This window comes from Urocitellus parryii, chromosome 7, assembly GCF_045843805.1.
Source record: "Urocitellus parryii isolate mUroPar1 chromosome 7, mUroPar1.hap1, whole genome shotgun sequence".
NCBI lineage: Eukaryota > Metazoa > Chordata > Mammalia > Rodentia > Sciuridae > Urocitellus > Urocitellus parryii.
In genome coordinates, this window is record NC_135537.1 from 84,142,774 (window position 1) to 84,286,952 (window position 144,179).

At 39.4% G+C, this 144,179-nt stretch overlaps 1 protein-coding gene across 1 annotated transcript; it reads right to left on the reverse strand.

Moving 5' to 3' along the window:
• Positions 1-20,345: 20,345 nt before the first annotated feature.
• Positions 20,346-88,159, reverse strand: LOC113177419 (kinesin-like protein KIF26B). Its single transcript, XM_077801190.1, is given in 14 exon segments — positions 20,346-20,485; positions 23,613-23,763; positions 24,197-24,211; positions 24,262-24,470; positions 39,803-39,938; positions 39,940-40,509; positions 40,511-40,670; positions 40,672-41,364; positions 41,366-41,578; positions 41,580-41,612; positions 41,614-42,917; positions 42,919-43,068; positions 44,065-44,227; positions 87,993-88,159. Coding segments are annotated over 14 exon segments (4,104 nt in total).
• Between the last annotated feature and the right edge of the window lie 56,020 nt (positions 88,160-144,179).

Here is a 144,179-nt window from a genome sequence, read left to right on the forward strand (position 1 = left end):
AACTGATCTGTGATGTTCTCCAGTTTCTGTGGTATAAATGTACCCCATGTGATTGATTTTAAATTACCCACATGAATCAGCCTGCTCTCAAAGCTCATGACAGTTCTAGTAATCACTCTTGTAAATGGGTGCAAACCAGCCAGAGCATCCCTCTTCACATGTACTCCACCCCACCATGAACAAGCACCCTCTCTCTGCTGTACAGAGTGCATCTTCTTGCATGGCAGGGAAGACCCTTGACCATCCGTTCATGGGCTGCCTTTGTAGGCTGTCCCCTGCCCCCTCACCCCGGACACACTCAGTCACACTGTGCTCTCACCATCACCTACTCTGATCTTCCCACTCCTGGGTCTTTACAAAGCTCTATTCTCTGCCTTAAATTCCCTCCCTACACCCTCCTCCCTGGACCTAGCAGAGCTCTACTGATCCTTTAAGGCTCAGCTCCAATGTCATTTTCTTCTTTAGAACCACAAATATTTGCTCACTCAGCCTGTCAAGAACACTTCTCATATTGTTGTAAGCATACCTGGAGATACACCCTCCCATCCTCTGGAGCCTGTGAGGTCCCTGTGGTTGTCTTTGTAACTAGTTCAATGCCATGTATGATACCTAGAACCTAAGAAGTACTCATTGTAGGGAAGAAGGGAAGGAGAGAGGAAGGTCGGTCAGTATGATCTTAGCAATAATTGCTGAGAAACTAAATGGGAGAACTACGTCTGTGTTCAAACACCTTGTTGAAGAGAGACACTTATTTTAACCCTCTTAAGGAATCTCCTTTGCCTAGAGGTGCCCTAGGCTCCTTGCTGTCCTGGCCTTTTCTGTCCTGCAGAATCACCTCTATCCCAACCCATTGCCCTCCAAACATAGAGCTCATGTGCTCAGCTGGTAGGTACTAGGGAAACCTGGCATATAGGATTTCACAGGGAACATTGATACTTAATGGGGTCCTCTGGATCACAGTGCCCTTATCTGCAGAAAGCTGTGATGGAAGAATCAGAGGCCTGCATTAGGAATGCTCAGAGAGTATCCAGGAGCTGGCTTAGCCCATAACATGGGAAATTTTAGATGAGAAAAATGACAAATACCTAAGAAATTCTTAAAAATAAGATTCCTTATTGCTAATTTTTTGGAACACTAGCCACATTGTCTGCTCCTGCTTTCTACTGAAATCAGACCACAGTCAACAGAAAGAACAGGAGGTTTTCCTGAAGGTGCTCAGCTCATCTTGTTCCTTTTACTTTATTTAACATCTTTTCCAAGATTGGTGAATAACACCAAGCAGACTCTTGGAGTCTCAAGAGAACTTTCCATTTCTGGTCTGGTGATTCTTAACCAGTCCAATCAGCTAGGCAGAAAATTCCTATTGGGAATCTGCTATATGAAAGTTTCATCAGAAAAATAATTCAGAGAATTTCCCCCCAAATCCATGATATACTCAACCCAGGGTCATCATGCAAATAGGTGTCTCACAATTGATCATGTTAATCCTTTATGTTTATTTGGGACTGGAAATTATTAGTGCCACTCACACATGATCTTACTTGGGCCTCATAACAGACTACAAGCATGTGAGGTCAGCAGGCCAGGAATTTCCAATACCATTTGAAAAATGAAGGCATGAATGCTTGGAAACACACAAGAGCTTGTCTAAAATCACAGTACTCAGAGCTAAGTCTAGTTTCTTCAGTGTAATTTAACATATGTTGATAAAGTGCTTCTATTTCTCTGAATAAGACCCAGTATTGTCCTTACAACTTAATGGAGGGGACAGGCATGTCATTAAATCCAAGCCAGAATACAAGGCTCTGCTTTTTTCCTCTAGACTTCCCCATTTAAATAGATGAGGCTTTCTAGTTACACTTGACACACAGAAATCCCTTTAAGTCTAGTCGATTCCTGATGCCAACACAGAGGAAAATGTGGGAGAGGAAGCAGAGCATATTTGGATCTCTGGAGTTCTTTATGTGAGTCTTGAGTCCTTGCCATCCCACGCAGAACTCTTGAGGGAGGGATCTTATGCCCTTAGCTGTAAAGGCAAAATTGAAAGGCCCAGTGGGCTTCTCAGTGTAAGTTTATTTTATGCTGTGGCCTGGGCCAATGGTGTGGACCAGCACAAGCCCTTCGATTGCCTCTTGTTGCTCTTTTCCCCTTACACCCGGGGTCTGTTCTTCTTGTTCTCATGCCCTTCTTGTGAGTTGCCTCACCTCACCAAGAAGCTGCCCCTGGTAGTCATCATACCATTCTCCTGTTCCTGTTTCAAATATAAGTCTAAGCATGGACCCTAATAACTGCCAAATGAGACGTTCTTGATTTTCTGTCATGAGGCCAGTGCTTAAATTGTACTCTTAACCTGGAACTTTCTATTTGACTCCAAACAAAATCTCTGAGCTTCTTGACCATTTCTGATTACCAACCAAGAAGTGAATGTGCACCCCTGCCACTGTGGTGTAAGAAAGAGTGCCCGTATTTAAAGTCAGTAGGTTCCTATTCCATTCTCACCATTTACCAGTTTTGTGACTTGAAGCAAGACACTCAATCTCTTTGAATAGAATTTTAGTTTTAAAATTAATACTATCCAGGCTTGGGTTGTGGCTCAGTGATAGAGATCTTGCCTAGCACATGTGAGGCACTGGCTTTGATCCTCAGCACCACAAAAAAATAAATAAATTAAATAAAGGTATTATATTCATCTATGACTAAAAATATTTTTTTTATTTTTTAAAAATTAATACTATCCTGTAGATTTATTTTTAGAAGTAAATGAGGCAATGTGTGAGGGTGTGCTTGTCAATCTCAAGCATTTGGAGACTATGAAGGCTTATTATTGTCACAAAAATTCATTCTCATCACTCTCCCCTAGCCTTTCCCTTTAGTATAACTTGTGTTTGTAGTTCAGGCTTCCGGTTCTCCTCATAAAGAGTTATGTTGTATTGTAGCTCCCCACAAGCGCACTAAGGTGTGCTATTTCTGTAAGATGAGAGGAAATTCTTCAAGGGCCCCTGTCTGATATACCTTTTGTACCTCCTAGTGCCAACAAACAGACACACACAATCACACATGCCCCAAACACAAGTTCTATTAAATCCATGCTTTAATGTGTGGATTTCTTAATGGATGGAGGACTTTAAAAGCCTTGCCCTGGCACTGTTCGTTTAGCTATATGTGGCAAACTGACCAGACCCTGCCTTGACTTTTGCTGAGCATTTGCTAGCAGGGGAATGGCCTGAATATGTACCTCTCTATGAGAGCTCATATGACCTGTGAACCCACATACAATTCTTTTCTGCAAAAAGCCTCAGTCTTGATCTTTCTGGGGACTCAGGCAACCTGGAAAAAGGGAGGAGAAGCTATATTCACTATATTCTTTGCCTTTTGAGACTGCTTTGCTCTCTAGATAGGAACACTGGGGTATTCTTTCTTGTCTTAGAATCCTGGAAATAATGGAACAAAATAGCTTGAATGAGTTTTTCAAAGCCTGAGTGTGGAACAGAAGAAATCAGAGAAGCTTTAGAAACAGAAATCTGTTATAGATTCAACTAGGACCCAGCCTCCTCCAGGAAAGGAATCCACTTTGCCAGCTCTGATTTGGTTTAGGTTTTCATCTCCACTGGGCTCTGCTGAAATTCTTGTGATTGCTGCCACAGGACAGGCCTGGAGTCCCTTCACAGTGCTCCCCTCCTGATTTCTCTTATCTCTAATCAGTTTTCATTTCTTTCCATATATTTCTTGGAAGGATTTTGTTTGCCACTGACTCCACTTCGGACAACACTCTCCATCTGAGCTGTCTTGTCAATGAAACTGTTTCTTTTCCATGAAGTCAGGTTGTAAGATTAGCCTTCTTTTGTCTCAGTAACCGTTTTTTAAAATATAGATTCAGATTTCATACACTACACTTTTTTCTCTTATCATTTTATTTTTTTTTTTCATTTTTCTTGTTTAGTTACTGGGAATTGAACCCAGGTGTGCTTAACAACCAATTTACATCTCCAGCCCTTTTTATTTTGAGACAGGGTCATTCTAATTGCTGAGGCTAGCCTCAGATGATAGCCTTCCTCATCAATGGGATTACAGGCATGTGCTCCCATACCTGGCTCTTCATATCTCATTTTGAAGATCTGTTTAGTTTTTTCTGGGTCCATAGAAGAAATGCAAACTACAAGTCTCATTAGTTGCTCCTTTTGTTGATGCACAGTTATCAGCTATTCCTAATAACTGTGGAGAGTTTAAAGCACAACCACACTGGTCTTTCACTCCAGCCTGCACCCTTATTTCTAGCCACTTACAAGGACTATTTCTAGCCATTAACTATAACATTAAGGCATGCATTTCTATTTTCCATTTATTTTTCTTCTATTTAATTTTTTATTACTGCATTATAGTTATCCATAATAGTGGTGTTTATTTTATTTTGACATCATCACATGCATGGAAAATAATTTGCTCCATTTCAATCCCCATTATTTCCTCTTTCCATCCCCTCCTCACTCCCCCTGTTCCCCTTCCTCTTCTCCACTGGTCTTCCTTCTATTTGTTGTGTTTTTAAATTGATGCTTCCCATTTCTTAATTTGGTATCACATTTAAAAAAATGATATACAATTTATGGTATGGATTAGTTGAAACACTTCTGGCTGAAGATGACAAAAATTGATTTGAAATTTATTAAGGGAAAAATAAAGGGGGAGTCTAGGCCTATGTAAAGGAAACGTCCAGGGTTACATCAGCTCAAGGCATGGTTAGATCCAGGTACATCATCTGGTCTTCAGCTGTCTCCATCTCCTTCTCTATTTAGCTGTAATCTGTGTTGGTGTTATCCTCAGGCAGCATTCTCTTTGGGGTGGCAAGATGGTTACCAGTAGCATGGAGCTTACATTCTAAAGAGTTGGGCAGGGGCTGGGGTTTTAGCTCAGTGATAGCACACTCACATAGCACAAGCAAGGTGTTGGGTTCAATCCTCAACATCACATAAAAATAAATAAAGGTATTTTGTCCAACTATAAATATAAAATGCACACACACACACACACACACACATGCACACACACACACACACACACACATATAATTTTTAAAAAAAGAGTTGGGACAATTCAGCTGTGATTTATTGAGAGAATAGTCACATGTGAGGTTCCAAGGATGTAGTGACTATTAAGTGTACCCCCAAATAGCCAAAAGCAGACTTGAAAAGGGACAAAATTGGAAGACTCACAATTCTTTATTTCAAAATTTGGTACAAAGCTACAATAATCAAAACAATTCCCTGATACATCAACCTATAGAATACAATAGAAAGCCCAGAAATAAGCATATACATTAAAAAAATTATTTTCAACTAGGTTATCAAAACCATTTCATGGGAAGTACATTTTCTTCAGTAAATGGTTTTGGCTAAACTAGACATCTATATAACAAAAAATCAAAATGGCTGGAAACCATGAACACATGTTCATGTTAACACTGAAAGTTAAAGGTTTCAACTCCCCAATCAAAAGACATAGATTAGCAGAATGGATCAAAACAAGATCCAACTACATGTGCTTTACAAGAGACTCATCTTATAGGCAAAGACACCCAGAGGCTGAAGGTAAAAGGAAGGAAAAAAAAATATTTCATGAAAACAGACTCTAAAAGCAAGCAGGATAGCTATTCTCATATCTGATAAAGAAAATTTCAAGCAAAACTGATCTAAAGAGACAAACAAGGGAACTATTCAACAAGAAGATATAATGATAGTGAATATTTGTGCCCCAAATGTCAGTGTATACAATTACATTTAAAAAATACTTATGACAATAAGTCTCAGATCGACCCCAACACAGTAATATAGCATGATTTCAACACACCCTTATCACCAATAGAAATGTCATCAAAACATAAAATCAATAACAATATTTCCAATCTAAATAAATATTTCCAATCTAAATAAATCAAATGGACCTAACATATATTTGCAGAATACGCCACCCCAAAACAGCTGAATTTATCTTCTTCTCAGCAGCTAATGAAATTTTTTCCAAAATTCTAAATTTTAAAATTCCAAATTCTAGGTCACATAGTAAATCTTAGCAAATAATAAAAACACCCACCAATATAATTCCATGCATCTTATCAGATCTTAATGGAATGAAACTAGAAATCAACAGTAAGAAAAATAATAGAAACCATAGAAGCACATGGAGATTGAAGAATGAATCAAAGGAGAAATGAGAGTAGGAATCAAGAAATCTTCGAAATGAATAGGAACAGAGATACAATTTATCAAAATCTCGGGGACAATAGGAAAGAAGTTCTAAAAGGAAAACTTATAGTGCTAAGTGCCTACATTAAAAAAACAAACAAAAAAAGTCTCGCCAGGTACAGCGGCATATGCCTGTAATCCCAGTGGCTTGGGAGGCTGAGGCAGGAGGATCACAAGTTCAATGCCAGCCTCAGCAAAAGCAAGGCGCTAAACAACTCAGTGAGACCCTGTTTCTAAATAAAATAAAAAATAAGGCTGGGGATGTGGCTCAGTGTTTGAGTACCCCTGAGTTCAATCCTTGGTCCCTTCCACTTCCTAATAAATAATAGGTCTCAAATAAATATGCTATGTTCCACCTCAAGGCCTTAGAAAAAGAATAACCACCTAATTTCAAAATCAGTAGAGGATAGGAAATAATTAAGATCAGAGTAAAAATTAATGACATTGAGAATTAAAACAATACACAGGGGGGCTGGGGATGTGGCTTAAGCAGTAGCGTGCTCGCCTGGCATGCGCAGGGTGCTGGGTTCAATCCTCAGCACCACATAAAAATAAAATAAAGATGTTGTGTCCACCAAAACCTAAAAAATAAAATTTTAAAAAAATTACACAGGATCAATGCAACTAAGATATTTCTTCAAAAAGGTAAGTAAGAACGATAACCCCTCAGCCAAACTGACCAAAAGAGGGAGAGAGAAAAACCAAATCAATCAAATTAGAGATGAAAATGGTGATATTACCACATACTCTTCTGAAATCCAGAGGATGATCAGAATCTTTTTGGAAAATCTACAATCCAATAAACTAGAAAATATAGCAGACATTGACAGATTTCTAAATGTATGTGACCTGCCCAAATTAACCAGGAAGATTTAGAAAACCTAAACAGATCAATTTCAAGTAGTGAAAAAAGCAATTAAAAGTGTTCCAGAAAAAGAGAAACCAAGGAGCAGATGGATTATCAGCAGAGTCCTAACAACCTTTAAAGAAGAACAAACACCAATCTTTCTCAAATTATTCCATGAAATTGGAAGGGAGTGAACACTCCTAAATACATTATATGAAGCCAGAAAAACTCTGATACCCAAACCAGACAGACTCATCAAGGAAAGACTGCCAGAGGCCAATATTCCTGGTTAGCATAGATGCACAAATTCTAATTAAAAGCAAATTGCATTCAAAATCACATAAAGAATATAACACACCATGAGCCAGTGGGTTTCATTCCAGGGCTGCAAGTTTGGTTCAACATATACAAATTAATATAATTTGCCACTTAACAAAATTAAGGACAAGAATCACATGATTATCTCAACAGATGCAGAAGAGTCAGATGATAAAATCCAACACCTACTCATTTTAAAAATACTGGAGAAGCTAGAGATGGAAGTAACTTTCCTCAACATCATAAAGGGTACTTATGACTAACCTAAAGTCAACATCATACTGAATGGAGAAACACTAAAAGCATTTCCTCTAAAATCAGGAACAAGACAAGGCTGTCCACCTTCTCCACTTCCATTCAATAGAGATCTAAAAATGTTAGAGCAATCAGGCAAGAGAAGAAAATCAAAGGAATATGAATAGGAAATGAAAAAGCCTTATCCCTGGTTGCCAACAACATGCTCTTACATCTAGAAGATCCAAAATACTCCTCCAGGAGACTTCTAGAGCATATAAATGAGGCCAGCAGGATACAAGATCAACACTCATAAATCAATAGCTTTCCTAAATTCCAGCAGTGATTCATCTGAGGAAGAAATAAGGGAAAGCATCACATTCACAATAACCTAAAAAAATAAAATAAAATACTTGGGAATTAATCTAATCAAGAATGTAAAAGAACTCTACAATAAAAATTATAGAGCATTAAAGAAAGAAATGGAAGATGACCTTACAAGATGGAAACACATCCCATGTATTCCTATCAGAATAGGCAGAATTAATATTGTCAAAATGACTATATTACCAAAACCAATATACAGATTCAGTTGCAATTTTTATCAAAATACCAATGACATTCTTTACAGAGTTAGAAAAAACAATTCTTAAATTCATTTGGAAGAATAAGAAACCCAGAATAGCCCAAGCAATACTAAGCAAGAAAAATGATGCAATAGGCCTCACAATATCTGATCTGAAATCATACTACAGAGCTATAGTAAAAAAGAAGCAGCATGATATTTACATCAAAATAGACATGAAGACCAATGGAACAGAGTAGAAGACAGAGACAAATCCACATACTTACAACCATCTGTTACTTGACAAATGTGCCAAAATATATTTTGGAGAAAAGACACACTTTTTAACAAGTGATGCTGGGAAAACTGGATAGCTGTATATGGAAAAATGAAACTAGATCCCTGTCTCTCAACCAGCACAAAAGTCAAATCAAAATGGAACAAATAATTAGGAACTAAATAGGAAGGCTTACAACTGTTAGAAGAAAACATAAGTCAACACTCCATCATATAGGTTCAGGCACCAACTTACTCTACAATATTCCTAAAATCAAGAAATAACACCAAGAATGAATATGTAGAATGACATCAAATTAAAAAGCTTCTGAAGCAAAATAAGTTAGAGTAGAAGGGGAAGCCTGCAAGATAAAAGAAAAATCTTTGACAACTATTCCTTCAATAGGGGAATAACCTCCAGAATATGTAAACAACTCAAAAAGCTTAACACCAAAAAACAAATAACCCAGTCAATAAATGGGCAAAAGAACTAGACAAATACTTCTCAAAAGAAGAAACACAAAAGGTCAACAAATATGTGAAAAAAGTGTTCAGCATCTCTAGCAACCTGAGAAATGCAAATCAAAAGTACAGTAAGATTTTATCTTACTCCCAGCAAAATGACAATGATGAAAAATACAAATAATAATAAGTGTTGGTGAAGGTATGAAGAAAAAGATACACTTATACATTGTTGATGGGACAGCAGACTAAAACAACTACTCTGGAAAGCAACATGGAGATTCCTCAGAAGACTAGGAATGGAACCTCCATATGACCAAGCTATCCCACTCCTCAGTATTTACCTAAAAGAACTAAAGTAAGCATTCTATAGCAATACAGCCACCTCAATGTTTATATCAGTGCAATTCACAATAGCTAAATTATATAACCAATGCAGATGCCCATTAATAGATTAATGGATTAAGAAATGGTCTTTAGGGGCTGGGGTTGTGACTCAGAGGAAGAATGCCCGCCTAGCATGCATGAGTCACTGAGTTCGATCCTCAGCACCACATAAATATAAAATAAAGATATTGTGTTCACCTATAACTAAAAAATAAATATTTTTTAAAAAGAAAGAAATGGTGGTATATATACACACACTCAGCCATAAAGAAGAAGGATAAAATTTTGGCATTTGCTGGTAAATAGATAGAAATGGAGACTATCATGCTTAGTGAAATAAGCCAGACTCAGAAACTCATAGGTCAAATAGTATCTCTCATATGTGAAAGCTAAAGTAAAATAAAAGAAAGGATGAGGGAAGGGTAGGATATCATAAAGATATAGGGAAGATCAATAATGTAGAATAAGGAGATCAAGAGGCAGAATAGAAGGATGAGAAAGGGAGGCAATATGGAATTAATTATTTAAAAATCACATTATGTGCCTATATAAATATACCACAGGGAATTTCAACTTTCTTGTATAAGTAAAAAGAGCAGATGAAATGTAAATAAACAGATGATCAAAAGAAAGTTTAGCAGAGTAGAGGAAAGAGAAACAGGGAGGGAAGAAGGGGGAATTATGAACAGATTCCATGTGTGTATGATTTTTTCAGGGTGAATTCAACTACTATGTGTAACTACAAATCTCTAATAATTTTTTAATGTTTGAGTAACCTACAAAAGTACACAAATAGGAAAATAGAAACAAAAAGAGCAGAAAGCAATGAAGAAAAAATAAAATGACACATTTAAACCCTAATGTATTAATAATTACCCTGTAAATTATATAAGTACCTCTGTTAAAAATGTAAATTGTATAAATATCCAAATTAAAAGGTAGAGCTTAATTTTTCCCCTTTATTTTATTTATTTATCATTATGTGGTGCTGAGAATCAAACCCAGGACCCCGTATGTGCTAGGTAAGTGCTCTACAGCTGAGCCACAACCATAGCCCCAGAACAGACTTTTTTAATATAACCCAATTATATGCTGTCTATAAGAATCTCTCTTTATAAGGATTTGGGAATTTGAAAGTAGAAGAATGGAAAAAGTGCACCAGGAAAACATAATCAAAGTAAAGCTAGAATGGCAATATAAGTATCAGGAAAAGTAGATTTTAGGGCAAAGAAAATTTTACTAGAGACATGGAACATTATATAATGAAAAAAGTCACTCTTCTAAGAAGGCATAATAATAATACTAAATATATATGCACCAAACCACGAAGGTGTAAAATATTGCAAACAAAACTTATAGAGCTGAAAGAAGAAAATAGAGAAAGCCAGAAATATAGCTGGGTACATCAAAACCCCTCTATTCATAGTTGATAGAACAACTAGAGAGGAAATCAGCAAGAGTATCAGAAAATTCAATGATGCCATCAACCAATAGGATTAAATTGACATTTTTACTCCACCCAACAGCAGAATACACATTCTTTTCTAGTATCTGCAGAACATAGATTAGGATAGATTATATTCTTGGCCTTTAACCAAATCTCAATAAATGTAAAATAATACAAGTTATACAAAATAAATTCTCAGACCATGATGGGATTAACTTAGAAATCATCACCAATATTTGGAAATGAAACCAATTCTCTATCTCCTAGCCCTGTGTCTTGTGTGGTGCATTGGAGAATACACTGGTACTCCAATTGCCCGTTAAATTTATCTTGTTTGATCTTCTCATTCAGTTGAGGTAATAATCTCAGAAAGAAGGTAGGACTTCTTTAGGGCTTCTTAGATACTTAATAAATATTCATTGAACTGATTCATTAATTAAACAAAGTGACACAACATTAACTCCTTTTGTGGAATAGTTCTAGCCACCGGAAGGCATAGACTTGAGCTCTCCATATTTGTCCCCTCTCTTGACATTTCCCTAGGAGGCCTTGGTCCCTCTGGGTGCTCCAGTACTTTGCATCTTCATATAACACAGGCTGTTTCCCTGTGACAACTAGGAGTCACATGCTGTTTCTCTTGATAGTAGGAGTGGAGTGGGGTCAGCAGGGTGCTTCTTGGCTCAGATGGGTGAGCAAAGGTTTTAGGATTTTCCGCTGCCATTGTAAAAAGCTTTTTGTGGCTCTGGGGCTGCTTAATCCATGTAGCTCTTGTTGTTGGGTACATTTCCTACTTTGAATGCCCCTGTCATCTCCCCGACCCCAGATGCTTCTTTCATCCTGAGATGGACAGGATAAAAAAACTTGCTTCCATGTTTCCTGTTGTGCTCTGATTCCAGAGGTTCTTTTCATGCATATATTTTTTCCTTCTGATTTTATATCCATATTTAAATCATGGTTGGAGAAGTCATTTATTAGATTCCTCAGGCTGATGGTAGAAAGTATATAAGATTCTTGATAAGCTTAATATATTTGTATTAAAAATTAATATGAAAGCTATATTGTTTCCAACTTTAAATCACAATTCAATTTAATTCATTTTACTTAATATATGGCCACAATTCTAAAATTACTTAAAAAAAAAGATGAGATTGAAATCAGTTCTGGGAGCCCTTTCTTTATTCCTTAGTGAACCATGTGACTGTCATATGGCAGACAATCTATGCTGCCATTTCTCCTGTGACATTCAGAATCAATACATGGGTGCAGCACCTCCCCTCTTTGGAGGCTTCAGATGAGTCTTCTGTGAAAGTTTATGTGCAGGCTCTTAAAGGCTACCATTAAAAAATAAAATTTAATGGAAAGAGATAAGTTTATCCCAACACATGCACATTGTGATTTTATATTTCCTTTATCTATTTTATATGCTGCTGCAGGAAATTAAGCCAAAATTGGCCTCTCTGACATGTGCATGTGTGGCATTTGGGAGGCACTGAGAGAAGAAAGACATAGAGCTACTGGGAGCAATTGTGCTGGTTTGTCAGAGATTCATTGAAATGTAATGTTTTGGGGAAGGGGGTGAGGAAGCACTCCTCATCTTCTGGATGGGCTGAAGAGCTATGCCCAGGGCCACATGGGGCTTTCTTATTGTCTCACATGAGCTGTTTTCCCCAACTCAATGATAGGTGCTGGCCAGGATAAGGACCAGATGTCCTCCTCCTTCACCAGGTCTGACCTGCAGCTTCCTGTCTTTCCAGTGTGTCTCATCATTCATACATGCACACAGGAGAGCCACTGACCTAGCTGCACATTACTGAATTTCCTTTCTTATTCTGCCCATCACTCAGAGAAAAAACACAATATTTATTAATCATATCTACATTTAGTTTTGTTTTCTAGGCAAATGATAACAGATATTTTTCAGCCTCTTCAGCTCTCTGCCCTTCCTAAACCCGTTTCCTCTGTTTCTAGATGCCTGGTAGATGAAATTCTCAAACTTAATCTCACCACTTGCATCTCATGCTTATACAAATGTGTGCAGGGACTGCCCCTGCCCTACCTCCACTTCCAGTGTTACAGCTACCATCAAATAAGAGAACTCAGAGCATGACCAGCAACATTTTGACTAAGCACATCCCTAGGCTCTTCACAGAAGCTACGTGCAGGAGTCTCAGGGTTCCTTCCCTTGATAACTTCAGAATGTTCACAATGGAGGCTGCATAGTGTGAAATGAACGCTGGCCAGTCCTGACACCTCTCAGGCCAGGCAACCTCAGGTGCAGTTCCTTTGGAAACTTGAGGGGGATGGAGGGGATGATCTCCAAGACCCTGCCTTAACGAAGCAGCCTGAGGGGTGAGAGTCTTAGGACGATGTTCCAGGGTACTTTGCTGGATGTTTAGCAGTCACCAGAGCCACATATGTACAGGTCTCCAGAACACATTCCCATAGGATACACTCACTCACCCACCCCCAGCCCACCCCGCCTATGATTTGGGCAATCTAAGATGATACTGCTTACCCTCTCATTTACTGAGGCTGCAGTTATAGCTCAGTGGTAGAGCGCTTGCCTCGAATATGTGAGGCACTGAGTTTGATCCTCAGCATCACGTAAAAATAAATAAATAAAAATATAGATATTGTGTGCATCTACCATTAAAAATATTTTTTTAAATCTCTTATTTATCTCAAAAAAGAATATTGAAGATATTCTGGTTATTTATTGCTCCATAATAAACTGAGTAGAGTAAAACAACAAAATTACTTTTACAGATTCTGTCGGTTTGAAATCTGAACAAAACACAACAGGAATGGCATTCTTCTTGTCCACAATGTCTGGTGCTTCATCTGGAAGGATTCACTGATGGGGTTTCATCAGCCTGACTTCTGGCTGGGCACTGGAGTTAAGCATAAGTTTCTTTATACACATCTCATGCCTTGGTTAGGATGGCTTGAAGGATTAGCTCAGCTGGGACTGTCACCAAGAGCCACCTACACATGGTTTCTCCACATGACTTGGGCTTCCTCACAGCATGGAGGCTCCTGGTTCCAGGAACAGATACACTAGTGAACAAGGCAGAGGCTTTATGGCCTTTTAAGCCAGTAGCTTTCCTTCCACTGTATTCTCTTACTGAAGTAGTCACAGCTCTCCACAAATGTGGAAATAATTTGGAGGTAGAATTGACAAGATTTAGTAATGGACTAACCATGGAAAGTGAAGAATGAGCTTGTTGAAATGTCATTGCTGTAGTGTCATATGATATGAAAAGAACAGAAGAATATATGTAGATAATAAACACAGTCCACATAGATAAGAATTGAATGCAGAATACAAAAGAGTAAAAATATTGTAAGGAGGTATTTCTTCTTTCATATGACTTATTTTTTTAGTAGTCAATGGTTAAACCTCTATAAATAGCCACCTAAACCTTTGCACTGTAACAGCCTCTGAAGATGGTTGTTAGTCACTGGGCCCTGGCATGACTTGAGCAGTGAAACTACTTTCCAAACTCTGCATTCAGACACCAGCCTTGTCACTTACATGCTGACTCAGGGAACTACATTGCTGCAGGCCTTTTAGAGACTGCTCACTGTGTAGACTGCAGGGTCACCGGACCCTTAGCATCTTGGGGAAGGGAGGGGGAGCAGCATGGGCTCACCTATTTGGAGTGACACATGGCAGAGAACACAGCCTGATTGAAGATTTGATTCTACCCTTAGAAGAATGTGATGCCAACATAATAGCATCCAAAGGAAGCCCAGCTGGAGAGAGAGAGATGGCTTGTAACCTTATCAGATGCCTTATTGAGGTCACATAATTTGTATTTTGTTTGCTGTGTGGATCTTCCTTGTTGAAAATGCTGTTTTGTGTTTATGTAGGTAAATAAAGACAGACACATAGCTTGTCAGCCATAGAATCCTTAGTTGTAGAGAAGAACAGTTAAATAAATACAAAAATTTAGTTGAAACGCTATCTGGTAACTTTTTTTTCTTTGTTTACTCATTGGTGATTTTATTGTTTAAGATCTCAATGTTCAAGATAGAAAATCTGATTAAAAGCATGACAGAATAAGTTCCAACTTTCTCTTTGAATGTATGTGAACTTGATTGGATAAATATCACATTTTCTTCTTTGCTTCCAAGTACAAACTTAATGTCCATTTTGGCAAGAGGCCAGGATTTTAACTATTGCTTTATGTTAGGTTATTTATTGGTTTTCCAGTGCTGGGGGCTGCATTCAGAGCCTTGCATGCACTAGGCAAACATTATACCCCAAGCCCTTATTTTATGTTATTTTTATTGCATGTATTGTCTATATTAATGGGGTGCAGTGTGATATTTCAATACGTGTATACAGTATGCAGTGATCAAATCTAACTTCTCTCCCTCACTCCTACCTAGTTTCTAGCCTCTAGAAATCACTGTTCTAAATTCTAGTTGACTTTTTATAAATTAACTTCCACATATGAAAGAAAATGTGATATTTGTATTTCTGTGTATGACTTATTCCACTTAACATAATGTCCTCTATTTCCATTCATTTTCCTGCAAATGACAAGATTTCATTCTTCTTGATGACTGGATAATACTCCAATGTGTATGTATACTCCTTTTTCTTTATTTGTTTTTCTTTTGATGGACCCCTAGGCTGATTCCATATCTTAGCTATTGTGAATAGCACCACAATAACATGAGCATGAAGGTATGTTTTGGTTTGCTGATTTCATTTTCCTTTGGATATATACCCAGATGTAGGATAACTGGGTCATGTGATAAATATATTATTAGTTTTATAAGTAATCTCCACACTGTTTTCCACAGTGGTTATACTAACTCACATTTCCTCATACAGTGTATAAATATTCATTTTTCTTCACATCTTTGCCAGCCCCTTTTGTTTTTTTGTTTTTGTTTTTATAATAGCCATTTTAACAAGGGTGAGATGGTATCTTCTTGTAGTTTTGATTCGCATTTCCCTGATGACTAATGATATCAAACATTTGTTCCCCACCTTTCTTGGCCATAAGAGATGTTCCTATTCATATTATTTACCCATTTTTAAATTATATTACTCATTTTAATCGTTTTTTTAAAGTTTCTTCTCTATTCTTGATATTAATCCTTTGTCAGATGGACAGTAGCAAATATTTTCTCCCATTCTGTAGGTTTTCTAATGTATTTGATTGTATCTTTTACAGTACGATTTTTAGGTTGATTATCTATTTATGCTTTTATCTATTTATGCTTTTTCTATTTATCTATTTATGCTTTTTCCCTATACTTTTGGGGTTATATTCAAAAACTCACTCCCTATACCAGTGTCTATAAAAATCATTGCCAATCCCAATGTACTTTCAGGTCCTATATTAAGTTGGAGTTGATTTCCATGAAGGATGAGAGAGAAGGATCAAGTTTCAATTTCCATCTAGACCTCCAGTTTTCCCATCACCATTTGATGATAAGGCGGTTCTTTCTCAATGTGTGTTTTTGGCACCTTCATTGAGAATCAGTTGTTTGGAGATGTGTGGGTTTATGTCTGGAATCTCTGTTCTGTTCCACTCATTTGTATATCTGTTTTTATGCTAGCTCCATGATGTTTGGCTACTGTGCCTCTGTAATATGCCTTGAAATTTTGTATTGTGGTGCCTTTGGCTTTGCTTTTTTTGTTCTAGATTACTTTGTCTACAGCAAAATTAAAAGACTATTGTCTTTACTCTTTGTAATAAGTGATGTTTGTGTACACTGTTTTCAACTACAACTTGAACCCAAGAATGTTTATCTTCAATCCTAGAAAGAAGTTATTTTAGATGTTACTAGGAAGGATAGGAAGTGTTACTGCCAAAAATACAAAATAAGTTTATCCAAATGTCTCACAGTGCTTTGTGTGAATCTTTCTCATGAGCTTTTTATAATTCTTTGGGTGTGTCATCTCTTTTTTTCTTCTTAAAATTTTATTTTCTGTTAATTCCCCAAATCCATGGTTTGATGTAAGGACAAAGCTCCACTATCCTGTAGGAAGGAAGGTTCTGGAATCCCCCCTCAAATGAGACTTGTTTTCTTTTTTCCTCTTTTCTATTTCCCAAATCTTTGGCCTGCTTTTTCAACAACAACAACAACAAACCTTTTCTTTTGCTTGTTAAAACAGTTTTTTATGGCTTACTGATCCTGGGAGCAATCATCCCTCATGCCTAGATGAGACTGGTAGTGCTGGAGCCCTTGGATGCCTATAGCTGAAAGTATTCTGAGAGTGATACTGTCAGCCATGCCTTATTCCACAAGTGAGGAAGCAAGACACAGCAGTATTGGCAGGATCCAGAGCAGCAGTCCACACTCATGGGTCCTATTTGGGTGCCCTCCCTAACTCACAGAAGGGAGTGGCAAGTCCTCTGATCCTGTGGCTGCTGTGCTGCAGCAAAGAAACACACTCAGAATGATGTCTTCTGGGGCTTGAAGGAACAGATCTTACCTTGTAGCAGATGAAGCTGAGAAATGGACACTGAAGTCTTCCTGCCCTACACTGCACAGCTACAGAGAGGGTGAAATGTGCAAGATATTCTGTGTGCTAATAAGCTCCAAGGCCTCTTCATAAGCTTGCTTTTGCTTCAGAAGCACATCTCCAGGGCATACAGTATAATTAGTAACCAAAACAGCACAATAGAAGCCTGTTTTATAATCAAGGAAACTGAGGCTAACAGTCAGGTGTTCTGAAGTCCCTCCTGATTAACCTAGTGACCTTGAGAAAGGGGCTTACTCTCCATCTTGGGGAGACCAGTTCCACCCAATTCAACAAATATGTACTGAATTGTGTTTTTAGTAAAAGGGAACTCATGGACCAAAGTATATATGCCCCCATCCTGAAAACACACTCTCTGGTATAGAATTCTTATCCATTATCATTTACTGCACAACAAACTACCCCAGAACTTACTGGCTCAAAACAATGTTTATTTATCTCATAATTCTATAAGCAATGTTTCTTTATCTCATAATTCTAGTTCAGCTTGACAGTTCTGGTTTGGTCCAGATGCAACTGGTCATGGATAAGTTCACATTGTCTGAAACTGCCAGTGAGTGAGCTGGGAGCTCTGGGGTGACTAGGCAGGTAGCTCATCAGGTGAATCCAGCCTTGTGCACATGGCAGGAGAGTTCCAGGAATAATAAATAGGCAAACCCTAATTTATAGATGCATTTCTAACCTGTTTCTGTCACATTTGCCAAAATCCTGTGAGCCAATACCAATCTGAAGGCCAGTCCCAAATCAAAGGATGGATAAACACTCCTGTTCTCAATAGGAGAAGCTACAAAGTCCCACTGCAAGGACATGGATACATACAGGGAAAGAAATTGTGCAATTTACCCTGGTGATCCTTAAACTCTTTAGGTGTTATGGTACATTTAGTGAATTTGATGAAATCTATAGGTCATCTTTCTAGAAAAACATACGAACAATTTGCTTTTAGGATCAGTGATTCTCAGAATCCCTATATGGCTCATCAGTGGACTCCCTGGGGTCCTTTATCAAATGAAAAATAGACTTTGCCACATTTCAAAAAACACTGGTGTGAATTGTGCTGGAGACTCATTTTTTTTAATTCATTGGGGGAATAGCAGGCCCTAAGAGAAGGTAAAGGTGTAGTAGCTTCCATGCCAAATGGGCAGAGTTTACCAATAGAATGCTGTGTTTGCTAGTTCTCTGAATGAAATTTATCAGTCACTGATGATCCTGGATTAAGAGATTTGCCTTCATACCTCCTAGAGAAAATATGATAGACTTTTAAATCCCTATCAGCTGGTTTGCAGTTTTCTAAGAGGAAAGGTCTCTGTTTGCCTCAACTTTTATTACAAAGGCAACATTAAGTAAAGGTAAACATTTACCCAACAACTTTACAGCAAAATAATTTGGGAGAAGGGAGAAGGGACAAGGAACATAATTTAAAATCCATGTCACCAGTGGCTGATGATTCATTGCAACCCCAGCCTCCGCGACTGCTATTTCATTAATCCGTAGTCATTGTAGCAGCATGCTTTTTTCACATCAGTAACTTGACCCATTAGTCGCTCCTCTGGGACGAGAACACATTTAAAATGAAAATGAACACACTGGGCATAATTTGTAGCCATGCCATATGAATGCCAAGAGTGCAGGGGAGGAAGGCTGCCCGGGAAGCCTGCTGGATGCTTAGGACCTGCTTCCCCTAGTCAGGCAGTTGGGAGGGCCACAGAGCCTGGGGGAGCCAGACAGCCACAAACCACAGAGGCCCTTCAGTCAGACATCACTGCAAGGGATGAAAGAAATTCTGTACGTGGGGGCCTGTCCCTGAATTATGTCTTGAAAATTCTTTTCTGGTCCAACTGGGGGTTTATGTTCCGCTCCCTCAGAGTAACCCACTGGGATTCTGAAAGGAGAAGATTCTGGGCATTGTCTGGGGAGCACCATGAAATCCTCATGACAAGCAATCAATGGAGGAAGCTTCGGGAAGATACTGGAGCCCTCCATTTCCCTGAGGTCTGTAAGAGAACAAAATGATTAAAGGAAAGAATCAGCAACACCCCCAAATTGGGCTTTTCCTTAAATGTTTTGAGCTTTTTAAATATCAAATACTGTTGGCTCCCTGTCAATATATTCAAAACCTACCAAACTATACTGAAAAACTGATGCTTTGTGTTTGAGTTTGGATCTGGAATGTCCCCCAAAGTATCATGTGTTGAAGGTTTGGTCTCCAGTGCAGCAGTGTTCAGATGTGGGGCTCTTGGGAAGAAATTTGATCATGAGGGCTCTGCTGGCCCACCTGCTGCTCTTGGGAGGAGGCAGTGAGCATCACCTGCCTTTCCAAAACCATTTTTTTGGAAACACACATTTGCTTGTGTGGATGAAAGTCTCTCTGTTCTGTTCCAGTGGCCTTACCAGAATCATCATGTAAGACAGTTAACATTTATTCGTATGCAATACTGGTTAGGAACCAGCCGTAAAACACAACTTACTTGCAAACAGCAAGTCAGAAATAGGATAAAACACCAAGAGAAAAATGAGCCATGAGTACATTTCAAAAACGCGTGGAATTTTCTCTTCTGTGGGTTTTGTTGTTTGCGTCTTGACTAGCACCATCTGTACAAGAGAAGAGTATGAACACAAATGTTTGGGTAATCATAAAGATTTGCAAGGCACTTAATCCGTCATCCTGGGTCACCTTGTCATGGGTGTTTTGTTTTTGCTTTCCACAGAAATCCTCCGTCCACCCTCCCACTCACAAAAGTATGAAAAGAGAGAGGTCTCTTTGCCAGCAGTTCTTATGTATAAACAAGTTAAGATCCTCAAAGTGCTTTTATTTCAGTCTCATGGGTCTCTGACATCCCTTGGGCTTCCTATCATTCTCTCCTTCCACGGGTCCGGGGTTTGCACCTTCCCTGCTTCAGAAAACAAAAGAAAACTCACTTTCTGCTCAAGGCTCCCTCCAGACTTGCCATCAACCTTCATCCTCATTCTATAGTCTTTGGGGTGCCGCCAGCACAGAGGGCCTGGGGGAGGGTGACATCCCTCTGGGGAGTAAGGGGACTGGTGGACCAGGGATCTGCTGCTCCTTATCGGTGCCTGGAGGTGATGTCAAAGCAGGTGATCATCATGAGATGGTTCTTGCAGAAGTTGATGCGGCTCTCCAGGCGCTCGGTGACGCACTCCAGGGCCTCCAGGTACTCCAGCTCCAGCAGCTGCTCCAAGTCGACTGCAAAAGAGGAAGGGTCTGGAGACTCTGGCAGGCAGGAAGAGCCATCCCATCTGCTCAGCGCAGACCACAGGGCTGCCCGTGTCTGCCCCTCTGTCCCCAGATCTGATTTCTTCACCTGTCTCCAGTGGCCTGGTGTCCTTCCTACCTAATCCTTGGCCTCTCAGCCAGTGGATTGAAGCACTGTTTACCAGTTTTTAGATCTTTAACATTTTGTTGAGATTATTCTGAGAAATAAGGCAAAAATCTAGCTGCCCCCACCTCTGGCATCTCCACTACAGCATCTGTGAAAGATGACACCATTATTCTCCACTAACCATGAAGAATGCAGATCTTGAAGCTGCTGTGGGACAAATCCCTCCCTTGTGATCTAATGTGATAAATCTCTCTGCCTCCTTAGATAAAGGCTGTTTCTGCCTTCTATTCCTACATGAGCACTTTGTATCCACCTCTCAGGCTGAGAAACCTGACCTGTCTCTGGTCTTCTTAGGCAGTCTCATGTACTTGAATGTCATTCAGGAAATATGATAAATAGATCTAAATTGATAGGTGAGCTTTCTTAAGCTCAGAAGACAAGCTGACACTTAGGAACAGGATGCTGACACTCAGGCCTACAGGGGGTGAAAAGTTTGAGTCCTGCAGTTTCTGAAGAGCAGGTTTCTGCAGTCAACCCCACCTGGACTCAGTTTTCCTACTATGTCCATGGTGGCTGGGCAGAGGGGTGGGCTGCCTGGTACTAACTCCAGAGGTGCTGCAAGGAGTCCCCATATGGGGAGGACAGCGGGGAGGGCAACCACGGCCGGTGGAGTGGCCATGGAATCCAAAGCAGGAGACTTGCGTTTGATTCCCAGCTGCTCCATACTAGCTCTGTGACCTTAACTTCTGCAGGTGCCATGTCCTTAAAAGTAACATGAGGTTATAATTCCTAACCTGCCTATCCTATCTACCTTGAGTTGTTGAGAAGTATAAAATCAAAAAAGAGATAACGAATGAGAACATGGTCTGAAAACATTTGAAAACCATGTCATGCTACAGGACTATCAGGGACTGTAACAGAAGCAAACTGCTTTATACAGAGGGCATCCCTGAGAGGGAGACTGTGAGGACACTCACTCAAGGTTACAGTTAATAAGGACTACAGCTGGAGGGAGACCCAGTGTAACAGGCTGAATGTCCCTCTAATACTGAAGAAACAACACCTCACTACACCATAACCCCCTCAGACCTCATCACTGGACCACCTCAAAAGTGGCATCAAATCTAAAAATTAAAAATAAAAATGGACACAGCACATCTATTTCTTTGCCAATACCCTGCCAGCCCAACAACAGGAATTGTCAGCATGCAGCCTCCATAGTTTTTAATTTTTTTTCCCCATTCTTATTTTCCATTCATCTTAGAAAAACAATCTGTGCTTCTCCTTTCATGTGGCCTTCTGTTCATTCTCTTTCTTAGCATCAACAATACCTGATTCTTGACATATATGAAGGCAAGAAGGAATGTCTTCAGATGTTTCTTGGAAACATCTGAAACACAGGTGTACTGAGGTGTAAGCCTGCTCCTTTCGTGGGAGAAAATGTGCTTTGTAAGATGAGGATCATTTTCAAGCCTGCCTTGGGCATAAACAGTTCTTGAAAAATAAAATGTTAATGAAAATGTTAAAAATGAAGGGGCTGTGGGGGGACTGGGTTTGTGGCTCAGTGGTGGAGTGCTCGTCTAGCATGTACTAGGCCCTGGGTTTGATTCTCAGCACCACATAGAAATAAATAAAGGCATTGTGTCCAACCACAATGAAACATTTTTTTTTTTTAAATGAAGGGACAGTCTCAAGGGATGCCCCGGGATCTCAAAATGTCCAGAGATTTATGGGGAAAAAAAAAGAAAAAAAAAAAAGAAAAGGCAGCCACATGTGTGAGAGAAATAAGCACTAGGCTCCATGTTTGTGCCCTAGTCAGACATTAGCTAATGTTCTGTCTTGTCTGCTCCATAATACCTTCGATAAAAATACCTTTGAAGGAGGAAAATCTCTAATAGAGGACTTCATTTTCCGTATCATGCCTGCAGGCACAGGCTGTGATTGTGGGACTGTGGGCCTAGCCACAGATGCTGCATCCCCGAAGCAAAGGATGCTCTGTGTATTGCGTATGGTCACTAGAACCCACTGATGTACTCGGGAGACATGGTACTACTCCATTTATATGGAAAAGAAACCTGTCACAAGTGGCAGGTGCTGGGAAGAGCCAGGCGTCTGGCAAATCCTGGCACTTTCTTTTTCACCAAAAATCATTTCACCCAATATTTTAAAACAACCAGCTTCTCTGGCACACAAATCTACGCCTCAGACCTAACTCGTGGGCTCTCCTCACTGCCATGAAACATTAGAAGAGGGGGACATGCAGGGGTGGGGTGTTTTGAGAGGGGACAGAGGCAGCTGAGGGCTGGAGAAAAGAGCCAGATGGGAAACAGGGAGAGAATTTTAATGACAGTAGCGTATTTTATTCCCCAGATTGTGGGATTGCTTCCCACATCAGTGTAGTAGTTGGGACCAGATTTAAGTTTTATTTCACAGTAAATGGAATGGTTAGGAACAAATAAATAAGAGACAATTGAATCCACCTCTCAAAGAGAACAAAATTCCTCTGAATCATTATTAGATGGTTACAGTCATCCAGGGCTTTCTATTAAATGGAAATAACACCAGGCTGCTCCTCTGGCTTTCTGGGTCCTCCGTGAGGCTTTACTATGGTCGTACACTCTACCCTATCAAGAGCTCTATAAATTCATGTCTATTTCAGGCTAGATAAGCAGTGTGATTTTGTGGCCTAGGAGATTTGTAAAACAGCCTTCATGTCTGGGTGATCTGCCACATGCAGGGGGGGAAAATCTCATTTTCAAGTGCTTTGGACTGAAACACATAAGAAATAATCTTGTAAGAGCAATATACACCACTCCTTTGCTGTTCCCAGCCCCTCCCACCTGCCCCAGGAGAGTAGGATTGTTCCCTCAGAGCAACCGTCTCTATCTGCCCCTAGATGAAGTGTGCCGAGGTCACCCTGGGTTAGGTGCCAGGCCTCTGTCACTGGGGAACCTGTTAGCCACAGTGATAGAAATGAACCATGGGCCTTACATTCACGGAGCCACTTGTTGGGGTCCAGCATCAGGTACTGTTTGGTCATCTCCAGCTCCTTCATCAGCCACTCGTAGGTGGCTCTGACCTCTGCAATCCTCTGCTGGCGATGCTCCAGAATTTTCAGTTTTGCGTTAAAGCACATGACCTCCTGCACAGTGACGGAGAAGGAAAGGGGCAGTGTATTGAAAAGAAAAAGAGATCGTTCTGCTCCTGTCCAGTCCACATAACCTCTTCTAGAGAAGAACACTTCTAAAGACCATTGATGAGAAAGGAGATGGTCCCTGGGAAGTCTGGGAGGGACTTCAGAGACCTCAGTGGGATTTCTGCCTTGATAAACCAGACAGCTCAGCCATGGGGGAGACTGTTGCAGGCTGTTATTAAATGTAGAAAGCAGATGGTGTTCCAACTGGGCAAATGCTGGTCTGCATGAGTATGAATCCTCAAGACAAGGAGCCAGAAAAGCCCCCCAGACCACTGTGTCCCCCATCATATGAGTCTTTAAGGCATTTCAGGAGAGGACACAGAGTTCCCTCCAAAGTGTCTATCCCACTTTATGGTCCCATGGTCACCCACCTGCCCACAAGAGAAGCAGGTCCCTTCTCAGGGCAGGACCCATGGGGAACCACGCCCACTCCAGGAAATGGACTCTCCTTGCTTGCGCCACAGAGTCGCCACTGCAAGCTCTCTCCACATCATCGATTTCATACACTTTGATCTCAAATGGTTTCCTGAGGCCCCTCTGGGTACTCCACAAGGGGCCATCCACCCAGCGGACTCCTGTGCTGGTGGTGGGTTTTCTCACAGGGGAGGAGGAATCGAGGGACAATGCTAGGATGAGCCAACGTCTCTGAGAACCTAGGGAGAGGAATAAGCCACGTTTGATCCTTTTGCACTTCAAATTTTGATATCCTTCTTTGATGCAAGGAATGGGGTCATGGCAGGTACCCTGTGGTCACCTGCAGAGCTGCACTGAAATGCTCTGACCTCCCACCCCTGACCTCAGCACGAACTCCCAGTGATTTACTTGGAGAAGCCCAGCAAAATTCCTGCTCTGCTCTTAGAACCCTCAACATGCAGCCTAGAACTGTGAACCACCCTGTGTGTGCTTGGCACAAGGATATGTGCCAAAATGAAAGGAAAGATACATCCATGTTAGGGAAAAATGGTCCCAGTGTTTGGTAGTGTGGTTATAGGATTTCCAGAAAATACTGTGTATTTGTTTATAACAACAGCACTACAGTAAGCACAGACTGCATGCCAGAAACTAGTCACCATGCCTGATGCACTATGACAAACTATTAGCTGACCCCCAATATCTGTCCTATTTTGTGTGTGTGTGTGTGTGTGTGTGTGTGTGTGTGTGTGTGTGGTTCTGGGGATTGAACCCAGGGCATTGCATATGCTAGGCAACTCTCCACCACTGAGCTATCTGTGAAGCACCATCTTCTTTTTCTTCCTCATCAAGAGACACTCTGATTTCAGCAGGGAACATGGCCAAATCCAGTGCAGACCATAGTCCAGCATGATTTTGACCAATAGGACATAAGTAGAAGTGGTATGTATAGCTGCTAGAAACAATCAGCAAAAAGAAGAAAAATAAGACAGGTATCCTAGTCTCCCAGCACTCTGGAGACTACCACATGACACTAAATCTCTATATTGCTGTATGGGGTTTTCTGTCGTAGACAAACCTATCCTTACCAATATATACAGAGTATCTCATTTAATTCTCACAGAAGAGGAAACTAAGGTATGAAGACCATTAGTAGCTTACCCAAGATCTTGGTGTTTCTTTGTTGAAAAAAAATCCATTGCTCATATTTTCTCTCTCTCTCTCTCTCTCTCTCTCTCTCTCTCTCTCTCTCTCTCACACACACACACACACACACACACACACACGCACACACAAAAACAAAATCAGGTAACAAATTATTTCTCCAAAGGATGTAATGGTTTGGATCATAAATGCCCCCCAAAGGCCATGAGTGGTAGGTTTGGTCCTCAGCAGGTTATGCTATTGGACATGGTAGAACTTTTAGGAGGTGGGACCTAGTGGGAGAAAGTTAGGTCACTGGGCATGTGCATTTAAAGGGGATGTTGAAACCTCGGTCCCTTTGCCCACTCCCTCTCTTTGCTTCCTGGCCTACATGAGGTGATAGCTTTGATCCACCACTGGCTCCCAACAGGCTGTGGTGTCTTGCTGCAGGCCCAAAGCAACAGGGTCAAACCTTGAAACAATGAGCCAAAATACATCTTTCCTTCTTTTTTACGTTATTTATTTCAGGTATTTTGTCATAGCAATGTAAATCTGACTGACAAGATGTGTCGGGACTAAATATCACAGGATTTGGTACATATGAGCCAAAATCAGCATTTGAGAGGAGATACTCATTGAAGATAAATATCCTTTTGATTGCTTGTCTTCAGATCACTTATGTCTATTTTCAGAGACGGAAAACGAATAAGAAGTGACTTGGGAATGGTGAACAGAGATGATCAGCTCCTTTGTGTCCTTAGGGGCAGGTCTCTAAAAAGAAATAACAAGCACAGGAGTTATAACAAGTTATAACAAGGCCCAGAGTTCCCTCTGACCCAAGCATCATCTTCCTTATGACCAGAGTCATAAGTGGGTGAGCTGTGGCCTCCTGGCCTTCAAAGCACAGGGTGTGATATTTTCACCCATGAATGAAAGGGAACTTGCCTCTTGCTTTTGAGAAGTAGAGGGTTTGATCCATTTCCCTGGTTTCTCTGCCTGTGGGAAGTTTTGTTGTCTCTGCTCAATCTGTTAAAGGCTGGACCGTGATCCTGAGTACTCCTTCAGAAGGGATAGGCACATCAGGGGCTCTCTCCTGGGCAGGAGGGTGTTGGGAAAGCTGACATAATCCCAATAGTTTTTCATCCTGAGGCTGAAGGGGGCCTGATCCACTGTGTCTCTGAATTTCTGACTCCCCCTGCTCCAGACTGACTAAAGAAGGTGAAGTTTGCCTGAAGCCTTTGTAGCTGCTCCTTAGGATAGAAAGAATACAGAGCCCCATATAAAGTCAAATCTGAGAAAAAATGAGAATGAGAGGGCGTGAAGTGCTGGAAATCTGAAGGCTGCGAGGCCTGGCAGTTTTCCTGGAGGACCTGGAGATGCCCATATGTGTCAGTGAACTGGTGTAGCTGGAGGACGTCATGTGAGGTTACAGCAATCAGGCACTTTGGACTTGCCAGTCTCCAGAAGGGTGGGAAGTGGATTTCTATTGTTAATAAATTACCCAGTCTAAGATGCTTTGTTATAGCTGCAGGAAGGGACCCAGGCATATGGGAGTGCCTCTATTTCTCTATTTCTTCCACCTGCCCTCCTGTTCTCTGGGATATCAGAGATGGTTCTGAATAATCTTCTATTCCCACAAATTATGAGATCAAATTGTTATTCCAAAGATTAATAATAAATAAAAGAGGCCATGTTTAAAACAAGATGGAGAGGAAAAAAAACAAAAACAAAACCAAAGACGGATGCCTATGGGGAAGGGTAAGACCTCAGACCAAGGCCTGGGTCACTGTGCCTCCCTTTCCTGTTCAGGGTTGATACTCGTGCACTTTGAGCCAGTTTAGATGGGGACTCACTTGCCTAGAGCCAATGCAGGTGAGGACTTGCTCCCCTTGACCACGTGTAGACAGAGATTCTCCCCTTGAGACATTGTACGCTTGATTCCATTTGGGCAGATTTCTTTGGCCAGAAAGTACCCCTTTCCCAGTCTATAGGCCCGTCCCTGAGGTGTGTGGAGAGGCTATGTGTCAGCTGTTGGACAAAGCACCTCTGGAGAGGCATTGGAGATTCCAGAGTGTTCTGTGGCATCATCCCCTTAATCCCATGTTCAGGGAAGTGAGAGGGTAGCATAGTGGCCTGCAGCAGTGTCTGGGTGCTTCACCACATGCCATTCGGTCTCTGCACCCAGAATCCCCTCTTGCTTCCTTCCAGAGGTCCTAGGGAGAAAGCACATGGGCTTCAGGAACTGGAGGTGTTAAACCATCTCAGCGTTGCTACTGACTTCATAGCCAAGTGCACCCATGTTGAATTGCTCTTTTCTTTTGGTTCTAGGGACACTGAAGTTTGTAAAGTGAAGTGAGCCCAAATAAAGAGTTGGAAACCCTCAGGTCAGTTGTAGGGATGATGGGATGGATGTTTGGGTCAGTGCGACTCCACAACTCAGAGGAGTTTATGGGTAGCATTACAGAAAGCCAGAAGTGACAAACACCTTCACAGACTCTGAACAGAAGCAGGTCTCACTGATCAGTGAGAGCAAGATGGCGGCCCTGAGGGCCACCATGCATAGGGTGCTGGGAAGCCCCATGGAAGTGAACCTGAAGATGGATCAACAGAGTTTGCTCCAATCAAACAAAGGAGAGAAGAAAGTTTGTTGATGCTGTTTTTTTTTTATTTCTTTTAGTTGTAGTAGGATACAATACCTTTATTTTGTTTATTCATTTTTATGTGGTGCTGAGGATCAAACCCAGGGCCTCACAGGTGCAAGGCAAGCTCTACCACTGAGCCACAACCCCAGCTCTGCTCTTGTTATTTTTAATGAATATAGCTTCAGGAACTAGGAGATGGTCTAGGATTCATGTCCTCAGGGATCCAAAATGAGAAGCATGGAGTATGCCACAGAAAGAAATTAGGACTTAATTTTCCAAATGTGGTGAAGTTCATGAATCTACAGACTTAACCAGCTTAGCAAACCTTGGTAGGAGAAACTCAAAGTCCATGCCCAGACACATGGATCATTTACAAACCAGGGATTAATGAAAGCACTTGAAATTAACCAGAAGAAAACAATACCATATTGGCTGGCATGGAACCATTTAAACGACTGTGGAATTCTTATCAGAAATTAGGTAAGAGAGAAGGTAGCAAAGTAACATTTTTAAATTGCCCAAAGGAAAAACATAGGAAAACCAAAATCTCATATATCAAAAATGTTCCTCAGAAAGGAAGGAAAAATAATTATATCTTCATATAAAAGAAAGCTAAGAGCCAGCTGACTTGTTAACAAAAATAATGGTGGTTCTTCAGACAGAGAGAAAATTATGCTGGAAGGAACTTGGGCATCAGGGATAAAGAGAAAAATTTTTTAAAAAATAACAAATATGTAGATAAATAGAAGATGATATTTTTCTCCTTTTGAGCTCTTTAAGATATGTTTTGACCATTGAAAGGAAAAACTGAGAACATATTTGGAGCTGAACAAAAATTAAAATACATCACATCAAGTTTATGCATGCAATGAAAACATTGCTTACAGATTCGTAGCATCAAATGCTTATGTTAGACAAATAGAAAGTTCTCAAATCCATAATCTAAACTTCTACTTTCAGAAACAGATAATGATGATCAAAATAAACCCAAAACCAGCACAAGGAGAAAAAATAAACATGAAGACTAATATCAGTGACACTCTACAAACCTGTACAATGTTAATGAAATGGATGATTTCTGGAGAAGCAGGAGTTACCATAAGAACATGAACATTTAGATGGCTGGGTGACCATCAGGGAAATTAAGTTCCTCAAAGGAAAAGTTCCTAAAAGATCTTCAGGTATAGAAGATATCACTGGAGAATTCTACCACATTTGAAGATGCATTAATACTAACTGTATACAAACATTTCCAGGAAGTAGAAGAACAGGGAACAATTCACAATGTATTTCATGAAGCAGGTATTACGGGGCCATGAAACCAGGAAAGATGGTGCCAGCATAAAATCACAAAAGAAACCCAAAACTGACAGACCCAAGTCCATTGTGAATGTAGGTACAAATATTCCTACATCAGGTACTTTATGGACAAGCTGAGAAAGTCAATATGATAGTATGGATTGACATAGAATAATTATACAACCAAAGTCAACACTTATCACTACAAACTCTCAGATAGGTAAGACTAGGGAGTGTTATGGGTTGAATCATATCCCTCAGAGACATGTGTAGGTCAAAACTCCATAGCTAAGGATCAGGTCTTTTTTTGCAGAGTGGCATTATTATGATAAAATTACCTATGATGGGGTCAAAAGGGGCTAGAATGAGCTCCTGGTTCAGCCTGGCTTGTGTCCTTATAAGGACAGCAGGGCAAGTTTTGATTCAGTGTGACTTATGCCATTCAATGACTATCTTCTCACCTGTTTAGTTGATATTTGTGGTAAAACATTTTCATGCTTGTATCTCTTAGTGTGGGTATGTCCTCAGGTTATGTCTTTGTGGTTCCCATTGGGAGGGTTCCATTTAAAACGAGAAAGGGACACCAACCTAGTGTGAATCTGCAGCAGGGGAACTTCATTAGTGTAGTGAATGCTGCTGCTGTGCCTCTCCATCCCCGCACCCTCAGCTGCTGATGTCACAATGTTACATGCACACACACTGTGTGTTCAATACCATAGAATACAATTGGGGTTTTCTGCTACATTATTCTCTTACAACTTGTAGAAAACAAAAGTGGCTCTAGCTTTTACAATTGTCAGGAATTTGCTTTATCAGAGATCTTTCTGCCTTCATGGAGATCTGAGTTCCTAATACAGTGTCCTTCAGGTCAAGCTGAGGGACTCCCCCTCCCACAGGGCACATCTAGTGGGGACCAACTCCCTGGGCTCTTGTTTATCGGGTGCTGTGGTTGGAATGTATGTGTCTCTCCAAAATTCCTGTTGATGCTTCAGCCTCAACATATCGTACTAAAAGGTGGGACTTCAGGGGGCAATTAGGGCATGAAGCTCCAACCCTATGGATAGGATATGCACCTTAAGAGTGCTTCTCCACCATGCACAAAGAACTGGTTCACTTCCCCCCCCAACACACACACATACACACACACACATACACACACATAAGTAGGTTTTTTCAAACTGGGAGTGGTGGCGTATGGCAGTGTTTTAATGAGCTTTTCCATCACTATGGCCAAGATACCTGACAAGAACAACATAGAGGAGGAAAAGTTTACCTGGGCCGTCAGGGGTTCAGAGATCTCAGACAATAGATGGCTGAGTCAATTGCTCTGGCCCGAGGTGAGTCAGCCTATGATTGGGAAGCCCAGCATAGGAAAGCTGCTTACCACCAGGCAGCAAAGAGGCAGAGGCAGAGACAGAGAAGGAAGTTGGGGCAAGGTCACAGGGATGAAGCACCCTCCCAGGTCATGACCCCAGGGACCCACCTCCTCCAGCCATGCCCCACCTGCCTACAGTAGTCAGTCAGTCAGTCCACTCAATGAAGGATGGTCTGATAAAGTTACAGCTCTCCCAATACCACTGCTACACTTCTGAATATTCCTGCCCTAGCGCAGGATCCTGGGTAGGGGATACCTCACATGAACCAGAAAAGGCTGTATCCTCTCTACGTGGGACACCAAGGCAAGATGATCATACATTGAAGCCCAACTTGACAGCAAGTATCTGTCAGGTGATGAGGAACACCCAGTCCAGAGTTAATTTTCTCTACAAAACATCTTTTGCACCCTATGCTCCCTAAATTCCACATCAGGTGTAGCTTTTAAAAGCCTGGATTTTTACTCTTTACTCTGTGTACACACACACACACACACACACACACACACACACACTCTTACACACCATTCCTACATTCACTTTTCAACAAAATGCAGGCACTGATTTATGAGAAACATCAACCCCTTGGGCAAAGTAAATGTCTGTCTCTGTAGTGTCCAAGATTTTTACAATGGGAATGAACAAGATGATGCTTAAAAAGAAAGTTTGATCAATGGAGAGGGTAATGCTCTTCCTTTTTACCTATCCTGAGAATGTAGAAATACTCATTCCAAAACTGAAGCTGTTTGTGTGTGTGTGTGTGTGTGTGTGTGTGTGTGTGTGTGTGAATGGAGAGTGGCCACCACTAATGACATGTGTGTGTGTGTGTGTGTGTGTGTGAGAGAGAGAGAGAGAGAGAGAATTGGGGCAGGGGTCACAGTGTTTGGGCAGCACTGGGTAGCTCAGGCATTTCTAGGATGACCCTGCTAAGGATCTGTTTGTATGAAGAACCAAGGAGAGTTATGGGATGGGACAGTGTATTAATTATCCACTGCAGCTTAACAAATGATTGGGGAATCCTAGCCATGGAAACTCTTAGCTCACACATTACTCTGGATCAGAAGTCTAGGAACAGCTTAGCAGAGTGATTCTAGCCTAGGTTTTCTAAGCTATCACATGGGACTACAAATCATCTGAAAGCTTGATGGGTGCTGGAACACCCACTTCTAGGTTCACTCATGTGACCCTTGGTAGAAGCTTTAGTTCATTGCTATGTGGGCATTTATGACATGGCAAATGGCTTCCTCCAGAGTTAGTGATCCAAGAGAATGTGTGAGAGCAGCTAAGACAGAAGCCACAGTGTCTTCTGTAACCTAATCTGCCTTATACTATCAGTCACAGAGACCAACCTTGGTATGGTGTAGAGGGAGCCTACACAAGGTGGGAATACCAGGAGGAAGGGACTGGTGGGGGCCATCTTGGAGTCTGGCTACCACTGATGACATGTGGTCAGATGGAGAACTATCTGAACAAGGACCACCCTTTGTGTCCCACCAACACTCACACAAGAGCATCACATGAGATGGGAGTGGAGATCACCCTGATGGACAGAGAGAAAAGTAAACAAGCCTGAATGGAGAGTGGCATTTCACTGGGTGATATCCGATTCACAGAAATATTTTGAAAGCCAACTAATTCCCATTGCCTTCCTTGCACTCCATCTGGCAATCTTTGGAAATTCCATCACAAGCTCACTCCTTCCCATTGGGAAGTTTACCCAATACTGAGTTAATTGTGCTTTGGGACCTATGAATAGCTTCTCCTGAATGTTAATGAACAGGAAAATTAGTTGTTCATGAAGTTTTGAATTTGGTTGCCCTCCCATCAATTCCAAGAGTAAACTGACATCCAATTCTTATACCTACAATTGAGGATCCTCCAAAGGTACACTATCATGGTTTAGATATGAGGTGTCCTTCAAAAACCCATATGTGAGACAATGCAAGAACATTCAGAGGTGAAATGATTAGGCTATGAGACCTTTAACCAAATCAGTACATTAACCCAATGATATAATTAACTGGCTAGTTAAGTGTAGGCAGACTGGGTGTGGCTGAAGGGGTAGGTCACTGGGGGCCTGCCTTTGGGGTTTATATTTTGTTTCTGGTGAGAAGACCCCTCTCTGCTTCCTTGATGTCATATCCTGAGCTGCTTTCCACCACCATGCCCTCACTTTGGGCCCAGAGGTGTGGAGTTGGCAGACCGTGGACCTGAATGGAGAGTGGCATTTCACTGGGTGATATCCGATTCACAGAAATATTCTCAGAAACCATGAGTCAAAACAAACTTTTCCTCTCTATGTTGTTCTTGTCAGGTCTTTTGGTCATAGTGATGAAAAAGCCACTAAAACACCCATCATAAGCCTGATCTTGGTGATGATAGAGAAAACCAAGGACAGGGGCAAAGGGGATGTAGTCAGGGTAGAGAAATGGAGTTTAAAGATGTGGAGGATGTTTCAGAGGTAGAGATGGTGTCCTTCCTTTCCTTTAAAGGACCCAGGGAGCAATGACATTGGCATGCTATGACATCATGGGGAGAAGACTGGCCCCAGGGTCTTGTCTGGTCCCCATGTAAAGTTCTTAGACTTTCTGCAAGGTCTACTATATCCACCTTGTAAGCAGATGTTTCCAAGTTTTGCTGGGCATAGTCTGCCACTGACCATTCTTACCAGATTGCTGGTGGGGTCTGGGCAGGAACCATGGCCAGTGGGGCACCCCAGCCAGACAGGAGTCTTGCCGCACCCACCACAAACTGCCTGCTGGGTCTGTGATGGCACACTGGAAATCAGCCTCCTTCTAATGCTAGAGTATCAGGATGTCTCTCTTTCTGACCACTTTCTGCTCAAACAGCACAGCACTTGAGAAATCCAGAATGTAAAGGAATACTCAGGCTGATAACTGCCAACATAACTTTGCTGTATGAAATGTCCCAGGTTTGGCCTGAGTAAGTCACCGCTGTTACTTTCACAAAACATTCAACCAGACCATTCTCACTAAATGGAGGCTGAACCCGCTCAGTCCTCCCCTTCTGAGTTTGGCCACCATCAATATTCATGACCCATCACTGTCCATCTCTCTCTGTCATCTGCAGTACAGACAGACCAGGTGAGCAGTCTGATGCGGGGCCTTCTGCTTTTGACATCACTGAGCTGAAGATTCTGCTGCCTAGAAAACATAGGCATTTGGAACAATGAGACCTCACAACACTCTCTAGGCATGTACTTCTGTCTATTTCCAAATGCCTGTCTCTAGGATAGGGATCTTCCAGCATGAGCTTTCCTCTTCATCACCCACCACATTCTGGGTCAAGGTGCAGGCACTAGGAGAGCAATGAATTGGAAAGCATAAAGCACTTATGTAGAAAGGAAACCACAGACACAGAGGAGAGTGAGAGAGTGAGAGAAAGCGAACGAGGGAATATGACTATGTATGTTCTTACTGATCTGCAAGAAGCCAGCTCTCTGGAATACTAGAACTGATGAGTCAAATGAGAAAGATAGATGAGAAGGAGGCAGGTGCCCCTGGGCCTCCCAGGTCCCCTCTAAGCAGAGCCTGAGCTTCCTCACACACTCTCTGTGACTCTTAGCCATGTACCTGGGACCACATCATGCCCTCTGCCCCTATCTAGGGTCTTACTCTTAAAGAGCTTCCTTGGTGCCTTAGGAAGTCAATTAATCCTCCCTACCCCATAACATATTCAAAAAGGTTCTCTCCTCTCTCTCTAGCTTCAGCCTCTTAGAATCAGTTTTGAAATCTTAAATCTGCCAGGAAGTGGCTCTCCTTCCTCCAGTCTTCATTAAGCCCACGGCCACTGTGTTTCTGGAATCCATTAAAACAAAACCAGGACATGCACATGAGAACCAAATGAGAAGCAGAGCAAACCGCGGTGCTCTCCGGTGCTGGCGAGGGGTGATTAGTCACAGATATTTGTGTAGTGCTCTGTGAACTGAATCTGGTATCCCTGGAGCTCAATTCACTACAGGTGGCAAATCAGAACTCACAAGATGGGCCCATCAGTCAGTAATGTTTATCCAACACCAAGAGAAGGGAAGACATGTGATTGGTGCTTTTTTGACAAAGGAAATAGGAGACTAGACTCAACATTTCAAGCACTTATCACCAACAGGACAAGATAAGAAAAATACATAGAAAAGAAATATGAGTTGAATTTTAGGGATATGCTGCCAACCAACCAACTGATGCATGAATCAGTGGTATCCAATGTTAACCTGCACCTGCTCAGTGCTGAGTTTCAGGCAGGCTGAGGCAGGAGCAAAATAGGAAGTGTAGAAGCTCATGCCCGATCAGGTCAAAGCCTCCATGTGTCTCAGAACCAGCAGGCTTTCCTGGGGTTGCTTCTCTGTGGGCAGACCCCCCTCACCCTGGAGCTTTCTGGATGCTGGAGCCCAGCAGGCCTGGGCTCCCTGCAGTAGGTATCAGCTTCATTCAGGCCAAGATGATCATCTAATTCTTGGCCTTACCTCTCCAGTTAAAGAGAAAGAAGCCAAGGGGGCAGGGTGGGATGAAGGACCATGGGAAGAAGATAAAGATGCTCTGGGGAGAGTTCACATGATGACTGAGGTGAGACTCGAGAGGGAGGTGGTAGTGTTAGGATAGGGGACTTGACTGTTGCTATGTTGGCATCTATCACACGCCACCCACGGATAGACTGATAGACCCTCAGCAACTTACATGCCTTCTGTTTGGGACAGACGTGGGATCCCCTCTTGGGCTGGCTGGCATTACTCTAATTCATAGCCCTAGACTATATACAATTTCATGTCACTGACCACAGAGGGGCCAGCTAGGAACTGTGTGAGGATGAATGAAAATCCATCCACTCATTAAAGTAACTTACAAGTTTCTCTCATGGCTTCCTTGGTCAAGAACCTGTAATGACTCCCCACTGCCAACTACAATAATATATATTCTTGGGGCTGGGGATGTGGCTTAAGTGGTAGCACACTCGCCTGGCATGCGCGAGGCTCTGGGTTAAATCCTCAGCACCACATAAAAATAGAATAAAGATGTTGTGTCCACTGAAACACTGAAAAATAAATATTAAAAAGAATTCTCTCTCTTTCTTTCTCTCTCTCTCTCTCTCTCTCTCTCTCTCTCTCTCTATCTTTAAAACAATTATCTCTCTCTCTAAAATAATAATAATATATATTTTTATTCTAGTCTTAGAGACTGATATATAGTATAAGATAGTGGGCACTTTTATTCAGTTTCTGGATGGTCAATAAGTAACTTAATCTGGGATTGCATTTTGTAGTCTCTCAATAAGATTAGGCCCCTCTTGATTGTGGTCTTGCAGTTTGGAGCTTGGGCTCTACTCCCTCAGTCTCCAGTGAATTCCACCCCTTCTGCCTGTGAAAATATCAGGATCCTTCAAGACCAGGCCCCGGCCTGGTATTTCCCTGTAGCCTTCTACCATTGCTCTGACTCACAGGTCCTGCCTTTACCTAAAATATCGAATATGCTTATGTCTGTACTCCCCAATCACACAGGGCAGCCCTCAGTCCCTGACCCCACCATTCTCAATTTCATGCTTTTATTACTTTCTCTCTAATTAAATTACAGACTCCTTATAGTCACCTTGTAAATTATGTTGCTGACACTCCTCCCTCACTGGAGCCTTCTATATCACTAAGCTCTAGGAGTACATGACTGATGAATGCTTAACAAGTGCTGTGGTGTAATTTTGGGTATAACCCCAAAGCCCATATGTTATGGGCTTGGTCCCCAGCCCGTGGCATGACTGGGAGGTGGTGGAACCTTCAGGAGGCAGGGCCAAGTAGGAGGTCTTGGGTCACTGGGATATGCCCTTGAAGGGGATAATGAGAATTCAGTCTTTTTTTTTTTTTTTGCTTCTTGGCCACCATGAGGTAAGTGACTTTGCTTCACCACACACTCCCCACTATGCTGTGTTGCCAAAAGCAACAGGCCTGTCTGATCAGGGACCGAAATCTCTGAAACCACAATAAAAAATATACCTTTGCTCTTTTTAAGTTGATTGCCTTGGGTATTTTGTTACAGTAATGGAAAACTATCAGATATAACAACCAAAAATAAAGCTTACTGACAATGGGTTGCCTTATGAAAAGGATGTCATATTGTCATCAATATTTTTTGTATTAATTGACATAGTCTCTTATGATGTGGGCAGCAGGCATACCATGGCTATTATCTACCAAATCCCTTACTTAACTTGTACATGAGAAAACTGAAGCCCAGAGTGGCTAATTATTTCTGAGCGATCACACAACTCAAGATCCCATGTCTTCTACTTTCTGGCTTAATCTTCTCACTGCACCATTCCACACAAAGACCATAAGAATAAGCCTGATTATGTTCACTCTTTACTAATAATATGGGTCTCTAGGAATGAGGCTGGAATAATGAACTGTGGTGATATTTGATGGTTTCTATTGTTATATGCATCACAAGGAAATCTGAGTGCTCACCGTTATTTACCCAATGATAAAATTCTAGTTCCTTTTTGTAAAGCAAATAACCAAAGCATTAAAATTTTCCCAACTCAAAAGCCATCTCAAATAAAAGACAACTGCCTAGTAATTGTAAACATTAGCCATCTACTTAGGAATTTCCTTTGAGGGGTTTTATGGTTTCTCCTAAAGAAATGGTTTTTGATGGATGCTTATAACACCTGACGGCCAACATTTCTCTTAATAATAATCATAAATAAGTGAGTCAAAGTCACCTAACCTGAAATGAGCTCCACTTCACCACCAAATCCATCATGGTGCCCCGAATCTGTGGCAGCAGATCACAAAGGTCTGATGCTCTGGGCACTCCATATGAAATCCTATCTCTAGCACCTACCATTACATTTTAATTTCATATTATTTCCTCCAAAGGCCTTACCTAAAAAGAGACCCTCAAAGGACAGCGCCTGTGAAAGGACTCAGTCCTGAGCAAGGTCATGTGCAGAACCTTTGGCCACTCTCCAAGGAGCTATTGTGCACATTTGTTTCTTTCACATTTTTTTCCTCCTCTTTGTTCCACTACAACAGGCAAACCAATAAATTAATGTCTTGAAAGAGAATAAAAAGCAGTGAAAGAACAATTAATTCAAGGTGCTTAATTAGAGAGAAGTAATGAAAGCATTCTTTAACACTAAAACACAGATGACCACATAGAAAATGTCACATAATTGTCTGGATTTGAAGATCAACACTGGGTAGGTTGAAATAACGGGGTTTGTCAGTCAAGTACTGGGGAGGCAAGCAGCTATTTCTTCCCCACAAAGATAGTGGCGTGGCTGGGGTTGTGGCTCAGCAGTAGAGTGCTTGCCTAGCACGTGCGAGGCCCTGGGTTAGATCCTCAGCACCACATAAAAATAAATAAGTAAAATAATGGAATCATGTCCAACTACAATTGAAAAATAAATATTAAAAATGATAGTGGTGTAGATATACTTTGTTATGTTTAGTAACTAATACCAACACATTGTTATGCCCTTGGCCCTGATGATAGGACACAGCAGCTATTTTGTTTTACTGAGTAGCTTGTCACTTCCAATTTCTCTTATATGGGGTTCTGCTCCAATGTCTGCTGCTGAGACTGAGGGGGGTGAAGCAGAGCACAGACCAAGTGCATCAGATGCTGAAACACACACCACTGGGAAATAATGACTTTAAGGTGCTGATAGCCATGAAGTTTTCCAAATATTCTTAGAATGTAAGATCCTTACCACCATGTTCTGTGAGTTGCAATGGGGTGGAGTGGGTCGGTGGGACATCTGGGGATGTAAAACTGCATGAATGCATGATCCCTTAAGGCCATTTCTTTGATTTGAGGAAGGCAAAGGGTTATGATGTGTCCTTACATCTGGATTGGAGCATTCCAGAGCTGGAACTCACTGGTGGTGGAATATGGAAAAGCAATGTCATTATTGATAGAAAAAGTCTGGTACAGGAGCTACAGATGCAGCTGGTGCAGTAGAAAAAGGACCCCCTTTCTGAACATGACCCCATCTTTTAATCACAAATAGGCTGTTGAAACCCATATTCTGCAAAGCAGTGGCTTCTGGAGATACTAGAATTCCACAAAGGGGGAGGGGTGGCAGGAGGACAGGCCCCCTGCCACCTGCATTTCAACCAAGGCACAGAATTGCATTGTCTTTGGGGCTTGGCATTACTCTTTTTTTTTTTTTTTGAATGATGAGGCTAAAGAATGAATGGGGCAATTTTTTTAGAAGTCATTGAAGAATAGAAATTATTCCAGGCAAAATTCTCAAGTATCTCATTATTCCTGGTACCTTTTGCTTCTGTCTCCCTGCTTCCTTCTCTCCTTCCAATCCTTTCACCTCACCTACCCAGTTCTCTTCTCCTTGCCCATCAGAACTTACTGTTACATGTCACACTAAACTCCAACAAACATGTCAGTGGTTTTCCTGAGTTCTGGAGTATGTGCCTTTGGACAACAGATTCCTAGAGATGGCAAAGACTCCCTCCCACGACAGTGGTGGTAGTGTATGAGTGGTTCTATACCTTGTGGCACTGTGTGTGTGAACAGAAGGAGAAGTGCAACCCCTGCTGCTGGAGCCCACTCCTGACTGTCCATGACTGTCTTTGGGGTGGAAGTGGAGGAAGGCCTCTACCACTGCACCTTCAGTGAATCAAAGTATACTCCATCCCTGAGAGAGGCTGCCGAGGTCTTGGAGACCTTCAGTCCCACATACAGGTTTCTGTAGTCCTGAGGTCAGGGAACCTGACCTGATCCCTCAGAGACCTTTCAAAAGTAGTACAGTGCTTGAGCAAATAAAGACATGGCTCAGGGACCAGATGAGGAGATACCATGGAGGAAGAACCATTGATTCATGGATGCTTCTCTGCATCCAGCACCCCCCTGCTGAAAGTGAGGGATGGTGGCAGCCTCAAGGTCTAATGATGCACACAACAACAAGTTTTTACAGTGAAGCCTTTTGTGGTTCTATCCCTAGCCAAGAACTACAAGTGACAGGATATCAGAAAGAAGAGATGAGACCTCAATACCCAGGACCTGGAGGTCCCCTCATCAGAGGACAGGGGAGCAGTGGACCTCACACACACCTGCCCTTTACCTCCCTGGGACCCTGTCCTCAAGGGCCTGCCTGAATTGGACCATTTCTTTGGGGGTTTCAGGCTCCGGCACCTGCCGCCCACAAAGCTGCTGTTCTCACTCATGGAGTCCTGGGCCAAGGACGCACTGCCGGTGGCCTCGCTGTCCCTCATCATGCTCTTGTAGCCTCTTACTGTCACCACTGTGGTAGAAGAGGGCAGTCTTCCCCATGGCCAGCGGGAGTTCCCCGCTCAACCCGCTGCTGTTGTCACTGCCATGCCCCCTGCTGCACCAGTGTGGCTTCCGAGGTGGGGAGATCTTGCTGTAGGGCGAGGACAGCAGGTGCGCTGCTGTAGGCTTTTCCTCCATGGGAGCCCCACTGTGCTCCTCTGCCTCAGGTCCAGCCCACACCTGCAAGCCCTGGGTGCCCCCATTCCCTTGCAGCAGATCGGAGATGCGCCCATTGATTGCTCTCAGAGGCAGTGTGGAAGCCAATCCAGAGTTTCGGTTCCTGCTGAGTGACTGGGTGAACCAGGACATGTGCTTCCTGCTGGGGGGCACGTTGGAGCTTTGGCCCACTGTCTGAGGCAGCGACTTGGTGGAGAAGCTGAGGGTTTTGAAGGTGGAGGTTGACAGGCTGCGGGCTTTGGGGCTGGCCAGGAGGAGCTTGCTTATGGCTAAAATCTTGGACTGGCTGGCCTTGGGCGAAGCCCCTGCTGACTGGGTGGTGCTGCAGCTGGGTGGTGAGGCCCCTGTGCTGCTGGTCCAGGCTCCTGCCAGAAAGTGGCATGGTGCTGTCTTTGCCAGTGTCCAGTCGTGAGCTCATGGAGGACAGGCTCTCCACCCTCTCCAGCAACAAGCATTCGTAGTGGCTGACTGTTATTCTGCCAAGAGAGTTGGTTCTGCTGGCTACCTGCTCCACTGAAGAACTTGCTGCTGCTACTGGCATCCTTCATCTTGCTGCTGGGCTCATCAGGGAAGCTGTCCAAGAAGGTGGCTGACTGGTTCAAGGGGCTGCTGGTGCTGCTGCTGCTGCTGGCACTGTTCTGGGGGCTGGCCCGGTTCTTCTGGTCCAAGCTGGACTTGTGGACAGGGGGCAGAGGAGGATTCCCTTTAGGCCTGGCAAGGACACAATGCTTCGGGGAAGCTACCTTGTGATCCAGGGTTGCCTTAGAGGCCTGGGTGCCTGATACTGTCCCCAGGCCATTGGTGTCGGCACTGCAGTGGTAGAAGAGGTTATCTAGCCCCTCCTGTCTGCTGTCTTTCTGAAATGCTCTAGGAAGGATGCTGGATTTCAGGCTTTTGCTGGAATGCATTGGCCTCTGGGCCACCAAACCAGGCAGAGCCATCTCACAGCCATCCACAACCCTCTTGAAGTTGTCAGTCACTGGGGAGGCAGATACCTGTCCACTGCTGCTGCTGAGCCTGTCGCCCGAGCTGGGCTTCCTATCCTGTTCTTGCTCTGGTCTGGTCTCAGGCTTAGTGGGGCCTGTGGCAGTCTCATATCTAATCCCTTCTTCACTTTGAAAAGCATTCTCTTTTTTCACTTCCTCTTCTCGTTTCAGCCAGGGGTCCTCAAATTTCATCTCTCTCTTTGCACTGGTTTCTTTACTACCCTTCGCAATTGCTCAGGGTGGCTGTATTGGAGATGGTGACCATGGCCTTGCCCAGTGTGGATATTTTGCAGCTTTTGATGGGGGTGGCTTTGTTGAAAGAGTCTTCCCACTCAGACAAGATGAGCAGGTTGTCAGGGCCTTCCTTGGGCTTCTCTCTGCACACCACAGCACTGTTCTGGATGCTGCTAACAAACTCTGAGGCTGGAGGTTCTGCCATGGCCAAAACATGTCTGGGATATGAAACTGACATGATTGCTTGCCATCACTGCCAGCGCTCATGTCGCTTAGCCAGGAGCTGATGGAGGAACACCTGCTGCCTCTCTCCTGAGCCTTCCCATCCAGGCTTAGCTTCGGAAGGGGCAAGAACTGTGCGATGCTCACTTCAGAGACGGGAGCCATGCTCGAGTAGCCCTCCAGATCCTCCCTGATGCTGATGATGATGCTGACGGGCTGGGAGCCTGAGGCTAAGGTCTGCACAGAGCAGTTGCTATTGAAGCTGATGATGCTGGTGGGATGGCCACTGTCCAGGACCCCACTGATGTTCAGCTCTTCCACCAGCGTGAACACCAGCTCATCCTCCATGTTCAGCTCCAATGGCTGCTGCATGGTCACCACTGTGGTGCTCAGAATCTCCTTCATGGAGTCTGGAGGATATGCTGCCTGATGCTCCTTCTCAACAGGGGTTTCTGGGAACCCCTCACTCCCAGCAGACATAGATTTCTTCAAAAACTGGGAGCTCATTCCAACCGGAGGGGTACGTACCTCAGGCTGCAGCAAGGACTTGCTAGAGACCATACCAGAATCCTTGCTCAATGGTGGCAGTGGAGCAGAGGTTGGCAGGACCCCCTTCTGTGTATAGACTTTGCATTTCTGGGAAGGAGAGCTGGGGGGCTTGTACTCAGAAGTCTTGGATAGGCTGGCAATGCCCAGCTTTGGGGAGCCCATGGGCCTGGGCTTGCCCTCCATGAAGCCACAGGAGTTCAGGCTCTCCCAGCTGCTCTGGAGGCCGGGGCTCTGCACCATCTGGCCACTGCTGCCTGGGATGCTTCGGGATGAGGCTGGGGTGGGGCGGCTGCTGCATACTGTGGCAGGAACAGGGGAGTGATTCCTTTGCATCTTACAGGCCAGGTTGTCTGGGCCTTCCCAATCAGTCACCTGGCCATCTGACCCATTGTCTTCCTTATCGAACTCAGAAAGTAAGTTTGCCCCAGACACTTGGCTTAATGAGGGGCATTTGCTCGCCTGCTCTGCCCCAAACTGTACAGGCAGCTCTTTGAAAGAAAACTTACTGGGCTCCTTGCTGCCATCAATGCAGTCTAGTCTCTCTTGCAGTGCAGCAAATGTGTTACACTTCAAGCAGTCCCTTTTTGATTTGCTGGCTGCAGCCTCTCCTGCCTCTGTGGGCTGGCTGTCACCTTTGGTCTTCTGCAGGGCAGGTACAATGGGAACAAAGTTTGGGGGCCCCTCATTGTCAGTGAGCTCCTTGTAAGAGGGGGCTGAGCCACTAGGCCCGATGTAGATGACAGTGTCACAAGATTGCTCGATGCTGGATGCTGGAGGAGTAGTCAGAATCACTGGACAGGTGCGCAATGGGGAAGTCGGGATCCACCGTGGCTCTGATATGGAAGGGTCTCTGTTGGGTGAGCCTGCGCATTCTGCCTTCCTCACAGGAGCTTTCTCCACCAGAGGAGCTCGACATGTACTATGAGTGAGAGAACAGTTAATATGTGGTGCCTCTGAGACAGCCCTCCCAGGGAGCCTGACATTATGTGGTAAATGGTAGAAGCCACCGACTTAACAGGAGCTACTGAAGGTCCCTTTGATTGATCTCCCACATTGAAAAGCAGAACCATGACTCCACTGGGCCAGATCAGAGTGCCCAATGTTCCATATCATAGCTGTATGTGCTTAAGATAATCCCTATATGGCACACTGAGGAATTAGAGGCTGCTCAGCAGAGGAGATGCAGTCCCCTTCTGACCTCTTAAGGGCTATTCCTGAATACAACCAACAGAACATTGGTTGGGAAACCCTGTTTTATACTCCATCCCCCAATTAAAAAATACATAAAGAAGAAGGAAAGAAAAGCCCTCACACATGTTAATCGCTGCCCCCGCTCCAGGATCTGATTGGCCACAACCACCATGGTCCTCTCAGGCATTCTTGCCAAGCTGCCACTGTCTGGGATTTGCTTCTGCCAGAGGAAAGGAGCCCAGTGGCATCTAGCACACTCAGTAACAAGCAGAAAACATTGAATTAACATGACAATTCCAGCAGCCAGAAAATCACTCCTGAACATGGGGGTGGGCAATAGGGCCACATGATCAAGAAGTTAATAGCCCTCTTTAGAGAGTTGACTCATTGAAGGACACAGTCTTCATCTACATAGGACCAGTCAGGCAAGAGAAAAACTGAATAATTTCCATCTCTCTAACATTTTTCATCTCAAAATTTATCTAAAGCACACCAAGCACTACCTGTCAGAGGTAAGGCTGGATGCCCAGGGCCAGCAGAAGACCTGATTCTCTCCTGTCAGTGGGAAGGTTTCCCTGCCCCCAAGTGGAGACCACAGCAGTGATGCTTTCACATGCACCCCTGTGTTTGGTGATCAGCAATATTGATTTGGCTCTCTCTGTCTCAGTACTGGGACAAGGCTCCAAAGCTCCATTACCCACTGCACCCACTGTGAACTACTTACCTTCATCTTCTTCTTCTTCATCCTCAAGACCCTTGATGCAATCTGGATGGTAGACAGGGTTTCTGCATAGTTCCCAGCTGCGGCAGAGATGTGAGTGATCATGGTGGTGTGACAGTTCATGTTCCTCAGAGACTCCCAAAGCAGCATGGTGAGCTTGCTCTCTCTGCCAAACAAAGTAATTAAGGCTGTATTAGTGGGCCATGCTTCACATTGACTCTCAGGGTAGGACTTTAGGTCTGTACATGGTTATTTTGTTGTGGTTGGTATTTTTTTCTTCCTTTTTTAAAAATGGCACACCAATTAGCATCATTTTCCAGCATGGGAGCATGGGGCTATTTGTGGTTGGCAGCTGAGCAAGTGCTTCTTACTCCAAAGATGAAATTCATGCAAACACCTCCCTGGGCACTTCTCTCCTGGATGTGATGGGGTGTTCCTGTGTGTCTGTGTGCATATGACATTGCACATAATGAGGCCTGGGAATAGAAATGGGAAGAAGGGATCACAGAAAATGACTTTTTGACCAGTGACTCAGCGTGCTATCTGCATACCCTGCCTTTCTCTGCAAGTCTGTGCACACAGGCAATCCCTGTAACAAAAAGCAGTTCCCTGCTGAGAATTTGTATTGAAGATCTATGTGTTTATAATACATGCAAAATGTCTTACAAGGAGTTGGAACCACTTTATCCTCACTGTCTCTTAATTCTCATATTTGCATCTAGTAGCACAGAAGGAAAATGTATTTGTATTCCTGATAAGTGGAGAAACACAGAAACAAGCCCAAATACTCACTTGCTTAGCAATTGAAAGAAATTTCTAGAAAGGCCTCCTCTGGGAACTTTTCAGTTGCTGTATGGGGCCAGAGTGTCCAGAGTGGTGATAATGAGGCCCATGGGTTTACCAATTGTGTTTCTGGACATTTTAAGTGTTGTCCTAAAGGAATGTCTCAAGTTTTTTTTTTTTCCATTTCTATACTTGTTCTACCATTTTTTTTTCTGTCTTGCTTTTAAAAGGCCTCTTCTTACTTCATCAGCAGCATTTGCCAAGTGTCATTTCATCTCTGGAGCATCCCCTCCCCTGAAGGCTGAGTCTGCCTCTGTGTTTCCCATGCCCTATGTTCATATCTCTGCGATGTGTTTGTAATTCCAGATGAGAGGAGTTCATCTGCATGTCTGAACCCCCTGGGGAGGGACTGTCCAATTCAGCAGACTCTGGGAGATGCAGGCCACTCTCAGCAGACAAGAGGCCAATTCACATGTGACCTGAATACAGCTTCTGGTAGGAGAGACTGTGGTGTGATAGTTTTTCATTCCCATCTGAGACCAATTAAGGTGTCTGTTCAGGGATGCTGAGCTCACAACGGCTCAGTACCAGGACAGTTTATAAATATACCAGGGCTTCCCTTTCACAAAATAACCAGTGACAGAATTGGTGAAAGGAGTAATAAGGGAGGTGTGTGGGGGGGGGCACCAGGGACAAGCTGCATACATTTAACTCCCTTCATGTCCAGAAAGGACGTGTCGTGGACATAGCCATTCAGTGGAGAGGTTGAGTCTTATCTCAGCAAAGACAGTACACCTTGGCCTTGTCTTCAATATGGGATGCAGAAGATGGGTTCCATTTAGGATAGTTATGATCATATAGGTTCTATAAAATACCTGTGAGTCCTGAATTAGTTAATAATTGTCCATGACTTTTTGGGGAAATGCATGGTTTAGTGAGCCACTGGTGAGGATCCCGTCACAAAAGTTTCATCAACTGGTCATTACATAACCTTGTTTTATTTGTATTTATCTTGAAAGATAACTTATTTAATACCTATTCCTAATAAGCACTAAAACATATGCAGTATTGCTTTATAATAAACACTAACCAAGAAGGGTTCAATAATTTCCTGAACCAGAGTAATATGACCATAAATTTCTTTGGCTTTTGGCCTCACAACAATACACTGGGCTACAGATTTTTTTTTTCTTTAACAGTTCATCATCTCATGAATCTACAAATTCAGTTACTTTTTAAAATCATTTTGGGGGCTGGGGATGTGGCTCAAGCGGTAGCGCGCTCACCTGGCATGCGTGCGGCCTGGGTTCAATCCTCAGCACCACATAAAAAAAGATGTTGTGTCTGCCAAAAACTAAAAAATATAAATATTAAAAAATTCTCTCTCTCTTTCTCTCTCTCTCACTCTCTAAAAAAATAAAAATAAAATCATTTTGATAGCTTCATTATGTACTACAGATATTAATAGTATTTTCTGGAGTGCTCTTACATATAGATCAGGGAATTTCCTCTTCCTATTTCTGAATGTACTGTTGTATTGATTCATTAATATTAAACTTGCAGTCGTCAGTACTGTAACTCGGGCCTGAGTGAAGCTTATTTAACATGTGTGTTTTCTCCACAAGGCACATCACAGCCTTTGTACCCTTTGTTACATTAGAGAACACGTTAGCACCATGCACAGGATCATTTAAAACAGTGAAATCACCAACAAAAACACAAAAATGCAAAACAAAACAAAAAACACGTAGCAGTACATCAACTTGAAAGCACACTTATTTATAAATAGAAGAGCTGACATAAGAAGGCAGAGTAGCACCCTGTGCCATTTCAATGGGGAATATATGGGTTGGAAACTCAAAGTTTCCACCACTCTGCAAGTCCTGAAATGATTCTGAAGTGCGTTGAGTATTGTTTAGGGATTACTGTTATGGTTTGGATATGAGGTGTCCCCCAAAAGTTCATGCGTGAGACAATGTAAGAAGGTTCAGAGGAGAAATGATTGGGTTATAATGATCTTAACCAAATAACTGAATTAATCCCCTGAAAGGGATTAACTGAGTGGTAACTGAAGTGGTAGGGTGTGGCTGGAGGAGGTGGGAATTGGGGATGTGGCTTTGGGGGATATATTTGTATCTGGTAAGTGGAGACCCCTCTCCCTTTTTCTGATCATCATGTGAGCTGCTTTCCTCTGCCACACTTTTATGCCATGATGTTTAGCCTCACCTGGAGCTCCGAGGGATGGTGCTGGGCTTCTATGGACTGAGACCTCTGAAACTGTGAACCCTCAAATAAATCTTTCCTCTACAATTGTTCTGGTTGGCCCTTTTAGTCACAGCAGTGAACAAGCTAACTGAAAAATTAGAAAGAAATTTTATCAGTAGGAAAATTTGCAACTACGGAATCTACAAATGGTAGTTACTAACTAAACTACGGCGTTCCTCATGATAAGTCTGTCCATCAGTTGCACCGAGCTGAAGGCCTGCTCCTCTGTCTCTTCAGGTGAGTCTCCAGGGAAAGACACCAAAGTTGGAATGAAAAGATATTATGTTGTTGTATCAACCTGCTTGCCCTGCCTGTCCCACAGGATCCCCGCTCATGATATGATGATATAGATAAAGGTTTCTTGCTATTTTTTTGAACCTTACATTGTTGGAAGAAGTCATGGCATATGCGTTGCTTGGCAACCAGCATTTTCACTCTCCTTGTTGAAAGAAAGCCAGTAAAACTGCCAACCAGACTATTTTGCTTGGGCCAATCTAGACTCAAAGACATGTCCGTAGGGGAGTAAAATATGGTAGACAGAAAACCTTGGCTTTTTCAACCTCATGATAACCCTTTAACTTGGAGCAAAGATTAGCAAGTAAGTGAGAAGGGCAGGTGAAGGAAGGGGCAGGGTACCAAAGGCTGCCAACTGTAAGCTGAACTCAGTATTGTGGGGAGGGAACTAAAGAGGTTCAAGAGAGTTTGTATGGTCAGCATGAACTCAGTTCACAGCTTTGTATCAAGGCTTAAGTGACAGAAGAGAAGGGGTGAGCTGCTGGCTAGTCTTGCCTGAGTGTCATGCTGGCTAGAGGGAGGCAGAGTCTCAGGGTCATATGAGAGGGGCCCTTGCTATGGAGGATAAGAGTGAGAAGGGACTGGTTATGAAGCTGAGCTGACTGGGGTCTGGGGAAGAACATGGCATTCTGTTAAGTAGCCATGTTTTATGGACATACATTTCACCTCCTGCCCAACCTGACCACATATGCCTTTAAAAGTAATTTTTAAAAATCTTGCTATTCAATATAAGTCAACCCTTTCATTGGCTACCATAAAAGCAATGAAAAAGAACAGGATAATGAACACATTTTGTTTTATTTTATTTTTTTTTTTCGTGCTGGGGATCAAACCTAGGGCCTCACACTTGCTAGGCATGTTCCCTCCCTCTGACATATCTCCACAAAATAAGCATATTTTAATTAATAATAATTTTAAAAGAAAATGAGAGATCACGAGGCACTCTATAACAAGGACCAACAAACTAGGGCCACAGGAGCCAAACTGACCACTGCTTATTTTTATAAATTAAGTTTTATTGGAACACAATGAACCTGGATGTTTACATATTGTCTGAGGCTGCTTTGGTATTACAAGAGTAAATTGGTTGTAACAGAGCCTACAAAGTAAAAGATATTTACTATCTTGTTCTTTATAGAACAGGTTTGCTGACCCCTGCTCTAGAGTAATGGCAACTGTGATGTCATTCCAGATACAGAGTCACCAAGAGAATGAAGGTGTGTCTTACTTTCTTTAGTATTCAATAATATATTCAATAGTTGTGCTGTCCCTCTTTTAGTTCAGATGTTTCATGAAGCAAGAGCAAAAGCCAATTCCATGGAAACAGGCAAAGAGAAACAAATTCTTGGCTTTTGAAATCACTGGAGCACTAGGCCGCAGTCATTGATGGTGGCTCAAATCACTTACTACTGCCTGCAGAAGCAGTCTGTCCTTCCAACGGGGATGTCAGCGTGCTCATGTTCACTCAATTAATTAGCTCATTACTGTATGTAACTCCTCCTTCTAGAAGCATTTGTTAAGCACCAACTCAGGTAAGAGAGACTGTGCTGTACTAAGGAGTACAGGGAGAGAAATGGTTGTGTGAAATCTCATCATGATATCCTCTGATAAAAGCTAAAGTTAAATGGCATCAGCAAGATGAGTGACTGGAAGCTCCTTCTGCTTGTGCCCCCCCCCCACCCAAAGGACAGCCAAATCTACAAACGAAGAACTACATTTTGATGGAAATAACTGAAGAATGCTGGACTATATCAAATGAGTAGCAGAAACCCTGTAGAGTGCAGAAAACTAGGATGGCCTCTTAGAGGAAGGAAATACCTCACCTCTGGCACCTCACCCTCAGTCAGGATCAATCTGGAATCAAGAAGGAATTCTCCTTGGAGGGAAAAGGTAGGCAAGAGGAACTGCCCACCTTACCACCATGACCACTTAAGTCCCTGCCACTGGGGACTCCTGCAGTCTTCACGGACACTAAGCCTTACTCAGAGAGCTACCTGGAGTCCACACAGCTGCATTATCCCCAGATGAAGAAGCCAACACTGCTCCCCATCCCCTGTGACCAGTGCAGCTAATGAACTGCACACTGTGGAATGAGAACATTGTCCTGGTCTGGGGGCGAGTACCCACTGCACTTCTCTATCCCTTGAGAGTACTCATATACCACCCCCATCTGATAACTTACCATCTTGGAGCCCAAATGCTGCTACAGTCTATCTTGGGGGACCAAAAGCATGGATCCACTCTACCCATGCTGCCTAGTCAATGTTGTGCCCTGCTGCTCAGGATCTGAGCTCACTTGGAGCCCTGCCTTCCAAGGGAATGATACACTGACTACCCACAACAGTAATGGCCCCCAGAACCAAAGGTGAACCAGTGCCCTGCCCCTCAGGGAATCCCTGCTTTGACCTCCCAGGGAAGTAATGCTCTGCCTGAAACCTGAGCTGAAATGGCATGGCACTCCCTGCCCTAGGGAACAAAGTGCAGTGGCTGAGCCAAGTTGCTGGCATGGGATCCCATTCCCCCTTGAAGCAGAGTATTGGGTGAGCTGTGCGATCTGTCCTCCAGGACAGAGAGCTGTATCCAGGCCAAATAGCTGTAGCACTCTTCTTCCCTGGAACTGGTCTAGAACCCTGAAGTCTGAGCTGTGGAACCTTGCTGGGGAGTAGTCTTCACTTACTGGGAGGGAGTCTTCACTACATTAATCCTTGTCCCCTAGAGTCCAGCCACAGCTATGCTTTACTATTTCTGGATCTTTCTGTCACTGGAAATCTGCCATGTCCCATAATTCCAAGGGTCCTGTGTCATCTTACTGGGGACCTTATCTCCTAGAATCAGAGTTTCTAATGTCTCTATTGGCTCTGGTTCCCAAATCATAACTGAACCTTGTTTCCTAGTGTCTAAACCCCCAGAGCACACCATCTTCCCTGAAGGCAGGCCAGTGTTGGACCCTGACACCAAGATCAGAATCATAAGTAAAACACAGTTTCCTTGATCCAAGTTGCTGTAATGTGCTTCAGAATCAGCTGTGCAGGCAATCTGCTTCCCAAAGTGTCTTGAAAAGTGAACCTAGGACCCAAGTCTCAGGTGTCCTTGTAGGTTTGTGAGACCCTGAGCCCAGAACCATGGGTCTACAGCTGCTCTAAGAACTTGTGCCTTGGGGCCCAATGCCACTGCGACTACTTGTGGGCCATGTCAGACTCAATGCCAAAACTCATCATTGTAAGGAAAGTGAGAACAAGAAGACACCCCCAAACTTTTGTTACTCAGCATTCTTTTAACAGTATTCACTGACACAATCTCCTATAGCCTATACCATTGAAACATCAACAGATATCACTGACATTGACCACAGCTAAGAACCTACATGGAAGCTATACCACTATGTCCACTCAGAACCATAGTCATGTACCTTTCCCAGCCAACACCCTAAGACCTATCTGCAGGTGAAAGTCTTTCCCTACATAAGTCACTCTGTAAAGTTTAAAAGAGATGACCATTCTATCACATTTACAGACATCAGTGCAGGGACACAAGAAACATGAAAAAGCAGGAAAACATGATACTATCAAAGGAACCCAATGATTCTCCAGTAATTGACCCTAAAGAAAAGGAAATTTATGAATTGCTTTAAAACGAAATCAAGATAATGACTTTAAGGAAATTCTGCAAGATATAAGAGAGCACAGAGAGACAACTTAGTGGAAACAGGAAAATGATTCACAATTGCTGAAAAATTCCTAAGTCCTGGGAGAGAAAATGGATATTCAGATTCATTAACTCAAAGATTCAACCCAAAGAAGTCCTCGGCAAGACACATTATATTCAAGCCATCAAAAGGCAAAGTCTAGGAGAGAATTTAAGAATCAGCAAAAATATCAAAATTTTTGATATTTTACTTGTACAAAAATGAACAAGTCACGCCTAAAGGATCTCTTATATCAGTGGATATAGGTTTTCAATGGATTTGTTGGGAGAAACATTGCAGGATAGGAGAGAATGTGAAGGCCCTATTTAAAGTGCTGAAAAAAATCCTGAGAGCCTAGAATATTATACCCATCAAAACTGACCTTCAGAAATGAAGAAGTACCTTCTTAGACACGCAAAAGCTGAGTGGGGTCTACTGTTAGATCTACCTTACAAGAAATGGTTATAGGAGTTCTTCAATAAGAAAAGCTAATTACTAACGTAAAAGCATATGAAAGTATAAAATTTACTGGTAAGGTAAATATATAATCAAATTCAGAATAATCTAACATTATAATGGTAGTCTGTAAGTCCATTCATATCTCTAGTATGAATGATATAGTTCAAAACAGTTTAAAAACACTATAGCTATAATATGTTGTTAAATATACAGTATAAGGGGGTTGGGTTGTGGCTCAGTAGCAGAGCATTTGCCTCGCACATGTGAGGCACTGGGTTCAATTCTCAGCACCACATAAAAATAAATAAATAAAATGAAGATATTAATATATATATATATATATTTTAAATGTATATATATATTATAAATGTATATATATATATATATACAGTATAAGAATGTGTAAATTACAATATCAAAAATATAACTGAGAGAAAAAAATCTAGAATTTTTAGATCTTTTTTAATAGTTTATTATAACTATAAGATATTTTATATAAACCTCATGGTGACCCAAAAGCAAAAAACAATAGCAGATACACGATAAAGAGGAAGAAACAGAGCTGGGAGTTGCTCTGTGTTAGAGTACTTGGCTAGTATGTACAAGATGCTAGATTTGACTCCTGGCATCCCAGAAAAACGGGAAAGAATTAAATAACCAGAAAACAATGAACAAATGGAAGTTATCATTTCCTATCAGTAATTTCTTTGAATGAAATGAACAAAATTGTGCAATAAAAAGACAGAGTGACTGAATGGATTCAAAGGAAACATGATCCAACAGTATGCTGTCTACAAGAATACTGCTCTAGTTTTATGGCACACATGGACTTTTAAAAGTGAAGACATGGAATAAGATAGACCATGCAAATAGCAACCCAAACAGTGCAGAGGTAACTATATTTATGTCAAATAAATTAGACTTCAAGTCAAAAACTGTCACAGAGATGATGAAGGTAATTATTTATTGATAAAGGGCGTAATTCTTCAAAAGGACATATCAATTGTAAATTTACACTTAACCAACATCAGAGCACCTGAATATATAAAGAAAGTATGAAAAGGACATGAAAGAAGAAATAGCAATATAAAAATAGCAATACTCCACTTCCAACAGTGGAAGAAAATTAATAAGGAGATACTGGAAACAGAATTGCACTTTAAACAAAGTGGACCTTAGAACATCCAACAATAGCAGAATGTACATTATTCTCTAATGTACCTGGGACATCTTCAGGATAGATCGTATGGCAGGCCACAAACAAGCCTTAACAAATTTAAGAAATCTGAAATCATATCAAGTATCTTCTGACCAAAATGGCATGAAACTATAAAACAGAAACAGTAGAAATTTTGGAAAATTCACAGATACATAAGCCAACAAAATTGATGACCTAAAGGAAAGAAAATGTACCAATGTTAGATCAGGAAGAAATAGAAAGTCTGAAGAGATGAATAACAAAAGTGATTGAGGTAATTACCTCAATCATCTTGATACCTAAAACAGACAAAGAAATCATAAGAAGGAAAAGCTATAGGCCAATATACCTGATGAACATTGATGCAAAAATCTTCAATAAAGTATTAGCAACTCAGGGGCTGGGGATGTGGCTCAAGCAGTAGCGAGCTTGCCTGGCATGCGTGCGGCCCGGGTTCCATCCTCAGCACCACATACAGACAAAGATGTTGTGTCTGCCAAATACTAAAAAATAAATATTAAAAAATTCTCTCTCTCTCCCTCTCTCTCACTCTTTCTTTAAAAAAAAAAGTATTAGCAAATCAGATTTGATAATATAACACAAATTGTATACTATGATCAACAGGGACTTATCTCTAAAATGCAAGGTGGGTTTAATATATGCAAATTAATCACTGTGATACTTTATATTAATAGATAGAGCACACATTAGTATCTCAATTGACACAGAAAAAACATTTGACAAAGTGCTACATCTTTTAATTTAAATAAAAACTATCAACAGTTTAGGTTAGAAAGAAAGTTTCTCAATACAATAAAGGCCATTTATGAATAAAACACTACTAATATCATAATCCATGAGGAAAAACTGAAAGCTTTTCCTCTAAGGTGTTGTACAAGGGAAGGATGACTACTTTTACCACTTCTATTAAACACAGTTCTGGTAGTACTAGCAAAGGCAATCAGACAGGAAAAAAATAAAAGAAATAAAAGAAAAAAAGAAAAGGGATCCAAATCTTAAAGGAAAAATAGTCTTTCTATTTGCAGATAACATAATTTCATATGTGGAAAACAAGAAAGACTACACCAAAAACAAAACAAAACAAAAAAATATTGGATCTACTAAATGGATTCCATAAAGCTGCAGAATATAAAATCAACATACAAACTCTGTGGCATTTATGTACCCAAATAATGACCTCCCCCAAAATGAAATTAAAAAAAAAACAATAAAGTTAACCAAGGAGGTAAAAATACTCTATACTCAAAACTATAAAACACCAATAAAAGAAACTGAAGAGAAGACAACTAAATGGAAAGACATAGCATAGAATTACATTCATGGATCCAAAGAATACAGCTAAAATGCTCATCTTAAATCAATATACAGATTCAATTTGATCTCTATCAATATTCCGATGGAATTCTTCACTGAAGTAGAAGTGAAGAAAAAAGGGAAAAAATCACAAAAGACTTTGGATAGTCAAAACAATTCTGAGAAAGAAAAACAAAGTTGGAGGTATTTCACTTCCTGGTTTAAAATTCTATTAAAAAAAGCTATTGTAATCAAAATGCTATGGTACTAGCAGAAGAACAGACACACAGACTGCAGAACAGAATAGAGAGCCCAGAAATAAATCCAAACATGCATTGTCAACTAATTAATTTTTGAAAAGACATCAAGAGAACACAATGAGAGGAAGAGAATAATGCCTTCAATAAATAGATCTATTTATTGAAGAGTGGGCTAGTGGTAGAGCATTTGCCTAGCATGCGTGGGGCACCATGTTCGATTACCAGCACCACATAAAACTAAATAAACAAAATAAAGCTATTAAAAATAGTGCTGAAAAACCTGGATTTCTACATTTAAAAGAACAAAACTGAGCACTAATACCATACATAAAAATCAACTTGAAAAGGCTGAAGACCTAATGTACTACCTGAAATCATAAAATTTATAGAAGGAAATAGGGGAAAATCTACTTGACATTGGCCTTGGAAATGAATTTTTTGATATCACACCAAAAATTTAGGTTGCAAAAGCAAAAATTAATTAATGGGACTACATCAAACTAAAAATCTTCTGTGCTGCAAAGGGAACAACCAGCAAAATGAAAAGGCAACATATAGATTAGGAAAAAAAACATTTACAAACCAAATATCTGATAAAGAGTTAATACCCAAAATTTAAAAGAACTCATACAACTCAGCAGTAAGAAAACATATATCCCAATTAAAAATGGGTAAAGGAGCTGGGCACAGTGGTGTACACCTGCAATCCCAGTGTCTCATGAGGCTGAGGCTGGAGGGTCCCAAGTTCAAAGTCAGCCTCAGCCATTTAGTGATACCTTGTCTCAAAATAAAACATAAAAAGAACTAGGGATATGGTTGGTAGTTAAGCACCCCTGGGTTCAATCCCAGGTATCAAAAAAAGTGTTAAAGGACATGAATAGACATTTCTCCAAAGATGACCTACAAATGGCTAACAGGCTACTGTGTTACCATCTCACACCTGTCTGGATATCTGTTAGCAAAGGAAAGAGATATCAAGTGTTTGTAAGGCCATGGAGAAAAGGGAACCTTCTCAGACTGTTAGTAGGAATATAGACTGGTGCAAACATTATGGAAAAGAGTATGGGGTTCCTAAAAAAATCAAAATAATTACCATATGACCCAGGATCTCTTATTTTGAGTATATACCAAGAAATTAAATTACTACCTGTAAAGATATCTTCATGCCCATGTCTGTTGCAACATTATTTGCAGTACTCAGGATGTGAGAACAACTTAGGTATCTTGTCAACAAAATAATAAAAAAAAAACTGTGGTACTTTTATACAATGTAATATTACTCAGCCATTAAACACAGGAAGCAATCCTACCATTTGCTACAACATAGATGAAGCAGAGGACAAAGAAATAAAAATATTGCTTATATATGGAATATAAAAAGAAAAAGTCAAAGGTATACAGAAATAACAGTGATTACCAGGAAAGTGGCGTGGGTGGGTGAGAGAAGAACATAAGTAGCAGATATGAAGGATGAACAGGTCTAAAGATTTAGTAAACAATGTGAGGGCCACAGTTAAACATGGTGTGCTACATTCAGAATTTTTGCTAAACTAGTAGATTATAGTTGCTCCTGCCATGGGGGGTTGGGATGGGGAGAATGGGTAACTGTGAGATGATGGATGTTAATTTGCTTCACTGTAATAACCATTGATATGTTTATTTATTTCCTATTAATTTCATAACACCACTTGGGTATACTATAGTAGGCACAATAACATTAATTTTTAAAATAATAAAGAATTTTAAAGCTAATAAAGGAGAAACAAATGAAACACAAGCATGATAAGGACAGGACACCTTGAGGCTGAGCAGAATCCCCACTCTTCACAGTATCTGGCCATCCTAATCTGCTAAACAATGCTCAGAGAACCATTGCTGTAGCCTAGCTGTCTCCTCAGCTGGGATTCTCCTACACAAAAGGCATCTGGCACACACTCTTCCTCTCTCTCTCACTCTCTTTTCTTTAGTTTCCCCATACAGCCCAGCACAACTGTAAAAATTTCAGCCCTTCTCTGAAAGGGCAGTCTGGAATCAGCACACTATTTTCTGATCCTCAAGGGAGGTGCACCTCAGGAAAGGGCACCTGGCAGCCAAGGAGCAAGATGTTCAAAGTCACATGCAAGACTGGCCAGGTAATTTCACAAGAAAATGCACCTCCTTCAGTAAAAAAAATGACATCACAGAAAAAGGAAGGTGTCTGTACCTCTTCACATTTATCACTACTTAGAATGTTGAGAACAAAAAGCCTAATTAATCCAGAAAACCAATTATGCTCCAGAATAAATTGTAAAAGAGAGATTCCCACAGGCTGCAAGAAAGAGCTATATAAATCACATATGTGAACCCTTTAAAAAAAAAAAAAGGACAGTGGGTATTTTTGTTAGAAATAGATTTTAAGCCATATGCCATCAATATTTAAGAATGGAAACTACACACACAAAATTCTTTTCTAAATTTTTTATGCTTTCCATGGGAAACTGCTCTACCACTGAGCCACAACCCCAGACCTCCCATCTCATTTTAATAAAAAGTTTTAATAATGATACTTTTTTAAAATGAGAAATCCAGGACTGGGGATGTGGCTCAGTGGAAGAATGCTTGTCTAGCATACACAAGGCCAGGGTTCAATTTTTTAAAAAAAAGTAAAAAAGAGATTGAGATCCAGGAGAAATTCAGGACAATATAAGTCAGATGGACTAGAGGATAATTGGCATACACTGAGGCTTCTGTGCACACCAGGACATAGCATCAGCCCAATTAAAACCTGGTGTGGAGGTCCTATCTCATGTGTGTTGGTAATTGTTTTTGTAATTCCAGGGCAAACACGGGCCTACCTGTATCCTATGTTCTTCATACATGAACGTTGAACAAACAGCTCCCAATAGCATGGCTGCAAAAGCCTCTCTGTGTGTTACTGTAAAAAGATTTGAGAATGGAGCAGTGTTGGGCTCTGTAAAAAGACCCTCCAAAATCCCAACACACAGGTGGCTGCTTTCCCTGCTTATTCTTAACTGCAAGCAGAAATGATGCTTAGTGCTCATTCTAGTCTACATGCCAAAGGTATTTGGCTGTACCGACTGGATTTATCAGCCCTTTTAAGCCAAACACACTTCTAGGATCAAACAATATTGCTCTGAGTACTTTGACATTATCTGATATTATCAATATAAGGAGATCCCAGGGATCATGGTACTGACCCAACTGACAGATGGGCCTGACTTGACTTGGCCAGTCTTGGCCTCAAATTGTTGACATGAATGTTGCTGGTGTATATTTTTTGAGGAACAATGTTGTACACACTTCTCAAGAGGGGAATGATGGTAGTGCTTGTGTTAATCTCTCTCTTGGGAGCTACCCTTGAAGACTGTGAGCTCTGCATACTCAAGTAGGCCATGACTTATTGTCTAGAATGCTTTGGGTGGCTGAAATAATCATTTTGTCATTACATAGGGGAGACTGTGAGCTTGAACTATTCTTGTTGGAACCCAAGGCAGTAACATCTGCTTCGGTGTTTTTCTAACAATGGCTCCCATGAAGACAAAGAAAAGGTAAAGTCTTGGAAGATGTGGAGTTAAGAAGCTAGGGGAGACTTCTTTGATGGTGAGCTTTAACCAACTATTTATTAGATATGGGAAATCAACTATGATAAACAATTTGCTAGGTCCTGGATATACAGAAAGAAATTACCTCGGCCCATATCTTTCAAGGGTACTGAAGATGTGACTCAGAGGTAGAATACTTGACTATCTAGCATCTATGGGACCCTCATTTGATCTCTAGCACTGCAAAAAATAAATAGATGAAAGTTTTAGAGGTGTGATTGATTAGACCTTGAACTCAAACCACATTGATTATAAGAAATGAATAGCTTTTCATGGCAGGAAGAGGGAATGAACCCAAGACCTCACAGATGCTAGGCAAATACTCGACCACTGAAATGCATCCTCATCCCAGAAATGGATTTGTTATTGAAATTAAAAGACATAAAAAATCATGCAACAACAACCCCTCTCATTTCCAAAGAAAACATATAACACTGAGAACAAATATTTCTTAATTTTTTTAAAAAAAGAAACCTATCATTCCTTAATGTTGTTCCCCATTAATATTCCATAGACTTTTCCTTAAGTTATTAAACATGAATCATGGGGCTGGGTTTGTGGCTCAGCAGTAGATCACTTGTCTAGCATGTGCAAGGCCCTGGGTTCCATCCTCAGCATGACATAAAAATAAAATAAATACAATAGAGATATTGTGTCCAATTACTACTAAATAATAATAATAATAAAAACATATGAATCATGCCCTTTCTTCAACATCTTTCCTCAGACTTCAGTTATGGAAACTATTCTTAGACTCACTCTCTTTTTTAATCCTTCCAATTACTGAGACCTGTTCTTTGTACCAAGCACCAATCCAGATGGTACATTTTGTGAGGACTGTGGGGTCATGTTTCTATAAAACATGCATGACACTCGGAATATATTCTAACAGAGTTGCCCTCATGTCCCTCTTAAAAATAAGTTGTTCTGATTGCAAAAGGAATTTATCCCTGGGAACACCATGGCACACATGCTTAACAACAGTGTTTAGGGATTCCCAGCTGCTAACTGGTGAGTGGCCTACAGGTAATAAAGACCATATTGGATAAGTACATTTAACACAAAATAGACAATGTTTAGTCACACTTCTTGGCACGTTTACCATAGGAAAATCAAATATTGGAAAGATTTTGAACCACAGATGCCAAAAAATTATTAGTTAAAATCTAAAATGGCACAATGTTATCTAAAAATGAAAAAGCACTTGTACATCAAAGGACATTATCTAGAAACTGGAAACAATTCTCAGAATGAATGTATTTGCAAATCATCTATCTACTCTAGGATTAATATTCAGAATCTATAAAGTACTTCTAAGATAGAACAAGAGCAAATTCAATTCAAACATGGACAAAGGACTTGAATAGATGTTTCTCTAAAGTTATACAAATGACCAATAAGCACATGAAAAGGTGCTCAACATGGTTGTCATTAGTAAAGTGCAAACTAAATGACAATAAGATGCTACTTCACTAAGATGCTACTTCACTAGGATGTCTGTTCTCAAAACAACAAAAAGTAAATTTTGGCAAGGATTTGGAAAAATTGGAACCACTGGTGGGAATGTAAAAGTGGTGCAGCCAGTGTGGAAAAGTTTGGCAGTTCCTCAAAAGTTAAAAAGAATTGTCATATGATCCCTCCACTCCATTCCTAGATATAAACCCCCCAAAAAACTGAATTCAGGACACAAATGGATACCTGTACATTAATGTTCAGAGTAGCATTATTCATCATAGTCAAGAGGTGGAAACAACCCAAGTGTCCATCAATAGATGAATAGAAAACAATATATGGAATATCCACAATGAAGCCCGGTTTGCTGTGCAAATGTTAAGGCACCCATAAAAATGATTTTAATAAAAAATAAAAATATGAAATAAAAAATTTTAATGTGGTGTATCTATACAATGGAATATTATTCAGCAAAAAGGAGCAAAATTCTGATCTATGCCACAATATCTATGAACCTTGAAAACACGTTATGTGAAATAAACCAGATGCAAAAGGACAAATATTATACAATTCCATTTAAACAAGCTACCTAGGAAAGGTAAATTCATAGAGACAGAAAATAGAATAGTGTTTATCATGGGGAGGGGAAGAGGAGGATGTGGAGTGATTATTTCATGGGTAGAATTTCAGTTTGGGAAGATGAAGAAGTTACGGTGGTGGGTAAAGTGATGGTTGCACAAAAATGAATGTACTTAATGCCACACATTGTACACTTAATTTTTTTTTAGATATAGATGACAGTAGAATGTATTCTGGCATTATATATTATATATACATAAATGGAGTAATAATGATAATACATACATAAATGGAGTATAACTGATTCTAATTAGGATTCCATTCTTGTTTTGTACCTGTTGTGGAGTTACACTGTCATGTATTCATAAACAAATGTAGGAAAGTTATGTTTGAATCATTCTACGGTCTTCCATATACGAACACGCAACCTCCCTTCGCTTCCTTCTGTCCCTTCCCTCCCTTCCCTTCATTCCCATCTGTCTGATTTAATGGACTTGTATTCTTCCCTGCCCCCTCCCCCTTTGGGTTTTGGGGACTGGCTAATTTCACTTAGTATGATAGTCTTCAGTTCCATCCATTTACCAGAAAATGCCATAATTTCATTCTTCTTTATGGCTGAGTAATATTGCATCGTGTGTACATACAACACATTTTTTGTCCATTCATCTGTTTTGGCCCACCTGGGTTGATTCCATAGCACACATTGTACATTTAAAAAATTATTAAAACAGCCAGGCATGGAAGTACATGTCTATAATCCCAGCTATTCCAGAACCTAAGGTGGGAGGTTGCAAGCTCACCCACTAGCTTGGGCAACTCAGGGAGACCTTATCCCAAAATCAAAAGGGGGTGGTATGTAACTCAATGGCAGAGTGCCCCTGGATTCAATCTTTAGTAACACACACACACACACACACACACACACACACACAACAATAATTTTTTGTAATGTTTATTTACCCCCCCCTTAAATTTTTTTTTAATGAAAAGACAGGTGATTTCCAAGGACAGAAGTCCTTGGGAGTTACTAGTACTGTCAGACTCCCCCCACCTGCTTTTTCCTTGAATAATTAGTAGGTTTTCATAAATTTGAGCTGGACATTGAACAATTCCTGTTTTAGTCAGCTTTTTTGCTGCTATGACTAAAGGACCCAACCAGAACAATTATAAAGGAGGAAAAGTTTATTTGAGGGCTCACAGTTTCAGAGATCTCAGTCCATAGAAGGCTGGCTCTTCTCCTCTGAGCTAAAGGTGATGCATGAAGTGGGTGGCAGAACCAGGTAGCAGAGGGAAGCAGCTCACAAGATGATCAGCAAGCAGAGAGACACTCCAGTCTCCAGATACAAAATGTATATCCCAAAGCCACACCCCCAATGCCCCACCTCCTCCAGCCACACTCCACCTGCCTCCAGTCGCCACTCAGTTAATCCATCAGGGGATTCATCTACCATTGAATTAAGGCTTTCATAACAGGATGCTTTCTTCTCTGAACCTTCTTGCTTTTCCTCACACGTGAGCTTTTGGAGAACACCTCATATCCAAACCATAATAATTTCCATTGATAGAAATGAAAGGACAAACAGCATTCCAGGCTGAAAAGCTGGGATGAACAAGGTGGCAGAAGAGACACCAGAGTTCAGAGCCTGTTTAAGGAATCATGAGTTGAGCCATCCAAAGAGGGCATGGAAGGGAGGGATGAACAGGGAGACATCTTCCTCCTCCTCATTGGGCAGTTCAGTTCCAGCCCCAGGTTTAAACTGCCATATCATCTTTACTGCCATTCTTTATACTACAAGAGGGGCTGATTGTCAGTCAATGAAGTAACAAATGCATTACATCCAAAGTCATGCCAGGTCTGAAACCAACTGGGCAAGCACTCAGGGACCCTATCTCAGTGAATACTGAGCATTTTTTCATTGGTCATCTCTTGGAACCATTTTCAGCATCCCCAACTGAGTATTGGAAAGGCTGTTGGTCAGGAGCAGAAAGTAGATGTGGTAGGACAGGAATCATCTTGGCCTTGACTATCAGAATCCTACCATAAGCTCCATGCTACTCACTTAATAGCCATTGCATAGGGAGAGAGATGTGAGCATGAGGTCAGAGACAGAACACATTCCATCATGTCATCCATCCTCCCAAACCAGGCTGAATCCTTCCTGGCAGGGTGATATTACTGTGCTACTATCCTCGCTTGTGTAATGAGCCAGTGTATGTCATATCTCTTGGAAGGTCATCCTACAGCACTGACAGTGCCCGTGGGCATGCAGCCTGATTGAGCAGAGAGATGACAGACACCTCTCTGCTTTTCATGTGCACAAGATCAGAACCCAGCCAAGTGAATGCAAATGAAACCTCAGTTCCAGGCTCATATTTGCATAGTCTCTATTTATTTTGATAGAAAGAAAGCATGAAATTGGCTAAATCAACTCTGGATACTGAAAAAGTCATAATTACAATCCAATGTAATCATCAAACCTAGATACTTTTCCTAATTCCATTTAACCCTTCTTAGCCTTTTCCAGAGAATTTGACAGGAGAGCCACTCACCTGGGTTTTCAGAGCTGGAAAATAAAAAGAACCACAATTTATCCCAACAGCCAATATGCTCTTTCATCTTCAGGTTTTGCTTAGAGAGTTGGTAAAAAAAAAAAAAAAATGAAACCCTTCCGATATTCCCCTGCCTTTTTGGGTAAACAATTTCTTCTGAAAGAACTCTAAGTACATTTGCAGATTTTCAAAATCCACTTTCTATACAGTTCTACTGTCTACCCTAAAGGAATATCATAGATGGAGGTACAGAAAGAGGCACCATCAAAATGTCAAATCAAACCTAAACTTCATCTATGTGTTTTTTTTTAACTTGAAACAAACATTGAAAATCATAGAAAAGCATAGGAATGTTCTGAAAATGAAAGTTTGTCACTAAGGAGACAGGAGGTTGAAGGATGGGCTATTGGTAAGGTCATGGGAAGGATTCCAGAGATGGCACAGGCTAGAAGCAGATTTCATTCTATCAAGAATTCCATTTGCAGCCTTCATTTTCTTTCTTCTTGAAAATTCTGCAAAAATTTACAGGGAGAGACAGGTGAGCAGAATCAGGCTCTGCATTGCCGTGACAACATGACTCTGGTCTCCATCTGTATCCCTGATCAGTACGTAACTCCTTTTTGGATTACTGCAGAGATCTCTCACTCTAGTATGAGCATATGCTCCTGAACCTGAGGATGATATAAAATTGCAGGAAAGCAAAGTTTCTAAATAGTACAGAGATCTCGTCTTTACTTGAAAGATGTGTAATAGTCATAATGAAACATGATTGAGATATTTCCTTATTCCTCTCCCAGAAAGGCTGTCATAAACCACTGCCAAAGCCCTATGCAGTGTGACAAGAGTGTAGAAATGTATGTTTCAAAACATTGATCATTAAAGATAATGGCTTGGGTCAAATAGACTTTAAAAAGGAAGTGAAACTTCAGCTAATTTTAGAGTAGTATTTACACTCTACATTGCAATAATGATATAAACATTTTCTTACTTCTAATCTGGACCTGCAAATGGATTAAACAACACTTTTGTATCTATTACAGAACAGGTTTACAAGTTCAGTAAGTGCAGAGGGTCTTGTTATTGAATCACTAAGCACACTTTTATATCATCTTGAATTCATTAGCATATGCAATTTCTGGCAACCTATTGTTTTCAGGGAAATCTATGGACCTATTATTTTCTGTTTTTCTGTAAGGTCTCCTAATTTGCCTTCTTAGTTCCCTCTTTTTTTTGTGGCTGGGGGAGGCTTTTTTGCAAAGTGATGACATTCCTAGTTTCTGATTATGCTAAATTGAATACAAATAAATCTAGAATAATTTCCTTTCTTTCCTAGGGCTAATAAGTCATAAATATTGGCTGAGTTATAATAAGGAAAGGTCAAAATAAAAGCTTATCTCCTATCATTGAAATTATTAGGATTTTTTTTATACTTACTACCTTCCAGAGTAGCCTGTATAATATTTTGGAATAGCCTTAATTATTAGAAAGCTCTTTCTTATACTGAACTTCATTGTTGAGGTATGGCTGATTCTGGGTAGCTCTTTTTAACAAGATCCTAAGATGCTGGGTATAATGGAACATGCCTGTAATCCCAGCAGATAGAGAGGCCAAGGCAGGAGGATCACAGTTCAAAGCCAGCCCCAGCAAATGGGTGAGGCTCTGAGCAACTTTGTGAAACCCTGTTTCAAAATAAAACAAGGGCTGGGAAAAGTACTCCCAAGTTAAACTATTCCCGCAAAAAGCAGATCACCTGTTTTTATGACAGTCTTTTTATTAGGAAATGCAGTGACCACCACCCCCCGCCCTCAAGAAAGTTTCTCAACTTTAATGCTCTATGGTTCTAAAAATATTTTTCAATCTTGACTCAGAATTATATCCTAGAATTAGTAGACTATTTATATCATAATTCTGATTATGTGAGTTACCTTTAAATTTTCTGATGTCATACCTGAGTGCCATGACTGTACATTTCCTGAGCAGAACTTAGATTTACAATATTTGGAGTAAATCAGATTCTACTAATCCTGCGTGGTCATCACTGAGATGATGTTTTTCCTGGCTCTAGATAAGAAGAAATTAGTTGTTAAATAAGTGAATAATGTTAAATGTTTTCATGGAACATATGTAATTGATGTAAGTGAACTATGTTTCATAACTATTTTAGTCATCACAGTGAGTCTTGTTCAATGAGATCAAAGAAGATTGGTAAGGATTTTATCATGAAACCTTCTGTTAGTTATAAATTCAAGTTACATCATATACTTTTCTTATTGAGACTATTTACTGTTAACAGCTGGCCTTTCTCAAGTAGGCTGAATTATTGTGATTTTTATCTTATTCAGATAAATGGGATGCTGATCCTAGCATCAAGTGGGTTCCCAAGGTCCAAATTTTATGTAGAATTTATCACACTATGAGTACAGTGGTAAACCTATTTAAGTTTAACTCTGAATTTCATTAGCTTCAACTTATACCTGAAATATAAAACTTCCAGCTTGTGTAAACTCTATTCATCCAGATATTCTCTGAAGTCCCTCAGAGAGTTGTAATGAATGCTCATCAAGACTCACTTACTTTCCCTTACTCTAATGAAATACCTGGAATAGCCAACTTATAAAAATAAAAGTTTTATTTTGGTTCACAAGTTTGTAGTTTCCAGTACATGATTGAGTGGCTTGTTGCTTTGGGTCTATGGTAAGGCAGTCTATCATGGCAGGATCACAGGACAGAGAAAAACTGCTAACTTCATGAGCCAGGGAGCAAAGAAAGAAAGAGTCCAAAAGTCCCTTTAGCACCTCCAATAACCTAAGGACTTCCCACTAAGTCCTAACTCTTGAAGGTCGCACTACCTCCCAATAGTGCCAACATGAGGACCAAGTCTTTAACACATAGACATTTTGGAGACATTGAAGATCCAAATTATGGTGGGCTGGTGTTGTTGCTCAGTGGTAAAGTGCTTGCCTAGCATGCATGAGGCATTGGGTTTGATTCTCAGCACTGCATATAAATAAATAAATTAACTGATTAATTAAAGGCCCATCAACAACTAAAAAAAATTGTTTTAAAATATCCAAATTATGGCACTTATTTATGTTCCTAGTTCTGCTAGGAATAGTTACTGCTTTGCCAAGAGTAGCAGGCCCTGTTGGACACCATTGCTTCTTTCCTGCTCTTCATTGGACACTGCTACCAATGCTCTAGAGCTCTACTGGTGTCTGCCCTAGATATTCACTATAGAATGAGGAAGACTGCATCTCTCCCTTGTATTATCCTATATCACAGGCATCCCAAAATGGCACTTATACCTCAGTTTCTAAAGTAGTTAGCTGGGTGTGGTGAGGCACACCTCTAACCCCAACTATTCAGGAGGCTGGGGCAGAAGGATCACAAGTTTGAGGCCAGCCTGAGCAATTTCATGCAACCCTGTCTCAAAAGATTTAAAAGGATTAGGAATATAGCTTCATGGTAGAGTGTCACTGGGTTCAATCGCCAGTAACCACCCCCTCCAAAAAACATATCCAAAGAAACAAACAAAATACCCAAATTCTGATGTTTAATAAAAGAACAAAATGAAAAGATAGATAAACTTCCTCCACTCTTGGTGTTAAAATTGGGTGGTCTTAGGATAAGCAAGATAAGAACTCACAATAGGTGGTGTATTAGTTGGACCCAAAGGCTGGTCCTCCAGCCTGAGTGGGTGGTTGTCTATGGGTCCTCCCCAAAGCTCCCTCTGATAAAGCAATTCTGCATCTCCCACTTGAATGCCAGTGCTTCACAAACACCTCTAGCATACATACTGGATTCAGGGAGTTATTTTTGCGGGTACGTCATTATACAAGCCAGAGTCCCTGTCAGTGGAAGACCTCAAGACTGTACTTCTCTATCCAAGATGTCAGTGTCATGCATTCTCCCTTCCAGCATCTTGAGGAAGAGACCTGCTGTCCCATTTGAATCTGAAACTGAGCATCAAGAATTTTAACTTCTTTAATATTTCAAAAATGCCATTAGGACAGGTCAGCCTGTATTAAGCTTCTAGCACTTTTCTAGTACCCCAAACCAGATCATTTGTGTCCTGAAATATTGGCAGTGGCATCCTGAGGGAAACATTGCTGAGACAATACTGCTTCTCCAGAGCATTTGCATTCCCAGAGTGAAGGCACATATCTTCTTCCAAAGGTACGAATGTCCATGAATATGGGGATCATCAAGTCCCTTACAGATTAACTCAAGGGAGTGATTATTTCCCTATGTCTGTGTGTGTTTCAGTCTGTCACAACTCAACACTCTCACAAAGAAATCTTGGGACATAGAAGTCATAGTCAGAATTGCCCTCACACAGTGGAGCCCATAACCACCCTCCCACTTTAGGTTCTGGAATAACTGGGATTATAGACATGTACCTCCATGCCTGGCTATTTTAATAATTTTTTAAATGTACAATGTGTGCTATGGAATCAACCCAGGTGGGCCAAAACAAATGAATGGACAAAAAAATGTGTTGTATGTACACACGATGCAATATTACTCAGCCATAAAGAAGAATGAAATTATGGCATTTTCTGGTAAATGGATGGAACTGAAGACTATCATACTAAGTGAAATTAGCCAGTCCCCAAAACCCAAAGGCCGAATGTTCTCTCTGATATGTGGTTGCTAACACAAAATAAGGGGGAGGGGGCAGGGAAGAATACAAGTCCATTAAATCAGACAGATGGGAATGAAGGGAAGGGAGGGAAGGACAGAAGGAAGCGAAGGGAGGGGGCGTGTTCATATATGGAAGACCGTAGAATGAATCAAACATAACTTTCCTACATTTGTTTATGAATACATGACAGTGTAACTCCACAACAGGTACAAAACAAGAATGGAATCCTAATTAGAATCAGTTATACTCCATTTATGTATGTATTATCATTATTACTCCATTTATGTATATATAATATATAATGCCAGAATACATTCTACTGTCATCTATATCTAAAAAAAAATTAAGTGTACAATGTGTGGCATTAAGTACATTCATTTTTGTGCAACCATCACTTTACCCACCACCGTAACTTCTTCATCTTCCCAAACTGAAATTCTACCCATGAAATAATCACTCCACATCCTCCTCTTCCCCTCCCCATGATAAACACTATTCTATTTTCTGTCTCTATGAATTTACCTTTCCTAGGTAGCTTGTTTAAATGGAATTGTATAATATTTGTCCTTTTGCATCTGGTTTATTTCACATAACGTGATTTCAAGGTTCATAGATATTGTGGCATAGATCAGAATTTCGCTCCTTTTTGCTGAATAATATTCCATTGTATAGATACACCACATTAAAATTTTTTATTTCATATTTTTATTTTTTATTAAAATCATTTTTATGGGTGCCTTAACATTTGCACAGCAAACCGGGCTTCATTGTGGATATTCCATATATTGTTTTCTATTCATCTATTGATGGACACTTGGGTTGTTTCCACCTCTTGACTATGATGAATAATGCTACTCTGAACATTAATGTACAGGTATCCATTTGTGTCCTGAATTCAGTTTTTTGGGGGGTTTATATCTAGGAATGGAGTGGAGGGATCATATGACAATTCTGTTTAACTTTTGAGGAACTGCCAAACTTTTCCACACTGGCTGCACCACTTTTACATTCCCACCAGTGGTTCCAATTTTTCCAAATCCTTGCCAAAATTTACTTTTTGTTGTTTTGAGAACAGACATCCTAGTGAAGTAGCATCTTAGTGAAGTAGCATTTTATTGTCATTTAGTTTGCACTTTACTAATGACAACCATGTTGAGCACCTTTTCATGTGCTTATTGGTCATTTGTATAACTTTAGAGAAACATCTATTCAAGTCCTTTGTCCATGTTTGAATTGAATTTGCTCTTGTTCTATCTTAGAAGTACTTTATAGATTCTGAATATTAATCCTAGAGTAGATAGATGATTTGCAAATACATTCATTCTGAGAATTGTTTCCAGTTTCTAGATAATGTCCTTTGATGTACAAGTGCTTTTTCATTTTTAGATAACATTGTGCCATTTTAGATTTTAACTAATAATTTTTTGGCATCTGTGGTTCAAAATCTTTCCAATATTTGATTTTCCTATGGTAAACGTGCCAAGAAGTGTGACTAAACATTGTCTATTTTGTGTTAAATGTACTTATCCAATATGGTCTTTATTACCTGTAGGCCACTCACCAGTTAGCAGCTGGGAATCCCTAAACACTGTTGTTAAGCATGTGTGCCATGGTGTTCCCAGGGATAAATTCCTTTTGCAATCAGAACAACTTATTTTTAAGAGGGACATGAGGGCAACTCTGTTAGAATATATTCCGAGTGTCATGCATGTTTTATAGAAACATGACCCCACAGTCCTCACAAAATGTACCATCTGGATTGGTGCTTGGTACAAAGAACAGGTCTCAGTAATTGGAAGGATTAAAAAAGAGAGTGAGTCTAAGAATAGTTTCCATAACTGAAGTCTGAGGAAAGATGTTGAAGAAAGGGCATGATTCATATGTTTTTATTATTATTATTATTTAGTAGTAATTGGACACAATATCTCTATTGTATTTATTTTATTTTTATGTCATGCTGAGGATGGAACCCAGGGCCTTGCACATGCTAGACAAGTGATCTACTGCTGAGCCACAAACCCAGCCCCATGATTCATGTTTAATAACTTAAGGAAAAGTCTATGGAATATTAATGGGGAACAACATTAAGGAATGATAGGTTTCTTTTTTTAAAAAAATTAAGAAATATTTGTTCTCAGTGTTATATGTTTTCTTTGGAAATGAGAGGGGTTGTTGTTGCATGATTTTTTATGTCTTTTAATTTCAATAACAAATCCATTTCTGGGCTGAGGATGCATTTCAGTGGTCGAGTATTTGCCTAGCATCTGTGAGGTCTTGGGTTCATTCCCTCTTCCTGCCATGAAAAGCTATTCATTTCTTATAATCAATGTGGTTTGAGTTCAAGGTCTAATCAATCACACCTCTAAAACTTTCATCTATTTATTTTTTGCAGTGCTAGAGATCAAATGAGGGTCCCATAGATGCTAGATAGTCAAGTATTCTACCTCTGAGTCACATCTTCAGTACCCTTGAAAGATATGGGCCGAGGTAATTTCTTTCTGTATATCCAGGACCTAGCAAATTGTTTATCATAGTTGATTTCCCATATCTAATAAATAGTTGGTTAAAGCTCACCATCAAAGAAGTCTCCCCTAGCTTCTTAACTCCACATCTTCCAAGACTTTACCTTTTCTTTGTCTTCATGGGAGCCATTGTTAGAAAAACACCGAAGCAGATGTTACTGCCTTGGGTTCCAACAAGAATAGTTCAAGCTCACAGTCTCCCCTATGTAATGACAAAATGATTATTTCAGCCACCCAAAGCATTCTAGACAATAAGTCATGGCCTACTTGAGTATGCAGAGCTCACAGTCTTCAAGGGTAGCTCCCAAGAGAGAGATTAACACAAGCACTACCATCATTCCCCTCTTGAGAAGTGTGTACAACATTGTTCCTCAAAAAATATACACCAGCAACATTCATGTCAACAATTTGAGGCCAAGACTGGCCAAGTCAAGTCAGGCCCATCTGTCAGTTGGGTCAGTACCATGATCCCTGGGATCTCCTTATATTGATAATATCAGATAATGTCAAAGTACTCAGAGCAATATTGTTTGATCCTAGAAGTGTGTTTGGCTTAAAAGGGCTGATAAATCCAGTCGGTACAGCCAAATACCTTTGGCATGTAGACTAGAATGAGCACTAAGCATCATTTCTGCTTGCAGTTAAGAATAAGCAGGGAAAGCAGCCACCTGTGTGTTGGGATTTTGGAGGGTCTTTTTACAGAGCCCAACACTGCTCCATTCTCAAATCTTTTTACAGTAACACACAGAGAGGCTTTTGCAGCCATGCTATTGGGAGCTGTTTGTTCAACGTTCATGTATGAAGAACATAGGATACAGGTAGGCCCGTGTTTGCCCTGGAATTACAAAAACAATTACCAACACACATGAGATAGGACCTCCACACCAGGTTTTAATTGGGCTGATGCTATGTCCTGGTGTGCACAGAAGCCTCAGTGTATGCCAATTATCCTCTAGTCCATCTGACTTATATTGTTCTGATTTTCTCCTCGTTCTCTTTTTTACTATTTTTTTTAAATTGAACCCTGACTTTGTGTATGCTAGACAAGCATTCTACCACTGAGCCACATCCCCAGTCCTGGATTTCTCATTTTAAAAAAGTATCATTATTAAAACTTTTATTAAAATGAGATGGGAGGTCTGGGGTTGTGGCTCAGTGGTAGAGCACTTGCGTCACACATGTTAGGCCCTGGGGTTTTTCCTCAGCACGACTTTAAAAAAATAAAAAAATAAAATAAAGATATTAAAAAAATGAGATGGAAAAAGTTGGGTAGAAGTTCACTTTCATTTCTATGATCTTGACTAGAAATATGTGAGATGTATGCAGTGAACATTATTCACATGTTAAGACATAATGTTTCTACTAAATTGAGAAACTTCTTATGCTGAAATGCACTTTATAATTGACATAGACATATAATTTATAACTGTGCTCAAATGTAGTTCTATTTCTACCCAGAGCAATACAAGCTGTAGTTATCAATTTATATAACTTGAGTTTGAATATAACTGAACTACAAAAATCTTTGGATGAAGCTGCGATTGAATTCTAAAATCTGCCACTTCATTTGTGGAGTGTGGAGTTATCTGTATGCTGGATTCATTACAAGAAATTGATAAGCTTAGATAGTATTTAACTACAAAATATATTTTGTAAATTAATGTAAATGTTGTACAAAAAAGTGTTGGGGTTTTGGAATCAATCATCTAAATTTGATTGAATTCCATTCAAAATAAGTTGTGATCCATAACCAAGTGTTGAACAAATGAAATAGAAAAACATCAAGCTTTGAGGCTAGTCAAGAATTGCAACTATTAAAACAATGCTACGGGGCTGGGGATGTGGCTCAAGCGGTAGCGCGCTCGCCTGGTATGTGTGCGGCCCAGGTTCGATCCTCAGCACCACATACCAACAAAGATGTTGTGTCTGCCGAGAACTAAAAAAAAATAAGTATTAAAAAATTCTCTCTCTCTCTCTCTCTCTCTCTCTCTCTCTCTCTCTCTCTCTCTTTAAAAAAAATACAAAGCTAGCATACAGGACGAATCAGATACAGATGACAAGAGCTCAAATTGCATAAAGGACTAAAATGTGAAATTCTGTAATTTTGTCTTAGAAATTGATGTGTGGGATGATCCTTCAAAACTTTAGTCCATAATATTCTTACTAACTTGAGAACTTATCCCACTGAAATGAACTTGTAATGAGTTGGAGGAGATATAAATTCATAATTATTTTCATCCTGTGATAATCTAACAAGAGAAATGGAAGCTGCAGTTACCAAAATGTAAAGGTTTTTTTTACATTAATACACATACATGAATATAAAGGAAGACAGCTAGACTACATAAAAAAGAAAAATGCTGTGGCTTTAAGATAATAGTAGAAATCAAAAAGTTTTAAGAAAAATACCACTGACAAGGTATTTAAGATTTCTATACTGAAACAAAATACCTGAGGTAATCAACTTAAAGGGAGAAAAGGTTTATTTGGGCTTGTGATTTCAGAGGTTCCAGTCCATGATCAGTTGGTTGTGTTACTTTTGGGCCTATGGAAGGCAGAACATCATGGCAAGAGCCAAGGTGGAGGAAACCTACTCACCTCATAAGCACAGAGACAGAAATTGACTTGACTGCAGTCCCATAATCACCTGGAGGGTTATGTGGCAATGACCTAACTTCCTCCCTCTAGGCCCCACCTATTAAAGGTTCTACCACCTCTCAACAGCAACACAGGCTGGAAACCAAGCCTTTACCACATGAGCCTCTGGGGAACATTTAAAATTCAAATGGTAATAGTGTTAGAACCAGATATGATGAAGACAACAAATAAAATACATAAAAAAGTATCAAAAATGATCAGCTTATTATAATGTTCAGGTAAACAATATAGGAAAGTTTTAACTTTATTCTTTAATGTGCACAGATTTTTTGGAAGAAAGTGTTTTATGTTTGAAAATATGTTTTAGAGAGAGAGAGAGACAGAGACAGAGAGAGAGGGAGGGAGAGAGAGAGAATAATTTTTTTTAATATTTATTTTTTAATTTTCAGCAGACACAACATCTTATTTTGTATGCAGTGCTGAGGATCAAACCTGGGCCGCATACATGCCAGGTGAGCGCACTACCTCTTGAGCCACATCTCCAGCCCCATTTGTTTAAAAATATTTATTTTCTGTAGTTGTATGGGACACAATAACTTTATTTTATTTATTTATTTTTATGTGGTGCTGGGGATTGAACCTAGGGTCTTGCACTTGCGAGAGGAGTGCTCTACCACTGAGCCATAACCTCAGACCCATGAAAATAATTTTTAATATAATATTTTGTAGGTTCACTACTCTTTTTTAAATGATCTTTTTTAACTTATTTTTAGTTGTTAATGGATTTTTTAGTTGTTAATGGACTTTATTTTATTTATTTATATGCAGTGCTGAGAATTGAACTCAGTGTCTCATACATTCTAGGCAAGTGCTCTACCACTGAGCCACAACCCCAACCCAGTTTACCATTCTTAATGAATTTGTGAGAAAATATTTGAAGATATTAAATAATATTAAATATCCTTTTCACTCTCAAAAGAGCACTGGTTTAGATAATAAGTTATACAGTTCCTTTACTTTTAACTTAGAAGAGAAGTATAACAGAAAAAGAAAAATAGCAAAACTAACAATAAAAATAGACTAGGTTACTAGAAAGTAGAATTAGCATTGTACTTCCTCGCCAGCATAATTAAACATTGTGGGTAAGATATTTGTTGAAATCCTATTAAACTCATTGTTGAGCTTGTGAAAAAGCAAATAATTCTTAGTCCCAAAATGCAAATAAAACTGGAAACTCAAAAAGTAAAATAGAAAAGTTTGCCATTCTCAAAGATATCTTCCAAACCAAGGAACTTACTCAGCTTAGTAGCCCAAAGTCTACCCAACATGGGGGTTTTTATAGAAAAATTCTCCTTTCCAACAATTGTGCTCTGCACATGCTAAAGACATGAAAGTCTTGAAAAACAGTGCTGAGAAGGGAAAGAAAGTTCAACAATCTTTAATCTTTGTCTGAATCACATGCAGGTTTGCTGTCTTACTTCTCAATACCCGGGTGGTCTACCATTTTCCAAGCTGAGGATATAATTTAGAGTCTACTCAATTGGCACCCATTAGAACTAAATATGAGGGCTCTGTAAGTAAACAATCCTTATCCCAGTTCTCACAGATAAATTGCCAATGCAAATGACAATCCCCCAGGAAAAAAATAAACACACCAAGAAACCAGACACCTGGAGAAAGAAACATCAGAAACAACAGCTGGCATGAAGAGACACAGAAACACAATGACAAACAACAAAGGGTTGATCAACATGCTTAAGGAAATTAATAGGCTTAAAGGAATAAACAACAACAATATGACTAGGAATGGCTAATTCTGCTTCAGTATTTTAAAAACAGGAACTGGCTTTACCCTCCAACCTTAAACAACCAGAAAACCAAAGTATAAGAAAAAAAAAAAATGAATACTGGATACCAGGTAACAGGCAATAGAGGAAAGTAACCTTTGAAAGAAGAGAAGCCAATGAGTAGTGCCCTGTTAAGTGGCCCAGCTCACTGCCCAGAGAGTTTGCAGGCCTCCACAAAAGGAAAGGAAACCCCAAGAGAGACAAGAGTCCTCTGAAATGAGGGGACAATGGTCAGAATTTGGGGATGCCAAAGCAGCTAAGCTTGAAACAGCAGAAAGGAGAGAGCTGCGAAGCAAGAGTGAGAGTAAGCACTCAGGAGCTCTTTGGTTGAGCACTGATCTGTATATTTGAGACAATCACCCAGGCCTCCCAAAGAAAGGAGAATCAGACAATCCTTGGATGTAGCAATAACTGGGGATAATTTGTGTCCAAGCAGAAAGAATGAGAAAACTTGCTAATTTACATGGGGCATCTAGAAAGATATTGAGGCCTTAGAAAGATATTGCCTTAATAGTGGGGTCAATTCACCCTAGGCTGCCCTGTACCTGCCTCTGTTAGTCAGCTTTCTATTGCTATAACAGATACCTGAGATAAATCAACTTATAAAGATTCATTTTGTTGATGCTTGGTGAATTTGTGAAAATAACCTGGCAGAGGGAATATATCAGGTTCTGAAAGTAGGGTTTTAGTTCAATGCCTCTACATTTCCTACATAGCTGATTTAACCACAAAAATACATAGTTTACACTAGTATAGAATGGAGCTCTGATGGCCACAAAGTAAGACTGTGGCACAAAAGTGTTCTTCTAGAAGTAGGGCAGATTCCCAAAAAGTTGAAGGCAGTTCTCTGATTCATATGTTACAAAAGATGTAGAGTTCAGAGCAAGTAGGCTCAATTCAAATTCATTAAAACAAGTAAGAAACCCAAAGAAAAAGACTTTACCATTATCATGATGTTCTTATATTTATTTGTTTATATAACTGCATACCCTATCATATAGGTTCCTATAACAAAATACTTATAGAATGTCATAGCTGTTAGATGATAGAAACAAATTTTCTGGAGCCACAAATTGACAGGGAGGAAGATTATCAGAGAAGGCTTTGTGGAGGAGATATATTTAAGATAAGCTGAAAGAATAAGCAGAAAAGAATGCAAGGTTATTTAATATTAGAAAATTAATTTAATGATTAATAATAGTCTGCCATATTAGATGATAATAGGAAGAAAAACACATGATCATCTCAGTGTTTTTAGGTGCACAAATCGGTTGGATAAAATTCACCAACTGGTTTTAAATAATCTCTTAGAAATTCATAAATAGATTAACAAAAAATTTGTGATATCCCTTGAATGGGAAAATCATATGGTAATGAGAATTAATGACCTATAACCATGCACATCAAAATGAAATGCTGAGTTATAAAAAGTCCAACAAGAGAGTACAATTCCATTTCAATAAAGATCAAAAACAAATAAAACTAAATCTATTTTTAGGGACACATATTTAGGTGCTAAAATAGTAAGCAAGGGGATTACAACCACCAAATTCAGCATAGTGATCACCTTTGAGACAGGCATCAGAGGGAGGGAATCACAGAAGAGTACCTGAGAGACTTGTAGGGCATTGAAATGTCCTATTTCCTAATCTAAGCGTTAGTCACACAGATATTTGTTATTCTGTAGACTGGTCAGATGTACCAATATACAGAAATTTACTCATGGAGAAAGAATATACTGCGTGTGTGTGTGTGTGTGTGTGTGTGTGTGTGTGTTTTGCATTTGCATCCAAGGCAAGTGCTCTAGCACTGCGGTACATCCCAGCCCTTAATACGCTTTTGGATAACTATTTACTTACCTCTTGATGAATAAGTGAATAAATGAATGAGTGAATGCACAAAGCCATTGAAAGTAGAAGAAATAACATCATCAAAGCACACAAGGATGAGGAGGTAACGGGTGTTCAGTAACCTCTCCATGGTTTCTATCACCAGAAAGGTGGGTGCAACCCAAATTAGAAAGCATGTCATAGGTCAGGAAATAATTTTAATAGGAAGCAGTTCAGGTTTAAGAGAGGGGGTAAACTGGATGCATTCCAGGGCATTCTGGCATCTGTGTGGAGATGAAATTAAAATCACTGCCTTTACTGAAAAGAATCCCCAGGAGCTGCAGAGAATGCAGCCAAGGGTGCATTGGCCACTTGTATCTCACTACTAGCTCCCTACTGCCCTGTGCACTGTGGGCTAGCATCCGACCATGGACGGTGTGGGTCTGCTGTGGGGGCAATGTTGTGCCCACGCACCTGGTAGAGAGAATCTGGAGGAGCAGGAGATTGCAATGATAGGCCCTAGAAAACCAAGAAATGGAGCACCCAGGCCGAATGGAGAAAGACCACCTTTTCGGAGAAGGTGAAAGCCACCAGACTGTTGACTTGTAGGGACAGGTCTGTTGACTTTCTCCTAATTTTCAATGGCTATGCCCAATAGGCAGATTGATGATGGGATGGGTGGAGATGGAGATGATATGGAAATGTTCATGGAGGAGATGAGATAAATTAAGAGAAAACTTAGGTAGCTGCAGTTGAGGAATTGTCCCCATATATTTATGGGGCAACTCTCTAATCACTAAGATCATCAAGATAATTTTTTCTTTATTTCTTGACTTCTGCCATTTTCCATGTGATTAATACTGGGGTTCCTACTGTTTTCCTTTTCCTTGTAATTCCTGATGTGTATTTACTGATCCATTTGCTGTGAACCTTATGTTATTTCTATGTGTCAAGTTGGGTCTTGCGTTTCTAGCTTCTGAGTCAAGATTGCCTTTGTCCAGTCTAAGTTTCTGTCAGCAGTTGAGTTTTACTCATTTGCATGGAAACATGTAAAATTAATAAAGCAGTTAAAAAGCAATCTAAACAAAAAACAAAACAAAACAAAACAAAAAAACCCAGAATCTTCAAAAGGAAACTGGATGTAGCATGTGCCATTATGAAAAGGAACAGTGAATTTTGTTCAGGAAACAACATGAGAACACCCTATAGTGCAAATGACAATTGCATTTAGTCCCTAACATGGAATGTTGGTTTTGGACTCATGTACCGCAAGGTCTACTGGGAGAAATAAAACTTGATAAATGGTTTGAAGGAAAATACTGACGTGGTTTTTAAAGAGCTGACACATTTAACCCTTAGAAACATTGGCATGTCAGGACACAAAGCTAAGAAATGTATGCTTATAAATGGGGGACCCCAAACCTGGACACAGATTCACTTGATCTCACTGGTAAGGATTAGGAGAGGCAAAGGTGAGAAAGACAAGCAAAAATGTAACTATGGTCATTGCCCTTAAAGGCTGAATATTGGCAAGTCTCTTAAAGCCTAGGATTCCTTGATCTAGTAACAAATTTACTATAATGATCTTTATTTCTTTGGATGTCTCTTTATTATATTGAAATGAAATCCAGCTCTATTTTAGTTAGAGTTCCTAGGTAGATTAGACAATTTGGTACAACTTAACTGCTTTCGAGTATAACTATCTGAAAAATGTTCAATTACACACAGAATGAATTATCACCTCATTTGCATGGATGAAAAAAAAATATTAATGCTCAATTGAGCCTGAACCAGTGGTAAAACAGGTGAGAATTTATGGTTGGATAATCTGATTGAAGCTCTATTAATGTTCAAGACAGTTTCTAAATGAATTAAGCCCCAACTCATTTGTATGATCCATTCCTTCAAATGCCTAAATCAAGCTATCCTTGAGTAATTATGCAGCCCTCAGGGTGCCCAAGGGCATTTTGGGCTTTCTGTGCACTGGCCCAGACTAACCCAAAGCCCTCCTCCTTTGGCTGTTTTCTTTCTGGTAGCAAAGTGACTTGTGATATGATGATTAGTTATCATTAAAGATAACAATTAACTTTGGATTCAGAGTCCTGCATTTGGCTCAGTAGTTTATCATGATTTGTGTCAGGCAATCTATACATCAACACAGTGAATGGCAGAGCATTGTGAATGGCTCACTTTGAAAGGATGGGGTATGGGGAAACAGGGAAACAGATGAGTATGGGTAAGTGGGTGAGTATGGTAAGGAGAGAACGGGAGTCACCCACTCTGTCCAGGAAGACTTTACTACAGTCATTGAGGGTCCCTCTTCCTCTCCAGGACCCTTCTTTCCCTTCTTTCTTTGCCTCATATGCCCATGTTATCAGGCATTTCACTTGAGTGTTTAATATCTGTAACCCTGTTATATCATAAGTTGCCAAGAGTGGAAATCATTTGCTGTGGTCTCAGTGTCTTGTATACTGTAGGGGCCTAATAAATATTTTCAAATGAACAAGTGTGTGACATGAGTAAATGGACACAATAACTTTTATTTCTGCTCTACATTTCTCAAATGGAATTCCTGTGTTTGTCTTGTAGCCTTGGTTGGACTTGATGGAATCAGTTCCTTAAACTCCTCAACTAGTTCCTTTGGTCCAGAATGCTCCTTGCTAATCAGGACAGCATTGAGCTCTGTAAATCATGGAGTTTCATTTCATAAACCACAAGGGATATAAAGTGAAAGGTGAAATCTGTATCACCCGAGTTAGCCCTGAAAATATCATTGGAAGGAACCTGTCTCTTATTAAATGCAACACAGGTAAGATTTTACTTAACTTTCATGACACATCAACAGATCTTTGCTGGGCACCTTGGAAGTACTTGGCTTAAACTTAAAGGCCATAGTCTATGAAAAATATGTGTTTTTAAAAATATTTGAATCATGCCCCAGTCAGTGGGATATACAAACACAACTGGAAGTTCAGCAACATCTGACCCCTAATCCCTGGCTCATTTTCATACCCGAAGGACTCATGCAGGGTTGAGTAACAGGCCTCCTTAAATTGTTATTTCAGTCTTATATAGAATAATACTGAAAACATATGAATCAGGGAGTTGGGGTTGTGGCTCAGCTGTAGAGCACTTGCCTTGCATGCATGAGGCACTGGGATCGATCCTAAGCATCACATAATAAAATAAATAAAATAAAGATATTGTATTCATCTACAACTAAAAGAAGATTATATAAATACATGAGAGTTCCTTTTTTTTTAAAAAAAAAGATATATTTTTAGATGTTGATGGACCTTTATTTTATTCATCTATTTATATGTGGTGCTGAGAATTGAATTCAGTGCCACACACATGCTAGGCAAGCACTCTACCATTGAGCCACAACCCCACTCATGAGTGTTCTATTTTAATAAAAGAAAATTATAATATACTTGGCTAAAAGAGATACACAATTCTTAAGTCAATGAGTGCATAAAAATATGAGACTAATATTTTATATGAGATTAATCTGGCTTATAACATTTCAGAACATTGAAACAATTATCTCTTTGTCTTTGAAGTCAAAGGCAAAAAGAAAATGTTAAAATGATTATCTTTTGCCTCTTCTTTAAAGAGGCTCACAGACATTATCTCAGTGGGACCTATGATATGTTTTGGAAGTGGATAAGTAAGAATGTGAACTCTGATTTTGCTGGTGGAGACATGAAAAGCTCAGGGAGAGTCTTGGGGTATACGGAGGTCAGCAATGGTGCCCTCAGTAGAATCACCATGCCCTGACCTCAGCTCAACATAGGCTCCCCTGAGCACAGGTCACTATCCAGCTCTTTTAGAAACCACAGCTATTCAACTCCAACTACTTCTTTGGAAGCTCAGTCTGAAGAATGTTCACAAATTCCTATTGGGAGATTGACTATTTTAATTTGCTGACTGTGGACATTCCCAAAGCTTCTATTATTAGCCAAATGTTTGCAGAAGCTCACTCTCTCACACTCTGACAGCTCTGCCATCATTCTCACCTCTCCCTTATCCCTTCCCTACCTTGCCTGTACTCAGCAAAGCTTCAAGACACAGCCTGGGTGATAACCTCTCCAACTGACAGATGTCTGTTCACTGAGGAACACCTCGACACCCCTAATGGACACCACCACCCGTGGAGGGGAGAGATGGAAACTGATAAGTCAGCTGTGCCCAGTGCCCACTTTTCCAGTGTGGGAAATGGTTCCTTTTATTTCTGCTGGAGCCACTGGCCAGGTAAAGCAGGAGGGCTTTGTGGTTAGGAGTCCTGTAATTATAGAATAATTCAGGTTTTCCATCAATGGGGGGATGTAAAATAAACTCCATAAGCTTTTAGGCTCTTAAATGAGAAAGATTAATTAAAATAATAGATTAGAGAAAATGGCTGAGATTTGTTGAGTTCCTCTGTTGGGGTTCCCAGTATATGATACTCAGAATACTAGGTTCCATTGATGGCCACTTGATGAGGTTGACTGGAGTTCCACTTTCTAACCTTCTCTGTTGAAACTTGAACACAAGCCCTAGGTCAGAAGAGTCTCCTTGATTCCAACATGCTTATTTAATATTTCTGATTCACTCCAGATAAGTGATTGGGCCCTGAGTTGGAGATTTCCTTTCCCCCTTTTATCTTCTTTATTTCATGTTCCTCACTTTCATAAGTACCTGGCAGTTAGTTGGTCCCAGCTTGGCAATCACAGAAACAGGCAAGACCAGGAGAGGGACCTGAACATCTTGTCAAGCTGGCCACCATTGCTTCCACCTGGTAGATCTATGCTTTCACTTGCAATCAAGATCACATTTAAATTTTGGTCATGCCTCATTTGTTATTTAGACAAGGATCGATTAAGTACCAACAACATTCTAGACATTGTATTGAGTAGCAGTGATATTGGGAGGCAGGAGGTAGTTCTGTTCTAGCTATATAAACTTGGACAAGTAACTCCAATTCTCTGTGTCTCAGTTTCCCCCTCTGGAATATGAGAATAACCATCATGGTACCTGTGTTCTGGATAGTTGACAGAATTAAATACCCATAAAATCTTTTGAATAGCTTCTGGTACACTGTAAGGGAACAATGACTATCATTTTGGTCACATAAAAATGTAACCCTTCCATGGAGCTCAATTTTCTAAGTTAAGAAAAAAACAGAAAATAAATACTGGATACTGTTTCCTCCTTCTCCTTATGATTCAGCAAGTCTTTAAATTAGGAACCTCTATTCTATTGGAAAGATCAAGAAAAAATTCCCTCTCTTCTTGATGCCTTTTTAGTTATCTCTTCTCATGGGAAAAATATCTTACTGCTGAGGGTGGTAAATACAACCCTGAGCTTGTACAGCCAAACTCATCTGTCTGTCTCTTTCTTCCTACACCTCAACCTCCCTTCTCCACCACAGCCAGTGGGTTTGGGTGTGGCTGTTCTGCCAACCTAATTCTGCCCTTTCCCAAGTTTCTGGATCTGTTCATGGAGGGGCAGAAAGAAGCCTCTTACTCTGATAGGATTAAGAGAATGTGGGGTTTTAATTCCAGACACACTCTTGTATCTATTGGATAGCTGATTCTGAATCTAGAAAGAAAAGACATTGATTAGTAACCTCATAAATGGCACTAAAGAAAAATAAACATGAAAAGCCAAAAGGGAAATGAAGATGTTTCCTGATCCAGTCCTCAGATTGTTATGTCACTTTATCGAACAGGGACCAGCTGAGGTGGACAGAGAAAAAGACAAGCCACAGTGACTTGCTGCCAAGTGGTTCTGTTTGAGTTGGGGGCACCTATTATTCTGCTCCCAATTCAGTTAAAGAATAGTGCTCTTGAGAATAAAAACGATGACCTGTGTAGTTCACCTGTCAAACCACGGGTTCAACAACCAGTGGATTCCCAAATGGTGCCATTGCTCCAGGACTGACTTGCAGAGAATGAGCCAGGCAGTTAATTTACTGACAATTGCTGCTTGGGTTGTTATGAAAGTAATAAAAATTTTTGGAAATTTACATAATTAAATATGAAAATACCACTGGCCAGGGAAGCAAACAGCTATGAGGTGAGAATAAAAGAAAGTGAGAATGCTAAAAATTTTATTAAAAATGGGACTTCTGTGTCCTAGTGACATTCTGAGCTCATTCTCTCTTCATCCTGTTACTAAGATGTTCAAAAATGAATGTTTTTGGAGCAGCAATGCTAAGAATTTTCGTTGCTGTAGTTGCCTGGCAACCTGAGGCTTTGGTTATTTTATTTCTAAACAGGGAATTCTATAAACTGATATCTAGAATTTGTGCAAATTCTAAATTGATGTTCTCTCTGTAAATCAAAAAGAGATAATCTAACATTAATGTACATTTAAAGGGGGTATGTGTCTGCCTCATTCATGAAGATTCTTGCACAGAGTTTCTGCCCATCTCATGCTATCTTAAGTAAGTTTGGAGAATGAGTATTTGCATTTTTCTGGTAAATATGAATTTATTTTCATGGTACATGTAAATAATCAAGTCCAGCGAGACAGGTCTTTGGAGCCAGGGGAACTGAAGGTTGTAGCTAATAGTAGCCTTGAGCCACTTTTCTCCAGCCTTCTAGACCCTGAGTGGGTTTCCAGTTCTGAGGGTGCACAGCTGGTCCCAAAAGCTAAATGAATACTTGGAGGAGGTATTTCTCGGCAAGGCAGAGGACCACCCACATGCTTCAAAGAGGGGCATCCTGCAAAGTCCTTGGGAATTTTAGGCTTGCTGATGCAGGTGTATACCATCTCTTGCTGAAGAGCTATTAACATTTTGAAAAATCTGCCTTTGTGATAAAATGTGATTTCCTTGGAGTAACTGACTTGAATCTACACTTTCTAGTGCTACCTGCTGGTTTGAGTGAATTGCTGCGCTATGGAAGCTGCTGTGTTCTTACACACGACCTGGTTCCTGACCCCTAACTAAAGCCTTTGGAGAAAAAGTGTTCCCATTACAGAGCTGTGCAAGGACATCCTTATTGCTCTGGCGGGATAGAGGTTTCTGCTGCGGGTAGTGTTTGCTTACAGTCTGAAGCTCATGACAATAGATTGCCTTAGGCTCCACGTGCTTTGTCAAAGTTATTGGACCACAGAGAGAAGGAAGTGAAGTTAGTACAGCTGGCTGGGCCCAAAGCACATCTGTGACTGATCTAGACAAACAAGGATTAGGACTCTGGTCTGCACCACAGACCAAACCCATAAAAAAGGGGAACTGAGCATCATTTACATCATAGGATGTTTATGCAGTACCATTTTGTAAGTTGCCTGGAAAGAGCATGTCACACAGACACAACATGAGAGGGTCACAGAGTAATTTTCCATGATGTCTTATTAAATGGGAGCCAAAATATTATCAAATATCTGTTGTTTAGAAACAAGAGTGTGAGCATCCTGTTGGCAAATAAGCAAACAGATTTGAAATCAGTTAAGGCTCAGACATACCCAGATATAAATTTCTTAAGTAACAAAATCCTTATGTTGTCTTTCAGGAAAAGCTCTCAGAATTCACTCAAGGACAGTTTGAAATAAGCTTTTCAAGAACAGATATGAAAAGAAGTGGCCAGCTCATATGGTCTATGGCCTCTGTATATCACAAGTGCAAAGACCACTCAACAGAGCATAACTCTTCTGAGACATGTGACCTGTGACAAGGCACAATGACCATCCACCCTATGCAAAACAAAATAAACCCTAAAACTGGGCTGCAGGCCTAGCTCAGTAGCTCAGTGACAGAGCGCTTGCCTAGTCTATATGAGGCTCTGGGGTCATCATCAGTACTGCAGTGAAAAAGAAAAAACACCTAAAATGTCTCCCTCTCATCAATCAACCAACAAGCAGCTTCTCCCTTCTTCCTTCCCATGGACTCCCCTGCTACAAACCATCAGCAGATAAGAAAAACTTTCTTTTTAAATTTCCTGTCCAGTTGAGAGTTGGCCTTTAATAAAAAGTTTTTGTTTTCTTTTTTTTTTTTTTTAAAAAAAAAAAAAAAAAAAAAAAAAAACAGGTGCCAGAGAATTGGCTTTTGTGTAAGCTGGTCAGCAGCTCCCTGCTCAGTATCAGATTATGAGACCTACTAAAGCAATTGTTTTTCCAAATGGAGTAAATAGGGCCTGAAGTGTCACAATGTGAAGGATATGCTTCTTAAGTGTTTATACCTTTCATAAAACAACATCTAAAAAGGACCAGAAATTCTCCTTTCAGAGAATTAAGTTGTGGTGAGCCTTCATAAGAACTGGGACATAGTAGCATTTCTTTAATATATCTTTATTTTATTTGTTTCTATTTTTATGTGGTACGAGGGATAGAACCCAGTGCCTCACGCATGCTAGGCAATCGCTGCACCACTGAGCCACAACCCTGGCCCCATAAAAGCATTTTTGCTAAAGCTAAGTTCACCCTGACACATTCTTTCAGTGGCCCTTCTGGGGACCAAACCTAATGGTATGGACCTAGGACCCTGGTCTATGGCATAAGAATTCATATCAATGCCCCTGTTTTATTTTATTTTATTTTTTAATCCATCAAATGGGAAGACTCCTAGCACCTTGTTGCCCAAGAAGTGGTAATGAATAGCAAACGACCGTAATGAATGAGCCTGAAGGAAATTTGCAAATGTGCTGTCAAAATGCTCAGGACAAGGACAGATTTTCCTGGTCATGAGGTTTCCCCAAAGTTAGAGAGTAATTTGTGCAGCCTGTCAGTGCAGAACTGACTAGGGGGTTGGAGTCTTTGGTGGTCTCCCTGACTTCCCTGCATGCCTTTCTGAATGATGTCACCATTTAGGATTGATTTATGGCTTTGGGATTGGCCAGGAAGCCCGTGCTGTGTAATGGCTGAGGTTGGGAGCCTGTTCCTCGCCTGTATTTGTCATTTGCAAAGGCAATATCATTTGCAAAGTCAGAACCATTCAGGGCACATCTAGGGTGCCCATGGGAGCACCAGGATGGGTAATGAATCCAAACTCACTTTCTGGCTTACTCACATGACAAATCGTCTGGTACAGTGATGAAGAGAAATGAAGACAGGCTATATTCCCTCTGTGCACATTCCAGTTAATTTCCCAGAAGCAAGCGCTAGTAAAGCAGGTTACAAGCACAGAGTTGTCTAGGGTAAGAAATAAAGAAGTAGTGGGATTTTTTTGGTCAGGTGGGGGAGGGTAAAAGATATGAGTTTGATTTCCTGTTTTTTTTTTTTCTTTCCCCCCAGCAAGTGAGAAGAACAAGAAGAAACTGTGTGGGTAAGAAACTTCCCTTTTCGAAGGAACCAATGCAAAGACTAAGTTTGACACCCTGAAAGGTGTTTAGTATGCTAACAAAATGCTGCATAATGTGGCTTCAGAGCACTGATGTAATTGGTAAAAGAAATCTGGGCCATCCTGCTGTGCCGGATACCCCTGCTGTGCAGAGCAAGGCAGCTAATATATTATGGAGCTTGATGAAAAGGGGGAGCAGGTCAGCCACGTGGGCTCAGAGCTGCCAAGGTCTCTGAAACTGTGAAAAGTGATGCAGTTTGATCCTGCCACCAACTGGCTGGGTGATTTGAGTAAATCTTTGTTTTATCTTTCTGTGCCCTGAAAGAGGATAGTTTCTAGTTGATTAATCACTTTGCAAATACAATGTGCAGACACCAAATATTGAAAAAAGTGCCATGGCTGAGTATCTGAGAAAATGTTATGGCAAAGATCTTTCAAAGCTTATAAATAATAATGAACTGTAAGGATCTAGGGAGGGTAGTAAGGACCAAGGGAGGGTATTAATGACAGAGGAATGAAAGAACAAATGTACTAGCTAATGGGTGTTTGGGGAAAGACATTACTAGCTGGCTAGTGAGGCTGCCATGCTACAATAACTCATCAGTGGGCTGCCCAACAAGCTCTTGGTGATATAAGTTAGGTAGAGAAAGGACAGCTGATAGAAGTGTGTGCCTGGAGACCAATGGTTCCACCAGTTATCCTGATACCAGGGAATAACTCCATCACTGGTCTCCTGTAGACACAGCATTTATATTAAGTCTATGCTTCACATACACATAGAAACACTATGAGCAGTACTCTGGATGCCAGAACAGAAGGAAGGGAACTCCTGGAATTGAGATAACATTTGTCTGCAGGGACTGGGGATTGGGGTGGTTTCATACTCATCCTTCTAAGAGGGCAGGTGGCTGTTTTTTACTGCCAGCTGATGTTAAAAATATGTATTATTTAATAAGAGACTTTAAACTAGTAATAAAATAAGTCTTAATATTTCCCTATTTGTTTATAGTAAAACCTAACTCTAACCATAAGGAAGTTACGTTATCTAAACTAAAAATAATTTCATATGTGTATATTCATTCATCCTTCCCATCATCAATTCAACAAGTATTTATTGAAGTCATAAAGACATGTCACTCTTTAGAAACTATGTGAGTGATACAAAATACATAACCAGTGACCTCATAAAGTGGTATCTTGAATTTCATCTCCATCATGATCTATTGTTATTGTATTTACAGACATGATTCTCATTTTATAGAAACCAACAAGGACCTCCTTAATTACCTGCTAAGTTATCTAGACTTGACATCCCTCTCCAGATCTTCCTTCTTTTTTGTGAACTCACAAATTGAGTTTGTTTAACAGCAGAAATGAAACTTCAAAAAACTTAACTTGAATTTTTTTTAATGACTTCGGAAAATCAAGCCTTACAATAGTTTGGGAAAACTATTTCTGGGTTCATCAAGTAGGATTCCAAATTTTAAGAATTGTGAAAGATCAGAATATAATTACCATTTAAGCTTTTTAAAGGTCTATTTAGTAATGGTCCTCCCAGTGGAGGATAAAATCACAGTGTTTTTAGTGGGTCTTATATCCACTAAGGACAGAGGGAAGGAGAACTCAAGGACTCAGCCTGAATCTCAGTTACTACAGAACAAGCGGTTTGTTTTATCTTTTTTTCCTCCCATACAATAACTTGAATTTTGTAGACTTTTTACAGATTAAAAATTGATTACATATATTTTTACTTATGGCAACTCTCTGAAGTAGGTATAATTTCCACTTAAATAGATAAGGATAGCATTATTATTATTATTATTATTATTTGTTATTTGCCATAGTGTTCTAAATTCTACCAAAAAACTTTCATATACTAAATTTATATCATTCTGAGTCTTATATTCCTATAATATAGATAAGATATACAGCTATAACCCTCATTTAATCATTACAAAATTCTTATAACTAGTAAGAGGCACACCTGGGCATTTTCAGAGGCCTGGATAGCCAGTGGAGCAACTATCACCCCTCCACATTGTCCAGTGGCAAAGGTGTGCTGGGTGATAGTGGTGAGGGGTGGTTGAGTTGGGTCATTTATGGGCATAGATGATATGGAAAATCCATGGCTATGCCAGACATAGGAGTGGCTCTAATTTCATCATCTTGGAGCAATAGCAGAAAGAGAGGAAGAATATTATATGTAGAAAAAAAAACATTTGCAAGGAATAGAGCTGGGAAAATCCCCAAAACCTTACAAACTCTGCTAAGTAGGGACACCAGATAATATATAGAATTTCTATAGTATCCATACAATAGTGGTGGGGGGCATACTTATACTAAAAAATTATTTGTTTATCTGGAATCCAAATGTAATTGGGCATCTGTATTTTTATTTGTTTAATCTGATAGTCTTAAATAAAAGATAAGCCAATCTCAGCCAGTTATTCACATCACTATTAAATATACACATCAATACAATGGTGACAACAATCCACAAATAGTCATTGTAACTGGAGACCTCCACTGAGATAATGTCCTATTTTCTCTGAGTAGCCTAAAGTTAGTACTGGAGTGAACTTAAGTATTTCTAAAACTCTCCAATTTGAAAGATGATACATTACACGATTGTTAGATAATGCTGATCTATGGCTCTGAACTAATAATTTGGTCCAGACTGTCCCTCTGTGCCACACTTTTCCCTAGATGGCACTGGACTAAGTGTCCCACACCCAGCTCTGGTACAATGTTTACCACACTTATTGTTCAAATAGAAGAATCATTTACTTGTATGGGATGTGTTTGCTGCCATTGATGAGAGCGAGGATGACATTGCCCAGTGCAGACAATGAGAGGCACAGCCCTGAACCTCCTTCTAGATTTTTGCTAAGAGCTTTCACATAGCTGCCAAGATCAATGAGATGCAGGCAACTGGAGCCTCCAGACACTACCATGGGAGAGAAGCAAAAAGAAGAGAGAATAAGTGAGTTACAGCAAACACTTCTTCATGAAGCTCTTTGGGAAATCTGAGAAGAAAAGGGGAAAGAAAAGGTTGACATTCATGATCTAGTGGACATCCCAACAAAGTTATACTGGGTTACAAATAGCATTGGTCCTCTTAAATTCTGTCTACTTCAATCACTGACCTTCCAAAACCTGATATTCATAGTATAAGCAAATGAATAATTCTAGCAGTTTGGATTGGATGAGGTTTTAGAAAAAGCAAATGTCTAATTAAAGGAGAAAAAAGGTTTGTACTTCAATGTCCTTTGGATAGCAGAATTGTGAAACCAATCTCATTAAAATTTTATTGGCCCACAAGTGATTGTCTAATTTAGTCAAACATTGTAGAGATTCCAACCCAAAGTTCAGCCATGAGTCACATTGATAACCCAAGTAAAATCCAGACGAAGTAAAAATCACGCATAGAGAGAGCGAAGACCCAAATATTTGCTGAGCATCTGCCAATTGCCAGGTACTACACAATCACAGTCTCATTCAATTTTCATGGTAAAAATTATAAATAAAATACTATTATCTCTTTCTATAGATGACATCATAAAACTCAGAAAAATTGGAAAATTTCCCCATGACTATTTTTGCTTCTGGCTTAGAAGTAATAACAAGGACTAGATTGGTTCTCTTATTTGAAACAAACAAAAGATGAACAAAATGTATAAAAGAACTGTTTGTAAGACATTAGACATCAAGCAGCAAAGAACAATGGTCCCTGAGAAATGGGGAGCTAAGCAAGGCAAATACTACTCAGCATATTGCTTTGAGAGAGTTTCCAGGCATGGCTCAGGGAGAGGGGACTCAGGTGGAACCAGGTGGACACCCTGAGTTGAGGAGAGAGGGGAAGCCAAGGCAATAGTTTACTGGAAAATTGGAAAGGAAAGAACTCTAGAAACTTAGAGAAGATCCCTTGCATATTCAACTGATCAGCAAATGCATATGAGAAAACTACCCAGAGCCAGGGTACTGACCATCTGAAAAAAATAGAAGTTATAGTGCACAAGGCTACAAAAACTGTTTTTCTCCCACCAGCCAGACTGGGAAACCTCAATATTCAAAGGATATTAGGTAGAGTACTCAGAAGGGTCTTGCTTCAGTAATGGGGGACATTTAGTGCTAGATTGAGCACAGATATGATTCCATCTAACAAACATTAAAAGCAAAATCATTAAGGATCAAACTATTTCCAAGTAATCAACTACATCCTCAAACAGTGCTTAAGAATATTTACAAGGTTCAAAAATATCTAGCAGCCAACAAGATAAGTCCAAATGTCTGACACCTAATAAAAAAAATAACTAGGCATGCAAGGAAGTAGGGAAATGAGATTTATAATGAAGGGATAATTGAAACCATCCCAGAATGAGCATAGGTGTTAGAATTGACAGAGAGAGCTATATTAAAACAGTCATTAAAACTTATTTCAAATGTTCAAAAAGTGAAGCAGAGACATGGGATATGTATTTTTAAAAAGACAAAATCAACCCCTAGAGATGAACACTGTAATGTGTGAGATGAAAAACATACGGGATAGAATAGCAGATTAGATATTGTAAAAGGAAAGATGAGTAAATTTGAAGATTTAGCAATATAAATTCTTCAAAAGGAAATACACAGAGAGAATTTAAAAGTTAAAAACAAACAAAAACAGGTAGACAAGAAAAAGAGTTGTAGTATTTCAAGTATCCAAATATATGTAACTGGAATTCCTGAGGGAGACAGAGTGTGTTACAGATGAAAAACTTGAAGAAATAATGGCTAAAATTTGCCTAAATTCGATTAAAATCATAAACCCACAGATTTGAGAATCTCAATCAGCTCCAAGCACAAGAAACATGAAGAAAACTACAGCAAGGCACATCATTGCTGAAAACCAATGATCAAGAGAAAAAATGAAAACAGCCCTAGGAACAAAAACATATTATATACAAAGGAACAATAATATGTATGATGTCACATTTCTCACTGGAAATAATACAAGTGAGAGGATGGTGCAGCAATATTTTTAAAGTACTACAAATTGTCAAAGCCAAAGAATACACCCATAAAAAGGATCACTTCAAAACAAAAGGAAAATAAAGACATTTCCAGACTTTAAAAAGCTGAAAGAATTCACCAAAGGCATACCCACAAAAGATAAACAAAGAGACGAAAAGCTTTGGGAATAAGCATATTTAAATATATATTTTTTATTATTATTAAATCTCTTTACAAGATAAATATTGGGCTGGAGACATTGCTAAGTTGGTAGAGTGCTTGCCTCCCATGCTCAAGGTCCCAGATTCAATCCCTAGCACCACACACACACACACACACACACACACACACACACACACACACAAACATTATTAAAATAAAGTAACAATGTAACATATGGGTTACATCAAAGGATATTAGGTAGAGGACTCAGAAGGGTCTTGCTTCAGTAATGGGAGACACTTAGTATTACTGGATTGAGCACAGGCCTGGTTCAATCTAACAAACATTAAAGGCAAGACCATTAAGGGTCAAACTATTTCCAAGTAATCAATTTCCTCAAACAGAGATTAAGGATATTTACAAGGTTCAAAAATATCTAGCAGCTACCAAGATAAATCCATCTGTTTTACAGATGAGGGTGTCCCCCAAAATCTCATGTGTGAGACAATGAAAGATCCAGTAAAGTGATTAGATTATGAGAGGCCCAACCTAATCTGTGATTAATACGTGGGGATGAGTTAACTGAGTAGTAATTATAGACAGGTAGGATGTGATTGGAGGAAGTAGTTCTTGGGGGTGTTCCTTTGGGGCTTATATTGGTGAGCAGGGCTCTCTCTTCTTCCTGGCTATCATGTCCTAAGCTGCTTTTCTCTTCCATGCCCTCTGCCATGAAGTTCTGCCTCACTTTGGGCCCTGAGCTATGGAGTTGATTCACTATGATCTGAACCTCTGAAACCATGAGCCAAAATAAACTTCTCCTCCTCTATACTGTTCTTAAGAGATCTTTGGGTCACAACAATGAAAAAACTGACTAAAACAATATATGTAAAGTTAAAAATGTTTGACAACAATAGAACCAAGATCTGAGTGGAGAAATGGAAGTATACTAATGTAAAGATTCTTATTCTACACACCAAGTGGTATAATATCACTGGAGAATAGATGGAAGCATCTTAACAATAACACTACAAAACCTAAATAGCACTTAAAACAAAGACTTACAGCTAATAAACCAAAAAGAGACATACAGCAAAATCATTAAAAGTGTTTAATAAATCCAAGAGGTGACAGATAAAAAGAAAAGAACAAAAAATAAATGAGACAAATGGAAAACATAGAAAAGCAGTACTTTGCATCAAACCTGATGAAATAATCATATTAAGTATAAATAGTCTGCATACTCTTATTAAAAGGGAGAAATTGTCAGATAAATAAAAATGTGTGATTTTATTATAAGCTTCCTATAAAGAAATGCACTTCAAATATAAATAAACAATAGATTAAATGCATAAGTAAAGGAAAAGCAAACATTAACCATAAGAGAGTTGGAGTGGACACACCAGTATCAGACAAAAGAGACTGAAGCCAAAAAAAAATATTCTGGTGAGGCAAAGAAGAACATTTCATAATGACAAGTAGGGAAAACGAGAGGCAGGACAAAAACTGTTTATGTACCTAAGAGCAGATGTTCAAATATATGAATGTCTTCCTGATAGAACCACAGGAAGAAATAGATAATTATAGTTGGAGAATTCAAATACCCATTTCTCAATAACTGATATAACTAGTAGACTGAAAATTAGTCAAGATATAGATTTGAACAACTTGTCCTTTATGTAACACTCAACAGCAGAATACATATTATTTTAAAGGGCACACAAAACAATTCCCAATATCTACCATATTCTGGGATATAAGTAAATTTTAAAGGATTCACATTACTCAGTGTGTTCTGTGAAACAATGGGACTACATGAGCAGTGACTATAGAAAGGTAACTGGAAAATCCCCCGATATTTTGAAACTGTACAACTCAGCCAAATAACTGATGGCCAAAAAGACAACAAAATGGAACTTAAAAACAGTTTTTAAGTGAATAAAATGAAGATGCAACATGTCTAAATATGTTAGCTTCCCCTAAAGATGGACTTAGGGAAAATTTTATAGGATTATATGCCTATATAAAATACAACAGGAGGTCTCAAATCAATGTTTTCAACTTCTACCTTAAGAAATTAGAAAAAGATGAGCAAAATTAATAAAAAATAAATAGCAGAAAGGACATAATTAACAAAAAAGCAGAAATCAATGAAATAGAAAACCAAAAATTAATGGAGAAAAATCACTGAAACCGAAAGCTGGTTCTTTAAGAACAATAAAATTGATGAATCTCTACCTAGCACAACTGATGTGGAAATAAGACCTGAACTGTCAGCACAGGAATAGGGGAGAGGGGCTCATGTATAGTTTCTATGGGTATCAGAAGGATAAGAAAGAAGAACAGAGGAAAGGAGGCAGCTTTTATTTTTAATAAGGGACAAAGACCATCTCCATGGAGAAGACAGCAGAGATAAGAGATTATTTTCGACCAAAATAAGTTGTAAAAAACAATCTCTAGTAATCATGACCTAACCAGCCTATAGAGGAAATTCCTTTAGCAACTTTGCCTCAAAACTGCTAATGAAGTCTTAAAATTTGCTTCTTGTTGTACATACTTGGCTGATTATTCTTGTGGGGGCAGGACAGTTAGGTGATAAAGAGCATGGGAAGGCAACAGATAGGAGGTGAAGAGTGCTCTTCTCCACTGACAGGCTGCAAATTGAGAACTAAGACTAGACTCCCTCCACCTCTCCCACCTACCCTGCACTTATTCTCTCTGTTGGAGGCTGTGCCACAGCACGGTGTGCATATGTGATGCGAGCATGGGGAGTGTTATGGTTTAGATCTGAAGTGTCCCCAAAAGGCTCCTGAGTGAGACAATGTGAAACAGTTTAGAGGAGAAATGACTGGGTTATAAGGGTATTAACCTAATTTGTACATTAATCCCCTGGCAGGAATTAACTGGGTGGTAACTATAGGTAGGTAGGGTATAACTGGAGGAGGTGGGTCACTGGGGGCATGCCCTTGGGGTTTGTATTTTGTCCCTTGTGAGCACAGTTCTCTCCACTTCCTGATTACCAGTGCTGAGCAGCCTTCCTCTTCCACACTCTTCTGCCATGTTGTTCTGTCTCACCTCAGGCCTATAGCAATAGAGTCAGCCATCAACAGACTGACACCTCTAAAACCATGGTGCCAAATAAATATTTTCTCCTCTAATGACAGCAAGGAAAAAGCTGACTGAAACAGGGAGAGGGTAGGAAAAATAACTAAAAAATTAAAAATAAGAAGAGCCAGGCAAAGTGGTGCATACTTGTAATCCCAGTGGCTGGGGAGGCTAGGGCAGGAGGATCACAAGTTCAAAACAAGCCTCAGAAACTTATGGAGGCCCTGTCTCAAAATAAAATAACATGAAAGGGCTGGGAATGTGGCTCAGTGATTAAGCACCTCTCAGTTCAATACCTGGTACAAAAACAAAGAGAATAAAAATAAGAAGATAAGCCAGGTACAGTGGCTTATGTTGTCATCTCAGACTGTGGAGGCTGAGGCAGGAAGATTGAAAGTTCCAGACCAGCTTAAGCAATTTAGCTCCTAAAAAAACTTAGTGAGAACTTTAATTTTGGTCCCAAAATAGAAGAGGAGGAGAAGGAGGAGGAGAAGGGGGAGGGGGAGGGGAAGGGAGAGGAAGGAAGAAGGAGAAGAAGAAGAAGGAGAAGAGAAGAAGGAGAAGAAAGACGGAGGAGGAGGAGGAGGAGGAGGAGGAGGAGGAGGAGGAGGAGGAGGAGGAGGAGGAGGAGGAAGTCAGAAGAAGGAGAAGAAAATAATAAAGACTGGAGATTTAGCTCAATAGTAAAGCACTCCTGGATTCAATCCCCAGTACAAAATCAATTAATTAATAAAAATAAAAGGTAAGTCAGTGGACTCCTTTCATGAACCTCATTGTTTTTAGTTAGAATGTTTATGATGCTTTTCCTAGTTCCGTTTTTGTCTTATAAAGGGATTATTTAAAAAACATTTTTGAAAAAGAATTGTCAAATAATTAAATATTGCTTTTAAGGAAATCACTTTGAAGTAAATTACAGGAAATAGAGAAATTTATCAAAATAAAAGGAAAATTTTCAATTCAATTTCCTATTTAACTCAGTAACAAAACCTAGGCCATGTTAAACTGCATATTTAATGTTTACTTTAGAAACATTATTTGTAGGTAGGTGAAGTTTATAATATATAAGATTAATTATTTTATTTTGTGGATTCTGTTAGTTACCATAATCCTAAACTAAATGTCCCTTTCACCTCCACCATTATTTTTTTTTGCAAAATTCAGAGCATAATTATACTATTTTAAGTAGTCATATGGATTTAAAGTACTATCACAACTTTACTAACACGTTAATCATAAGTATAATTGTCTAACAATGAATGCTTGGCTAAGAAGAAAATTTCCAGGTCTGATTTTTTTAATACTTACTTTTCGGTTTTAAGTGGACACAGTATCTTTATTTTATTTTTATATGATGCTGAGAATTGAACCCAGTGCCTCACATATGCTGGGCAAGCACACTACCACTTGCGCCACATCCCCAGCCACACCAGGTCTAATATTATTATAAGGAAAATCACATTGATGCTCTGAATAGTTCCTAGAAACAGATTATATAAAAGGAAAAAAAAACCTGTTCTCAAAATCAGGATGCCAACAGCTGTGTCTGGTAATAAATTGGCTTGCAATTGGACAGAATGTAATTCATGTTATGTAATCAATCAATCAATCATCTTCTTGTGTGGATTCCCACATTTCCACTACACATATGCTCCTACAGATTGCCTGTAATCTCAGTTTTTATAAATTGAGTCTTACTTAACCTTGATTTCTATTAAAAATTCAGAGATATCCTTATGAATGACATTCAATTGATAATGGTTATACTTAAATATCTGAACTTTCCTTGTACTCTGTAAAACAAATGACTAATAATTAAGAAATGCAAAAAACCATACAATGCTGTATTCAAAAATACACTGAAATGACTCAAAAGTATGACTGATTACCAATAAATGGTTAAGAATTTACATAAAGGTTTTTCTCTTTTTATGCTAGCCTTTGATTGCACAGATAGAATCCACTTATTTTCAAAATAGATCATCCTGGCACAGATTTCATATTTAGTATTTTGAAAGATGGAACAAGTCGTCAACAATGTTAAATACCACTGAGAAACTTAAAAGACAAAGAATCCTAAATGTCCATTGGATTAGAATTATTGAATTCATTATTGATCTCAAATAAAATCAGAAGAGAGCTGGAACATGTTTCATGGCCTAAGAAGTCAATGGGGAATGAGGAAGTCAAGGGTCTAGACCATTCTTTTGAGCAATTAAAGTCTGAAAGAAAAGAAAAACGTGAAACGTTAAAATTTGATGCCTCTACCTAAATGCCTTGTACTGAATAATGATCACATGGTATGGCTTTGTTTTTTAGAGGTTAATAACAGCAACCATAAAAAACATTTCTATATCTTATAAAAATTAAAGACAATATCTTTCATCTTACTCATCCATTTATTCATACTATTTCATAGAGAATGATTAATTAACTCCTATTTATATGAGGCTCTGAACTTTATTGAAATAAAGGAAAATGGAGATTTATAGATTGATGTCCCATTATCCAGTATTCCCTCCCTATGTAAGGATTAATTAATTCATTTATTCATTCATTCATTCATTAAATAAATAAATAGATAATAAATAAATAAATAAATAAATAAATAAATAAATAAATCTCCAAGAAAAACTAGACACCTCCTGACATATCATGCATCACTTTATTATGTGAGATTAATACAAAGTAAGCCTAATGTTAAAAAAATTGGAGTTAGGTAGGCTTGCTTAAAATCCTAGTTCAGCCACTTTGTAGCAGAATAAGAGCTACCTCAAGGTGTCACTGTGTGAGGGAAAGAGCAGAAGGTATGGCAAAGCAGCCCTCAGCATGACTTGCACCACATAAGAGCTCAATGAAAGATTTGTCCCCTTTCTCTTTTATTTCTTTCTGCTCCATTTACCTTAGTGTCCATAGATTCAGAGCCTACTTAAAATCTGAGTACAATAACCAACTTCACTGGATATTAGATGGTTTATATTCAATATAATATATATGGGTTATGTATTTTATATGTGTTGTATATACACACATACATACACACATTTTATACACACACACCCACACACACACATTTTATAATCCTTGTATGTATATTCTTCTAACTGGTCACTAATATGTATTTGAATATCTAAGGTACCTTTTTAAATTGCTTAAAATCAATTGGGTAAACTGGTAAAAAATCCTCAAGTGAAAGTTACATGAAACTGTTCTTCTATTTACTGGTTTCTTTGGTGGGTTTTCTTTTTCTTGCATTTTTATCAAGGTTGCTGAGATGAGCTCATATCCAGTGACATACTATAGGTAATGTTGTTACTAGTCAATTCTTGAACTTATTTCAATATTAGTCCACTTAAGTGGGTCAAAATTAGATGTTGCTATGGTCTGAATTTTGTATCTCCCTCAAATTCATATGTTGAAATCCTAGTCCTCACCTCAAGATAATGGTATTTGGAAATGGGACCTTTGGGGAAGTGATTGGATCATGAGAGCAGAGCCCTCACCAAGAGGGTTACTGCCTTCTATAAGGCCAAGGGAGCCATTTGCCCCTTCTGCCAAGTGAGGATGCAGCAAGAAGTGCCATCTATGAAGGAGAGAGCCCTCTGCAGACCCTGAGTCTGCTGGTGCCTCGATCTTCAATTCCTGTCCCTGTAGCTTTAAGAAATAAATTTCTGTTTTTTAAGTTACTCAGCACATGCTATTTTTGTTAGAGCAACCCAAATGAACTAAGAAAGACGTGTTCTATGATTCTAGATTGTTTACAAACACTCTGTTTATTTCAATCTAGACTAGAAAATTGCTCAAGGGCACTTTCACACTTCGGATTTCAATCGGGCTCATAAAATGAATAAAAGGTGCATGGAGAAAAGATTTATGTAAATTAATACTTGAGATTGCAATATATGCTTTAGCAAAAATTTATTTAGTATTATATTATTTTAGTATTTCAGGGTTCCCTCAAGAGAGGTGCCACATAGAAATAGACAGTAGAGTCAAATTCCCTAGGTTTATATCTTTCTGCCACTTACAGCTCTATGACCTTCTCTCTCTCTCTCTCTCTCTCTCTCTCTCTCTCTCTCACACACACACACACACACACACACACACACACACACACACACACAATCTTAGAATGGTTCCTGGCTCATAGTAGGCATCCAGCAAATGCTTGCTACCATTATTGCTATAATAAAACAATTTAGAAAACAATATCCTAAATATTTTTTAAGATTCTTTCCCATAAGCTTTTTAAAATATGTATCCTAATGAGTGAGGTGAAAGAGACCTTTGCTTTAAGCCGTGCTGCATGGAGTAAACCTTGAACACTCCCATTAGAGTCTGTCAATATTGTGACTCACACTATGATATTAACCCTGATCTGGGTTTAGGGTCCTGGACATCTTGAATCTGAGTTTTGGTTGTACTGTTGGCTTGAAAGGTCTCATTTATCATTAAGAAAGTTCATAAAAGGGAACTTCTTAATTTGAACCAATAAATTGGGGTCTTCTTCAGCTTTAAATCACATGAAATCTCTGTCAGTGCAGTTGTTTTGCCCTGAAAACCACCAGTTGAAACTAGATTCTTATGTCAAGAATCCAGGTGTCTGTCACGTTTTGTGCTGGAGGGAATTAGTTACTTAGTATTTGCTCCTCTGACAGTTTGTCTTCATTCTAGAATGACCAGGGACTGGACAACAGATTGTCAACCTCACTGCCACACCAACACAGTTTAGGTAGTGTGTTGGGGCACTTTTAGAGCAGGTGTGCAAAATCGATGTGTAGGCAAAAACAGAATACCAGTCCTGTGTTGATCACACTACCCTCTAGCCCACAGTTTAAATGGAGTATAGACAGTAACACCTTCCATAATGCACTAAATGGAGACACATTGCCTGTTATGGTGACAAAGGCTGAAAGCCCCTGTATCTCTCACACCAGTCATATGGTCCCTCATCAATTAGAAGAATGGGCCAGAAGTGGAATTCACCATACTGCTTCTCACAACTGGCAATAATTACTTGCATCTTCCTCATAAAACTGAAAACTCTATAAAGTCAGGAGCCATCTGTTTTTGTTTTTATTTTTCCTACAGTTGTATTGCCCAAATTTCCTGGTCTCTAGTGAGTACTACTCAAACATGGCTAATGGCTCACTGGATGGATGGACTGACAGATGAATGGGGATGAACAGAGTTGGTTCAAAATCCATGGCACACAGATTTCTCTGTCTGAACATCTTGCTGATAGGCCAATCCTCACATGCTTCCTATCCATAAAAGTATTTGGAAATACTGATTTTGATGGTGACTTTTATTCAAGGATTGCTTCAGCCCAGAGCTTCTGCAAGACTATGCTTTGGGATTTATTTGACTACCTTCCCAAAGAAGCTTGTCAGATTATATTAATAACTACTTAATTATCTATGGGGAAGGGGATTATTTTTATTCTGAAGGGTGTTTAAAATAAGATTCTGTTTATTGATTTTTAAAGAGTGCAGTCAAGGACTGGGGTTGTTGCTCAGAGGTACAGCACTTGTTTAGCACATGTGAGGCCCTGGGTTCAATCCTCAGCACCACATAAAAATAAATAAATAGATAAATAAAAGGTATTGTGCCCAATTACAACTAAAAAATAAATATTAAAAAAGAGTGCAGTCCAACCTTTTGAGAGCTCCCCAGATTCACCATTATCTTTGCTTCCCTGCCTCCCTGTTCATACCTTTACTAAGGCTACAATGTCTTTAAAGGGAAAGGCATATGATCAGAGCTGATGCTTAATTCTGCCTGTTAAGATGAAAATTTTGTTAATATTTGTATTGCCAAAAAATGGTAGCTGGTATACAGTAGATATTCATATTAACAGAATGAAGGAATGAACAAATAGATTTTAATTTTTTTTAAGATTTTCTGGCTCCTTGAAGATAATGCATGAAATATTTTGTAGTATGGAAGTTTTCAGACTAACATGTTCATAAAACAAATATAATTATTACACTCATTGTAATTACTTTTGTACATCATTATTAGTCTATGTCCAACATTTGTTTTGCCAAGCCTTTGGGACAGGAATTTTTCTGAAATATGCTCACTGGGTTCTCTAAGTGTCCAGTCAAATGCTGTAGACTTTTGTTTCATAAGATTAATTCCAAAAGTCACTTTTGATTCAATGATTGTTTTTTCCATTTCTGACCCTTAGAAAACAAACCATTTGCTGCCGGACTAGCAGGGGAGGGCTCTCTTTCTTTCCTCCAGAGGGTGCTCAAAGTCCACGTTTATTCCTGGCTTATTCATGGGGTAGTTTCAGCATATAGTTGTCTTTATCAATTCCTCATATTTATAGGATTCACATTAGTGAGGACTTAGTGTTCTAAAAATATAAATATTTCTCAAAGAAAGTGAATCAATGACATTCTTATACTCAATTAATGATGACATTTCAACAATTTGATTGTAATCCTATTTTGCATTTCCTCAGAATAAAAGCATGGGTTAAGCCAAATACTTAATTGCACATTTTTCTCTGTTGGATGCACAAAGATTTTAAAATAAAACAAACATAAAGTTTTAAGTCCAAGATTAATATAGTGAATTCTCTACCAAAGTCCATAATCATCAGTTTCACTTGGAACTAATTTTCTATATTCTGAATTTTAATAGCTCTCTTTCATTGTGTTATCAAAATAACTTCCTGTTCTTATTTTTTACATACATGTCTTATACCTCCTTTCAAAGTTCCTGGAGGGTATGTCCAGTATCTTTAAGTCAAATACATTTACTACAGATTGCCAGAACTTTATCAAAAATTGTTGAATTGGAAGAATAAATGCATGAATGGATCCAAGAATGGATATGAAAGACTAGGATATTTCTCACTAACTTAGCATTCATAGTTTTAACACAGTTCCCTTACCCCAAATGCCATTCGTCAAAGAGATGAAAATGAGCAGAATGCATGATCTCTAAGAATTCTCCCAAATCTAAGATGCAATTATTTTTATAACCATTGCAATACTTCAACTAATGACAAAAAGCATCCAAAACACTTTTCTACACTTATATTGTACTTTACAAGGTTCATTAGTATCTTTTCAAATTACCTGAAAGGTGCTATAAAATCCTGTGATTTTTTTTATACTATAGATTGTTTTGCTGTAAGGACTTCTGATTTTTCAATTGAAATTAGGTTGTTTGGACTTATTCTCCTGTTTTCCTTCCTGAATAGCTCTCCCTTTGCAAACAGAGATTTTTAGAAACAGATAAATAGGAATACAATGAGTTATAGAGTAGTCTAACATACCCCTCCCCAACATTCACAAGCCAAGGTCCTAATTCCAGGTGTGTGTCCATTTGGACACCCTCCCCCTTGGATTGACCCATGAACTACTTTTTTCAATCAGCTGAAAAACTGTGTCATGTTTCTGCATCTTGTATGATACATGTGATGGTTTAAATCTTAAAAGCCCCCCAAAGGCCAATGTGTGAATGACATGATCCTCAGGCTGTGGTGGAACCCTTAGGAGGGAGGGCCTCTGAAAGAAGGAAATTAAGATCCTGGTGCCCGTGAAGGGGGCTGTTGCCACTTGGGTCCCTCCCCCCACTTCTTTGCTGTGAGGTGAGTAGCTCTGTTCTATCACTCACTCTTGCCATGATGTTTTGCTTTACCTCAGGCCCCAAGCAATAGGGACAAGTGAACATGGACTGAAACCTCTGAAACCACAAGTCAAACAAAAGTTTTTCTCCTTTAAGTTGATTTTTCCCCAGCTATCTTGTCACATAAAAACACTAACACAATAAAGTTCTCATCATTATAATATCCTATTTAATGTGATCTATTACTAATCATTGCTTATCTTGAAAATATGGAAGATATTCATTTCAAATCATGAATGTAATACGAATATAATTGCAGGACACCCATCTATTTTTATATTTATGTGCATAAATTGAGATCAAGCTAATTCCTCTAAAATGCCTTTCCTTTACAGTCACCTCCCATTTCTCCTTTCAGACTCGCCACACAAAGCAGAATTCATACCTTTCTTCCATTTATTGATAGTATTTTGGTAATACAATCACAATATGCTATCCTATACCACAGTAGAAATTAATTTATATCTTAACCATTCCTCTTCTTGATTCACTTTCAAGTTCCCATATCCTTACAGATAGTATCTGCACATATTTGGTGCTCAATAAATGTTTGTGTACCATATCTCTGCTTCTCCTCCTACTTTTTTTATCTGCAGACCTATATTTTACCTATATTTTACAATTCAATTACTGATCGGATTTTTTTATGTATTTATTTTTGTGTGGTGCTGAGGATTGAACCCAGTGTTTCACACTTGCTGGGCAAGTGCTCTATCACTGATTCACAATTCCAGCCCCTGATTGGATTTTTATTTTTATTAAGCTCCTAATAGAGTTTAAAACATAATCCAACAGGAATTAAATACAAAGATCTATTTGCTATCTAACAGAGATTAAAATCTTCACAGATTTAGTTGCTATTGCCAAAAACTAAATGTAGGAAACTATGTGTTCTGTCCCCATTTACATATTCATAGTGAATTCCTTTCCTATACCCAGGGCCGAATTGAAAGTTTTTACCTACACTTACTAAACAGATACCAAGAGAGAAAGCACCCTGATGGTGGGCTAGGGTGAAGGCAGCAGTGTTGGAGAGCAGCTTGAGAAATCAGCCCAGCTCTGCCTCCCCAGCCCCGCTTCACCAGCTCTTAGTTCCCATTATACAGGGACAGTCTGGCAACTGATACTTTTGTGTTCAGCTGAAGAGAATGGGCAAATCACAGTTTGGGCTGTCAATTAGCTTATTACCTAAGCAAGAAGCTTACATATCTATGAGCTGAAGTCTTAGATTTGTGGCTTTGCAGGATTCCTCAATTCCCCTTTAGAGCAGCCAATAGGTATAGAAAGGCCTTGCAGGCTCATTAATTCACCCCACACCTCCACCCCCTGCACCCAGACACAGCAGGTGGCTCATTTGTGGAGTCATCCAGGGTCAAAAGAAAGTGAAAAATGAACCTACACAAATTCCTGGGCTGGACCTGAGAAGGTGAATAATAGACCCACGGTTATACTCACTCTACTGGCAAAGGCAGCTGCAGTGGGGTTTGTGTATAGACATATGTAAAATTAATATTTACATCCCTGCAGGGTTGTCTATTAACAAAGCAAGTACAGGTACATGATTTCACATCATCCTCTGGACCATCTTGTGGCTCTGCATCACGACTGGTCACTGGAATTCTCCATTCCTCTTAAACGTTTTTCCCCTGCAAAGAACGATTTTCTGCAGGGAAAACAGACTTAAGAGCATGAAAGAGTTCAAGCGCTGCCACAGAAAACTCATTCTGCCTAATTAAAAGGAAAAAAGAAAGAAAAGAAAAGAAAAGAAAAGAAAAGAAAAGAAAAGAAAAGAAAAGAAAAGAAAAGAAAAGATAAACTCTGGCAGGAGAAACAAAATAGAACCCAACTATTCCTCTGATGAGAGGGCTTAAGAAACACAGCAAGGATCCAAAGTGAGGCTGGAATCCAGATCCAGGTTTGCGACACTCAAAACTCTTTGTTCCTTCTTTGACTGTGCTACCTCCATGATGAGGCTTCCAGGAAGTCAGTGAGGTGTATTTTCTCTACTCCAGGACCCCTTTGTTTTCTATCTTTTGCCACTCTTCTTTCTGGAACCCATTCCCTTTCTCCATCCTCCCAGGGAAGACTCTGAAATCCCTCTCCCATAGCTCAGGTAAAGGTAAGTTACAGAGTGATCCCTCCCAGGGGCACTGGCTTTCGAAGTCTTGAATTTCATTTAGGAATGAAAAGTCATGTTGCTCACAGAGTTACAAACATCAGAGCTTCTGGACCACATAGAGTCTGTCCTACTTCTGTCACAAAGAATGGGCCTGCACTGCTGGGGCAGGACAAAAGAGAATGTTTTTTTTTTTTTTTTTTTTTTTTTTTTTTTTCACTAAAATGAATGAATCTTCCTATCTGAGAAACCAACTAAAATCATGGCACTAAGCGTACATGTTCTCATACTGTTTCAGAACTGAGGGCAAGGGTGCAGCACTCTGCTCACCAAAGTCTTTCAAACACATTATTTCATTTATTTTACCACTGGAGTCCTATGACTGAGGCACTGTGGGGATTCTTCATTCCTTCTTTTATCCATGTAGCTATTCGACAATTATTTATTGATCAGAGCCCTGGTCTTGACACAGAATAAAGAGCTTCAAGACAGAGCTGGCACTATTAGAGTGATTACAGTCAGGGAGGTGGATGACAATATCTACATGGTGAACCTCCAGATGGAGAGATGGAGGATCCATGGAGTTGCACAGGAGATGCCTTGGCCCAGGCCCAGGGGTCAGCGAGATTTTACAAGAAGAAAAGTAGAAAGAAGTTAGCCAAGAAAAGGAAAACATGCCCTGGGGGACCAGCATGAGCCTAGGTGTGGAGAGTGGCAGAGTAACATGCTTAGAGAAATGGATGTTTCCTACCAGCAGTTTTTTATGGACACCTAGAGGAAGACAAGGAGAGAAAATGCCTAGGAGAGAAGGCAAGTGCATCCAATAAGGAAAAACAGCACAAGCATTTTTCACAGGTCATCTTTCTTTTCCAAATTTATTTTGTTATCTTAAAAATCTAATTATAAGAATTCCTAGGTATTATTTTTTACTTGACAAATAAAATTATATATATGTATATGTGTGTGTGTGTGTGTGTGTGTGTGTATCACAACTTGTTTTGAAATATGTATACTTTGTGGAATAACTAAATATCTAAATTGAGCTAATTAATATATGTGTTTCCTCATATACTTTTTTGGTACTGGGAATTCAACTCAGAGGGGTTCAACCACTGAGCCACAACCCTAGCCCCTTTTATTTTTTGAGACAGGGTCTCATTAAGTTGTTTAGGACCTTGCAAAGTTGCTGAGGCTGGCTTTGAACTTGTGATCCTCCTGCCTCAGGAAGCCACTGGGGTTATAGGTGTGTGCCACCACACCAGGCCCTCATATATATATATATATTTTTTTATTTTGAGACTACTTAAAATCTACTCTCTTAGCCACTTTAAGTAATATGATGCACTGTTACTATTATAATTCTTCTCCAAATTTATCCAAGACAAGTTTTCTCCCCTGATTCTCTGAGAGGCTGAATGGAAAGGTGAGGGTAGAACTGCACCAAAACTCATAAGGAACTAGGGTTATTTGCAGTATAGATCAAGTGAGAGAGGAATGGAGCTGGCAGATGTGCAATTGAGGAGGACCAGTTGAGACAAAAGGCAAATCTAGACCATGTACACGTCTAACAAGAAAACTGGGGATGCTCATAATCGAACCCTGTTCTTCAGAGTTTTTTTCTTATAAAAAGCTTAATAAAGAATTCCTCTCTAACTTTTATATGTTGGAGAACAGACTAACTTTCCAAAGCAGCAGTTAATAATTTAGATGTGTTTTCCAACTAGCTCACTATTACTTTTAAATTATTTACATCCTTGACACTAAAAGTGTCACTGACTACATTTTTTATTTGTGCAAGATCTCTCTCTCTCTCTCTCTCTCTCTCTCTCTCTCTCTCTCTCTCTCTCTCTCATATTACAAATTGAAACCAGATATGCTTTTTTTTGCTAAGAAACACTCTCAGCCTTTAATAAAATATTCTATAAAGAAAAAGGGTTTTACTGATATTCTTACAGCCTCACTAAGTTGCTGAGGCTGACTGACTTTAATGTTTTAGAATATAATGTTATAGAAATAAGCATTTATATATATATATATATATATATATATATATATATATATATATATATATATATATATATCATTGTGTGTGTGTTTGTATCATTGTATATGCACCAGGAGTATATACACAATAACAGTAAAGCAAAAGTGAATGAAAAGAAATTGAATAAATGAATGAATAAATAAATAAATAAATAAATAAATAAATAAGTACAAAGATTTTATGTGACTGGAATTGTCAAATGTTGATTGCAGCCACACAAATTTGTAAAGCTACTTGAAAATCGTTTTATACTACCTACTTAAATATACTCTGAATTATCAATTCCTCTCCAAGGTGGGAAGAAATAAACACATAATCCATTCATCTGACTCTTTCTTTTGGGGACTGTGACAGAGTTACCTTCTTCTTTTGCTTCTACCTTATTTCTGCCTTCAAAGAAAATACCCCTTACCCTCATGCTACTACTGATCCACCACTAGACTTTTAAAATCTGAACCCTTGAGCTGGTCATTCTTTCCCTCTTTCCTTCACAGCACTTTTTTCTCTACCTGTAGCTATTCCACCAATACTTTTTCATGAATACTCACTACTACATACTCAGCATCCACCAATCTCACATCCTGACCCATCCCGATCCTGCCTTTTCCATGGATCACTTTGAGACCCCCTCCACTCAGATATCAATAGTCCAGAGGAAGGTCGGGTTAGGGTGTTATATATATAGGTTTTTAGAAGTCATTTACATAACAATAAGCCTATAATAAGTGGGATGTATTTTATCTGAGATTAAAAATAAAATTTACAGACTGCACTATTTAACTGAAGTGTCTAAAATTCACTAATCTCAATAATTTGAAAAAAGAAATTCTATAAAAAGGAGAGTAAAGAAAAGAACATAATACATAAAGTAACAAATTTGAAGACACACCAAGTACATATATCCAAAGAGTGTCATATATTGGTGCTTTCAAAAGACAAATTAATTTGAAATATATGTGGTTAATGTGAGATGTAGTAATCATTTATTAATTATATATAATGGTAGTATATATGTATATGTATAAAGTGCATCTCATATAATTATGAGTATATGTTGTAAGAAATGAACTCTACAGTAATTTTTTTAAATTTTGCTGAAACACTATACATACCTAAATCTGGGTTTATGTATTACCAAATATTCAGGATACATTTTTATACTTTATAAAGTTTATCACTGACAAAAAGACTTTTTTTTCAATTTTTCAAAGGAGTAGTATTTATTTTCAATTAGAACATAAAGCCATCATTTATTTTTAAATTTTAATCACTTTTTAATTATATATGACAGCAGAATTCATTACAATTCTTATTACACATATGGAGCACAATTTTTCATTTATCTGGTTTTATACAAAGTATATTTACACGAATTTACTTTTTTATACATGCACTTTATATAATAATATACATCATATTCCACCATCATTTATTTTTTAATAAAGTTTTTTTTGAGAGAGAGATAATCTCTTTTTTTTGTAGATGGACACAACACAATGCCTTTATTTTTATGTGGTGCTGAGAATTGAACCCAATTCCACACATGCTAAGTGAGCACTCTACCACTAAGCCACAATCCCAGCCCTCCACCATCATTTCTAACCCCATGAACTCTCCCCTCCCAATCCCCAAAAGGTCATTTTGATACACACTGAAGTATGCTATGAAGTTAAAGAAAAGAGTATATACTTTATAATAATATGAACAGATAAACTTTTTAAAATAATACATAGCTAAATAATAATAATAATAATAATAATAATAATAATAATAATAATAATAAAAACAACTTTCCATTTAGAAAATAATAAAGTATACTTCTGGTACTACTGACATCTTTTCAAAAAAAAATGACATCTTCTCAAAAAAAAGTGGTTATTTGTGGGGAAAATTATATTCTATGCTTTCTTAATATCAAGAATAAATTATTTTCAGAAGTAATATATATTTTAATATAAAAATAAAATAGAACAAGGTTCCATGGCACACACCTCTAATCCCATTGTATTGGGAGGCTAAGGCAAGATAATCCTGAGTTAAACACCAGCCTCAGAAACTTAGCAAAGCCCTAAGCAAATATGTGTGACCCAGTCTCTGTGTGCCCCTGATTTAAATTTCCAGTAAGAAACAACAACAAACAAAAGAATACAGAGTATTGACAAGGACACAAAACAAATTCTCATGAAGTAAAGATGGATTAGAAATTGCTGTTATTTCTTCATGAAAACTGTTTATGTATATATGAAGTACTCCACACCAAGCAGCATAGACCTATAGAAATTTTAGTATGTGTGTACCATGACAGTTTACAGTTACATGATAGCATAAGGCTAGAGCTATACTTGTCATACTTGTCAACACAGGGGAAATCTGGGGCCTCAGAGGAAAGAGGAGGTATATTGAAAAAATAAAAATAATAAAGTTTGAGAAAAATTCCTTTCTAGAGCCCAGAAAGATTTTTGATTTAATTAGAGTACAAAATACCACATAAAAGTATTATACTGAAGTTACATCTGTTAAATACATTACATGTATAACCGCTTTCAAGAAAAATATGTAGAATTTATCACAAACTAAATAAAAATTTACAAAAACACATAAAATACCATGGGTGTAAGTAAAACTAATCATTAAAAAAAGATAATTATTTTAACTCAATTCAATATATAATATTTTCCCATCAAATTTCAGCATTTTCTTTTAAATACAAGAAGAGAGCTGGATGTGGTGGTGCACAATTGTAATCCCAACACCTTGGGAGGCTGAGACAGGTGTATTGTGAGCTCAAAGCCAGCATCAGCAAAAGTGAGGTCCTAAACAACTCATTGAGACACCATCTCTAAATGTCATACAAAATAGGTCTGGGGATGTGGCTCAATGGCTAAGTTAACCTGAGTTTAATTCCCAGTACCAAATAAAAGAAAAGAAAAGAAGAGACCAAAAAAATTTCCATCTTGGAAATAAAATATGTAAAATATTTCAAAACCTTTAATAAAAAAAACAAACAGTATAGTTATTTTTATGTGACACGTTTAATTACATTGCAATAAGAAGGAAGAATAAATCATAACATGAATCAAATCTGAAACCATATGTATATCAATAGTATTGTTAAGAGCAGTAGAAAGGCATATGGAAACCAACCATATGAAACATAACATCAGATTGAATGAACAAATCTATCCAACCTAAAGTTAGAATTGGGACCTAGTGGCAAAGTTCATTGTAAGAGTGTGTGTGCAGAATGTGCAAGGTAGTAAGTTCTAACCTTAGCAACACTGTAAAAAGCAAATGTTAAGAGGGAATAATGTTGAAAATAAAGCAGAATATTAAAATGAGACACTCTCTCTCCATCTATAGATACATTTAAGAAAAAACTACTTGTAGTGTCTCTTTGACAAAATTATAACGAGTAGAGAGAGATTTAGATACACTGGATATTAGTCCTGTCGTGAGCAATGTACCACATTTGAGACAAAATCCCCAATTACCATCATCACCTATAGTAAACAGAAATGTGAGAGAGGGGCTGAGGATGTAGCTCAGTTTTTAGAGTGCTTGCCTTATATGCACAAGGCCCAAGATTCAATCTCTAGCACCACGAAAGAAAGAAAGAAAGAAAGAAAGAAAGAAAGAAAGAAAGAAAGAAAGAAAGAAAGAAAAAGAAGGAATATGTTAGAAGTGATACAAAAAATTGTGGTGATATATAGGAGCCATAAAAGCCTTTTCAAGTGTTTCATCAGCTGTGATCAAGACACAGAAATACCCAAATATCAAAGCTGTCAATTTTCTAAAAAAAAAACCCATCTGCAAGCATATTTTCCCAACTGCTTTGCTGACAGATGAAATTCACTCTAGCTTGTATTTTAGGGGAAATAGGGAGGAATCCAGTAATCTACTCTTAGCTTGAGTGAGATTTTAGCACTTCCTGAATCCTCCCCCCAACCCTGACACACAAGTAATAATGCCTGAACTACCAATTTGCTCCTATAAAAAGTTGTGTGTGTGTGTGTGTGTGTGTGTGTGTGTGTGTGTGTGTGTGTACTGAATGTCTCAACTTTAACATATTTTGTTTACGTTACTATGTCCTGAAGTTCTACACTCTGGAACAAAAGTTGACTGAGCTTATGTAAATCTCTATAGATTTCAAACAAATGAATTTACATCCTTTCCCAGCACTTTTATGAACTATGATACCAAACAGTAATTCAGAAAGGAATTTAAAAACCAATGATCCCTGTTTATTCCAACAAATATTTACAAAATAGTCCTACATTGGCTACTTCATATAAACTTTCCACAGGGATACATTGCATCAGTAAAAGAGATTTTCTGTAGCCTGAGCAGTGTTGTTGAATATGTTATTATAATAATCTGAAATAGCTAGGTGTGGTGGCAAATATACTAGTGGCTGGAGAGGCGAGTAAGGAGGATTGTAATTTGAAAGACAGCCTTAACAACAGCCTTATAGTTCCAAGACTATAAGCAACTTTGTGAGATATTAGCAGTATATCACCTGTCTCAAAAAAAAAAAAAAAAAAGGACTGGGGACATAACTCAGTGGTAAGCACCCTCGGAGTTTAATTCCTAGCACCAAACCACACCAAACCAAACAAATATTTGAAAGATAGTAGGGACTTCAGAGTATATGTGTGTGTGCATATATATATATATATATATATATATATATATATATATATATATATTAGATAGATAGATATAAATTTTGATTAAAATATAAAGTTAATAAAGATACTTTTGAAAAAACTATCATGGTTCTTAAAAGATCAAAATACAAATGCCATATAATCCACTAATAGTAATAGTTTGAAGCAAAGTATTATTGTGAATGTCTGTACTCCCAATGGATTTGGAGGATGAAACAGGAGGAAATTAAGTACAAGACCAGCCTCAGATACTTGGCAATGGTTTAAGTGACTCAATGATACACTGTCTCATTAAAAAAAGGGGGTGTAACACAGTGGTAAAGTGCCTAAATAAATAGAAATAAATAACAATTCTTGGTTAAAAATGTCCTATAACCCAGTAATTATTAATCTGTATATATATCTAAAGAAATTTGAAATTTTTGTTAAAAATTACTTTATTTCCATTTTCATTGTAGGTTTATTCACAGTATCTAATAAAAGGAATCAAATGAAGTGTATTTTAGATATAAGGTATTGATGAAAAGTCTCCTTTTATCTACTTGCCTTAAAGGCTTCATACTTATAATTCAAACTGCTCCCTAAAAGGCAAGACTCAGATACTGAATTTTTCTGAATACTCCAAGAGACTTTGGTACCTCTGGGAAAATTGTGTAAGACTTTTCTAAAACTAAGGAATAGGTAAATATTGGGTTTGGAATATGGACAACACACAGTAAATTCCTCAAGGGGGAATCTTAACTCAGACACTGTGATAAGGTGCCTGAGTCTGGGGAAGAAAGAGGAAGAAAAATCAGAGTTTGAGATAAAACTAGGCTCTCAGCTTCACTGATTTCTAGGTTATTGATTTAATCCAAATAGATATTGGAAAAGGGTTAAGGCTACTACTTAAAATTTATGTAAAACAGGTATTTAAAAAGTACCAGGAAAGAGCTGAAGGTATGCCTCAGTGGGACAGTGCTCCACTAGCTTATATTGTTAGGAGCCACAGCAAAAATATTGATACAGGCACCTTTGGATTTAGTGACTGCCAGCCAGCAATTCACATTCATATGGTAATTGGACTCATGCTGTTTAGCTGGGCCCATTTCAGGACTCAGGTTACTCATGTCACTCTTGTAATGGGAGAGTTCCCATTGGTTGGGAAAGGATGGTAGGAGGGTGTTCCGGGGGAAGTGGAGGCCCCCCGGCTCAGGTAGGAGACTCACGTGGTGGACCCACTTGTTAGGGGACGCACACGGCCTCTCACTAAATAAAACTTTGTCTCAGTTTGACTGGCTTGTGTTTTTGTGCCCAACCGGTTTGCAAGATTGCAAACCAGCGTGCACTGACAGCCCAGCAGGGAATCGCTCAGCAGGGGTGCGGCAGGTAGTGCTCCACGGCAGGAGCGGAACTCAGCCGGCCCGGGGCCGGGCAGCCTGCGGCATTATATGAGGCCTTTAGTTTAATTCTCAGCACCACAGATAAATAAAAAAAAAAGTAAATATTAAAAAAAAAAATACCAGGTAAGGGTCCAGTGTTGTGGCTCAGTGATAGAGTGCTAGGCTGGTATGCATGAGGAAGTATGTTTCATACTGAATCCACATTAATAATAATAATAATAATAATAATAATAATAATATGTTCATCTACAACTAAGAAAAAAATATTTTAAAAAAGTACAATAATGCCATGCATGGCCTGTGACCTTCCAAATAACAGTGTTCTAATTAAGCCATTGCAATTGAACTTGCTTGTAATTTAAATTAAACTCCAGTTCCACTTTTATTTCCTGTCAAACCAGGACAAAGGAGTTTGCTTGAATATCAGGAATGCTTCTAAATGTCATTTTAATAGACTTGTCTTACATATTTAAAAACTCAATTGAAAGCCAACTTGGTGGCACAGGCCATAACCCCTGTGGCTCAGGAAAATTATACATGGTATCATGAGTTCAAATCCACCCTCAGCAAAAGCAAGGCACTAAGCAAATAACTGAAACGTTATCTCTAAATAAATACACAAAATAAATGGGCTGGGGTTGTGTCTCTGTGCCCCTGAGTTAAATACCTTATAATAAAAAAGAAAGAAAAATAAAAGAAAAAAAACTCAATTGAGGACAAATACATTAAAGAAAGAAACAAAAATTTTTTTAAAAACTTAATTTTGAATAAATTCACTACACTATTGTGAAGATGGCCTTAGGCCTGGCCTAAACAACTCCATTTTAAAAACTTCAGTTTGACACCTGTAGTCTCACCAGGCATACCTAAAGAAGTCCTGCAGTATTTCCCTCAGACATAAACAAATCAATCCCCCTCAACCTGAGAAACAGAGTGAGGCCTCTGGCAAGTTGTCTTCATTTAGTAAGAGGGAAGGGTGAGAAGGCTAAGGTGCAGACCACCAGACCAGATATTTCTGGCCCTACAGTAAATGATGTCATGGAAAAATCTGGTGGTAACTAACAAGAATTGAAAAGGGGGTAAAAAAGCCTCAAAATTTAGTATAAATAATAGAGCAAATGAACAGATGTTCAGCCAGCTCAGTCAAAAATGCACTTGAGCTCCAGAGGCTAATGAGGACTTGCAATGACATTTCATCACTTCTCATCATTTGCATTATCCTCACCACTCTTAACCTCTACAGCTACATAATGACCTTAGTGAGAGGGGGAAGGGTAAAAGATTACGTGATGTTCTTCTCATGTGATGAAAACTTAATTTCAGTGGGGTGAAACCCCATGGGGAGAATAAAACCAAGAGGCAAGGTCTCTCACACACCCAACATATATATTTTTATGAATAAAAACTTTATCACAATTACTTTAAAATTTCCTTTAACTTTAATGCTGTCTGATCTTATGAGAAAACAAATTGTATTTTAAACATCTAAGCAATGTCCTAAGGCAGTAATATTTCTCCAGAGAGAAAAACAATATTACGCATGAGTATAATTTAAAAATTTCTATTAAAAATTAAGAAGAACAGCTTAAATTAATTGCAATAACTTAAACCACTATATCCAAAATATTATTATTTTTGACAATATAAATTGACTAGTAAATACATGTATTTTTCAAGCTTCATCCTAAACTTCACTCTTGACCTCTCAGAGATGTCTATGTTCACCACAGCTGTATTTCGTGTTTGAGATCTATGAATACCCTGACCTCAGCAAGGTGAACAAAACTGGACAACTTAGTTCTGTATCATAGGTTATGAAATAAATGTACCAAACAACATTCTCTCAGGGCCAAAGAACAGGAGAGACTGTGAACTTTGAGAGAGCTGCCATCTACAACTCAGAAGTATACAAAAGTGGACCCTGTTTCCTCACAGGATTCTGGGCACAGATCAATTTCCATTTTAGATATCATACTGTAACCAAAAGGGATGGGCATCACTGGAGAGAAAAATCTAGGTCATCAGATAATCAGTAACCCAGAAACTAGAGTCTAAACATTTTAAAGAAAAACTTATTTTGTAGTTTTGTCTTTGGCCTATTGCAGGGTTGTATATCAATTTTCTTCTTTGGTATGGAGTACTGTGAGAATATCATCAAATATTAAAGCATAGAAGTCTACATACATTTCTATATAATTCAAAAAAGTCTGTCAAGAGATTAAAGTTAAATTGAAATTAATAAAAATTTAACGACTTCCTGTAAGGCACGATGTATTTTTCATATAACTTCAGTTCCATGTGTTATTGAATCCTGGCACTCAGTTAGTGAATTAGTTATCTATCACTGAATAAGAAGAAACTAAATAAACATTATTGTCTTATGTGTGGGATTATCATCAATTAAGGCTGGTTTCATATGGGAACTTTTTACTGCATGTAATTAGGTGATAGTTGATAAGGTTACTGAACTTCAGAGGGAGATATGGTTGCCAATAAAAAGCATCCTTCATCTCAGAATAAAATAAATTAAGGTAGGCTCTTTCTCATGGAGGTTACAGTGTTGTGAAAGCAAAAACAAAGTATTCAAAATGTTTTCTGACTAATACACTTTCAGAGTAACAGCTTTACATAAGTCACACACACAAAAAAAAAATAAGAGCTCAGATCCAAAGTTTGGGAAACATACTCTGCAATTTGGCTAGAAGAGGAGTAAGAACACATTGTCAACTTTATGTGTACAGATAAGGCTAAAGAATTGCTAATATGTTGACACTCAGTATCATTTTGCATGTTGTGATAGATGAGGTTTACATAGCTATCAGTTTGAAAGAATATTTGAAAGGTCTCACAAATATTAAGCAACTTTACTGGAATTCAGGATCAACTCTATGTTACCCTCTATATTACATGAGTTATCAATCTTTCATTATTGTCTTATAAGTTAGATGGTGGCACAAAAAAGCAGGATTTTTTTGTACCAAGCACTAGACTCAGGGCACTTTATCACAAATCAGATCTCCAGCCCATTATTTTAAGACAAGACATGTTCTCACTGAGATGCTTAAGGCCCCATTGAGTTGTTAAGTCTAGCTTGTATTTTAAATCTTTCTTCCTCAGCCTCTTGAGTCACGAAAATTATAGACATGCATTAAAATGTTGGCCACTGTTCTCAGGTTTATGAACAGGCAAAATTGAAATGCTAAGCAGAGAAACAGATGTTATAAACACTAATTTGTTAATTCTGGCTTATTTTCTAAAGTTTAAATATTGAAACCAATATTTCAATGTATATTGAAGGTAACATTATCTATTATAGTCAACAGTCTGTTGATCTCCATTCTATCCAGATAATTTTTTACTGATTAAACTTTAATTTAATTTGAAAATGTTACTCAATATGTTTGAACTTCTGCTGGCATTATTAGGATACTAGGTTCAATCCTTACAGCCTATGGAAAATTATGTTCTGGTTATAGCTAAAGAGAAGACTATGTGATAAATAAAATTTTAAACTCAGGAGGATCAGGTATTTTCTTTGTTATTTTTCCATGTATTCTTGGTGAATAAGATACAGAGTACACAGTCAAATCTTAAGACATACAAATCAGGCTCTATCTCTAGTTAATAAAGAAAAATATCAAATACAAAAAGTTGTGTTGCAAAATCACACAGCACTTGGTTTGATAAAAGCAGCACTTGAATGGATTTCTGCCATATTCAGTTGTATTTATATTCTAGATCACCAAAATAATATCAGTATTACTTCAATACATATTACATGTTTAGTTGCAGCCACAAAGCAGTTGATCAATGATAAGTTGAAAGAATGATGAGCTTGTCAGGATACCATCTGGAGGTGGCTTTTAGTAATCCTAGGCAAGGGGCTTGTGTTCTAGTCATATCACAATACAGTGTATTTTTTGTGGCCTGTGGATGCAGAGTTTCTACTTCCTTGCTAATAGATCATTGCAGAAGACTTCAGGTGTGTAGATTTTTTGATGATGAATCCTAAAAGGGTGGATCACTGGAAAGGCCAAACATGGCTATAGCTACTCTCTTGTTGATGCTTCCAACAGGTTATTATGATAATAATATTTATTATTATTATTATTATTATTATTATTATTATTTATTCAAGTAATAAATGCCCTGATTTAGTGTATGTATTCATTGTCATAAATATTTTATTTTGAGCATGTCTTCACTATGTAAAATATTGACCATTCACTTTTGTTTTCTGGTCTATGTATGAAGAGGCCTATGGAATGATGCAGGAATAAGGGTCAAAGGCTCTGGGCTGTCTGGGAGCCATTGTTTTTATTGTTGTTGTTGTTGTTGTTGTTGTTTGCATAAGCATTACTACACTGCCAACTCTGCCTCATATCTATCAATTGCTAGAGATCCAAATTTTACTTCCTGGGTCTCAACAACCACAAAGCAACCTGTGTAGTCTTTAGGATATTTGCAGGTGAGGGATATCTCAGTCCTGATAGATTAATAGAGGTTGTTAGGGGAGTGGTGGTACCTATGGACACCAAGAAGCATACAACACTTACTTGCCTCAGTCCTATTACAGTGGACACCTATGGAGAGTTGTGATATAATCGGATTAGTTCCTTGTAAGCAGAAATAAGGATTCTGACTGCACTGTGGGCAAACATGGACTCTGCAAGTTGAAGTGTCAATGAAGTGTTGAAGCCCAGGCCCCAGGCCCTGGAGTAAGAAAAAGTGGAAGCTGTGGCATAGATGATTTGGAGAAGTAGTCAAAGGGTCATGTGCAGCTGCTCTGGCCATGGGATCAACAGTTTTTATAGATCTGACAGCAAAAACTGATGCTAGTGCATGAGAGACTACCGGAATGAGGAATTGCAAGATAATCAAGAGGTCTAGGAATCCAAAGTGCATCCAGTAGAGTAAGATCTCTGTATTTTGAAAATACCCATCAACCTTCTTCATTGCAATGATTGAGTCTGGGGAGAAAAAAGGAGGATAAAGGCCTTCAAGTCCAGTCGATGGATGATGCATAAAATGAAACAACAGCAGCTAATGGCTCCAGTGAACAACTGGCAAGGCCAGTTTACCGCATTGGCCAAGTTTACCACATTTTACTTGTTAAGCAGAAATGGTGGACTTAAAAAGTAATTTTTCCAGGTGGCAAGAGAGCAAGATTATTATTTTTTGTCTGTAGACATTAGAGATAAACAGCATTCTGTGTTGCACCCTAAAAATGGAGAGGTTAGCATTGTTCCTTACAGTAAAAGTTGTAAAATGCTCAATGCCATGAGGCGATTAGCAACAACAACAACAAAAGACCAAATATGTTAGTACCTGGCCAGGCTTCCAGAGGGCTATGTTTTTAGCAGGGAGCCAAGGTCATAAGCACTCAAATTCAATATATGTACTCAATGTCAAAAACATTTATTTGTGAGCATGCTCTTACGTCAGTCAAATGTTGTTGATGTGCCTTCTTTGTCTGACCTGCATAAAAAAAAAATTCTATTTAATAACATTAGTGGCTGAGGGATTGAAGCTAGAGGCTGATTATGGGCTATGGCTGCCTTCAGAAATAGCAAGCCTACCATCTCAAAAGTTCATCACATCTGGTGAATAGGGAGCCCACATCCTGGGAAAAAAATTTACCCCTCAAAAATCAGATAAAGTTCTGATCTCTAGAGTATACAAAGAACTCAAAAAGTTAAACAACAAAAAAGCAAATAACCCAGTCAACAATTAGGCCAAGGACTTGAACAGAAATTTCTCAGAAGAGGATATACAATAAATCAACAAATACATGAAAAAATGCTCACCATCTCTAGCAATCAGAGAAATGCAAATTAAAACTACTCTAAGATACCATCTCACTCCAATAAGAATGGCAGCCATTATGAGGTCAAACAACAATAAGTGCTGGCGAGGATGGGGGGGGGAGGGAGGGGGAAGGTACACTCATACATTGCTGGTGGGACTGAAATTGGTGCAGCCAATTTGGAAAGCAGTATGGAGATTCCTTGGAAAGCTGGGAATGGAACCACCATTTGACCCCACTATTCCCCTTCTAGGACTATACCCAAAAGACCTAAAAAGAGCATACTACAGGGACACAGCCACATCAATGTTTATTGCAGCATAATTCACAATAGCTAGAATGTGGAACCAACCTAGATGCCCTTCAATAGATGAATGGATTAAAAATGTAGCATATATACACAATGGAATATTATTCAGCACTAAAAAATAACAAGATCATGGAATTTGCTGGCAAATGGATGGCATTAGAGCAGATTATGCTAAGTGAAGTTGGCCAATCCCTAAAAACAAATGCAAAATGTCTTCTCTGATATAAGGGGGGTGACTCACAATAGGATAGGGAGGAAGAGCATGAGAAGAAGACTACCACTAAATAGGGAAGAGAGGTGGGAGGGAAAAAGAGGGAGAAGGGGAGTTGCACAGAAGATGAAAGGAGGACCTTATTGTTATACAGAGTACATATATGATGTTGTGATGAGAAAAAGAAAAAATAGTGTGTCACATTAGATTGGATAAAGATAAAGGATGGGAGAGGAGGGGAGGAGTAGGGAGGATAGGAAGGGCAGCAGAATAGAATAGAAAATATGATTGATGTATGTATATTCTACGTATGTATTATATGTCAAAATACATTCTGCTGTTATGTATGACTAAAAAGAAATAATAAAAATAAATCACATGGTTAAAAAAAAGTTCCTCACATCTTCTTTCAACTACTTGAGCCCCCAAACATTGCGTTTTTGATATGAGCCCTGACACAGCAGCCACAGATGTGAAACTATTTTTATTTTGAGACTATCACAAATCCTCTGCTTTATGCAACGAGTATTGTGTTGTTTTGTAGACATGCTCCCAGATAATATTTGTATAGTGGATATTTAGTGTATTATTTATTTCTTAATGTCATCTCTCCCTCACTTTTTTACATAGTGTTTCATGTTTCATATTCTCCATTTATAAAACTTTTGTGATACAAATACACTGGTTTTGTTGCAGTTTCCATACCATGCTGCATTTTTATCATGACTGTAATGAAATATATCTGTTTTTAAGTTTATCCTGATAATAAATTTTTAAAATATTGCTTGTGCTTGATTTTTCAATTCATTTCTCAGTCATTTCTCAAGTTTATTTTAAATCCTTGCTATAAGCTTCAGAAATTTTTCTCAAACATGTTATCCCCATTAAATAAAAAGTTCAACAGTTGTAAATTTTTTTCTTATTCTTTTCTTTTTAAGGGGAGAGGAATGAATACTTAACCCAGGATAGTTCTCCTAAACCCCTGTATCACCAGCCCTTTTAAATCGTGTTTTATTGTATTTTTAGTTTTCAGACAAAGTGTTGCTTAGTTGCTTAGTGCCCTCTCATATTATTTAGGCTGAATTTAACATTGTGATTCTCCTGATTAAGTCTCCCAAATTATTAAGATTGCTGACATGAGCCACCATATGTGTGTAACCCCCCTTTTTGAAAAAAATGTCACTACATAACTTTTAAGAGAATTTAAAAATTATGATGAATCATGGATCCTAAAGGAGATAAGATTTGTCTTTGGGTCAAGCATATTTGATGTTGATATGCACTTAAAAATTGTGTGCACACAAGAAATCATATTTGCAAGATCTTGTCTCTAAATTTAAAAAAAAGAAAAAATTAAAGATATAGCTCAGGAATAATATTTCCTCAGTTTAACCACCAGTACTACACTCATATAAACACACACACACACACACACACACACACACACACACACACACATACACACAGTACTTGTGGGACTTTGAAAACATTTTTGATACTGAACAGCTGTATAAACCTCATCTATTACAAAAGGCAGAATTGGTGCCATAATATCTGTAGTCCTTTAGGTTTATCTGTGTACAGAAATTTGGTAATGTGATTTTACTCCTATGCTAGTCAAATGCCAAATGCATTCTCCAAACTTTGGGTCAAGGCTCTTTTTATTTTTTATGGGTTATGTAAATGTGTGGTTATGAAAGAGTACTTCTCGGGTACCTAGCCAGGAAAATTTTTCTAATGATTTTGCTTTTGCTTTTAGAACATTGTCTCCTTGATGAGAACAAGTCCACCTTAATTTATTTGATTCTGAGATATCATGTGAAGAAGATTCACAGTAATCAGGTCCAGAACCAAGGCAAGTTTTCCTGCCATGGAGTGGATTCCCTGTTGAGAAGAGAGTCATAGGAAGAAGTTGAGGCTCTCACCAAGGTCTAGATGAAGTTATAGAGTTTGAGAGAGATTAGGATCTCACAGAGGGTCAGGAGAATGATGAAAAATAATGAGATGTCAGTCCAGTTCCTCATCAGTCTCTCCATCTGGAGTGCATCCTTGTTTCAGTTGGCCAAATCCCTTTTCATTAGCTCTATTTTTATACTAAATTTTGGGGCTTTATGACCCCCCTTGCAATTCTTTTTTTTTTTTTTTTTTTTGAGAAAGTGAGACTTTATTATTAAATGAAAACAGTAGAGAACATCAGACAATGAAGACAAAGTATTTCAACTGGAAAAGAACATAGACAGCTCAGCAAGTCTGCTAAGAAACCATGAACAGAACATCCAAGAAATATGGGACAATATCAAAAGACCAAATTTAAGAGTCATTGGGATACAGGAAGGCACAGAGCTCCAAACCAGAGGAATACACAGCCTATTCAATGAAATAATACGAGAAAACTTCCCAGACTTGAAGAATGAGACAGAATCCCAAATCCTAGAAGCCTACAGGACGCCGAATGTACAAAACCATAAGAGATCCCCCCTTGCAATTCTTATCAGCTACCACCAGATTTCTCCAGGACATCATTTACCCTGGGGTCAGAAACATCTAGTCTGGTGGTCTGCACCCTTAACTTCTCACTTTATCTTCTTATCAGGAGAGGACAGCCTTCCAGATGCTTCACTCTGTTTATCAGAATAAGGGGAATTAATTGTCTGAGGGCATACTGGAGGGATCTGTTGGTGTGCCTGGTGAGACTGCAGGTTTCAAACTGGAGTTTTTAAAATGGAGTTGCTTAGGCTCAGGCCTATGGCCATTCTCACCATTCACCAAGTTGATTGACATTGAACATCCTGGGAAAGGGGTGCCTAAGCTTGGCACTGTGAATCACCCATTCCATTGGCCAAAGGCTGTACTTCATGTATGTCCAAAAGTAACTTCTCATTGTGGTTTGTTGCATTGTTCCATAACCACCAATAGTGACCATAGTTGAATTACGTCTGGTTAAGACCAAAGTGTTTGCAAGGTACACAGGGATTTAAATGATAATATAATCAAAATCAAGTGGTATGATAGGGTTGAGACATTTATAAATTTGTCTTGCACGTAAGTCCTAATGAACTAATTCTGTTACATTGTCCCAGCTGATTCAAATAGTCAACTGTAAGGCTCTCAAATGCTTTGAGACATATTGAATCTAAATATTGACTAAAATACAAGAATGAGGGTGGTTAAACTAATTATATGTACATTGGCATTGCAATTCCAACTTCCATTATGCTGTGTTTATTAAAAGCGGGACTCTGTCCTCAAGTCACCTCCTGGGAAAGATGTGGGCAGAAAAATAAAAGATGGAGTTCTCACTGTTCCATTATAAGCTCAGGATTCAGATCTTTAATGGCTATTTTTGCTGAAAAAAATAATGTGACTTTCCAGTGTTTTGCAGTCTTTCAGAAACTGTGAGAAAATGGGTGTGTTTTCCAGTCCAGCCACATACACACCCCACAGCCTTGGCTAATTGCTCCAGCAACCCCCCTGCTCATTCCACATCTGCAAATTGGGACTTATGCAGTTTTGGATCCTATGGTGGTACTGGCTGTGGGGATGAGTGGGAGACCCACATAACTGGAAGTCTTGGAAACCAACGTACGCCTGGGAGCCATGGGGCTGCACTTTGGGCCTGAGAGACATTAGTTTGCAATGCGTGGCCTGATTAACTTCTGGGAGAATTTAGCAGGAAACCTACTCTGCATCTAGCATGCTTGTTTTTGTGCCAATAAACTCATAGAGAGACAAAGGGGAAAGAAAAATGATAAGGCCTTGATACACACCCAGACAACATATGCTTAGCAAGGTTAACTTTTTTACACTGATTCCTTATTAATAAATGGGAAGAATAGGACTCACCTCATGGAATTTTCAGGAAGACTTAGAGATATGGGTGGAAAAAGCATCAAGCCCCGGGTCTGGCATACAGAAAGCTCTGTAAATTTTATCTGTGTTTTAGAAGACAATTTAAAATTTTTCTTCCTCCATAGACAGTAACATCCTGATGTCTTCTCTTTCTACTTTTAGAAGAGTGAACTCACCCTGACCATCCCCAACCCAGCTCTAACTGGAGCTACAGAGGTTTCTGGACAAGAGTGACTGCAAGATGAACCAGGGAAAGGAAGAAAAGGAGAAGAGGCCATGGCTAGGAGGCTCAGGAAAGGCAGTATTTTAATCACCCCCAAGGGCAGGCATGTAAAGGGCCATGAGAGATCACAATGATGGAGTGCAGGCTCAGGCAAGGCCAGAAGGACCAGGACCAAGAACACAGGACTTGTTGTTATATATCCACTGCCCACTCTGCTAGGTGCTTTACCCTGGGCCAAGTATGGCAGCATGACCAAGTTATTGCAGTCTTTTCAACTGAGTGAGCACTGTAAGAGACACTGCTTTGACTGACACTTGGCACAACGCATGTGCTCTCTCTAGAGGAGATAGGTTCCAGAAGGGAAGACCATGGCTTTTCCAGGAGTGTGAGATTAAAAAGAGAAAGAGAGGGAATGGAGTGAGAAATCTCAAGATGGAAAGACCAGATGCTCTCAATTCCCTGTTCAGAAAAAAAAAAAAAAAAAAAAAAAAAAAAAAAAAAAAAAAAAAAAAAACTGGCCTCTGACCTAAGCACACAGGATAGAATAAGCAATATTTAATCACAAGACATATTTCAGTGAGGAAATTAGGCAAATAAGAAAAGATGTCCTGACTTTGTCCCCAGAGCCCCCTCCTGTTAAGTTCAAATTTGGGACCCCCAAAAGACCACCAGAGACCCAAGATCGATGTAAGCAGCAAAGAGGTGTTTATTGCTAGCTAGCTCGGTCCTCCACGCACACACACAGCAACTGGTGACGCTGAGAGGCCCGGAGCCCAGGTTTTGCAGCAGTTTTATACATTCTTTGGAGAAGGCAGGGACCCCCACATACATCACAGCATCTCCTAGCAAATCATCACACACCGAAGGAAAATCAAATAACAATTTTAAAACATAATTAGCACATTCACTGGTGGGAACATGTTGGGTAGGGGGTATTGGTCACTACAAGAGGGGGATTCATTTAAACTGATTGGTTTAAACCGTGAGGATGTCTCAAGGGGAGTATGTGCCAAACTGCAGGGCTTCTAGTTTAGATACTGGTCACCACACCTAGGTGGAAGTCATCTGGAATTTCAGATATGTGGTTATCTTGGCCTATCTTCGGCTTTTCTGAGAACTGTTTCCACAGAGCTTTTCTGTACTTTTTTTCCTGACTTTAGGACTACAATAAGTCGGAGGTTAAGTTTCAGAGCAAAATAAGATCCCAAGCAGAATGAAATTGCTTAGGTTTTTCACTCCCACCTCCCACCCCCTCTTTTATTCAGCAAGACAATGAGGTGACATGAAAAGGTTCCCAGAGGCAGGACACATGTCAAGGCAAATGTGGAGATGAGGGGAGTGCAGATTCCCAAATTCAAACAGCCCCTCAGGGCCCGCCCACCTTATTTTTTTCATTGGCTGGGAAACAGGAGGGAGGGTTGCTGGGGTCCTAACAAAGCAACTCCTGTCTGCTCCTGGCCCTGCAGCTGGCATGCTGGGAGGGGGATCCCCCCTGTGCTGGGGAAGATGTTAATTTGAGGGCACAGTCAGGCTGAAGACAGGTCCCTGAACCCCAGGACTAGGACTCAGGATGGGGGAGGGGTGTCCCCAGCTGGGATATCTGGGGACTCAGCTTCCCACACTCTGTCATGTTGCAGATCAGCAGGGCACTTGAGAAGGAAACAATGAATGGACCCCCAAGGAGAAGCCCCCATCTCAAGTCCTCATTGGGCCCTGTCCTAGTCCCTGAAGAGTTAATAGCCCCAGTGCCAGGATCAATTATAGAATGGCAGAGTTAAAACAAGTCACCCATCAGGCTGCCCGGGACCCCATGTATGAGTGACCTCAAAATCATCTTCCTTCCCCTTCCTGTGCCTCAGTTGCCTCATGTTTCGAATATGAACGTGTGCTCATGGCATTCCCACGGGACCATGAGGTCATCAATGTACATCAGTTAGCCGAGTCCCTGGAACACAGTGAGGCTTGATAAACATCAGTGATCTTCTCCATTCCCTAAATGCACAGATGAGGCCCAGAGAGGGCTGGTGGAGCTCCCCAAGTCACACAGATTAACAGCAGACATAGGACTTGACTGGAGCTTTGGGCTGTCCAGCAGAGACTTAGGGGAAGGATGGGTAGAGGCCAGGACCTGGCCCTGCCCCCCTCCCCTCTGGAAATGGTGCTTGGCAAGAAGGTAGGAGGAACCTCTGAAGCCACTGCTCTCTGGGGCTCTGGGAAACTGGAGCCGTTTCCTGGCAGGGCCTCCCCAGGACCTGGGCAGGGAGCAGCTGTCCAGAACTGTCTGTCCATGGAGGGGGCAGGGAGGCTGCCACTAGGAGCACACAGTGTGCCAGTCCCTGGGGCCAGGCCGGCTCAGCCTGCTGGCTCCTTTCAGAGCCCGCCCCAAGGGATGCTGTGGGAGGCAGCCAGGATCAGAACCACCAGTTGTGCGCTCCCCTCCCCCAGCAACAGGGGACTAAAGTGGGTCAAGGAGGAAGAAGGGGGCCCAGGAGGGCTGGAGGAGGGGTCCAAGGGGCTCAACAAGGCACCCAGGGGGAAGGAACCAGAGGAGGATGCCTGGAAAGGCAAGCCCATGTGTGGGGTGGGCCTGGGGGCAGGGAGAGCAGCGAGGTGCTATGGCTTTGAAGGCTCTCAAAACTGCCTCAGAATTAAGTCCAGAGAGGCTTCGGTCCTGGCTCCTGCTCCAGAAGGCCAGTGCTTGCCTCTTCTCATCCCCAACCCTTCAGCCTCTTCCCGAGCCCACAGGCATGACTGGCCCCAGCCCAGGGGTCTCTGAGGAGCATCTCAGACTGTGGCTCTCTGGATCAGACCTGGAAGGGGACCCGGCTGGGACCCTTCTGCCCAGCCAGAAGGTGGGTGAAGAGCAATGTAGGGAGACGAGGTCCAGCCAAACCCCAGGCTCAGTGAGACTGCAGCCATGCCAGGCCAAGTCAGGTCCTGTCACCAGAAAGAAAGGTTAGAGTAGGCTCTTGTTCCCCCAGAGGAACCCCTGGGGATCCTGGCTCAATAAATATTTCTTGAATCATTAAATGTTCATGGGCAGTCAGATGAATTATAAAATACCCACACACCTCTACCTCGTTCTAGAAATCACAGCTATTCTTAGAGTCTCAACAAAAACTAAGTACTAACCAGATCTTCTTATATCTTCTGTCAAGAAAAAGTCTACTTAATTATTTTGATGATAACAATGATGGTGATTTAAGGCAGAGGAGAGTGAAATATTTTATATAGCAATAGATCTTGGATATTACAAGTATTCTAAAGTTTCAAATGAATATGACCATTTTAGTTTGCCTCCTAAACAGAAGCTTCATATATCTAAAGAATAAGGATTGGCAAAAATTTGGGCCTTCTGCCTTTCAGAAATAATCCGAAGTATCATAAAATATGTCATAAACCACCTTCTTTTTAAAAAGAAAAACTAACTTGAATTAAGGTTTTAGCTTTCAAATGAGTATTACTGAATATAGAAATTGGTTTCAAAGACATGCATTGGATAAGCTTTTTTTTTCTGCTTTCAAAACTAAAAATTTTAGGGGCTGGGGTTGTAACTCAGTGGTAGAGCACTAGCTTGTCACACAGGGGCCCTGGGTTTGATCCTCAGCACCACATAAAAATAAACACATAAAAATTAAGATACTGTGTCCATCTACAACTAAAATAAATAAATAATTTAAAAATAAATAAATAAAAAAATTTAAATCTAGCCAACACAAGAAATTAAAATTTGAGCTTAAGAAGTTTTGTTATATTATTTCTTTCCAGGTTCTCAAAAATTCTGAGAATAATAATTGAATTTTGGTTGTCTTGAAAGTCTATTTTTTTAGATTGCTACAGCCAATTCTGGAACTCCCCAAAGCCAATGACCCATTTTTCCAAATGCCCTTAAAGGTGTCAATTGTTAACCCTTTGTGGGATAAATGGAACTTCTGAAATAACCAAATAATTTCTGAGAAGGAGAAGGCTGATAAAACAGAGTAATGCTAACTGCCAAAAGTGAAACTACTTTTCTCATGACTTGTGAATTGACACAAAAGACAATCAGAAAAGAGAAGTCCTAAAAGTGTTCTTCATGACAACGTGTCAGGATTGGCACATATTCTCCAAAAGTAGCAAACTAAAAGGACAGAATTTATTTGGATATGTGAGTTCTAGGTTTATAACTGCCTTGGGTCAAATTGTATACATGGGTTAATTAAAAAAAAAACTAAACAGAGTGAACTAGCAAAAAAAATGAGTAATAGTTTATTATTACAGGTCTTACATTTAAGCCTTTAAGCAATTTTGGGTTGATTTTTGTATTTGGTGAGCAATGAGGTCTAGCTTCATTCTTCTGTAGTTTTCCCAGTACCATTTATTCAGGAGACAGTCCAGTTAAAATGGTGGAATAAGTTCTGGTCTTCTATTGCACAGTGGAGATATGGCTAGCAATATTAATCAAACATTTTAAAACAGCAATATTTAGTAACTACTTCAAAATAGCTAGAAGGAAAGTTTTTAATATTCTCAACATGAACAAACATATGAAGTGATGGATATCCTAAGTATCCTGATGCAATTTGTTGCATAATGGACACATGCATCAAGACCCTCATTGTACTCTATCAATATGTACAATTATTTTATGTCCATGAAAAACAAGATACATTTTTAAATAAATAAAATAAAATTATAGAAGAGCACGTTTTGATTAAAATGAGAAAAAAATCAAACTTCACACTATGGTTAAAAAAAATAATGAATAGGCAAACTACCAATGGAAATCTTCATTAATCAAACATTATCTTCCTCATCATAACCGTTTCTCTCTACCAAACTCCAGGACACACTGGAAACCAGTCATTGAATATTTCCTTAAATATCTGAAATCAATATTGTATAGAAGTGTTTATAATTGTAACAAGGAATGCTGATAACTTCAATTTTATCTTCAAATAAATTCTTCTAATTACAATACAAAAAAAATGGCCTGATTATGGGCTATTTACCAAGAGTGTGCATCTTTATCTGTGTTACTTGAGCTCATTAGTATTATCAGAAATATGCTTTACTGTCTTTTACAACATGATTTCACCAGGGATCTAGAAGGAATAGGAACAGCTTATAAAGAAAAGCTGTATTTGCTATGCCAAAAGAAGCAGTTCTTGTTTGTGTGATTTATTGGTTGTTTTTTGTTTGTTTGTTTGTTTGTTTTTTAATGATCTTCTGTGGTGTTACTTCACCCCATGTTGTATGTGGTAATCCAACCACATTTTGAAAGATTTAGGGTAAAATATCCTATTGACTCCCCTCTGTTCCCATTTCCTCACCCATAAAAACAGAGCTCACTCTTGCTCAGGCTTCCTCTCACACAGCAAGTGTTGGATCAATTTAATTAAATGAATCATTTATGTGAAAATGCTTAGAAAATGATAAATAATTAAAAATAGCAAACAAAATGTGAATGGAAGTCTAATTTAGTAAACTATGAATAATGTCATTCTCAGGGTTGATTTTATGTGTCAGTAAGGTAGTAGACTAAGAACACACTTTTCCATCTCCACTTCTACCAAAAACAATACATTTTTGTATTTGTGTCCCATTTCTCAGGAATAGGTATTCCACTTCTGAAATGCAGCTCAGTACACATATGGAAATGTGAGTTAGTTCACTGGAGCTTTTCTGTGGGTATTTCCTGAGACCATGTTTTGATGGGATAGTAAACAGCACCTAGAAAGCCCAGAGAGTAGAAGAGAGGTCTTACTGCCTCATTTCTACTCATCTGTGTTCTGGAGACAAACTTCACCACTTCACAGACTACTAAAGGCCATTTCTGATGTCTTAATCAGCAGAAACAGGGATCACTCTGGAGCAGAAGAACTTTTGAGGGCAGGAATATGGGGTACTTCACACTCTCACTGAGTGTATGGATCCTAAGGTTTGTTACACCTAGAGTGAAATAAAATGGTTAAGCAGGGTCTGTAGTGTCCTTTAAAAGCATTTATGTACTTTGCTTAATATTGCAAGCTATACCCACCCAATCTTCCTGGGAGTTGTGTTCCTCCCATGCTTACATAAGCATGAAAATCAATTTAACTATATTCACTAAAAATCTATTTCAGTTTTGTCCATTTGTCATCTTTCTCCACTGTGTTAATTATTTTTGGATGCTTCATCCCATCCCCAAACAATATTTTTGAAACACTCATGGGGATGCATTGCATAAATATTGAATGTGTTAAAGACAGAGTCTGAGGTAATTCAGAACAAATTTAAGTAAGTTGATTGGAATCAGTTTTTACTTAGGAAATCTTCTAGGAACAATCCTGGCATATTTAAAATAACTGTTCCCAGAGATGCAATCTGCATGTGCATTCCAGAAAATCCATGAATCAGCAATCAGAAAGGAAAAACAAAAATTAAAATGCAGGAAAACTGCTAAAAAAGAATTTAGAAAAACATTACCAATTACAATAATAAAAAATCTAGGAAAATGTTTCATAACAAAAATCTTTTAATAAGATCAGATGAAGATAATGTGACAACAATGAGATGTTAAATGAAAAAGGGAAATGTAGAGTATACACAAGCTGCAATTACATACAGATATGGTCTCCACACCATTTCACCAGTTCATTTCATTAAAAATGTATTTCAGTAACCTATTAAATACTAGAGATGAAAATGAAAGTTATTGTTTATAGAAATCTTTAAAAATAAAGTGCAGAAACAAATTTCCATTCATGAGAACTTAACTATGCCTTCTCCTGCCAGGAACCATATCCCTAAATTAGGGAAGACTCCGGTTAGAGTGTGAGGGCGAGTCAGCTTTCCTATCACTCAATCTAAGACTGTCTATTACACACTAAAATGTTACTGGTTGGCTGAATAGTGGTCCTTTAGTGCCGCAACCTGGCTGGGCACAGAAACACAAGCCCGCTCAAGCAGGAACAAAGCTTTATTTAAAAAAGCGGCCAGTCCCCGTGTGTGTCCTGCTAACAAGCCGATCGACACACGTGTGTGTGTGTGTTCACCAGAACCGGGGGCCAGACCTACCCCGGAAATTCCCTCCTCCTATCCTTCCCCAACCAATGGGAACTCTCCGGGAGTCCCGTAATATGAGTCCTGTAACAGGCCGAGGTGAACAGCAGGAGTCCAATTTCCATATGAATGTAATTCTTAACATAATCATATCATCTCAATGGCTAGCTGGCAGTCACCTAAACCAAAGGTGCCATGTATCATAATACTTTTGCTGTGGCTCCTAGCACTTTAGTAACCCTAGAACCTCCAATAAAGTGAAACCCAAGCAAAACAGATAACCAGAGAGTCAGAGGTTCCCTCTCCTCTATCTCTCACATCTCTGCCAAATATCTGAAGCCCATCCCAGTGAGCTCAAAAGATGAAGTGGTTTTGATTATTTTTATTTTGCTCATTCCTTAATATTGTGAAATATTGCAGACCTATCAAAAATACAGAAATGTCAATGTACATTTATTCACTGTCTTCCAAATTTATTGAAGTATAACATTTTTCATATTCACTCTTTTTTTAAAGAAAGAGAGAAAGAGAGAGAGAGATAGAGAGACAGAGAGAGAGAGAATTTTTTAGTATTTATTTTTTAGTTTTCGGAGGACACAACATCTTTGTTTGTATGTGGTGCTGAGAATCAAACCCTGGGCCACACACATGCCAGGCGAGCATGCTACCACTTGAGCCACACCCCCAGCCCCATATTCACTGTTTTAAAGAGAAATAAAACATTACAGGTACTCTTCACCCTGTCCCAATCCTGCTCCCACCTTCTATTCCAAGACCCAATCCTCACCCCAAATTTCATATGTTTCTTTTCATAATATTATTATTGATGTTACTACAATTTTTTTTTCATATTTTATACAATTTTATCATTTATTTTAATACATTCAAAAATAGTAATCAGTTGTAACAGCCTCCATTTGGTCCCCCGATTATCCCAACCTTCTATTCTTCACACCCTTGGGGAATTTTCTCTCATTAAGTGAACAGAATATGTAATGTGATGCCACTTAAAGGTTAGGTCATAAAATGACTTTGACTTCTATCTTGGGCACTCTTTCTTATTCTCTCTAGGATTCATCCCTATTGGAAGAAGGCAGCTGATATGGCCGTGCTATGTCATGAGGCATCCCTGTGGAAAAAGATCTGCAGAGAGGCACCCATAGCCAAGAAGAGAGTTTGAAGGCAGCTTCCTCAAAGATTCTGAGCCAGAATGAGCTGCTAAATCCTTCCAAGATCCCTGATTAACAGAACCTACAATATAATAAATGTGTATTGTTTTAAGCTAACATGTTTGGGGTTTATTACCAATAGATAACTAACACAGAAGCACCTACCAAGCTTTTAAACTTTTTTCACACAAAATTAGTTTATTACACTGTATGAACATAGAACAGTTTGCTCATTTTTAAATCGATGAACTTTTATATGCATAATACTACAAATAATTGCTGCAACAAAATTTTCCCCATTTCTGATCTTATCATTTTAATTTAATCAAAATGCACATAGCCAGGATGGAGATATAGCTCAGTGATAGAGTATGTGCTTAGCATGCATAAGGTTTTGGGTTCAATCCATAGCAGAAAAAAAATGCACATAGGTAACAAATATTCAAGTTCAAATTTTAGTTCAGGTATCAAAAGAAATCAGATAGAATAAATGATGATTTTCCTAGAGTAGTATGACTTTTGGGGGTGGGGTGAGGTGCTGGAATTGAACTCAAAGCCTTGTGAAGGCTAAGCATGTGCTGTACCACTCAGCTCCACCTCCAGCCCCTATATCTCAGCAGGTGATTCTGAAATTGTAGAATAAAGGCAGCCACAGAACATATTTCAGACCCAGGTTGAGGTCCACAGGGCAACAGTTTCTCACAATTACCCTAAATATATAAAGATGAGAGGGATAGCATGTGCTTTGCTCTTCTGCTGTTCTAAACTAAGGTTCAACTGCAAAACTTCCCAGTAACTCCTGGAATTTTTTGTGATTGGGGAGATTTCCTCTGGGAGAATTCCCTGGGAATCCCTTGAATAAGAGTCAAGAGCTCCCTCTTTTCCTGCTCTCCCAGTGAGACACAGCAAGCTCTGCCTAAAGGTGCACAGTGAAGCCACTGGGCTGCCCCTGTCTCTTAGTGAATCTCCTAAGAAATGGGAATGTGTCCTGCATTAGCAAAGCAGGGTGGCTAAAATGTTAACATGAATCAACAATGCTTCATGGTGTGACAAAGGTCTTCAAGGTTCTCTTCTATTTTTGATTTACAGACTTTTAAAGCTCACATTAACAATCATTTCTCCCTTAGAGTATATTTGGTGTAAAATGGTATTCCCTGGGTTATTCATATTAACCAGATTTCTTTATGTTTTTGTATTTTCTATCACATGGATTGGAAAAGAAAACCCAGAAAATTATTAATTCCCAGTTTTAGCTACAACCATAGAAGCAAACTACCTCCAACATCACTACCTCCAACACCACCCTCACTGAGACATAAAAGTGCTGAATAAAGAAAAGGCAGCTTTGATGAGAAATGCAAATACAGCAACACCCTGCAATGAACTGCCTCAAATGGCTGTCATTCTGATGCACACCCAAATGGGGGAACTATTTAAAGAAATGTCAGACTTGTCAGAGCACCTCAGTCACCATTTCCCCATAACTTAAGGTTTATTCAAGAAAAAAAAAAAAACAAAAAAAGAAAGATCACGTATAAAATTCCTTCATCATTTGAATTGTTTTCAGAAGCAATCCTTATCCCTCTCAGAATATATTGCATCTCATATGCATCATGAGAAGAAATACATACAAAGTCCAACCTTCGACTGGAACTGAACTGTGCAGATGTTCAGAATAGAAAAGACAATAAGAACCGGCCTTGGATGGTTTCCCTGGCCCTTTTCTGCACCATTCTCACCCAGTGAGTCACCACCACCTCTGCCGGGACTGCTCTCGGTGCTCAGGCACAAGTTCACCTTGTCTCCTCACCTGCACACACAGCCTTGTACAGAGGAAATGCTTGAGAATGATCTGTGCAATGCAGACAGATTTAAAATAATGGACTTAAGGATTAAAACAGACAAACGAACAGGAGAAAATGAACATTTAAATAGAGCTTTCTCAAGCACTCATCATGCTCATTGTCCCATCTTCTCTTCAAAGGATCAGTTGAGGCTCCAGTGAAGGTCAACAGAACAAAGTGAGGTTACAGAATATCCTTCCTGGCTGCAGGTCATTAAGTAGACAAATCTCTTCCTGTAGCCAGAAAGCTGATATGAAGGATACCAAAGTACTAACAGAATCTTGGAAATTCAAGGTATTTTTCAGGCAAAGAGTTCTCTGGTAAAACTCAGTCCCCAACGTCTAACAGACACTGCTGGAGAATATTATACAGCCTCCACCCCAGACTGCTATTCACTTAACAACATGTTTCCTACTAAGTGTGTGTTGTCTAAAGAACTCAATGCTCTCTGTAGAATAATTCTGGAAGGCTGTACAGAAAATTTATGAGCAGTGGCTTCTGAGGAGGGACTGGAGGGAGAAACTTCATGTTTAATGTTTTGCACCATTTGATTTTTTTTGTAACCTCGTGCTCACACAGTAATTTTCCATTGAAAAGAGTTGGATTCAGGCTGGAGATACAGCTCAGGGGCAGAGCACTTGCCTAGCATGAGACCCTAGGTTCAATAACCAGCATGACAAAAAAAAAAAAATATTGGTTCAAATGTTCGATAAAATAATATGTTCAAACATGAGGGGGAAAAAGACAAGATGGATCCCCTGAAAATAGAGCTGTGATTAGTGGAGTGGAGGAAGGGAATTGAGAAAGAGGGAGGAAGAACTGGAAAAGGGAGGAACTTTGAAATGAAATTAATCAAATGATGCTATGAACATATATGAATAGACTACAGTTAACTCCATCTTTATGCATGTCTATAAAGCACTAATTAAAATAATAATCAATAAAAGGAAGCCCAGAAGAGGAGAATCAGGACAACAGGAGGAAGGAGGAGGGGAGAGGAAGAGAAAGTACTGGAGACTGAAATAGAGCAAACTGCATTCCATGAAGATATACTCTCTCCAAATAAACCCACTATTATGTATAACCATAATGTACTAATAAAAACATTTAAAAAAGAATAAAATGCTCAAAATCATAGTCTGCTTCCAACAAACAAAGCCAAAAGATGAATGCAGTGTTTCCTTTCCAAGCGGTTTGTGAGCTGTTTGTATGTAGGGAGAGGATCCCATGGAGAGTTGAGGGAAAAGCTTTCATTTCCTGCCAAGGACAACTTAGGGGGAAGGGGATTTTTCATCCGTGAAGAGGGTTTATGGGGAGACCCTCCTCCGAGAAGGCACAAGGCCTCCAAAGTGTTTGCAGTCTGGGGAAATCACCCCTCTGCTGCCCAAAGCCTTCAAGTCCTCCACAAAACTCTGATCCTGAGTAAGAGGGTCACCAGGGATGAGTCTGCAATAGAGGATGATTAAAACAAAGGTAGATCCTGCATTGTGCTTTAGGCAGGAAAAAAGTTGTGTTTTTTTTGGGTGGAGGAAGGAGGTGGTTAGTGTGGAGGAGTGTTAAAGAGGTCTTGTCTTTCTTGTTTTATGCTTTAAAAAATCTCAGGGTTATTTTCCCCTTTAATGCCTAAAATGATTGAAATTGTGTCTTCTTCCCACTCCTCTCTTAGCAAAAGGACGTTTGAGTCCTCATTCTCAGTACCTCAGAATGTAACTGTAATCGGAAATAGTGTTTTTAACAGAAGCAATCAAGTGCAAACAGGTCATCAGGGATGCCCTGATCCCGTGGGACTGGTGTCCTTATAAAAAGGGGGAAGTGTGGACACAGATACAGACATGTGTAGAGGGATAATGGCCTGAAGAAACACCGGGAGGACACCAGGAGAACAAGGCCGCAGACACTGAAGCCAAAGTCAAGGGCGATGTGAACGGAATGAGACCAGGATCCTTCCTCCCCAGGTTTCTGACTCCTTGAAAGCAGACTTCTACCCTCCAGAACTGTGAGGCCATAGGGAATTTCCGTTGTTCTAAGCCATCCGATTAGGAGTTGGCTTTATTGTTGTTGTTGTTTTGTTTTGTTTTAATGGAAGCCCTAAGAAACTGAAGAAACCCTCTCCTTTTACCTCCTGGGCTTCACAGGTTTCAGAGACTCCTGCCAGGCCTTAGTGCCAGCAGCCTTGTGTCTCCACTGCAGACCTCCCATTTTGCCTTCCTCTCCACTCCCTCATGCTGCCCACACGTCCAGGCCCAGCTCTGTTGGAAGGTCTTTATCCTCTTCTTGCCTGTGACCTTTCTCGTCCTCAAGTCTATTCCAGAGGCACCTCTCTGACTGGCCAAGTTTCCACTCCCTGTTCTCCCCAGCACTTCCCTGGGCACCTACCCATGATGCTTACAGTGCCTTTGGGTCTTCCTGGTCCAGTGGGGGTAACCCACGTAGGGCAGGGTTTCTTCATCTTTTATTCCAAAGGCCTGATACTTAAGTGCTCAATCAATTTTTCCTCAGTGGAACTGCCCTCTTCCTACTGTTGACAGAACACAGAAGCATGTCATTTTCAAACACCTCCAGCCATTGCCTGGAATCTAAGCAGCCTGCGGTGGGTTAGAAAGGGAATAGGTCAAGATATGGAGAAACTGGGCATCTGGTCTGCTTCTAGCACTTCTATAATCACTGCTTCTCCCCACTCAAAATATCCATGAAATTAGAGTCCAAAGGTGCAAAGAAGTCCCCCAGAGTGGTGTCAGATCTGGGTTATAAGTCTGCACTCTCTGGGCATGTTGACTCCCTATTCTCTCACTTGTCTACATGTGCTTCTGCCTTGATTTCATTTGTTGGCAAGTTTCTTTGGGGTTGCAGCCTCCACTTCAGAGACTGCCATTCAATGTCCTCTGGGAAATACATAAACTCTCCCTGATTTGAAACCACAAAGCCACAAAGATTACACACATGTGTAGATATAAAAGAAGGCTCTGGAAGAAGTAGGGCGTCTCCTTCATCACTTCTTTATTATAAGACTGAAAGAACACATTTAAAGCACTAATTATTTTGGAGGAATAAACAAAAAGGAAAGTTAGAAACAAAAGCCCAATTTTTGCAATGAAAAACTATTTTCTCTTGATCATCCACAAATAATAATGCTACATATATTAATATGCTATTTCACTAACAAATTAGAGTCCGTTTTCTACAGTGAAGGAATAAAGGAAAAAGTTCACCTGATGAAAGAGGTTAGATCCTAATTAGGATCAGGCTGCAGAATTTTCCGGCTGTAGATTTCCATTGCAAATTGTTCTCATGTTGACCTTGGCTGGTATTAAGGACAGGTTTGAAAACACATCTTTCCTTTTCCAGCAGGTCCCCATAAAGTACCAGTGCCTTCCTCAGATTATTACTGGGATTTCCTGTTCCCCCACTCTCCTGCTCCCCTATTGTCTCAAAATTTGAGGAATCTTCTTGAAGAGAAATCAATATTTACCAAGACCCATGGGTGGCAGAAAAAGCACAGGACTTGGAGCTGGGCCTAGAGGGAAGCCATGTCCCCGCCATTTCCTACCTGTGTGTCGTAGACCTTTGAATCTTGTTTCCACTTTGTATGATGAATTCAGAACACCTCCTTTCACATGGTTAAACACAGGGTACAGAGCACTCACACAAACATTCTACATGCAAATAATACATGGAAAGGGCAAGACTGGAAATTTTGATCCCAAAATATCTATTCAGCTGTAGCATCTACCCTGGTACACTGATCTTTGAGATTGGGTAGTCAAACTCAAATATGGAAAACTCACAGGTCTCAACATTGCAGCATTAAGCACAGTGGCCACCCATGTCTCCTACCCTTTGGGGTTCTGGGAGTTTAGAGCCAGGATAGGGCATATGGAGGCCTCCCTGCCTGGAACCCTATCTTCCCCCACTGTGTGGTCACAATCACCTTGCTTGCCCCACTATCTCTATCCCAGTGGCTTCTAAAGAGATCATGTAAACACCTTGACCAGTGAATGCTGTTTATTTCCAAGAAATCACCACTACCTACCCTCCTACCTCTCCAACCTCTGCACTCCAAGTGCCCTGTGAGGCACCAGTATACTGACCTGTGTGTGAGGCAGAGTTGATAATTTCATAACTCAGCAAGGATCAGAGCTTTATGTAATTCTTTCACCCATGTTGATTGTTTAACCACAAGAATAGGAAACCTTTGGAAAAGTTCTATAAATGCACATCAAGCAATTCAGCTTTCTAAGTCAGCCCTTCAGAAAACTTTGGAGCTTTGAAAATTTTCCAGTGGTTACAGAGATGTCAATGTGAGTTTTAGACACAAGACGAAGGTGGCATGTGAAGATAGGGAAATAAGAAAAGACTAATTCAGAGCTGAGGGCAATGATGCTTCCATATTACTACAATTGATAGATACTGGGAAATTCGATGAGAAAAGATCTTGAAAAGTGAATTAGAATCTAGGACTTCAGACATTTCCTGATTTCTTTTAGGGTTTGTTATCTCTATTTAATCCAGGTGAACCCCACAACTTCATGGCTACCTAAGAGCTATCTATCAACAAGAAAATAATTTCAAGGAATTCAAAATCAGTCAAAATCTCTAAAATTTAGAGAACATATATTTCAATAGGCTGAGGAAGACAGAGTAAAGATAAAATGGAAAATAAGTGCAAGGAAATAATTTTTCTTAGCCAATAATTATAGACATGGAAAATGAAATGAGATCTTTTCATAGGAACAAAGAATGTAAAAGGAGAGCTTTAGCATGCCAGTGTTTTTTTAAGGAGAAACAAAAGATTTTCTCTTTTCTTCAGGTATTTTAAAAGCAATTGTATAAATTTCAACAATAGTCCTTTGATTAAAAATGACTCTCATAAGGTACACTCATACATTTCTGGTGGGACTGCAAATTGGTACAACCAATACAGAAAGCAGTATTGAGGTTCCTCAGAAAACTTGAAATTTGAACTACCATTTGACTCAGTTATCTAACTCCATGGGTTACACCTAAAGAAATTAAAATCAGCACTCAGTGATGCAGCCACATCAATGTTTATAGCAGCTCAATTCACAATAGCGAAACAATGGAAGCAATCTAGGTGCCCATCAACAGAAGAATGAATACATAGAATATGGTATATATACACAATGGAATATTTCTTAGCCATAAAGAAGAATGAAATTATGGCATTTGCCCACAAGTGGATGGAACTGGAGAATATCATGCTAAGTGAAATAAACCAAAGGCCGAATGTTTTCTCTGATATGCAGATGTTTATTCACAATAAGGAAAGTGGTGGTTAGGGAAAATTGGAAGTACTTTGGATTAAACAAAGGGGAATGAAGGGAAGGTAGGGGGAATGGGAACAGGAGAGACAGTAAAATGAATCAGACATTACCAGCCTATGTGCATATATGATTTCATGAACAATGTAATTCTACATCACGTACCACCAGAAGAATGAGAAGTTATGCTCCAAAAATGTATAATGTGTCAAAATACATTCTACTATCATGTATAACTTAATAGAAAAAGTATATAAAAAAGACTTTCATGAATTTGATTATATAGATGCTTAGTTTTAAAAGAAATAATTATAAATCAATTTGACTTTTAGCCAAAGTTTAAAATAACATTAAATTAATATTATTTCCTTCAAAACAATAATTTTCATAGGCTATTCTTGGTTCAACAATGCAACTATTATGCACTTTTTAAAATTTTTACTTTTCCAGTACTGGAGATGAAAACCAGGCCCTGCACATGGTAGGCAAGTGCTCTTCCATTGAGCTAAATTCCCAGCTCACCCCTGCCACCTTTTAGTGTGTTTTTTTTTTTAAGACAGAGTATTACTAAGTTACCTACACTGTCCTTGAACTTGCACTCTTCCAGCCTCAGCTTCCTGAGAACATGGGATTATTAGCATGCACCACTATGCCCAGCTTGCCCACTTGCTTCTGAAACTTTTTGCAGAATTCCTTTTCAAACCTAAAGAATGTTTTCCCTCTGTGATGACAAACATTCTTGGAGACAGAATTTAATTTTTGGAAATGTCAAAAAAAACCTGACACAATCAATTTAGGTAAAAACAGATTTGGCCAAAAACAAGATGATACTGAGATTCTGTCTTAGTCAATTTGGAAATTAGTGCACAAAGAGAAGTTTGAAAGTCTTTTTCACACAAATGAAGCTTTGCTGGATCGCAAATGGATGGTGTTCACTTAACTGTGTAAAAAGGTGTTCTCTTCTCTTTTTGAGCCTAAATCAGCTTAAATCATAGCCTTCATTTTGCTAACTGCTTTTCTCAAAGTTTTAATTAGACATTTATGACTTGAAGATAAATTTTCCCCTTTCACCTGGGATCAGTAATTTATTTCTTGTCTAATGTAGAAAATTAGTTCTCTTAGAGCTCACAGAACTAATTATCTAATAGAGGGGACACAGCAGATTTGCTCGATAGACTTATTCTTCAGTTTACATCATTTTTCTGGCATTCATAAGCTGTTAAGATTAGTGCTAAATTGTAGCTTTGCCATGTTTTTGATGCTAATAGCATGTAGAAGTTAGCTGGGCCTCCTCTCTTCCCTAATTTAGGAGCTCATTAGAAGACTTTTACTTACTTCAGAAGTGCACAACCATCAAGGTTATCAAGTGCTAATCTCTGTCATGCCATCACAAGGGCTGAGGAACAAAATATTTCTGCACTCATGGTGTTTATAATGCTTAGGGCTCAGTTCTTTTGGCAATTTCTCCATATTCTAGGGAAAGAACAAGATTGGTACATATGGGAAGATAAAGGATAAAGTTGTTTCTAATGATGTCCTTTCTGGACTCATTGGAGGTATCTATGTACCTCCCTGTGGTCCAACTCTGCCCCTTTTCTTTATTAGAAGAAAGCACAGGAGCATCTTCCCTGCTCCATGCTGAGCCTCCAGCAGCAGTAGCAGGCTAAGATGGGATTCTGGCCGAGTGTTTGGGAACACACTGGAGTGACCCAGGCTACCGGGGATGCCTGTTGTAGAGTGGTCAGCTATCATAAGCCCATCTGAACCTAGCATCAGGCTAAAGCAGGGTGTGTGTTCCCTTGGTCCATATCACAGAGAAGGAGCCTCGGGCATCTAAGACAACTCTAAGTCAGGAGGCACAAGTGGCCTGTCTGCACAGAACCTTTGGGATGGCAGATACTGAGGCTGGGTGGTCTGTCCCCTGACCTAAGCCCAATATTTAGGGCTGAGGGTCAAGATTTCCCACCCTCTAACAAGAAGGAGGATCAAAGGCTCCACACTGTCCTACTGTTTATGTGAGTTTTTAACCTTTGTTACTGATACTTACCTGGGGAGTTTATTTTGTTCATATAATTTTACTTTCTAAGGTCATTTATAAGTTGAGATCAGATGTTTATGTTCTTTTACTTAAATAATCAAAGCTTTGTGCCTCCAAATAAGAAAAAAAAGCTGTCATATGTATCCCTTTTCAGTGGTTATTTGAGATTATTAAATACTCAGAATGGCTTACCAAAATGGAAAACAAAGTATTCTAAATAGTCTAAAATGGATCATTCACTCAGAAAGTTGAAGAATCTAATGTTAGATTCATAATTGAAGCCCTAAGTTGTCAATAATATTACTATGTGACACATTCTACTGTTAAACTTGCTGCAACTTTGAAACACAACAGAATCTGCTTTGGAAAATGGATTTTGCCTGGAAATAACATTTTCCTGTAGGGTCATAAGACCTGTCTCTGGTGGTTGCTGCCTAACAGAGACATAGAAAAAGAAAGTACCAAAAAAAATTAAGGGTAAATTGCAAAGCTTATACCCTATGGTCTTTTCCTCTAATATTCTCTTGTTGCTTTATTTTTCTGTCCTTACCTGAGAATCTGATGATCACTTCAATATACACTGTTTTTATATATAACTCCAATAATGTGCCACACTAGTGTAAGCATGAGAGGAATCTGCTTGCAAACACCTCTCTTCTTCCTTCATTCAGATATTGAAATATCCTCTGTTTTTACATATATAAATGTGTCTTTGATAAGGGATAAAATATAGACTCAGTGTTGCCATACCTTTCCCTTTCCTTTGTTTCCTCAGTCCCTACCTTCTCCCCATTCACTTTTATTTTGTTTTTGTCTGTTCACTTTTTATTTTTGAGTATTCTGATTTATCGGGGAGGTGAAAGGGTGGATAGGTCTTGTGTGGTGATACTAGGGATGAAAATCTGTAACTCCCAAGAGACACAGGGCAAATGTCTCTGCATGCTGGCAAAGGAACACACTGTCACTGCCAAAACCACAGAGTAAAGTCTCCTAAAAACCCTCTCAGACGGCAATGTTTTAGAGTTAAGCCTTTTCATTTATATTTGGACAACTACCTGTGGACTTCTCCTGGCACTTGTCAAGGGCAGATAGATGGCAAGAACCTGGAGCAGAATGAGCCCATTCAAAGGGCTTGGTGTTCCTTTTTGAAGAGGTGGCCATTGTTTTAATTGAGCCTAATCAAGGCTCCTAAGATCAAAACATGAAAAACAAAAAGGAAAGAGTTTATTGGGGATAGGGTATCACTCTACTTTTGAGATTATCACAGCATTGTCAGACCATCTTTTAATCCAGGAATCAATGAAAGCAGTCTTACAATACATTTCCTAGTTTTGAAATATAGGGAGTGAAAGCCAGGGAAGAAGACAAGAGAGAAAATCTGTGTTGCACGTGGGAAACACAAAGGTAGGCACCACCCAGTCACCCAGTAGCTCCTGCTGTGCTCACATATTTCCCAGGCAGGTTCTGCTTCTGCCAGAAAGGAAGAGGGTGGGTAGGATGCATGTACATAAAGCCAGAAGAAAAAGAACAGAGTGCAAAGTATGCTCCAGTTAGGAAAGTTTCATCTAAATCAAATCTAAAATTTTTTATGGTGAAGGTAACCAAGATAGGGTGGCACTCTGATGAGATGCAGACAGTCCTGAGGACTGATTAAGATTTCATTGGAACAATGGGAGCCTATCAGATGTTCTGTTTCTTGGATTTATCTTTCAGTCACCTAAAAATGACATTTGGCATTTAAAATATGCAGTGAACAGTTGTGTCCTCTAGACAACATAGCTGGGAGCAGAAGTAGGCCTGCTGCACAGCAAAGAGGACAGTTGCACCTGCCCTTATTCTCCTCCCTCACTAAACTGCCTTTTGCTTCTAACCCAGTCCCTCACCAGAACTCTCTCCAGATAGATTTTATCCCTTTGAGTCATCTTGTAGGCCACCACCAGATGGTCCTTTCCAAAAGGACATTTGTATATTATTCTAGCCCAATTCCAACCCAAACTGATGAGCGTATGCACAAGGTTTAACTGATAAGTGTTTAATGGAGGACCTGGTTGCAGAAATGGGACAGTGTTCTGGGCACCACCAACGAGTAACTAACACTGGGTACAAGCAACACTAGGGTCTTGCCCTGGGCATGATGAGGCAAGAAAAGAGAAGGGATTCCCTAAACTGGTGAGTGCTTCAGCCATAGATAGGGGCTGCTCATCAGAGTTGTACCAGAGAAGAATGTGGCCATTGTCAAGTTCATGGAAAGAAGTGGTCAAATCATGGCAGTAAACAGTTAAAACTTTCTCTCCTCCATTCTCTATTGGATGCCCCCTGATTAAACCAAACTAGAAGATAGAGGAAGTCCAGTTTTCCTCTTGGGACTCTGTATATATTCAGCATCTGGGGCACAGAGCTGCAGGGTAGAAAGGGTACAAAATGGATATGTAGGAGGTCCTTGGGGAAGAGCACTTAGCTACCATGAGATTGTTCAGAAACCTTCAATGTAATAGACATTTACTGAGTATTGAAAATGAAAATTCCCATAATATCACTGCAAGTTTCTGTTACATGTAGCTCATTTAATTCTGTGGGTAAGAAAGTAAGGTTGGCATTTTGCCCATTTAACAGATGGTAAAAATGTGGCTCAATCAGATTGGCCAAGGCCTTACAACTAATAATGACATTCAAGATCCAAACTCAAATCTGTTCAACCCCAAAGTCTGTTTGCTTTAACCATGGAAAATGCATCTGTGATAGGCTTTGGTGATTGGTGGGGGTCTGTGAAAGACAGAAGAGATAAGGATCTGATAATGTCCTTCAGCAGTTGATCTTGGTGTCTTCCATTATGTTAGGACCATGAACAAATGAGAAACCCACTCAGTACATGCTCAGTGTGAGTGTCCTAAAGCAAACAACCAGTAGGCACATGGGTGTGGCATATTAATACAGGTCTGGGTTATGTGAAGGGCTCTATGCTATAAGGAGATGTGAACATCCATGGAAATGGGGTGATGGGTAGTCCCTAAAGCATCAAGGACATTATCTAAGAGCTCAGTGAGAAAATATAAGTGAAGATCCAAGCAGGGTCACCCAAGACCCCTGCTCAGAGAAGTTTCTCATTCCCAAGGGAATTCTGTACTACCTGGCCTGGCGCACACAATTTCCATGTTCTTTGTCTCTGATTCCAGAGACAAACCCTCCTCTCTGGTTAAACATACCTACTGCACTTGCCCAACTCTTCACTTTTCTCACATGCCACACTCTCTCTGCTGTGCTCCACTCCTCCTTCACAAGCACTTTGCCTGGGAGGGAGCTCCTTTCTTGACCCTCAGCAGTTCCCACATCTCCCTCACCCAGCACATGCTGTCTTGCAGACCCCTGTCTTTTATCTCTTTGTATATAGATCATTAGGAGCTTGATATATGTGGGATGCAGATAGAACAAAAAATAGTAGTTGTGGCTGAGTTCAATTCCTAGCATGGCTTTAGAAAGAAAGAAAGAAAGAAAGAAAGAAAGAAAGAAAGAAAGAAAGAAAGAAAGAAAGAAAGAAAGAACATCAGTTGGCTAAGATGCTTGCTTACCTTGGCATCATCCAAACACAAATAAAGCCAACTTTCTTGTTTGATTCAAATTAGTACACTAGTTTGAATACTCTATTATTCTAAACAGTACTCCAAGAGTAGCGGTGACAACATTATTGGAATACATGTTTAGACATCCACAGGATCTATATGAAAGGGGACAACACTTAGCAGGATACACATTACAGTGACTTGAAGCTCAATGGGCTCAGTAGTTGCTGAGAGCCACAACCGAGCAGCCGAGTCTGTATGGCCCCTGGCATTTTGCCAACAGTATTGATTGACAGGCAAGGCGTTAATATCCGCCTCTGCCGCTACTTTTGAGTTCTAGCGCTATTTTTGAGTTCTCACGCTATTTTTAGTTCTCACAGGGATTCCCCAGGAGTTCCCATTGGTTGGCGAAGTGCAGGAGGAGGGATTTCCCGGGCAGATATTTCCGGCGGGGGGTTCCTGCAGGAGCCTCGTGGCTTTCGGGAGGATTCCCCAGGAGCGTATGTGAGGTTTTTTTATTGCAGTAAAAAAATAAAGTCTGTTCTTGCTTCAGTGGCTGGTGATTTGTGCCCAGCCAGACTGCGGCATTAGGCGGCCCGCACGGGGAACGTCTGAAGCTTCGGGGTAAGTGAAATTGCTTACCCCTAAGGGAAGGCAAGAGAATGGGTGACCATTTTAAAAAACAATATGTTCTTGCTTTGATTTGTTTTGGTTTTGTTTCAAGCTGCCTATACCTAGAATTTTCTCAGGCAGACTGGGAAAAATGGTTGGCTCAAGGTTTGAAGTTGTTTGTCCCTGAGGAAGAGATAGAAATAGACCACAAATGCACATGTCCAGAAAATAGGAAAATTGATACAACGATTTTTTGTTCCATTTTTGTTTCATTCTGTTTCGGTTTTGTTTTGTGTTATCTTTTTGGGTTGCGTTATCTTTGTAACAGATTAGAAATTAGTAAAAAACAAACTGAAAGAGTGTTAAATAAATTGTTAGAGGTTCAAACCATGGAGAAAGACAATTTAGATCAAGCAAAAGAGAAGGTCTCTCAAGCTAGTCAGACAGAGGAAGAAAATTTAAAGGAAGAAAGCTTAGAGGAGAAACAGCTATCAGGGGGAAAGCAACAACAGGAGGCTGCTACTAACACCGATCTATCACCAGAGGGCGTAATTCAGCCAACAGCTCCACCTATGGAGATAGCTGAGTGGCCCTCAACCCCCTCAAATCCCGTAGTTGATAGATGGGATCCTGAGACAGGACCTCAAAGATTAGCATGCCCTGTACTTGAGCAGGGAGGAGGGCAGCGAATTCACCGTGCGTTAGAGTTCAAAACAGTGGCGCAATTAAAGGAGGCTGTAACAACCTATGGTCCTCATGCACCCTTCACTGTAAGCATGCTCGAATCCATTACTAACTTGGACATGACTCCAGCAGATTGGGCTAGCATGTGTAGATCTGTGCTAAATGGAGGACAATATTTGTTATGGAAGGTTGCCAATGAGGAATTTTGCAGGGAGACAGCTAGGCGAAATGCAGCAGCTGGTTACCCTCAAAGAAATCTA